At 38.5% G+C, this 144,179-nt stretch overlaps 2 protein-coding genes and 1 long non-coding RNA gene across 11 annotated transcripts; 1 reads left to right on the top strand and 2 right to left on the bottom strand.

Moving 5' to 3' along the window:
- Window positions 1-28,416: 28,416 nt before the first annotated feature.
- LOC109115827 (uncharacterized) lies at window positions 28,417-35,857 on the bottom strand. 4 transcript variants are annotated; one of them, XR_016080242.1, is made up of 5 exons: window positions 35,561-35,857; window positions 34,591-34,672; window positions 29,956-30,153; window positions 29,776-29,869; window positions 28,417-28,750 (listed from the first exon to the last, which is right to left on the bottom strand). It is a non-coding gene; the product is annotated as an uncharacterized LOC109115827 (long non-coding RNA). The 4 variants fall into 4 exon arrangements; XR_016080243.1 differs by having other exon boundaries at window positions 29,956-30,102; window positions 35,561-35,855; XR_002023497.2 differs by lacking the exon at window positions 34,591-34,672 and having other exon boundaries at window positions 35,561-35,855.
- A 520-nt stretch (window positions 35,858-36,377) lies between these two features.
- Window positions 36,378-127,202, top strand: LOC104612253 (diacylglycerol kinase 1-like). 6 transcript variants are annotated; one of them, XR_016080241.1, is made up of 14 exons: window positions 36,642-36,816; window positions 53,998-54,205; window positions 54,350-54,472; window positions 54,567-54,695; window positions 55,372-55,457; window positions 59,005-59,128; window positions 64,027-64,075; window positions 68,437-68,519; window positions 81,300-81,367; window positions 84,726-84,800; window positions 108,341-108,573; window positions 111,885-111,972; window positions 120,863-120,979; window positions 126,261-126,850. XR_016080241.1 is itself a non-coding variant. In XM_010279611.3 (13 exons), the coding sequence occupies exons 2-13, from the start codon at window positions 54,011-54,013 to the stop codon at window positions 126,582-126,584; spliced, it is 1,461 nt and encodes a 486-aa protein (XP_010277913.1). In that variant the 5' UTR covers window positions 36,378-36,603; window positions 53,998-54,010; the 3' UTR covers window positions 126,585-126,850. The 6 variants fall into 6 exon arrangements, 4 of the variants coding, with proteins under 4 accessions (XP_010277913.1, XP_088750573.1, XP_088750574.1 ...); XR_016080240.1 differs by lacking the exon at window positions 108,341-108,573 and adding an exon at window positions 126,954-127,202 and having other exon boundaries at window positions 36,672-36,816; window positions 126,261-126,644; XM_010279611.3 differs by lacking the exons at window positions 36,642-36,816; window positions 108,341-108,573 and adding an exon at window positions 36,378-36,603.
- Window positions 127,203-133,126: 5,924 nt separating this feature from the next.
- On the bottom strand, window positions 133,127-140,659 carry LOC104612254 (protein THYLAKOID FORMATION1, chloroplastic-like). The gene is made up of 5 exons (XM_010279612.3): window positions 140,143-140,659; window positions 139,216-139,483; window positions 136,460-136,676; window positions 134,566-134,681; window positions 133,127-133,470 (listed from the first exon to the last, which is right to left on the bottom strand). Exons 1-5 carry the CDS (start codon window positions 140,342-140,344, stop codon window positions 133,380-133,382), a joined length of 894 nt encoding a protein of 297 aa, XP_010277914.1. The 5' UTR covers window positions 140,345-140,659; the 3' UTR covers window positions 133,127-133,379.
- Between the last annotated feature and the right edge of the window lie 3,520 nt (window positions 140,660-144,179).

Here is a 144,179-nt window from a genome sequence, read left to right as displayed (position 1 = left end):
ACCTTACGATTTGTTTGGTTTGTGCGATTAGGATGGGAAAATAGGAATATTCTTCAAATATTTCTATTTTCTCATGTTTGTTTTGGGTGAAATGGTGAGATGTGATGAAAACTGTGTTATCAATTTTTGAGATGTGGGGTCTCACTAAATAGGTGCAACCCCACTGAGAAAGGAAACAATTGAGAAAGTTTTATCAAAGGATGCAAGTTGAGCGTCATCTTATTCTCAGCTGCTGTATACTCACCAGTGCCATCTTAGGCGACCTTTCTCAAAGGTAAGCTCATATTTGGGTTCCTCTCATGATTTCCATTCATTTCTGTACCATTTTACCCGTTTGCATTGAATGATCTTCCCACGAAAATTTCCCAACGCCTAGAGCCACCTGTGGTCGTCTAGATTCAAAAAAAAACATCTGATCTACTATTGAAGGCGTTTATTTTGACCCCGAAGCTCCAGATCTAGCTTATGGTATCTGCCTTTTTCTAGATCTGCTTTGTGTTATATATTTGTTTCAGACTTGTCGTTAGATCTGATGATGTTGGTCTCAAATACATTTGTCTATGTTAAATTTCTTGTGTTATAGATTTGTTTTAAGTTTGTTAAAGATTTGTTGTTTTTTTTTCTTCAGTTCTAGGATTTTATTATCTCAGTAATACTCGATCTCATATCTGTATTTTATTTTTGTTTTCATTTTTTGTTGTGTTTCAGGTCATCCCAAGCAACCCACACAAGGGATTTTCATTTTTTGTAATGGAATAGTATATGTTGATTTGGGTATTGAATACTCTGTTACAAATGTTGATGCATAACAGCAAAGATCTTTGTATTATGTTTTTTTTTTTTATAATTTCCTGTCAGTTATATTTTCTATTATATTTTCAGGTCATCTCATTCCACACCAGTGGATATGCTTAAGTTAAATAATATAGTAGCTTAATATTTAGGTGATTTAGCACTACTAGTTTTTTGAATCAAGCTTTACATAGTCTGTATGCAGGAGATTATCAATATATGTGGTGTTTCTTTTCCTCTTTACATAGTATGTTATTTTTTTTTCTAGTTGATTGCCCTGCATGTAAATTTTCCATTTGATGATGACCCTTTGAAATTCAAGGGGTCATCATCATTGTCGTTCTCATCTTCATATTTCTATAATCACCCTCCACTACTATGGATCTGACTGAGATAGACTTAGTAGCCCTCAAACCAACCAAGAGAGCTCTAACTTCTGTTTTAGAAGCATCTGAGATCCCCATTGGCCCATTGAAAGGCCATAACAGATCTGCAGTTACAAATAAATGTGAAATACATCCCCCATTGTGTTTCTATCTCCCTTGGAAAGTGATAACTCTGCATTTTGATGCCTTAAGGGCATCATTTCAGGGGCATTTTCAGCCTTAAAATAGTCAAGATGTGCCTTTTTCCCAATTAAATGCAATGTTGTGGCCTCTAAAGATCTTTGTGCAAATTCTAGGGAAAACTGAGAAATTTTCATGGCTGAAATGCAGATTTTGGAAAGTTGGTGTGAAGTCCAACTAAGAGAGGGGGTGTTTTTGTGAAAAACTAAAAGCAAGAGGGCACCTCCTAGCTGCTAAACCCAGTTTGGCGCTCCTCCTACTGTATTAGCATCCTCCCCACACCTTAGCAAACCCTATGGCACCTTTTAACCCATTCTTTTCACTCTTAACAAACCTTAGCTACCCCTAACTGCTAAATCCTCACCTTCCATCCCTTCTAATATCCACCATCCATTCTAGGGCACTCTCTTTTTAGCATTCTAACCCTAAGAGCCACCTAATTTCTAATTTTCACCATTCAGCCTTTAGCCATTAAATCTCAGCCTTATATAATATTGGGTGCCTTCTCCTTTTCTTCTTAGCCTTAAGATCACTCTAGAACTATCCAAACCTTTCATTCCAAACCCTAGGGCACCCATATTTTTGCTAAAACCTATTTGCCACCCCCTCTTTCTCTCTAATTCCAGTTATATCCACCATTCTCCATAAAAAGGACCCTAGGGGCCCTGGAGAAGGGGTTGGTCAATTCACCCAATTAACAAGGCTAAGGTTTCTTGAGGAGTTCAAGGGTTGTAGAAGGGGAAGACGCCCAAATCTTGTCAATAGGGGTTCCTACAAGCTATTCAACCATTCTGCAACTACCGCCACTATATCTGATCAACCATTCTTTTCTTTTCTTCATTTTCTTTTTTGTTATTTTTATTTTTGCAATATTTTAGATTTAATTCTTGTTTGTTTCTCTATTTTGCATATCTGAATTTGTTCTGTTCAAGGCTAAGGTGTCTCGAGGGGTTCGAGGGTTATAGAAATGAGGGACGCCCGGTTCTTGTCAAGAGGGGTCTCTGCAAGCTGTCTGGCTGATCTACAAATACCGCCACCGGATTCGGAATCTGGATCATTTTTTTTATTTATTTCTTTTACTTCCTTTGTTGATTCCCATACTTTATTAAATTCTTATTTTTATTTATTGTCTTATTTAAATTCGAAACATTTAATTTCAGCAATAATAGATTTTATTTTCGTATTTTCTGCCATTCCTGATTACATTCTCTTGTCCAGATCTAAGTATATATTAATTTTTCACTTGCTTCCCTGTGAATACGACCCGTTCTCACCCATTTACTACGTTAGTAGTTGTTTGAGAAACGGTAAAAATTATAAATGTTTAAACTGGTGTTCCGAAGTGTTTAACGACGCGCTTCCGCCAACACCAAGTATTTGGCACTGTTGCCGAGGAAGCACGGAGAAAAATTTTTATTTGCTTTGTCTGGATCTGTTTCATTATTTTTTTTGTTTTCATTTTATTACTTGATCTGTTATCTTAGTTTAATTCTTGTTTCTCTTTGATTCTATATGACGGAATAGTGAAAGGTGGGTTACTAGAGCATTGCAGGACTACGGGAAAGAAGAGAAGAGAAGATTAATTGGATTGCATTTCAGGTGTAGTCGTCCCATTTTTTTTATTTTTTTTATTTTTATTTTCAAACTCTTTTTTTTTGGTAAAATAGTGATTTTTGAATTTTTAATTAATTTTTTTAGATCTGATTTATTTATCTTTTTAGTATTATTTATCTTCCGTTTTGTTTCTAGATCTATTTTTCTTTCTTTAATTAATTTCTTGTTCGAATTTCTATCTTATTAGGTTTGTGTTTTTCTTTTATTTCAGATAAAAAAATTATTTTATTTTATTTTATTTTATTTATTGTCGCATAATTTTCTTTTGTTTATTTTATATTTGGTTTAATTTTTAGAATAGCATTTTTCTTGTTAGAATTTATTTTGGTAGTTGTTAATCTTTCTAGCATAATTAATTCTTTTATTTTTTGTTTGTTATAATTATTTGTTGCCTTATTTAATTCTTTCTTTTTAGTTATTTAATTGAACAATTAATCGTTAAATAGGAAATTGTTTAAATTTTTGAATTTGAGTTTAAATTTCAAATTTCAATTTCAATTTAAAATTTAATTTGAATCTGAATCTGAATTTGAATTTGAATTTGAATTTCAAATTTCAAATTTCAAATTTCAAAATTTAAATTTACAATTTTGAATTTCAAAAAAAAAAAAAAATGTTAATATTTTAAAAGCTTTGCATTTGTATTCCAACATCTAGGAATTGATATGTTTTAGAGCATGCATCATATAGGATTATTTAATCGTTGAAATTATTTTGTTAGTTGTGAATGTGCTAGGTTTTCTTTTTATTTTAATTGCTTCTTGTGCTAAGTTTTTTTTATTCTTTTATGTTATATTGTTGAATTGCATTTTAGAAATAATTGTTCATGCATTGTAATTAGTTGCATTCGTTTTGTTTGATTGTTTTTGTTTCGTTAATCCAATTAAGGGCTTCCAACTTAAATAAGATAAGGTGGGGATTTCATCACCCTTCCTTGGCCCAAAAATCACCACACTTCACATGCGGTTTACCCTAAACCCTAATTTAAAATTTGGATAGCGAGATCCTTTAGGGAAGCCTCACATTTGGTTCAAAGGTGTGTTGAATTTTAGGAAAACTTATAATTACTTTCCATAACAGGTGGTTGGTGTCTAAGGAAAGAGGTTAAACGGCTACGCCAAAGCAGGTTTTGTGGTTACTTAATTAGGTCCTTGCGAGAGCAAGGGGAGCCTCCCACATTCCCACCTCTTACCTGGCTAACCAAAGGAAGTGGTGTAATTCCAAGTGAACATAAGAGGATTCACATTGGTTGAACCACTAGTTTAGGAAACCCTAGGTTAGCCCCTAGGTTGTGTGGTTGATTTGCTTACATTCTTTTTTTTAAATTTAAAAATTCAAATTTGAATTTGAATTTCAAAATCTGAATTTGAATTTAAAGTTCAAAAATTTAAATTTCAAATTTCAAAAAAAAATAATAAAATTTTAAAAATTCAAATTTGAATTTATATTTCAAAATCTAAATATGAATTTAAATTTCAAAAATTTAAAATTCGAATTTAATAAAAAAAGCAAAAAACAAAAAATCAAAAATCAAAAATCAAATTTGAATTTAAATTTCAAAATCTAAATTTGAATTTAAATTTCAAACTTTAAATAAAAAATTAAAAAAATTAAAAATTCAAATTTGAGTTTAAATTGCAGAATTTAAATTTGAAAGTAAAATTCAAAATTTAAATTTCAAATTTCAAAAAAAAGGGGGGTTAAAACAAAATGAATTCAATGGTTGGAGTTTATGGAATGAGAAACTACTTCCAACTTGAGCCACAAATAGATTGGAACCATGTGTCTCGACATCTGGATAAGATTAATGGGATGGCCCACAAAATTGACCAAGTCCTTGCATATCGCCAACAAAGCGGCCCATACCCAACTTTGTCAACCTATCCATCATGTTCCATCTATGCAAGCCCAGTCCATCATGTTAGCCAGTGCCCTACAGTAGGCCCATGTCAACTAGTCAGTCCAAACCAAGCACATGCGGCCAACAGATTTTTCCAACCCAATGCTAACCCACTCTTTAGTCCATATAACCCTGGGTGGGAAAATCAGCCCAACTTCACTTATAGGGCCCAAGCCCAAGAAACCCCCTACCAAATGTGCACTCTCAAAGGTTTGAAGGCCAGACCCACTGGGAGTACAATGATTACCCTAGGATTCAACCAGCTCAACCATGTCAAACCTACACATAGTCCTACTAGTACCATTCATCTAACTCCGTGGCCCAACAGTTTCAAAGGCCACAAAGGTAGACCCAATTCCAATAGATGTATCCTAGGAACCAACCGAGCCAACTGTATCAGGCTTACCCTCAACCTCCTCAGACCCGTACAGTAGATGACCAATTCATGCAGCTTTAGCAATAGTCCATCGATAGATTAGAAAGCCAAATAGGACGGCTAACCGAAGCCAAGGCGAGGAGAGAAGTAGGGCAAATACTGAGTCAACCAATTGCGACTCCTAGAAATCATCCACCAGGTTTTCCTCCACAACAAATTCAACCACCTCCTAAGAACCCATAGCCTGAAAATGCCAAAGTTGTTACAACCTTAAGGAGTGGGAGGATGTTAAAGGACCCGTGTGAGAAAAAGAGAGTTAATAAAGAAGAAAATGAGCAGGAAGACCCTAAGTTGGGGGGAGAAGAAGAAGGAAAGGAAACTTCAGAAGAAGAACCTTTAGTGAACCAACTCGTAGTTCCCTTTCCAACTACACTCACAGTCGGGCCAATGTGAAAGAAGAAAGATACTCGCAACAAGGAGAGTAGGAAAGTCCATAATAACTTCCCTCTCCTCGACGTGATCCAACATATCCCGGCCTTTGCCAAGTTTTTAAAAGATCTGTGTACTCAAATTATGGAACCACGATCAGCCCCACAAAGAATAATGCTCTCGACAGATGTTAGTGCAACTCTCCTAAACCACTTTCCCTAGAAAATGAAAGACCTTAGTGCTCCTCTCATAAGTTGTGTCATCTTTGGAATCACCTTCGATTGGGCTTTATTGGATCTAGGGGTTAGTATAAATATGCTTTCATCCATTCATGACAAGTTCAAGATCGATGAGTTAGAACCTACCCTGGTAATTCTACAACTCGCTGATTGGTCAGTCAAGACTCCTCAAAGTGTTATTGAGAACATCATTGTCAAGGTAGAGAGTTGTCACTTCCCAATGGATTTTATCGTCCCAGACATGACCCCAACTGAGGAATTGAACCACAATCCGATAATCTTAAGATGTCTATTTCTAACAACGGCCAATGCAAACACTAGTTGTAAATCAGGAGAAATGGACATTTCATTTGGGGAGCAGAAAGTCTGGTTAAACATTTTTAGTGCCTCTAAATATCGAAACCTAGGGAAAGATGAGTGCAAGGTGGATATAGTGAATAATCTTTTAGATGCCCTGCCTACCCCTTGGTTAGCCCAATCGGAAGATGAAAGTGAGTCAGAGAGTTTAGATGAAGAAAGTGCGTGAATGTGTCTGGCTAAAGACGTTAAACTTAGCACTGTTTGGGAGGCAACCCAACGTAATTTTCAATTACTTTTAAGATTAGAGATTCTCTTTTCTTGATACGAGACCAGGTGGTAGACCTTGAACCCCTCAGGAAAACCCTATTCATTGTTCCCTTTGGCCCAAATCCTTTTTGCATCATTCTAGTCATGCCATTAGGGACAATGGCATTTAAATTGGGGGTGAGGAATGAGAGAAAAAGATTGAAAAAAAAATGAGAAGCTAAACATTTAAATATGTAGAATTAAAATTTCACTAAAAATTTTAAATTTTTTTTCCATTAAAAGAAATTTCCAAACAGAAAAAGTTGAGGAAACTGATAAAAGAATATTGAATTTTGTAGAAATTGGTAGCAACTGATAGGTGTCAAAATTGGTCTTATTTGAATATCGTCAAAACCATTTAGAAATTAAGAAATACTCCCAAGTTTGCCCTTGCCAAAATAGGAAGAGAAAGATAGAGAAATTAAACAAAAATTTTTCAAATTGTTAGAAACAATGGACTACCCTGAACACAGTATTGCAAAAAAATAAAATAAATAAAAGAGAATAAAAGAATGGACACCCTAGACTTAGTAACCGAGTCTCTTCACCTAAGTCAAGTGCCGAGATTCGCGTCAAACGGAAAAGGGAATGCCAAAGACAATCACCTAACACTTAGTAACCAGGTCTCTTCACCTAAGGAAAGTGTCGAGATTTGCATCAAATGGTGGAAGGTAACAATAAAAATATGTGTGCATATCAAGTTTAGGGGTAGAAATCCACTGTAAAAAATGATAAGAATAATACCTGTTTGATTTTAAAATCAATCTTAGATTATCAAGACAATCTGCAATTGGAAGGGTATATAAGATTTTTAAGCTAAGTTTCTGTAATATTCAAAACAAGACGGTTTACCCCTAAAGCCCAATACCGATCTATACAAAGTTTGAGAAATCTGGAATCAGGATACTTGACTAATTCTGTCAGGGATAATCTTAAGATGGGATGGATCCCTATGCTCAGTGTAATTTTAAGGCTACATTGCTAAGGGACTAGCAATGGTTAAGTTGGGGGTGTGATAACTCTGCATTTTGATGCCTTAAGGGCATCATTTCAGGGGTATTTTCGGCCTTAGAATAGTTAAGATGTGTCATTTTCCCAGTTAAATGCAATGTTGTGGCCTCTAAGGGTCTTTGTGAAAATTCTAGGGAAAATAGGGAAGTTTCCATGGCTGAAATGCAGATTTTGGGAAGCTGGTGTGAAGTCCAATTAATAGAGGGGGTGTTTTTGTGAAAAACTGAATTTGGCGCCCCTCCTACTGTATTTGCATGCTCCACACGCCTTAGCAAACCCTAGGGTGCCTTTTAACCCATTCTTTTCACTCTTAACAAACCCTCGCCGCCCTAATTGCTAAATCCTCACATTCCATCCCTTCTAATCTCCACCATCCATTCTAAGGCACTCTCTTTTTAGCATTCTAACCCTAAGAGCCACCTAACTTCTAATCTTCACCATTTAGCCTTTAGCCATTAAATCTCAGCCTTACATAATATTGGGTGCCTTCTCAATTTCTTCTCAACCTTAGGATCACCCTAGAACCATCCTAACCCTTCTTTCTAAACCCTAGGGCACCCATATTTTTGCTAAAACCCAACAGCCGCCCCCTCTTTCTCTCTAATTCCAATTATATCCACCCTTGTCTATAAAAATGACCACAGGGGACCTGGAGAAAGGGTTGGTCAATTCACCCAGTTAACAAGGCTAAGATTTCTTGAGGAGTTCAAGGGTTGTAGAAGGGGTGGACGCCCAGATCTTGTCAGGAGGAGTTCCTGCAAGCTATTCAACCATTCTGCAACTACCGCCACTGGATCTGATCAACCATTCTTTTATTTTATTTATTTTATTTTCTGTTATTTTTATTTCTGCAATCTTTTAGATTTAATTCTTGTTCATTTCTCTGTTTTGCATATCTGAATTCGTTCGGTTCAAGGCTAAGGTGTCTCAAGGGGTTCGAGGGTTGTAGAAAGGATGGACGCCCGGTTATTGTCAAGAGGGGTTTCTGCAAGTTGTCTGGCAGATCTTCAACTACCGCCACCGGATCCAGATTCTAGATCAATTTTTTTATTTATTTCTTTTACTTCATTTGTTGATTCCCATACTTTATTAAATTTTGATTTTTATTTATTGTCTTCTTTAAATTCGAAACATTTAATTTCAGCAATAATAGATTTTATTTTCGTATTTTCTACTATCCCCGATTGCATTCTCTTGTCCGGATCTAAGTATATGTTAATTTTTCACTTGCTTTCCTATGGATACGACCTGTTCTCACCCATTTACTACGTTAGTAGTTGTTTGAGAAATGGTAAAAACTATAAATATTTAAACTAGTGTTCCAGAGTGTTTAACGACGCACTTCTGCCAACACCAGAAAGCCAATCCACCATTAACTTTTGTCTCCATTAACCTTCCTCTCGTTTCAGTTCCAACTCCAATTGTTGTTTAAGGTTTGTTTCTTCTTTTGGATTGCTGGAAATGATACAATCCAACGGGTTTCTCTTTCCCGCTTCAACTCTATCTTGGATTAAACCACAACTGACTTTGTTCCATTTCTTTAAGGCCTCAGTACACTTCTTCAATGTTCTTATTGATTTGGTCCATTGGTGGCCTTCCCGTGATGCCATTAACTGTCCAGTTTTCATACACCACCCCTTTACATTGTATGTGAGAGACACATTGGCTGAAATCTGAATGGGTCATCCTTTCCAATGTTTGGGTTTACAATCAATCAAAAGGCAATGATCAGATCCCACAAATGACTCATGAGGAGAGGCCCCAATCTGAAATAGATCTGATGTAAAATAGGTTGTGTTTAAAGCTGTAGAGAGTAGACAAAAGGTATCCCTACTTTCTAAGGAGACAGAAATTGGATCGCTACTTGCTTATACTATGGAGAATTGGATATGTGACCTTCTCTGACTAACTTCCTTTCAGAAGTACACTATATATTTACTACGTAGGAATTTTTAATTGTGCTGATTGCATAGTAAAATATGTTGTGTTTAAAGTTGTAGAGAGTAGACAAAAGGTATCCCTACTTTCTAAGGAGACAAAAATTGGATCGTTGCTTGCTTATACTATGGAGAATTGGATATGTGACCTTCTCTGACTAACTTCCTTCCAGAAGTACACTATATATTTACTATGTAGGAATTTATAATTGTGCCATGTCAACATCACATGTTTCGTTGTTCAAATAATATTGTACCATGTTGTCCCCAAAACAAGTCTTGTGATGTGGAATTGAAGAATGCATGGATTTGTCAAATTGGGATGGATCAAACAATCCTGTAAAATTTTCTCAGCAATCAAACATTGGAAAACAGATTTGGTAAGATAACTGGTTTTAGCAACCAAACACAGGTGACAGGATTGTGAAAAAAAATTTCCCTTCTCATCACATCCTTTCTCATCCTAGCCCATCCCATCTCATCCTTTCTCGTTAACCAAACAAACCATTAGGGTGCCTAGCTAATTGTCATGTCTCCTACGTTGGACAAACTTGGAGTATCCTAATGAACTGAACATAGGTCGTTGATTATTTAGGTCATGCCAAATCAATGTTTTTAAAATTGGACTAGACCGGTCAGTCGGACTGGAAAAACCAGGAACCAGTCACCTAATTGGTTCCATTTCACCCCCAAAATTGTTTTTTGGCCTTGATTTGGTCAATGAATGTTGACTTGAGTGGTCGATCCATTGATCCAGACAATGGTTTTTGTCTGTTTTTTTTTTTATTATTTTTTGTTAGAACAAGCATCCATTCGGATCGGATGATCAGACTGTTCAACCCAGGAACCGGTCCTCAAAACAATTCCCTATGGCTATGTTTGGTTTGAAGGAAAAGGTAGGGAAAGGAAGGTTGTAAAGGTTTCCTTACCTTTCCCTTCCTTTCCCAAACCAAACATAGCTTATACGGTCCAATTTTAAAAACCTTATGCCAAATGTTATTTGTTTTCACTATTTATATAATATGAATGAATTAAATTTTCAAGGGCTAAATTTTCTCATCAACATATATACAGTACCAATAGGCAGAACGTTCGCAATATAGGACATGAATTAATTGAATTTTGATTGCTAAAATTGATTGATTTATAGGCTTCATTTGGGAAGTGAAAATACAAATATGCACGGTTTGTAATAAATGACAACATTTGTAATTTGCACTCTTCCCAGTAAAGCAAGTATTCCACTTTGAACATAGAACCCACACGAGGTTTATTCCCCAAATTCACTTATACTTGTTCACAAGGTTATATTATGATACTTATAATATATATTATAATAATAAATTTTAATGCATATGTTATAATGATAAATAATACATACTTAAATTTAATGCATAGAAGTTATAGGCTTGGTTTGGGGCAATAGCCCTTATCACGTGTTAGGCCCAATTCGGCCTGGCACATGATCACCACTATTATAAACAAAGGAAAAGACATTATTCTATCTATATCTATACTATTATAAAAAATACAAATGAGGGTGTGAAATTTTTTTTGACTAAAATGTACACGTTTTTTATTTTGTCCATCTCTAATTATAAAGGTTGAAAATGTAATTTCAACTAATGTTATTCACCTCATTTAACCCCTTCTCATTAATTCTTGTATTTAAGGTATTAACTCCCATTCTCTCTTATTAAATCATATATTTAAGTTAATTTTTCACTAATAAGTGCTACTAATTAGATCTATGTTCAATACTTTTAACAATATAAACCCATATATTTTAAAACTTACTCTAAAGAAATCATTCTTTATCCAAGTGATGGCTAAGCAATTCAACTATCCACATCAAATTGGCCAACCCATGAAGTCAAAATTAGATAATAAATTTTTTAAATATAAATAAATATAGAAAATTACAAAAATGTAGAAAAAATAGACATATTTATGATATTTTTTATTAATTAAATTAAAAAAACAAGTGTAATAAACAAGAATTATTTTTATTGATGACGAAAATGAAATAAATAATCTAAAACTAACTAAAAATGAAATTATTTTCCTATTTAGCAAAGACCAATAGTTCAACTTTTGGGTCAAATCTGTCAACCTTTAATGTCATAATTAAATATTAAAAATTTATAAATATAAGAAATACATAAATTTTATAAAAAAAAAATATTTAGACACATGTATAATATCATATATTTAACATATTAACCAAAAAAGTGAAAATAACAATATTATTTTTACACACATAGAAATAAAAAAAATTATAGAAAAATTGAACACATCTATAACTCCATATTTACACTACTATTAAAAATATGAATAAAATTGTAGAACTTTCTTTTGACTAAAATATCTATTTTTTTTAATTTAATACCTATTTAATTGAGAGGTTTAAAATGTAATTTGGACTACAATTTTCACCTCATTCAATTACCTCTCTTTAAATCTTACATTTTTTTGATAAATAAACAGAAAAGTATACACTAAGAAGATAAAACATTATAAAAAGAAAGAGTTCTGCCAAATAGGCAGGCCTATCAATGATACCCAAAACTTTGTAGCCAATATGTAATCAGATTCTAATTTTGAAATCTACATCCAATTAATAGTGAAAAACAAAAATATATAAAAAAATACATGAATTTTATAAAAAATTTTGGATACATCATTCCTATCATTATTATCATCTAGAATTTCCTCGTGCAAAACATGTGCACACTTATTAGTACTATATATACAAGTGTGAGTATATTGTGAAACTTTTTTGGACTAAAATCACCCTCTATTTTTGTTAGAGAAAGGGTATAAAAGTCATTTTATTATAGTTTTAATGTCTACTATAATGACCATATTTGTGTATTTAATCTATCTCTATTTGTACGGGTTGAAAATGTAACTCCAATTATTACTTTTCACCTTATTTAATACCCTCTCATTAAGTCTTATACTTAAAGGTATTAAATCTCATTTTCTCTTATTAAATCCTATATTTAAGTTATTTTTCACCAATAAATGGTAGTAATTGGATCTATTTGAATAATTTTAACAATACAAACTCATATATATTAAATTTGGCTAAAAAAACAAAAAACATTCTTTATCCAAGTGAAGGCTAAGCAATTCAACCATTCAAATCAAAATGATAAACCTATGAAGTCATAGTTAGGTAAGAAAATTTCTAAAATAGAAATAAATATAGAAAATTACAAAAATATAGAAAAAATTATACACATTTATGATACTTTTATTAATCAAATTAAAAAATAAGTGTAACAAATGAATTATTTTTATTGATAATGAAAATGAAATACGTACTTTAAAACTAACAAAAAATGAAATTATTTTACTATCTAAAAAAGATCAATAGTTCAACCTTTGGGTCAAATGTATTAACATTTAATGTTGCAAATAAATAATAAAAATACAAAAATGAAAAAAATACATAAATGTTGCAAAAAACATTCAAGCACATGTATAATATTAATTAATTATCATATTAAACAAAAAGCAAGTGTGATATATCAGAATTATTTTTACATTGAAATATAAAATAAATATAGGAAAAATTGAACACATCTATAATTTTATATTTACACTACTATTAAAAATATAAATAATATTGTGGAACTTTCTTTTGACTAAAATTAATGTTTTAAAAACTGACCTAGAAATGGAATCGCTTTGGCTTCCAATTTTTGAGTCAGTGATTCAACCATCGCTACAACATCGCTTGCCCTCTTCTTACATCTCTCTCATATCTCTAAATTTCTCTTGAATAACAAATCATTTGATTCATTGGTGTATCTCAGATTTTAATATAAGATCAATGTTTGATCTCTCATTTCTTGCATCAATTTTTCAATTTCTTCATTGGAGTTGCAATGTTTTTGTTACTACAACTTAAAAAGAATTACAGAAATGATAAAACTTAAAAATCAAAATAGAATAACTAAAAACCCTAACTAATTTTAGCCATTGTGAATAATCAAACAATATTTTGAGATACAGAAGTTTCTTTTATCATTTTTTTATTTTCTAATTTCTATTTTTAAAATAAATAAAAAATTTGGAATTAGTTTGAAAGCAACCTAAGAATCGTTAACCGAATCAAACATTTTAACGATTAAACTGTTCGGATCAACAATTCTCTAACCATTTCAATGTTTTTTTTCCTTTTTTTTTTGTAAAATAGCAGTTCAAAGCCAAAACAGAACTAGTGACTTGACCAGTTCCCGGGCCAAAACGATTTGGCTGCCTGGTTTGGTCTGATTTTTAAAACATTGACTAAAATATTTATTTTTTAATTTAGCCCCTATTTGATTGTAAGGTCTAATTGTAAATTGAACTAATACTTTTCACCCCATTCAATTCCCTCTATTTAAATCTTACATTTTTCTAATAAATGAACAAAAGAAAATCTATACTATATATAAAAGTGCGGATGTAGAGTGGAAGTTTCTTTTTGGACTAAAGTTACCCTCTATTTCTTTGTTTGGTTAAAGGGTATGAAAGTCATTTTATTACATCTTTAATGCCAACTTTTGATGGCTACTAAAATGCCCATATTTGTTTATTTATTACATTTCTAATGGTAAAAGTTGAAAATGTAACTTTAGTTATTACTTTCCACCTCATTTAATCCCCTTTCATTAAGCCTTATACTTAAAGGTATTAAGTATATTAATCCTATGGGCTGGGCTCAGGTTGGGCCCAAACCAACCTTATTTCTATCCGTTAAAATCTTGTAGAACTTCTTAATATAAGATCTTAACTCAACTTTCACTACATATATTAATCCTATGTTTTATTAGTATTTGTTTGTTGATAATTTTATTGGTTCTCTAAGTACAAAATTCAGGAAAAAAAAGTGTTTGAAATGACTATAGTTTATTATGAGTTATGGCTTATAATATATCTTTTAAAGTCTGCAAGCTATGGGTGGCAAGCAACTGAGAGGAAATAAAGAATAAAATATTCAAAAAACATAAAATATGTTATTAAGGCTTTAGTATTTCCAATTAGGATTAAGTGAAGTGATTTTCTTGAAAGAAATGAACGATAGTATGTGCTGGGGGCTATACAACTATCATGCATATAAACAAATAAATGTATGATATTATATATATATATATATGTACTATAGAGTCGAGTTCAGGTTGGGTCGGGTTGCTCGAGGGGTCAACCCTAACCCGAGCATCAACCCAACCCGACTTTTTCGGATTGGGTTCGGGCCAACCCGGCTCAAGTTACAACCTTAGGACAGAGTAATAAGACATATTGAATTGGATCAATATACTTAATGGTCCAAATTATTTATTGGATTGGATTAGACCTGATCCATCTGTAATGAATTTATATTGGATTAGATCAGATTGAACTAATATAGAAGTCAATTGATAGAAGATAAGAATACATGTGCCAAAGGACTAGGTTTAGGGTCAAACATTGAATTGGATTGGTCCAAAATGGTCCAAAATATTCATTGGATTGGATTGAACCTGGTCCATCTATAATGGACAATATTGGACTGGATCAGATTGGACCAAATCTGACCCAATTGACACCCCTATTTGGATCCAATCAACCTCCAACCCACTATACTACAAAAAAAAAAAAAAAAAAGAAAACATAAAACACAAAACACAAAACACAAAACAAAACAAAACTATTATTGGCCTAGACAATGACCATCAACCTAGATGAAAAAATGGTTCAACCTTTGGGCCATTTTTAAAACATTGATTTAAGGCTCGTGGGACTCATCTAGGGGTGTTTGCTATCATGGTGTTGTTGAGGTATGGCGTGCTTGAATCTTTAAGGCCCCATTAGGAATGGCAACGGGGAGTCTATTCCCCGTCCCTGACCCCGATCCCCATGCATCGGGCATAAAAGTTATCTTCCATCTCTGATTTGGGAGGCCAGGTATCTAATGAAGATGAGGAAAATTTCCATCCCTAAACCCACTGTGTTGTTTTATACTTTATAAGGTGTTTTGTAATGGTGTATGGTTGTGTTGTTGTTAAACTTTTAAAGAGCATACTTTAATTATTTATTATATGATAATAATCATTTAATTTATTGTAGCATAGGCAGAAAAATGACAGTGCTAAATTACAAGTCGTTGAAGATGTAAGAATTCAACCAATGTTGAAGAATAGACCCAATGGTAATTCTATCAAAAATAGTTAAGATGAGCAAACCCATGAGCCACAATACTCCCTGAATGAGTAAAAGACACCACGGGAGAGACATCCTTTGAGACGACCCTTGCAAGACACGAGAATATCTCATACTAGCCAAGGTGAATCAGCATCCAGCCGTCGACCAATAGGAAATGAGTAATAGTCTCAGAATTACTTTATACATGATGTGGGATAATTGGCCATGTCAGCATGTGAAGACATGTGGCACTACCCAAGGACAATCTCGTCACCTCGACCTCAGTTAGGGGCATTTGGATAACTTCCCTATGCCATTACTATGGGAGCATTTATTAAGTGTGTAACAATCTTGGCTGAGCTCTCACCCTGCATATTAATGAAGGGATAACGCTCGGTTGATGAGGTCCCGCCCTTGTAATGGCCACAATCATGACCTTAATCCTCGAGATTGTTACTCTTCACCCACTACTAGGCTCTTAGGCAACTCCAACTATAAAACGGCCCCAAAGCCTAAGGTATGAACTTAACACATATTTGAGTTTTCTCTTTGTTCTCTTGTTGTGACCTCAGCATTCCATTAGTCTTTGGCTAACTTCACTATCGGAGTAGGCCTCTAATGTCTTGTCTAGGTGGGACCTTCACATCTTGGAAAATAAACTTATTTGGGCAAGTGTTTCCTAGGAAATACTTGCCTGGATAAATATACTTATTAGTGTTCTTTTATTTCCAGGTAAAGTTTTGTAATGACCATTTTATCCATAAAACTGTCATTATTGAAGGGACAATGTATTGTCCCATCATGCATTAGCAGGTTTCCACACACAGGTTTCTTTCATTTCTGGGAACTCACCAACTTACCCACCCCATTTACCAGAAAATGAATGCCCCTAAAAAGGAACTATGGTGGTATTGGTGTGCCTTCACCAAGATGAAATGACCATCCTCATCTTTGATATCAATTCCTAAACCTGCCTTGGTAGAAGAAACTAATGCATCAACATTGATTTTTACACAACCCACAATAGGTTTAGACCATGTTGCTAGAGATAAATCCAATCTGTCCATGGCATCAATTGGATAACAGTAATAAATAGTTATCTATGGACTTATCAACCCCAGATAACCATTACCTTGTTATCAACCTCAGATAATCATTATCCTGTTGTACTTATCAAGTCATTTGTACATTTGATTTTTGAAATTTTAAATTTTGTATATCTGTCTATATAAACCTCTATAATCTCAAAAAATTATACAATGAGAATTTGCTTCTTCAATTGATTCTCACATGGTATCAGAGCCCTAGAAGACTAACGTCATGTCTACTCAAAGCTCTTCGATCAACTCTCAAGGTGAGTCCTCTTCCAGAGGTAATGGATTGGTTACTCTGTCCAATTTCATGAATGTTATCATAGTTCGCCTAGATAGATACAACTATCTCTTTTGGTCCATGCAAATTCTTCCTGCACTCAATGGGTATCGGACTCATTGGATATGTTGATGGATCATTGCCATGTCCATCAAAATTTCTTCCTGGCACTAATGATCAACAGGTCAATCCCGAATTCATCTCCTGGTATGAACAGGATCAGCTCATATTGAGCAGGCTTCTTTCTTCTCTCACAAATCATGTTCTTGCTCAAGTCGTAGGCTGCAAAACTTCTAAGGAAGTATGGGACTGGCTCAGCTGCTTATTTTCCTCCACTAACAAATCCAAAATCCATGATTTGAAGCTGGAGCTAGCACATACTAAAAAAGGTGACTTGTCAGTTGCAGACCACATTTAGAAAATTAAAGGAATTTCTTATGCACTTGCTGCTTCTAATTATTTTATATCAAATTCAGATCTTATTCAATATCTTCTCAGTGGTTTGCCACCAGAATATGATACTTTTGTTATCACAATTACTGCTTGTTTGGATGATTTGACCATGCTAGATGTGCAAAGTTTGCTTCTTACCTTTGAGAAGCGCTTAGCTTGACATGCTATTTCTATTGATTCTATCTCTACTAATGTTGCAAGAAAAAAATGGGGGAATACTACTAGACACTCACAGAAGTATTACTCAAATAAGCCCTGATAGTCTTCTTCTTCGGACAACAAGAAACATCCTAACACTGGTTCTAAATGACCCAATGGTAAGGATACTTCTGTTATTTGTCAAATTTGTGGATATGTTGGACACACTACTGCCACTTGTAGGAAATATCTAGAGATTCTAGGTGTCAAGTGTTAGGCAGCTTTGTATGCCCTTAGCTTCAATCCGATTTAATGTACTTTTGATATTTAGTGTAAATAAATAAAGTGCATGTTTGATTCAAATTGTTTGGTATAATTCTATGTAAGACCCTAAAACTGGACACTTATTGAGACTCGTGTTAGTTTTAAATGTTCACAGCCATTGGATAAGTCTGGGGAGATTTATCCTACCAAGACTGATACTGGTGTGCCACCAAGTGTTGGGATGGCCTGTCTCGGCCACCAAGGTAAGACCTAAGGCACATGTAGTATGGGATTACTCGAATCCTTGAACCAGACTAGATTTCTAGTATTGCCCTGGACCTTGGAGACAGATGGGCAAAACTGGAAAGTTACACCTGACCCCTAGACTCGATTACGATACTTCACTAGGTGTCGGATCAGACTGTCTTTGATATGCCAATCTGTGAAATCCTTAGCAGGGATCAAAACCTGGGTATGTTGGGACAGTCTGAGAATTCATCTGAGTGGGTGATCATAGTGATAGGATCAGCCCCATTGTCAAACAAAGGTAATGATCGGGAATGCACTCTCTCTGATGGAAACCAAACTGCCAGCAGTTGATTTCAATCGTTGGAATTCTGTTTTGCAAAATTAATATATATATATATATATATATGTACGGTTTCAAAATGTTTGCAAATGGTTTTAATTCCTGGGATCCATGTGAGTAGAGAGTGCGGCACTGTTCCTTGCAGTTGAGAGAGAGGTCCTCTCTTGTCGGGTAGTGCTTGATCATTAAGGGCTGAGTGGTTAAGTGTAATACCATTTAGGATAGTACTTGATGGGCTAATCTTGCACCTGCCCGCAGTCCCTGGGTTTTTATAAGATGGCTTGGCTCAGGGACCATTTAATGTAAGTGTTGGGCCCATAGGGTCCATGTGATGGGCTTAGGGGTTCACTAAGCTTTTCAGTGAATTCGGTTGGGCCTTGTAATAAAGGCTGAGCCGAACCCATGTGGCTGGTGTGTAGATCAATGCTTGGGTCCCACGCCATACAAAGAAGCCCGACTAGGCAGCAGATTGAAAACTACATAAGCACTGAACACTTAATGGGCCAAAAGCCCATTTCGAGCTGGGCTGATATGATCACCCATCTATGGGGCGGATCTGGGATTAAAGTTAGCAAAAGGATTGAGCCTTTAACCTTATCCACTATGGGAGACCAAATTCAAATCAGATTTGAATCTGGTAACCTTCTGATAAGATCAGGAGTAAGCTAGCTTAATCTGCAGATAGGATTAAGATCATCCCCTATCCAAATACTGATTTGGATTGGGATAACTCCTAATTAGGAGGTTTCTTAATCAAGAAGAAAAGAGGAGAAACTCTAATAGATGATAATCAGATTTCGAACCAAGGGTTTGTGCAAGAAAACATCATGCGAATTGAGATTGGATCTCATACTCACTCCAAAAGAAGATAAGCGATTTTAGCTATCTTCACTTCAGGAGTTCTCCTCCATCCGCCGCCATTCTTTCTTACAAGATTTGATCTTTGAAGAAGAAAGAAATCAAGAAACTGGTTCTTGACATAAGTTTTGCAGAAAAGACTGAAAAGATTTGGTGCTTAAAGTTTCTAGTGGATCCTTGCGAAGGATTCAGTGTGTAGATTGCACTCTGCTGGTTCCGTTCCACATACAGTTGTGTCATCTTCAACAGGAGCGGATCTTGGTGTTCTGTTTGGGCGTGAACACCAACTTTGGGAGATATTGCTTCTCTGGATCAGGTATAATTGCACCCTTCCCTTTTGGTTTAGATCTGGTTCGATTATGGTACAAGTAGGATCCTTGAATATTGTATTCTAAATTTAGGGAATACGATTCCCAGTTGGAAGAAGGTAGGAAAATTTTGAAATTCCCCCACCCATTCTGCAATCTTTATGGCGTCCATTAGATGGATCCTACCATTCTTTCATCAAGAAGTTCTCCAACGTAAATGCCAATGTAGCCTCTCACACTACATCATCTATAGGTTATTCTCGTGACTCAGTCTGGTATCCGGATTCTGACACCACAAATCATCTTACTACAGATCTCAATAACTTGTCCTTACATAATCCATACAATGGTTCTGAAGAAATCACTATTGGTAATGGTATGTGTTTACCTATCTCTTATATTGGTTCTTCCACTATTCACACCTCCTCTAGATCCTTTGATTTATATAACATCTTACATGTGCCTCGGATCACAAAAAATCTTTTGTCAATAAGCTAATTCTGCAAGGATAATAGATGCAGTGTTTATATTTGATGCCTCTGGTTTTCTTGTAAAGGATCGGATGACGGGGAAGACTCTCTTCAAAGGACCAATTAAAGATGACTTATACAAGGTGCAATCCATTTCTTCTAGTAGTCCTGCAGCTTTGATTGGAGAATGCACCTCCAAGGATGTTTGGCATTTGCGTTTGGGACATTCCAGTCATAGGATTATTTCTCATATTATTTCCAAATATGATTTACCTGTTTCCAATAAATCCTTTTCCTTCTGTACGGCCTGCCCTAGAGGGAAAGCTCATTCTCTTCCTTTTTCTTCTAGTAGTTCAGTTGTTACAAAGCCCACTAGAAATAATTTTTTCTGATGTTTGGGGTCCTGCACCCACCACTTCGGTTGAAGGATTTAAATATTATTTATCTTTTGTTGATGCTTTTAGTTAATTTATTTGGATATTTCCTATGACTGCTATATCTCAGGCGCCATCCTTATTTTTATCATTCAAAAATCATGTTGAAAATTTATTGGATTATAAAATCAAAGTTGTTCAGACCGATGAAGGAATAGAATATAAGCCTCTTACTGATGCTTTCTATTCTATGGGGATCTTCCATCAATGTTCTTGTCCTCATACGCACCAACAAAATGGTGTTGTGGAATGTCGACATCGCATCATTGTGGAGACAGGTTTAACTCTCATGACTATGACATCTACTCCTCAAAACAGGTGGTATGATGCATTTGAGGTTGTCGTTTTTCTCATAATCAGATTGCCTACTCCAACTTTTTCCATGGCTCCTCCAAGGTTAAAATTATTTGAAACTGCTCCTAATTACGCATTACTCAGTGTTTTTAGTTGTTCATGTTTATCAGCATTCTAAACTAGAATATCGTTTTGATGAATGTGTCTTTATGGGTTATAGTCTTCATCATAAAGGCTATAAGTGCCTTCACTTACTGACTGGCGTTTGTATATCTCTCATAATGTTATCTTCAATGAAGGGCACTTTCCGTTTGCCACTGCCCCTATAGACGGATCTGCATCTCCTCTCACTACGCCACCAATTCTTGGTCCTCCACCACTTCGGCAAGTTTCTCGCAACACTCCTTTAATGACGGGCACAGCTCCACCCTCCTCTAAAATTGCACATCTCACTGAACCGCCTGATCCTTCCACAACTTCTACTCCCTCTCTTGAGAATGCACTTCCTGCTATCTCCACTCATCCTATGGAGACTTGATCCAAGCGTGGATTTTTCAAGCCTAATCCTCGCTATGCATTACAGACTAGCACACTCTCTAAGATTGAGCCAAGCTACTATTCTCAGGCTCAAAAAGACCCTCAGTGGGTTCTAGCCATGGCATACGAGTATAAAGCCTTATTATCCAACAACACTTGGTCATTGGTTCCTCCTCCTCCCAACAAAAACAGCATTGGCAATCGTTGGGTATATAAAATCAAGCAACACTCAAATGGTACTATTGAGCGTTTCAAAGCTTGTCTCGTTGCTAAGGGATACACTCAAGAGGCTGGTATCGACTATGATGAAACTTTCAGTCCTGTTGTTAAGCCTATCACAATTCGCACTATGTTTTCTCTTGCTCTCTCCTACAACTGGGGTGTTCATCAACTGCATGTAAGTAATGCTTTTTTACATGGTATCTTGATTGATGAAGTGTATGTGAAGCAGCTTGTTGGGTTCTTTGATCCCTGGTATCCTTTCTTTGTTTGCTGGCTTAATCGCAGTTTGTATGGATTTAAACAAGCCCTGCGGGCTTGGTTCACTAAACTTCAAGATTACCTTCTCACCTTGGGATTCATTGAATCACGGGTTGATTCCTCTCTTTTTCTTCGACATACTAAAGGGGAAACCCTTATGCTTCTAGTTTATGTCAATGACATTCTAGTTATAGGCTCTAGTTCTACTTCTGTTTCCTCTCTCATCGCTAACTTAGCATCTCAATTCACCTTGAGGGATCTTGGGCCAGCACATTATTTCTTGGGAGTTGAATTTACTCACTCACTCTCTAGTCTTCATTTGTCACAACACAAGTATATATCAGATATGTTGATTCATGCTTAGATGCATGAAGACAAACCGGATCCTACCCTGATGTCCGCTAAAACTAGGCTTCACTTCTCACAGGGTGAACCTCTCTCTAATCCATCATTTTACAGGAGCATTGTTGGTGCGCTCCAATATGTGACATTAACTTGCCCAAACATTTGCTTTTCTGTAAACAAAGACTGCTAGTTCCTTAAAGCTCCCACCACTGTTCACTGGGCAACTGTCAAGCGAATCCTTCGCTAACTGAAAGGCACTATTACACATGGACTATCTCTTCATCCCTCCAAATCTCTCAATCTCACCGCCTTTGCTGATGCTGATTGGGTGAGCTGCCTCATTGATAGATGTTCTCAAAGTGGCTATTCCGTATTTCTGGGTCCCAACCTTGTGTGTTGGAGCTCGAAGAAGCAGTCTATTGTCTCTTGGTCCAGTATAGAAGTAGAGTATCGGTGCGTTTCCTCAACAGCTACCGAACTCTCCTGGCTAACCATGTTACTCTCTAAACTTGGAGTAAAGCTCTCTCCCACCATTGTTTGGTGCGATAACATGAGTGCCAAATACTTAGCCTACAATTCCATCCATCATGGTCTCACAAAACACATCGAACTTGATGTTCATTTTATCATAGATATGGTTGCAAAAAAACTACTCTCCATACACTATGTTCCCAGCAGTGATCATCTCGCTAGCTTGCTCACTAAACCGCTTCCCTCTACACGGTTTCTTCATCTCAAGGACAAGTTGACCATTGGTCCACCCTTGTCCAGCTTGAGGGGGGATGCTAGAGATAAATCCAATCTGTCCATGTCATCAGCTGGATAACAATAATAAATAGTTATCTGTGGACTTATCAACCCTAGATAACCATTATCTTGTTATCAACCTCAAATAACCATTATCCTGTTGTACTTATCAAGTCATCTGTACGTTTGATTTTTTGAATTTTTAAATTTTGTATCTCTGTCTATATAAACCTCTGTAATCTCAGAAAATTATACAATGAGAATTTGCCTCTTCAATGATTCTCACACATGCATCTGATTAAACTGATAACAAACCATTGCGTAAGAATATGCTTTCTAAGAAGTGTTGGTTTGATTCGAGAGAGGAAGCATGGGCTTGAGCAGATAAAATAACAGTTGAAAGAGGGAAAGACTAAACTTTCTGAGGGAAAGATTAAACTTTCTCAAAAAATAAAGGGAGAATGACAGTTCATCCCAGGTCAGAATTTTTAGGCCCAAGGTACAATTGGGATAAGTGGTAACTCGGAATTGATGCCAATTCATGGATAGACATTGGTATATAGAATATAATTTTTGACATTTTGAATATTTATAGATCTGCAGTGAAATTCAGAAATCTGCATTGGGCATATCTGTACTTTTCCGAAAAATAAATTTAATTATATGCTTCCAATTGTGCCAGAAGATAATGGTACATTTGTAAAAGATAAATTATTCATGCTCACTTTCCTCACCGTTAAACTGCCACCGCTCAGCCAATATTCAAAACTCCAAGAATCATTAGCACACCTAAAACCCAGGTCTACACTGGACCAGATAGACTTAATACTAAAGCACGAGAAAAAGACACCCTCTTAGCCTTTAATCTAGACTCCCTACATGTATGTCGTTGTTGGGTTATGTGCAAATGAACACTTTTCCCAACGTTCGCCTTTCTTTCATAACCTTTGATAATTATTAATAATACCTTTTAGTGAAGAGAAAAATATAAAAACCTCCCTTAAGGTTTTTGACAATCATCAAAACATCCCTAAAGTTTCGTCTTCACAAAAACCTCCCTTATAATATTTTAAGCTTTGGGGCTTATACTTTACATTTTTGAGTCATTACGCCTTTAAACTTTTAAAAACCTTGGATGTTTAGGTTAAGTCTTCTCACTCATGTTTCGTGCCTTTTTGTTTTTGTTTTGGTGTTTATATTAAAAATGGATACCACCTCAATTTTACACCTAAAATAAAACTAACTATAAAGAAGGATTTTTTTTTTGGATTTTGCTTATTTTAATATGAATATTAGTTATATTGTCATTTATTTCACTTCTCATTTTCTTAAAATTATTTAAATACTAAAACAACTATTAAATGGTATTTATATTTCCTAATTTTTTCTTAAATTTTTTCATAGTCTTTAAATACCTTTTTTATTAATTGGTATGCACATAATATCTTTTCCTAGAGTTTCTTACCAACTTTCTATTCAATCTCATTCATTGCATGAATTCACTAGTAGTGAAATATTTACCGAAGTAAAAAAAAAAAGGGAAACTTTAGCATCTGTAAGACAATACATATTTTCTTCCTTAAAAACAAATTTCATTGATGATATGGATTTTTTGGTAGTAGCATAGTTTTCCTCCAAGGAAAGGTTGGTGTAGGAAGAACCATGTGGGTCTTGTTTGTGCATTACATATTCTTGTGAGTTTGATTAGATGTGTACTTCGTTTATCAGTCTAATATGTTTGTTTGTTTGTTTTCATTTGCACAAGTGCACAAGTGCAAAAGGGCAAAGAGGTTAATTAATTATTTGTTTCAAGCCTTTCAGACTACTCTCCTTTGTTTATCGCCATTTGCATTTATCTCTAGCTAATGTGATAATATTGTTGTATCATTTGCTTCTATATGTTGTTGCCATTGCAAGAAAAAAGGGGAAGGGGAGGTTTACTTATTGCTGGTGGTTTTGTTATCACTTGTGTTATGTTTTAGAAACTGACTCAAAATCTAAATCGCTTTGACTACTGGTTTTTAGTCAGCAGTTCAATCGTCCAATTCAAATAGATTGTTTGTTGCAAATTAAAAAATAAAAAGGCAAAAAATTATTGTCTTGGCCAAATAGGTTGATGATTTTTCGCCTAGGTCAGTGGGTTATTGACCAAACCAACAGTTTTTGGCAAAAGAAAACAGTTCATGGGTGAAAAGGAATTAATTTCTTGAACAATTTACAGGTCAAACAGTCCGACCATCCAGGTTATAAAGAGAGGAAAGGCAGGGAGGCAGGGAAAAGAGGAATAGAGCTTGAGAGGGTTTGAGTGAGGGAGAAAAAAGGAGAAGTCTTTTTTTGGGGAAGAGTGCAAATACAAATATGTTTTCATTGCTTCCAAAATTTAAACCGCTGTTGATCCGGATGGTCGGACTGTTCGGCCTGGGAACCGTCCAAGCAATCGGTTTTGTTTTACACCAAACCCAGTCCCTTGGCAAAAACTGTTGAAAAAGTCAACGACCCATTGACTCAGGCGGTCGAACTGTTGACCCGTTGACTCGTTCAATGGTTTTTGGATGTTTTTTTATTTTTAAATTTTTCATCAAAACAGGTCGTCCATTCGAACCGGACGGTTGGACCATCGACTTGGAAACTAGTGGCTGTAATGGTTCCGTTTACGGGTTGTTTTTTAAAACCATGTCCAAAATAGAGCCTAGATGTGGGTTCGAGTCCCGATGGGTATGTGTCCTTTTTGCAAGGTGTCTACTAGCTGGTTGGTAAGGTCTCCAAGTCGTAGCGAAGACTTGAGATCAAATCCCGCCTACACCTGGGTTGGGGGATGGGCTACCCCCATTGTATAGCCCTTCAAGAGATATCAGAAAAAAGAAAAAGAAATAGAGCCTAAGGTGGTGTTTGGTTGCACTTCAGATGTTACTTTTCAAATGCTACCTTTGTTTGGTGTTGCATCTAAAATACGATTTGAAAAGTTTTTTCAGATCTAAAATTTAAGACTCAGACCTGTCACTCAACACGCTCAAACGTGTTTCAGACGTAGCCTAAAGTCAAAAAATACCCCTCCCCATTCTCTCTCTCTCTCGTCTTCATACAACTCTCTCTCCGCCCTGTCTTCCCGCCATCGCTACTGCAAGTTGCAATGGCGGTTCTCTCTCTCTTTCGGCTAATGGGTCAAGCGCCATTAGTGTTAATGAATTTTGAATGCACCGATGTGGGCATTTCTATTTGGCAGGTTCGCGCTTCCCATGAACCCAGAGGTTCATAGGATGTGAATTCCCAAGAGGGGGATGGGCTGTGGGGCACCTTTGGGGCGTGCTCCGTAGGGAGCCCATCTGATCTTGACTTGATAAATGTAGAATTATTATTAGTTAAAGGTCCCCAACATGGTCATCAAGTGCAGTTGTTTTATTTTTTATTTTTTGATAAAAAGAATAAAATATTCAAACAAAATAGAGGAAGATCACACAAGTGATTTGAGTCAACCACTTTGAGGTTTATGTGAGTCTTGATCCACAAGTGATTGGAGCCAGGGAGGACTCCTCTCCAAAAAACCAGACACTATTAGACCTCTTTTAGCTAGACTATGAACGGCTTGTGGAAATCCTCATCTTCTCCTTCCACATTTTGTTTAAAGAAATCAGAGTAGAGCTAGGATCAATATTAGAGTTCTCAAAAAACTTTTTGATTTTTAATTTTCAATATAATCCATAGAATATGGAGAGATAACACAATCATAAAATCTTTTTTGTCCTTCTCTATTACATCTATCCAGCCAAGCAGCTACCGTTCATCAAAAGAATTTGGATTAGCTGAGCGCTTTAGTTGTGTAGCAGGGTGTGAAACAAAATGATAATGCTCCATGCCAATGATAAAATACATGGGAGCCATAATGAGAGATTGAATGGTTTGCGGGGGTCTATATATTTTATGACTAGTGTAGAGTGTTATCATTGGTTCCATAGCCTGCTAATAGAACTGCTAAACCAAATTGCTTTAGCAAAGCCACAAAAAAGAAGGTGGTGCACGCAATGTTTTTAAAAACCAACCTAGAAGCTGAACCGTTTTTGCCTCCAGGTCGCGAGTCACTAATTCGACCAGTCGGGTTAAACAGTTCAGACTGTGCCACGTGTGTGTGTATGTACATATATATATATATTTATTGCTAAAATATATATTTATACATATATATATATATATATTTTAGCAATAAATAATGTATAAATATGTTATATGTATTATTTTATATTTAATTTATGTTTTTTAGTTCAGTTTTTAATTTTTGTATTTATAAAAAATATTAAAAATTGCAACTTGAGGCCAAAAACAGGGTTTTTTTTTCATAAAAATAGCAGGATGGCGCCTTGGGACGCATAGATCTCGAAAGGTTACAAAAAATAAAAAAAAATCACCCCAATTGGATACCGAATTGCAAAGTTATGGCCTCCCAAAATTTTGCATGCATTGAGTGTGCAACCCACGACCCGGTGACTAGGTCGAATAGGTCAATGGTCAAACCGGCCAAGTCAAACTATTCTTATTCAAGTCAACGGTTTTTGACCGTCTGATGGGCCTTGATTGAACTGGACTCAGAATCCTACCCGGGTGATGGTTCGAACTGTTCGTCTAACCGGGTCAACAGCGGGATTGAAAACATTGGGTGCATGGCTGATTCTAGATATCTGGCACAAATCATCATTAGCTATGTTCCTTTTAAATAGGTTTTCTTTACATCAACTACATTTCCAAACAAATGATTTTATTTTGGGATCAATTTTTGCTTTCCAAATATTGTTTAAATCGTTTTTAGGATTGACGTTTTCGAATTGATGCGAGTGTTCTATCTAAAGATTTTTTGCCACAAAATAAGCTGACCTGACCAAGAAACACCCATTAGCTGTTAGGGTCCATTTGATTTTTATCCTCCCGCAGGCCTTCAACCAAATTAATACTTAGGATGCTTTTTGTTGTACCTTCATCAAAGTTTTCTCTTATGAGCCTTTTATTCCATTTCCTTTCTCCCTGAATCAAGAGATCCTTAACCCAAGCCAAATTAGGAGTATTTGGTCTTGGCCCCATTATCTTGAAACCCAACAGCTTCTCGATCCATGGGTCCTTCCAAACTTTAACCTTTGTTCCAAAGTTTTTTGGGAAGGTTTGGACAGAAAACTTTTCCCTGCTAATAGCATTTGTGAGGGAGTCCATGTTCTGTGCACCCGTGGACCAATCACATTCGACCACATCAAATGAGCACGTTCTGTGTAACGGTAACGTTGTGCTTGGCCGTCAACCGACTCCATCCGGTTCAACCGGACACAAAAAGACAATTTTTCATTTTGCCTTTCACGCGAGTTCAAACTCCCCCTCCCTATACTCATTTCATTTTGAACCCTAGTGCCTCCAACCGTCGCAGGGTTGGGTTGAATTGAACCAATATCTGATGATTTTGATCCATTGATAGAAGATCAGAACACATGTGTCAATGGACTAGGGTTGGGTTGGAACCAATCTATATTAAAATACATAGCGAAGTAGCGAACAAAGTAAAAATGCCCTCTTCGGAAAAGTTACAAAAACACCTATTTTTGCATTGTTGATGAAACTCCAATTACACAGAAACAAGATACAACTATAAAAATTCAAGTTACATTTCATAAACAGATATCGATGCAAAATGAGTGCACTTGCCAGAATCTTAGTCTGAATCGGAGGATACTTCAGGAGGATCCAATGCCAAAACATCCTAGACAATTCCTCACCCATGTCCACCGAAAGATGAGAGAACATTGGCCTCATCAATGCATTTTCATAAGAAGCAAAAGACTGAATCCTGCAACATCAAAATGGAATGCATTGTCTCTTCTCATTTAGACAACATTATTTCCAATTGGAACGGGAAAAAGGATTAGGATTATCATTAGGATAGGTCTACTGTTAGCAGGATTTAACAGCGTTCACAATCAGACCAATGCCTAGATTCTATTAACCCATGTACCTGGTACATTAGGCCTGTACTGAATAGCAAACACAAGTCATATTGGACCGAACTCAAATCTGGTCCATGCTTGGTTTTAAACATTTACTGAGTTTAAGTGCTCAAAGATTTATCACCAAGGTTAATGTGAGCTTAAGCTAGCCTTAATTGACCAAGGCCCAGCCCTACCATAGCCCTTAGAGAGCCAAAAAGAAATCAATTCTATGCATAGCAAGAAGGAAATTAAATTTAGAAGGGCATGCACCACTACCAGATTAATTTCTGCCTTTAATTTACAAGGGCATGCAGCACTACCAAAACCCTTGACACAAAAAGCTCACATATCTTCTACTTACTGAGCTTTTTCTACGAATACTGATCTTGCCATTGTTCATATTTTCTAAGTTTGATCAAATTACAGGTAAAGCTTAATCTTAATCTAAACAGGATCCTGCCATTGTTCATATTTTCTCAAAATGTCCTTTTCCAGTTACATACATCCCAATTTAGTTATAGGAAGCAGTAACTAGGCTAAGATTCATCCAAGCGGCACAAAAACCAGTCATATAGAGACATAAGCAATATCCTGCTCATACACCATGTGAAGCAAAATAATTCCATTATAATTTCATATAGCATTTTTAACTAGCACTTCTCTTGTATGAAATGAGTTCACTATTACGATAAATGAAATGATTCACTTATGCTTACTGAAAAATGTAAGTGAGTTCGACCCATATATGGCATTTAACAGAATAGAATGGCAAAACAGATTCATGCAGCCAACCCATATACTTAGGTTAAGGCTTGGGTTAAACAATTTGTTTAAAAATCTACAAAAAAATGAATCAAGTAACAATTTGTTTAAAAAGTGCACTCACTAATATGGTCTTATTGCCTATCCTGAGATGATGGTTGGTATCCTCCATCCAAATTTGTGCCAAAACACCAGTTTTGTGAATCTATAACATTTCCCTACAACAAATAAGACAATGTTGAATAATTTAAAAAATAAAATTCCTTTTATTTTCACAACTTGGTATATTCAACTCCATACATACCTTGGCTTGTGTGCCTGAAACTATTGAAGCTTGTAGCAAGTCTATCATGCTGATGGGGTTTTGAGTTGCAAATTGAGTAAAACCTAGGGTATTTGCCAATTCAATGGTGTCCATATTCATTGCATATGGTTGACATGTGGTATCTAACTGATTAAGATCAAGAATATTTGTCATGCTTGGACCAACACCATATGATTCCTATCACACAAGAAATGACATAGACACAAACAAATGACTCTATAACTAAAAAATATATTAGTAAAAGTAGCTAGATAATGCATATTTGAGTTGAGATAATATTGTAACAAGATGTGCTGATGGTTGAGTTTCAACTATTAAAGTAGCTGGATTTTTTGGCTAGAGTTGGGGATTTTTGTTTTACTCTTTTTTTTTTCAAATGGTTGCTTTATTTTGCCACCACCACAATTAGTCTTGCCACTCTTGGGCTTCTTTACAAATCCCGGCACCTTGTATGTGAGGTCATGAGATGGTACTACATTATGGATTCCATCTGCATCCCCTTTCTTTTGTAAATTATTAGAATCACCTAGCTGACAAGATCCTAATTGACTTCCATAGTCCAAATCATCTTCGATATTAAGAGAATGAGTGGTTTGTGCATCAATTGAAACATCCCCTTTTATTATTTTCTCAACTCCAATACAAATCTTTTGGAACCCATTCAATGCAAATTAGTAAGCTTGTTCATTTTCTACAACCCGATTAGATATGTCTCATGAAACCCTCACCCGTTCAGTCACACTCATAGTATATCCATAGTTAGGATCAAGATTAATTGCACAACCATGATAGTCTATTGCAGTCCCATCTTTTGCATCTCTTGTTGGTCATTTTAAAATGTATCGGGATGGAAGATGCATTACCTTATTTTCATAAAGCACCTTCAATGCATGACCACAAAGCAGCTCCATGAACTCAAAATTTCTACAACTACATGAAACTGACGGATCTAATGGTGAAATAATACAACCTGCACCTTGTTTTTTTCATACATGCTTATAGTGGTCTTGACCCCTTCAACCTCAGTTTTGTTGTCTATGAAGCAAACCATAGAGTTGTGGTATTTCTTTTCAAATTCTCTAAAAATCGTTCAAGTATAAATCATTACAGTTTGTTCAAGAATTGGTAATTGTATGCTCAAATGGGGTTTGTTATGAATCATCTTGAAATTCATCTGTAATTCCTTTTGGCGTCTATCTCTCACAACCCTTTCAAAATGTTCCAAGAATCGAGATATACTTAGTGATGATTTCAAGTAACCCCTTAGCAAGCTTTTCATGCTTTCACTCTTCTGAGTGCTTTTCATGTTACTGGAAAAGTGGTTTCTCTCATAAACCAATGCCCACTTCTCTTACATTTTAAATAACCCTTTTAATCATGTATTTTCTTTTAAACAATACTGACAAAGCATTTCTTCTCACGCCTAGAGAAATTCATCCTCATCTTCATAGTCATATATCAATTTGTTGAAATCGTTCTAAAATGTCTTGGAAACACAAAATAGATGGGACAAGTGTTTAATCCCATTATAATAAATTTTCCAAATACAAAGGCTGAAAGGATAGTAGGATCCATCTAATGGACGCCAAAAGGATTGCAGAATGGGTGGGCGAATTTCAAAAATTTTTCTACTTTCTCTCAACTGGGAATCGTATTCCCTAAATTTAGAATACAATATTCAAGGATCCTACTTGAACCATATCTGAACCAAAAGGAAAAAGGGAGGATTATACCTGATTCGGAGAAACAATATCTCCCAAAGTTGGTGTTCACGCCCAAAGAGGACACCAAGATCCGCTCCTGCTGAAGATGACACAGCAGTAGGTGGAACGGAACCAGCAGAGTGCGTCCTACACACTAGATCCTTCTCAAGAACCCTCTGGAAACTCTGAGCACCAAATCTTTTATAGTCTTTTCTGCAAGACTGATGTCAAGAATTGATTTTGTTGATTTCTTTCTTCGGCAAAGATCAAATCTTGCAAGAAAGAATGGCGGCGGCTGGAGGAGAACTCCTGAAGTAAAGATGGCTGAAATTGCTTCTCTTCTTTCTAGAGTGAGTATGAGATCCAATCTCAATTCGCAGGATGTTTTCTTGCACAAACCCTAGGTTCGAAATCTGATTATCATCTATTAAAGCTTCTCCTTTTTCTTCTTGATTAAGAAACCTCCTAATTAGGAGTTATCCCAATCCAAATCAGTATTTGGATAGGGGATGATCTTAATCATATCTGCAGATTAAGTTAGCTTACTCTTAATCTTATAAGGAGTTTACCAGATTCAAATCTGATTTGAATTTGGTCTCCCGGAGTGGATAAGGTTAAAGGCCCAATCCTTTTGTTAACATTAATCTCAGATCCGCCCCATAGATGGGTGATCATATCAACCCAACTCAAAATGGGCTTTTGGCCCATTAAATATTCAGTGCTTAATTAGTTTCCAATCTGCTACCCAATTGGGCTTCTTTGTATGGCGTGGGACCCAAGCATTAATCTACACACTAGCCACATGGGTTCGGCCCAACCTTTATTACAAGGCCCAGCCGAATTCACTGAAAAAGCTCAATGAACCCCTAAGCCCATCACATGGACCCTATGGGGCCAACACTTACATTAAGTGATCCCTGGGCCAACCCATCTTATAAAAACCCAGGGACCGTGGGCAGGTGCAAGATTAGCCCATCGGGTACTATCCTAAATGGTCTTACACTTAACCTCTCAGCCCTTAATGATCAAGCACTGCCCGACAAGAGAGGATCTCTCCCTTGGCTACAAGGAATAGTGCCGCACTCTCTACTCACATGGATCCCGTGAATTAAAACAATTTGCAAACACTTTTGAAACCGCACAAATAAATATATGTATATATTAATTTTGCAAAACAAAATTCCAACGATTGAAATCAACTGCCGGCAGTTTGGTTTCCATCAGAGAGAGTGCATTCCCGATCATTACCTTTGTCCAACAAAGATGCTGATCCTGTCACTATGATCACCCACTCAGATGAATTCTCAGACTGCCCCAACATACCTAGGTTTGGACCCCCGCTAAGGATCTCACTGATTGGCATATCAAAGACAGCCTGATCCAACACGTAATGAAGTATCATAATCGAGTTTAGGGGTTAGGTGTAACTTTCCAGTTTTGCCCATCTGTCTCCAAGGTCTAGGGCAATACTGGAAATCTAGTTCGGTTCAAGGATTCGAGTAATCCCATACTGCATGTGCCTTGGGTCTTACCCTGGTGGCCGAGACATGCCATCCCAATACTTGGTGGCACACCAATATTAGCCTTAGTAGGATAAATCTCCCTAGACTTATCCAACGGCTGTGAACATTTAAAACTAACACGAGTCTCTATAAGTGTCCAGTTTTAGAGTCTTACATAGAATTATACCAAACAACATGAATCAAACATGCACTTTATTTATTTACACTAAATATCAAAGTACATCAAATCGGATTGAAGCTAAGGGCATACAAAACTGTCTAACAGGCGATGATTAACCTCTAGGAAAACATATTGAATGGCCTTTGCCATTGTTGCACATTGATTCATTAAAATTGTTATTGGTTTTTCCCATCCATTGCATTCAAAAATGCTTCAAAAACCAACTTAAATGATTCAATAGTCTCACCGTATATTAATGTATCTCCAAATATTATTGTTTGCCTATGGTTATTAATACCAACAAATGGTGCAATTGGACGACAATCCCGATTAATTTTGAAGGTGGTATCAAAGTAGATTATATCACCAAAAAATGATAATTAGATACTATTCTTACATCAGCCCAAAAGATATTTGTAATATGATTTTCAGAACCAAGTTGTATGGAGTGGAATGATGAGGAGTTTTCCATATGCAATTTTTCAAAAAATTTTAAAATGGCTCCTGCACCTCCCATTTCCATATATTTTTTGTCTTTTTGTCTGTAGATAATTGCAATAATCAAAATGAGTGAACCCCATATTCTCAACATCTCCAACTTGATTGGCCATACTCCATGGTGGCTTTTGGTGTTATCCCTGACTTGTCTGCAAGATCAATCTGAGAAGTTTGGGCTACCGTCATTCTCCTATGTGACCTTAACATGTATGACTTGCTTGGAATTACAACCTCATGGTTGTGTTGCTTTTCAAAACGAATAATGCTATATTGACCACTTTTTTTCAACCAACAAACATGTGTGCCTGGCATCCAATTATTGTATTGTCATGATAGTACCACTTTTTTACAACCTCATGGTTTAGGATTGCTAAAACCCTAGGCATAACAACAAAATGTCTTATCTTTTATTACCCCACTTTTTGTTTTATGTTCATTGCCCTTCCGAGTGCTAAACCCCCCTCTTCTAGCATATTCATTGTAAAAAAAAAAAATAGGGAGAATGACGGTTCATCCCAAGGTTAGAATTTTTAGGTCCAAAGTACAGTTGGGATAGGTGCCAGCTCGGAATTGATGCTAATTCATGGGTGGGCATTAGTGCATAGAATGAGGGTATTTGACATTTTAAATGTTTATAGGTATGCTATGGGATTCAGAAATCTGCAATGAACCTGTTCGTAATTCTCCGAAAAAATATGCATCATCCAAATTTTCAAACATCATTCCCAACCTTGGTTTTCCTATTTTATTCTCTGTCTCCTCATCATTCACATCATCAAACACCAACTTACGTGCAGCATGGCAATTGATATCTGCAAGAATTTCATCTTCATAAGATGACAGTAGTAATCAGGTATACCTCAACAATATTATTAAATAGTAGTGCAACTCATGAAAACTTTGCCGTACATACATGGTGGGACATACAAAAAAGCACACTTATTCTGAGAGGGTCAGATTCTCTACAAATCCCTAGATTTGAGAGGGTGCTTCTATAAACTCTTCATCAAACATGCTTGCGTTTTAGCATCCAGGTTAAACATTTTCAGTCCAATATATGCCAAACCAAATTGCTTTGCCAATTCTCTTTGAAATGTTCCATTATAAGAATACTTTTGGTAATAAACATAGCAGATCCTAATTTTGTTTTACTTCAGATTAGAGCTTAGACCATGATCCATTTTCCACAAAGATGTTCCCATACTCCTAGAATTCTAACACCTAACACATGTTGAAGCATGGGACTTTTTTTGTCAGAAACAATAATCAAAGAATTATTTTAAATGGATATTTATAAAACCTAAAGTTCTCAGGAAACAAGGGTAATATTAACAACTCCTTGTTCTTAGCTGGGATTAGTTTGGGGCCTTTACATTGTTCTTATTCAGATTATACAACAAACCAATTCAAAACATAAACGATTAAGAGAAAAGTTATCATAAACCATAAAATGAAATACAAATTCAAAACAAAACATCACACCATCTAGAGAAAAATTAAAATACAAATTCAAAACAAAACATCACATTCTTATTTCAAATTCAAAACACCATCTAGGTTTTGGTCCCCTTTATAAAAATTTCCTGGCTCCGCCCTTGACCTTAACATCATTTTCATTTTGCAATTGCCCCAAACCGCCAACCTAGAGAAAAGGGCAATATTAGAATGGCAGAAACTCCATTGAGGTTTCCGGGAGTTACCTTCGTTTAGGTGAATGTTGACTGCCATTGTGATCTGCTTCGACCTATTGAAAATGGAAAGGAAAAAAAAAAGACATAGAAGAAGAAGAAGTACGGACTGTTTAGCCGGACGATTTGTCTCTCGACACCGGTGGCTTTGTCATTCACGGGGGCGCTGATGTGGAGTGAAGGCGCCGGTGATCGAGCTACGATGGTTGGAGGCACTAGGGTTCGAAATGAAATGAGTATAAGGAGGGGGAGTTCGAACTCGTGTGAAAAATTTTGTCTTTCTGACTTTTTGTATCTGGTTGAATCGGATGGAGTCGATTGACGGTCAAACACTAGATTGGATTTGGTCCAATGTCTAGACCATCCAATCTGGATTTGGATGGCCAAACAATTCAATAAGTGTTTTGGATCAATTTGGACCGGTCCAATTCAATGTCTGGACCATCCAATCTGTTTAAATTCATTTTGATTTAGATTGGTTTCAACCCAAACCCGGTTCATTGATATATATATTCTTATCTTATATCAATGGACCAAATATTAGCTTAATCCAATCCAATCCAATTCAATATAAATTTGTTACGGGCGGACCAGGTCCAATTCAATCTAATAAATATTTTGAATCGGATTGGTCCAATCCAATATATCTTGTTTGTCCATTCAATCCGTCCAAATTCATTTTGGACTGAACGGGGTCCAATCCAAAACCGGTCCATTGACACCCTTCCAAACACAACGTTACCGTTACACAGAACGCGCTCGTTCGCACCCACGGGTGACGCGGACTCCTTGTGGGGATATCGGATTTGCTTCTGACCAAATTGGAGTGGGGCATTATTATTGGTTAAAGGTCCCCAACACAGTCATCAACTCTTGATCCAGATTCCGTCTTTTATGTTTATTCTCTTATAGTGTCTTTCATGTTTCGTATGGAATATTGGAAGCAGAAGGTTCTTCAACCTTTTGTTTATGTTCCCTGATAGAATCAGAATTGCTTCTAACTGAAAAAAACTATCAAAGTTCTCTTCAGATCTCTCAGTTGATTTCTTCTCCGGGTAAAGCATCTTTTCATTTCTCCTTTGCTCGAATACCTCCCACTAAATTGGAATTCCTCATAGTTTCTCGGTTTCCTTCTTCCTTTCTTGTCTGTGAATCGCCTTTCTGGAATTCATGTCGAGATTCCTGGTTATTCGACGTAATCTTAGAGTTGTTGTTGCTAATACGCTTCTAAACGGGTGGAGTTCTGCAAGCTATTATGCCCAGAAAGTGTATCTTTTCTCTTATTGTTCAGCACGCGTCAATATGTCTTTTTTACTTTATCGTTGAAAATTTTACATTATATTGCTCAAGAAGATTGTTCATTCTTATTGATAATGATTAAGGTCATTATTTTGTTTTTCTATTGTATCGCTTAATGGTTAGCTATCATCTGATTCTTAATTCTTGTTATGCTTTATTAAGCTCTTACAGACTTGATGAATCTAAGGTGCTGACTAAGGTTCTATTAGAACATGTATGTTGTTCTGGGGAACAGAAAACAACAGAAAAACATAATTTTTTGGTTCCCCTGAACAGTGGTAAATGCTACCTAAGTTACTGCTTTCAATTAATTTGTGTTCTATAAAGCGGGATTCTTTACATGTTTATTCAGGGACGCTCTGTCGTTTGATGTATGTTCTTTTAGAGTATTGTTTTTCACTCAAAATCAACCCCTAAAGGAAAAAATACCCGTTTAATTGGGAATCTGTTTGTCATAATTTTGCATTTTCTGTTGATCTCTCATGGAAATGTGGTGAATTTTAGTTTCTTTCTGAGTAGGTTTTCTGTTGCATCCATGGTTTGGGTTGTTCTAGAAAGAGAATTCTCTTTACATCTATAGCAAAGTGATTTTTGACACCAAAGATTTTAGTTCTGATTTAAATGAGAAATGACATGGGATGTTTTGAATTGGTTTACATGTTACTGGAGTGTTAGAATATCCTTTATATTTCTGCTCTAGTATTGTTATTTACTAAACCATATCATAGTTTATGATATGGTTTTCTTCTTTGTATATTGTATATACATGCATTGTCTAACATGCCACTTTTTTTTTTCTCCCTTTGTACAAATTGCAAAGTATAATGTCACTGGTGCCTATTGCATTCATAATTGTTTAACTTTGCTGGCAAAAAATTGTCTAAATATGTAAATTTTATATTAATCATTGATTAAGAACTTGAATAGATGGTCTTCTTTTGGTGGAACTTGCATAGATAACTTGTTGGAGATTTTTACAGATTGAAAATCATATTAGTGGGTTGGTAATTCATGTAGATTGACAACCTCAGGGGTTTTGAAGTCAGGAATGACAATATGGTTATACCACATTTACTGTTTTCTGATGATACAATCATCTTCTTCCAGCATCATGTAAATGGGTGGGGATGTCTGACCTGTCCTATACCTAAGCCTCCATTCTCTTTCCTGCATTTGGAATCTGTAATATCTGTCCTTTCTGCATTCTCTCTTTCCTTATGATTTGATGTGATTTCCAGGGGAGTAAGGTTGTGTGAAGACTTGTGGTGTACAGATTTCCATAGTGTGGCAAACTCTGTAAACTTTCCTCATCTCTCAATTTATTGATATCCCCATCTAAACCCTGTTGTTTCTTGAGCTTCTTCTGGCATTTGGCTTTCCATATTAGGCTTGAGGGACCATGGAAGTCATGATTCTACCACTCTCATTTAACTCCTTAAAACATGTATTTGTAATCCTGATGGTATTGATTCTTGGGTATGGGCACTCAATTTGAACAAACACTTCTTTTTCTTTTCTGTTTTTAAGGTTGTTAAAGCAGGTGCTTCTAATTTCACGGTGTTTTCTGCAAAAGGTTGTGGTTAGGCCTGGTCCCTTAAAACCTAAGAGCTTTTTTGTTGGGAAGTGGTGCATGTAATAGTCAGAAAATAGTGGAAGACTTGGTATTGTACTAACATGTGTATCATCTATTAATCTGCAAAATAAGTAAGTAGTTAATGATCTATTCGTTCATGAACATCCTAATGGCAACCTCTTAATGATATCCTAGAATTTGTTTGATACTAGTTGGTAATTTATAAATTAGAGGTGCAAAGAAAGTGCAAGGGCCTTCTACCACTTGAGATGCAAGGTGAGGCATGCATCTTGACAATACAAGGCACAAATTTTTGAAAAAGGTTAAAAAAATAAGTACATAAAAATATGGAAACCTGAATTTTAAAAGAAATTACATGTTTTAAAAAGCTTATTATCTCAAATCAAAACACATGTATAAAAATAAATTCAAAGTGGAAGTGAAAATAAACAGATATGAATTGTACCAAAGTGTTTTAAGCACTCGACAATTCAAGCATGTGAAACTCAACATGTATGTCTATGTCCTAGACTCCTAGTTGCATTACCTTAAGTAGCTAGATGTTAGACTTCTAGCATTTGTAATCCTAGGACATTGGGGTCTTTATGGAGGCAAAGGGCCAATAGAACTGTAGCTAGAGAAAAGGCTCATTGAGGGAAAGCCCAAATAAGCCCATATGAAGGCTGGATTTGGGGGCAGTTTCCCTGACCCAAAATTTTGGCCTGTATATAAGCGGGTTGGTTTTGTGCTTTTGGTGGTAGTTCATTTTGTTTTAGGATTAAGGGCCAAATATCTGTTGTATTCTTGTTGCTTCATTAGTAGAAATTTTTCTATCTAAGATCTTACTCCCAACAGCTAGGGCTTCAAGTATTCAAAAGTTTTTTTTTTTTTTTTTTTGATTTTGTTTTTGTTTCTTTTAAATGTAAATCACTCTGTTCTGCGATTTCAACAAGAGAAATCTTCTTAGAACTCTCTTGGAAGGCATCTGCTTGAAGTGAAACTTCATTGGCTATGTTGCCCATACCAGTTTCACCTACTCAGAAAATTTCTTTGAGATTGGACAAGTTTTGGAGGAGTGCTAATCTCCTCTCCAGTGCGGCAGCAGGTTTCTTCTTCCTTTCTTAAACTGGTTCATTCCCAAGTGTTCTTGCAAGCTTTGAACACTTCGGCCCCATTTGGCATCAATTCGAATATTTCTCATTCTCAAAACCCATCCAGAATTCTTGATTTTCTTGATACTAAGAATACATGTGTGAGTGTTTTGGAACACCTTTTTCTCTGAATCAAAAGTAAGTCTGGGAACACATAGTTGAGAAGGGAACTCTTGATTTGAAGAACTTCAGGAGAAGGGAATGAGCATAAGAATGTGATTGTATTCACCGTTGGATTCATCCAACGCCTGATCCTTGACCCAAAGAATTGCATCCATGATGTCTTCATAGGCTGTAGGGAGACGGTGTTTTGAAGCAAGACAATAGATGACTTAAATGATCACCGCCGGGAATTCACTCGCCATGTGAGCACATGACTTGTGGAATGGTTGAGTTGTAGAGGATGAAACCTCTGCCGTGGAAGAAAATTAGGAGAGGGAGCTTGGAATTGGGAGTGGCTTCACGAGGACAAAAGATGCGAACCCAGGTCTTGTTGGTGGGGTTGATAGTAACGTCTTTAGTGAGGATGGGTTGGAGTGAGTCAGGAACATCACCAAATGTTGGAACGTTGGAGCTCGGATGCTGTTGGGTGAGAGAGTCGTCTAGGTTAGGAATGATCTTGAGGTAGTTGTAGGAATTGATGGAGCTTGTAGTTGGGGAGGGATCTGTCGTGATATCTGGAACTTTTGACTGGAGTGTCGTGCCGATTGATCTTCTACGTCGGAACTCGAAACTCCGAATGACCAAGCCTCAACTACTAATAATCAAAGGAAGGGGAAGAAGAAATACAAGGAAGAAAATGAAAGAAAGAACCGAGATTTTACCTGAGATTTTGACCGGTGTCAGAAGACCGTTACAGAGCCGTTGAGGTTGGAATAATCGATGAAAGGGAAGAAGAAAGAAGGGAATGGGGTAGGGTTTCGAGTGAGTGTTTTAAGAATAATGGGAATTACTAAAGTGCCCTCAATTTCACGTGTGACATAGTCACGCGTGTTCGTTAATTTGAATTAACGTGATGAGAATTGGGTCAAGCAAGAATTGTGTTTTTGAGAAGTGAACTTTTTTCACTCCGCAGAATCTTGTTTTTGGAGGGATTTTTTCATCCCGTTTCTAATGGGAACCGCTCTCCTGGTTATACCAAACGTGATTCTCATTCTAAGAATCACCAGAATCGGTAGAATCACTCCCGGGGAGTGATGCCAAATGAGGCCTTCATTGCTAGATGCTATTGTTTCAAACCGAGGAGTTTCACTAGACATACAACACTCATCTTTAATTCCTTCATTTGAAATCACTGGAAGGCTGATTTGAACTGCATAGAATAGTTTCTTCTCTGTAAAACTTTGCACATCAGGTTGGTGAATCCCTTTTTTTTCTCAATCAGCTATTTTATTATCCTTGGGACCCTAGATTTGGTGCCGCCCTAGGATATTCTTACTTCTCAGTTGCTTGGTAGAAGTTCATAATCAGTTCTGGAGGGTACTTAATCTTCTCCTCAGTTCAACAGTCTTGGAACACTCTAGTTTGGGCTGTCAATACTGTGTACTACCTGGTTGGATTTATTTTGGGTAATTTCTTGGAGGATTTCGATTCCTTTATAGGGTGGCTCATTTTTGTTACTTGTCCAACTGAAGTTGTTTGATTATACATATCTTCTGGACTTGGTTTCTCTACTGTTTCTACATTGCTTACTTTGGCCTTGCTGTCAAGCGTTCTTCTTTTGAGAAAGTCCCTTGTTTGATTGCTGTGATATTAATTTCAGCCTTGAAAATTAAATACTAGTACCGCTATTTTACTCTCTGGACTGTTTTTTTTTTCTTATTTGATTGAAAAGATGGATATTGTTCCGGTAAAGTTTGATGGAACCAACTACAGAATGTGGAAGTTCCATTTTGATTTCTTTGTTGAAGGAAAGGGACTTGAAGGCTATTTAAATGGGACAGTTTGTAAACATGACAAAACAAACACTAAGGCTTTTACACAATAGAAGACTATTAACAATTTGTCACAACTTATGAGATGTATTCCTATTTGAAGAAGGTTTATCATCAGTCTAACTTGTCAAGACAATATCAGATTGAGTCTGAAATTTTTGCCTACTGCTAGGGGGATGAAAGATACAGGAATACCATGCAGGCTTTCTTGATTTATGGGTAGAGTATGAATTGGTTCATATTGATCCATCTGATTCCTTAGAGTGAACCAATTCCTTATGAGATTGAGACCTAAATATGAAATAATCAGGTCTAATGAGTAAAGGCACCCCCTTTCGGATTTAGACTTTGTGATGGGAGAGTTGCTGAGAAGCGACTAGGCTCATGACTGCTGCAAACATAGAGGGGAAGCAACTTGATTTAGGGGATGATATAGTTTTCATTGCACAAGGGAGTAAGAATTCTAGTGGAAAGGATCTTTCTAAAGTCCAATGTTATGAATGTAAAGGGTTTAGACATATAGCTTCACACTACAAAAAGAAGAATGCTTGCACTTATTGTAAACATGGTAATATCATTCCGGACTTCTTAGTTCATCCCTCCAAGGGTACTGTGAAGAAGAATCAACCATGAGCTTATCAGGTGTCTGAGGGATAGATGACTGATGCCCCTGTTGCCAAAGGTGAATCTTTTGCTCCCATGGATGTAGAAAAGATATGACAACTAGTATCCTTTGCTATCTCATTTGCCTTTTGTGCTATTACTTTATTTGGTGAGTTCTCTGGTTACTGCACTTCTTCCTCTCATGTTTGGATAATTGCTTCTGGGGCTACTACTCATAGGATTGGAGCCTACCTTGAACCTTCAAGTAAATTTTCCGAGACTCACCATAAACATATTGTTACTGCCAATGGTGAGAAACTAAATATCATTGGAAGTAATGATTTGTGTCTCAAATTCTCACCTTCAAATTCCTTTTCCCTTACCAAGACCTTCTTTGTTCCCAAACTTACTACTAACCTTGTTTCAGTTGGTCAACTAGTTAATGAAGGTCACATTCTAACTTTTTGCTTTGATGGTTGTGTGATTCAAGATTGATGCACCGGGAAGGTGAAAGGGAAGGGGCATAAGCAGGGCTGCTTGTTTGCATTGAGTTTGAGAAATCTCAATCAGAACCATCATCTACTTATTTTATCTCTTCTTTATTGAGTCTTGTTTTGGGTCAAAGAAATAACATTTAGGATTTATGGCATAAACGTTTGGGCCATCCAAACTCTGAAAAACTTAAACTTTTGTTTGAGTCTGGTTTCATTTGAACTAAAATTCCCTCTATGCAAAATTTTTATACATATTGTGTTACTTGTTGTTTGAGTAAGAGTCATACTTTGCCATTTACTCATCTGTTGTTTTACGATTGAGATATAAATATTTTGTATTGTTCATTGATGATTGTACTAGGTATACTTGGATATACTTTCTTAGTCACAAGTCAAAAGTCTTTCCAACCTTTTGGTCATTTTATGCTATTATCTAAGTTTGGTTTCAATCAAGTGTACATATCTTATGCTTAAACTCAGGAAGAGAATACAATGATGGAGAATTTTTGGCTTATTTGAAACATCATGGCATACAAGTTCAACGGAGCTGTCTAGACACTCCATAGAAAAATGGTGTGGCAGAATGGAAGAATGACCACATTCTCAATGTTGTGAGGACTCTTTTACAAGAGTCACATGTGCCTCCATTTTGGGAGGTAGTTAGTACGACTGTGCATCTAATTAATTATATTCCTTCATTAGTTCTTGATAAATGTCTCCTCATTAGAAATTGTTTGGTTGCCCTCCAAATCTTTCCCATCTTCGTGTTTTTGGATGTCTATGTTTTGTACATCTTCCCGCTCATGAACGTTCTAAACTTTTAGCTCAATCCGTTATGTGTGCCTTTGTGGGATACCGTCCTAACTACAAAGGATTTCTTTGTTATGATCCTTTTACGGTATTTGTATTTCTCGGAATGTGATTTTTCTTGAGCATACCTCTTTCTTATTGAGAGTAGCCAAGTCATCTGCATGTTCTATTTCTGTTTTGTATGACTTTGATTCATGTGATGCTCCATCAACAATTGCTGTGAAGGATCTTCTTGTCTTCTCTTGCAAGCGAGTTCATGGTGTCTGTGCCTACGACTCCCTTCCTCCCAGTCTCGATCCTTAGTACGTCTCAAATAACCCTGTAAGTGATACTCTTGTTTCAGATCCCCCTGTTGTTCCTTCTAATCCTTTGCGTCGTTCTACCCGTGTTTCTAGACCACCTAATCACTATGGTTTTCCTTTAGATCATAGGTCCTTTTTTGCCATTATGTCTTCCACAGATATTCCCTGCTCTTACCAGCAGGCCATTAGTAGTCCTTAGTGGGGAGACACCATGGATGCACAGGTTGAAGCTTTACACGAGGACACTTGGGACCTCAACCCAACTCCTTTAGATGGCTCTATTATTTGGAGCAAGTGGGTTTACTCCATCAAGTTGAAATCTAATGGCTCTCTAGATCAATACAAAGTTCAACTTGTGGCTCAGGGTTATACATAGGAGTATGGTATTGATTATGAGGAGACATCTGCTCTAGTGGCCAAGATCACTATAGTTCATGTTTTTTAGCCCTCTCTGTAGCATACTCTTGGACTATTTCTCAATTGGATGTGAAAAATGCCTTTCTACATGGACATTTAAAGGAGACAATATATATGAAACCCCTTTTAGGGTACTGTAGTGATCCTTGCCTTGTTTGCAGGTTGAAGAAATCTCTCTATGGGCTGAAGTAAGCTCTTCGGGCGTGGTTTGAAAAATTTTGAGATGTCGTGAATGCTGGGTATAGCCAAAGTGCTTCTGATCACTCCCTTTGTTCGGAAAAGGTCTTAGGGTATCACAGTTCTCCTCTTATATGTGGATTGACATGTTGACTGGAGATGATATAGAGGGAATTCAAGACCTTAAGTCTCTTCTTCATAGTTCCTTTCACATGAATTTGGGTTATCTTACCTATTTCTTAAGACTTGAAGTCCAAAGGTGTAATTGGGGATATTTCATTTGCCAAGACAAATTTACCTTTGATCTTGTCAATTTGGCTGACCCTACTAATGATAAGCAGGTTGATACTTCCTTGGGGCTGAATGTTAAATTGTCCAAGTCAGAAGGTTCTTTACTCATTGATGCCTCCCTTATTGACGACTTGTGGGGTCTCTTATCTTACTATGACTTGTCCTGACATCTCTCATGTGGTTTAGGTTGTAGGTCAGTTTCTCTGCTCCTTGTTAACCCCATTTGACTTTTGTACATCGGGTTATTCGTTATGTTCGTGGCACCTTATTACATGGACTATTCTTCTCTTGATCCTCTCCTATCCAATTGAGGGCCTATGCTGATGCAGATTGGGTAGGCTGTCCCAACACCCGTCATTCCACTACTGGGTGGTGTGTCTTAGTTGTCGAGTAGGACTGCAATCAGTCCTAGATATAATGCACAAAAACAAGAAAGAGATCTGAGAATTAGAGAGGAAGAAGGAGAGAAGAAGAGAAGGAGAAAATGAAGAGGAGAAGTCAGAATTGTGGGTCATTAGTTTGATTGTCGCCCCACAGATATTTATTTTAACAATTAAAAGATAGGGGAAAAACCAGAATTACCTCTACTATTTACATAAAAAAAGAAGAAATAGATATTTATCAATAGAAAATAATTGTTGGCTGAAACTAAACAAAACTAAACATAAATAAACAAATAGAAACAGGTGGGGACGACACTAATGATATCTACACTCCCCCTCAAGTTGGGAATAGATGTTTGTTATTCCCAACTTGCATAAGTCTGCCTTGAGCTTTGTCTTTGGAATTGCCTTAGTGAAGAGATCTGCAAGTTGCATGCCGGAAGCGATATATGGAAGGCACACTTCTTGTGAAGCAACTCTCTCTCTGATAAAGTGTCGGTCCACTTCAATGTGTTTAGTTCTGTCATGCTATACTGGATTATGGGCTATGTTAATAGCAGCCTGATTATCATAGTACAACATTAGGGACTTTTCATAAGTGATACCCAACTCCTCAAATAGGGATTTCAGCCATAATACTTCAGCCACACCATTTGCCATTGACCTATATTCAGCTTCAGCGCTGGAGCGAACAACAACATTTTGTTTCTTACTCCTCCAAGAAACAAGATTACTCGCTACAAAGGTACAATACCCAGAGGTAGACCTCCTATCATAAACACATCTAGCCCAATCAGCAACTGTGTAAACTTCTATTTTCATGTAACCATTATCTTTGAATAGTATACCTCTGCCTGGACATCTCTTCAAATATGCCAATATTCTCTCAACTGCAAGTAGGTGAGTAGTTCTAGGAGAATGCATATATTGGCTAACAACACTAACTGCATAACTGATGTTTGGTCGTGTGAGACAAAGATAGAGAAGTTTTCCAACTAACCGTTGGAACATAACTTTATCCTTAAGGGGCTCTCCACCTTCTGCACTGATCTTGGGATTTTGTTTAATAGGTGTTTCAGCAGGTTTAACACCTAATTTCCTTGTTTCTTCCAACAAATCAAGAACATACTTCATTTGGAAAACAAAAATCCCATGCTTAGACCATGCTACCTCAATACCCAAGAAATACCATATCTCTCCTAGGTCTTTAACCTCAAATTCTTGGTGAAGGAGTTGCTTAAGAAAGTCAATCTCATGGGTATCACTCATTGTCACCACAATATCATCCACATGTACAGCTAGCAGTGTTAAGGAGGTATCCACTTTCTTAATAAAGAGAGTACGATCTTGTACATAGCCAAAATTTTCAAGAGCTTGTTCGAATATATTAAACCAGGTTCTAGGAGACTGTTTCAGTCCATATAAAGCCTTATTTAGTCGACAAACCTTCTTTCCTGTGTCTGTATTATAAAATCCAGGAGGCAACTATATGTACACTTCCTCTTGTAAGTTACCATTAAGGAAGAAATTTTTAACATCCATCTGAAACAAGGGCCATGAGTAATTAGCTGTAAGAGATAATAAAACCCTGATAGTGTTCATCTTGGCTACTGGTGCAAAAGTCTCCAAGTAGTCTATGCCATATGTCTGAGTAAATCCCTTTGCAACCAATCTGGCTTTATACCTTTCAATGGAACAATCAGCATTATGCTTCACTATAAACACCCATTTGCACCCCACTAGTTTCTTCCCTTTGGATTGATCAACTAGCTTCCATGTCTTGTTCTTTAGAAGGGCATCCATTTCTACTTTCATTGCACCTTTCCACTCAAGAACTGACATGGCTTCCTGCACTGTTCTGGGAATGGGAATAGCAGCAATGGATGCCAAAAAGGACATGTAAGATGGAGACAAGTTATCATAAGACAAGAACTAGGAAATACAATGAGTTGTAGATGAAGTACAACGGTGTTTCACCTTATGGACTGCAATAGGAAGGTCAAGGTCATCCAATGGAGGTGAAGGCTCAACAATGGAAGGTATCTCATCTGTAATGGAAGATGAAGGAATTGTGGTACCTGGATTTGGATCCGTAGAAGGAACTAGGACTAGCCTAGACTGTTGATGACCGAAATCAACCTACTCCACCGTCTGTGGTAAACTCTCAAATCTCGACACCTCTAACAACCCTCCTCACTACACTCCCCTTCAGTGATAGGGACAGGCAATGGAATTTCTAGTAAATGAATTCCCACCTCACTACTCTCCCCCTGAAAAGAAACTTAGGATAATATGGTACATCCTCAAAGAAAGTGACATCTATAGAGACAAATCTCCTCGCAGAAGTAGGTTCATAGTAGCAATATCCCTTTTGAGTTTGTGCATAACCGAGGAAAATGCATTTTGAGGCTTTAGGATCAAATTTGGAACGATGAGGTCCAAGGGTCCGAACAAAGCAAGTACATCCAAAGGTCTTAAGAGGAATAGTGAACAACTCTTTATCAGGATATAAGAGGGTGAATGGAATTTTCATGTTGAGAACCCGTGAAGGAACTCGGTTGATGAGGTATTCAACTGTATGAATGGGATCTCCCCAGAATCGTATAGGCACATTGGAGCTGAACATAATGCTTTTAGCTACCTCTAGTATATGTTTGTTCTTCCTCTCAGCAACCCCATTTTGCTGAGGAGTATGAGGATAGGTACTCTGATGGATAATCCCATGGTCAAGGAAATATGAGGTTAAGGGTTTTGCAAAATACTCTTTTGCATTATCGGATTTGAAAATTTTGATTTTGACCCCAAACTGAGTTAAAATCATTTGATGAAAGGTCTAGGTTAAGGCAGAAACCTCATCTCGGGAACGCATAAGGTAAACCCATGAAAAACGAGTATAGTCATCAACAAAAAACAAATATCTGTACCCCCCATAGCAGTGATATGATAAGATCCCCAAACATCAGTATGTATAATTTCAAAAGGAATACTACTTCTTTTATTACTCAAGGAATAGGTTGTTCTATAATACTTTGCAAGCTCACAACTTTCACACTTCAAATTAAACATCTAGGCTGACTCAAACAAACTAAGAAACAAACTTTTCAAAGACCTAAAAGATAAATGACCTAACTAGTTATGCCAAAGCATAACCTGACCCATAGGTTGAGAAACAAATGATCTCCCAACTTCACTGTCTTCCTCATGTGAGTTCCCTCCAAGCAGGTAGATTCCATTCGTCTAATGGCCAATCCTAATCACCTTCTTTGTCTCCAATTTCTGTAAAACACATCGATCAGGAAAAAAAGTCACTAAACAAATTAGGGTTTTAGTAATGCTACTGATAGAAAGCAAGTTAGTACTAAGTTTAGGAACATGTAAAACTGAAGACAAAGAAATGGCATTAGACAATTTGGTGTCTCCCTTGCCAGAAATGGGAACAAGAGAGCCATAAGCAATAGTCACTTTGTCTCTGCCAGAGGTTAAGTGATAGGTAGTAAACAGTGAAGATAAGTCAGTCATGTGATCAGATGCACCTGAGTCTAATATCCAACAAGGTTCAGTGTTACCTGGGGCTGAGGCATGATAAGCTGAGGCCCGTGTACCTGAATGAGCAAATGCTGAAGTGGGAGTAGCAGATGTTGTAACTGATGGCTGAGATAATGATGCTGAATTGCCAACTTCACTCTCCAATTGAGTCAGAGTAGCCCGAACAACAGCTATGGTGTCTAGGATGTAGCTCTTGTGCTCGATGAGGGTGCTCCATTTGTAGTAACAACCACATTAGCATTTCCCCTTTTGTTTTTGAGCTTTGATGGAACTAGATGTGGATGTAACTTCCAACATGTGTCTTTAGTATTGGTTTCTTGCAATGTTCACATACTAGCTCCCTCTTATCTTCATTCTTTATATCCTCTTCTTATCACCCCCAAACTTTGGTTTGACTGTTGCCAAGGCTGATTCAAAAGGTTGATGCTGCAGCATAACTTTTCTCCTACTTTCTTCACTATGCACTAAGGAATAGGCTTGTGATAAGGTCACACTTTCTCTCATGAGAAGTTGTTGTCTCACAATATAATATTCAGAATTCAAACCAGCTAAGAATTCAAACACCCTATTAGTTTCAACCTGCTTCCTATAAGTTTGTGCATCATTTTGACTTTCCCATTTAATTGTCTCTAGGTGATCAATTTCATGCCATAGGGATTTCAAGGTTGAGAAGTAAACTAAGACTAGTTTCTCTCCTTGCTTAAAGTTGTTTACTTCACGTTTTATCTCATAGGCCCTAGCAACATTAAGAGGTTAGGAATAGGTTTCTTTCATGATGTCCCAAATTTCCTTAGCTGTTTTTGCCCACAAGTAATTTCGACTGATGTGGGGCTGTATGGAGTTGCACAGCCATGTCATAACCAAATAGTTCTCCTGAACCCATTTGGCATAGGTTGGGTCCTCCTTAGTTGGTTCCTTCACATCCCCCAACAAATAGTTCAGTTTTCCTCTACCCCCAATGGCCATCATGGCTGATTGAGCCCATTCCAAGTAATTTGATCTGTCAAACTTGACAGTTGTAACCTTAAATGTATTCTCAGACATGTTACCAGAACCACCAGTCCTCAAAGCACCTTCCCCTTGATTCTTAAACTCCATTCTTGTCGAGATATTGGTAAAAAAAATACTCCTTTTAGCACTGAGACAAGGTAATTACACCCAGAATTTGTTAACAGCCGACCTAAAAGGGTGAAATAGGTTCGGCACCTACCCAAAAATATTAGGACAGCTCTGCTGTTTTCCAAAAGACCAGCTCTGCTGGTCTGGAATGCTGTAACTGGTTCAACTGCTGCCCTAGAATTGGCGACAGTGAAAAACTTTAGGAGAAAAAGATCTTCTAGCTGCACCTCTCAGATTAACCAAAAAAGTTTATTTTTTTCTTTTTTTTTTTTAAATTGATCTCAAAAAAGAATCAACTTCAGAAAATTCTGGCCGCCACCTTCAAAACCAAGTCTGAACCCTAATCTTGAAGATTTTTCCCTTCTTCTGATTCTTCCTAATTGTTGGACACTCTCCAAGGCTCTATGGTCCCTTGAGTAGCAGCCGCACACTGCCAGAACCTCCAAGAATCAGCCGATGGTCTTGTTTTGCTGAAACTTCCAACCCTAGGAAAGTTCTTCTTTTCTTTCCAGAAGAGAGAGGAGAGAGAGGAGAGAAGAGAGAAGAGAGTTATGAAGAGAAGAGAAGAAAAAAGTGTTTGAGAGTCAAAAACTGAAGCTGGTGGCTCCCAGCTTCCTATTTGTATTAACATGATGTAAAATAAAAGAAACTGAAATTACAAGCATGCCCCTAGTGGCCCACCCTAATAATTAGAACTTAAACAAAGAAAAGAACATACCGACAGCATCCTAGATTGACAACACCCTAACAACAGAAATAAAAAAACTAATTCTAACAACACTCTCCCTCAAGTTGGGCTGAATATATGTATCATGCCCAACTTGTCACACAACTCATTATGCCGCAAGTATGGAAGCCCTTTTGTGAGAATATCAGCCAGTTGCTCCTTAGAGTTGACATAAGGAGTACAAATTTCTCCCTTCTCCAATTTTTCTCTTATGAAGTGCTTGTCCACTTCAATATGCTTGGTCCTATCGTGTAGGACAGGATTGCTAGCAATATTTATAGATGCCTTGTTGTCACAGTAAAGAGACATAGGATTGTGAATAGTTATCCCAAGTTCCCCTAGAAGATTCTTTAGCCAAAGTACTTCAACAACCCCATGTGCCATAGCCCTATACTCCGCTTCAGCACTTGACCTTGCAACAACACTTTGTTTTTTGCTTCTCCATGTCACTAGATTTCCTCCCACAAATGTGCAGTATCAACTTGTGGACTTTCTATCATCCACAACACCTGCCCAATTAGCATCTATATAGACTTCCACCTTCAGATGATTATGTTTACTGAATAGCAACCCTGTTCTTGGGTACTTCTTCAAATACCTAAGAATCCTCTCTGCTGCCTCCATGTGTGGTCTCTTAGGGGAATGCATGAACCATCTTAGGACCCCAATTAAATAAGCAATGTCTGGATGTGTCATGGACAAATAGAGCAACCTTCCCACTAACCTTTGAAACTATTTCACATATTTCAGAGGTTCACCATCACAATCACCTAGTTTATGATCTACATCCATAGGAGTATTTGCTAGCTTTGCTCCTAACTTGCCTATGTCTTGTAACAGATCAAGGACATACTTCCTTTGAGAAATAAAGATGCCCCTTTTTGAGCGGGCAACTTCAATTCCAAGAAAGTACTTTAGTGGACCCAGATCTTTCACTTCCAATTTGGAGGATAGGAATGTCTTCAGCCTTTGTATTTCTGAGCTCCAGTTTCCTATAATGATGATATCATCCACATACACTATTAGTACAACAACCTGTTCCTGACATCTCTTCATAAAGAGAGTGTGATTAGACTAACATTGTTTGAATCCTACTTGCTGGACCACCATATGAAATTTACTGAACCACGCCATGGGAGATTGTTTTAGACCATAGAGAGACTTTCTTAGCTTGCACACCTTATATTCACTCCCTTTGGCACAGAACCCTAGGGGTTGAACCATGTACACCTCCTCCTCCAGGTCACCATTTAAGAAGGCATTCTTTATATCCAACCAATGTAATTCCCAATCAAGGTTTGCAGCCAATGATAGAAGAACCCGAATTGAGTTCATCTTAGCTACTGGAGCAAATGTCTCATCATAGTCAACACCATAGACTTAATTGTACCCTTTTGCTACCAACCTTGCTTTGTACCTTTCAATTGTCCCGTCCGCCTTGTGTTTTACTATAAATACCCACTTGCACCCTACTAGGTCCTTCCCCCTTGGAAGATCCACCAACTCTCAAGTCTGATTCTTATGGAGCGCATTAATCTTCTCCTTCATAGCATCTGTCCATGTAGGGTATTTTAAAACCTCTGCAACATTTCTGGGTATAGGTATGTTATCAACTGCAGATAGGAAAACACGATAAGAGGGGGAAATGTGGTCATAGGAGACATACTGGGTAATGAGGTGTTTGGTAGTGCATGACCTGACTCCCTTTCTTTGAGCAATAGGAATGTCAAGGTCATCCACAACTGAAGAGGGAGCTGGGGTATCAACAGGTGGGATAGTACCTAGTTCATTTGGACTTTCCTCCTGGGAGTCTGAAGGTGTTGGTTGCTCAATGTTTGGTGGCTCCACATCTTTGTCACATTGCTGATCTCTACGGTGTGTACGTTGGAAGACACAAAAAGGAGTAGGATCCGGAATAGAAGGAAGAACCATTCAACCTAAAAGCTTAAGCTGTTAGGTGAGGTCCTTGAATTGGTTGATATTCTCTAACACGCCCCCTCACACGAAAGCCCATTGGGCTTGAAGCGTGAACAAGCACACCCATACCTTGTGCTGAAACTTATTTAATTATAATGGGGGTAACGAGGATTGAACACTAGACCACTTGGTAAAAGTGGCTCTGATACCATCTTTTCTTTCTAGAAGAGAGAGAGGAGAGAAGAGAGTTATGAAGAGAAAAGAAAAAAAAGTGTTTGAGAGTCAAAAACTGAAGCTGGCGGCTCCCAGCTTCCTTTTTGTATTAACATGATGTAAAATAAAAGAAACAGAAATATAAATATAAGTAGAGGGGCAGCAATTGCTAGCTTTCAAACTTTCTTTTTTGAACCCAATCTTCGAGTTCTTCTTCTCCTCTCCTTCTCTTCTCTTTTATCTTTGTTTGTCTTTTCTCATCAATATTTAAAACAGATTGTAGTCTTGTTCGACTACTTTCTTCAACTTGTAGACCCCCCCTTCTTCAGGATTCTGTCCGCTCAAATTTGATGGGTAGTTTATGGGTAAGTGTGGTCCTTTAGGTGTTGGAGGCCTGTCTATTTTGATTTGGTTGGAGTTTCTGTTGGAGCTATCCTGATGGCATATAGTGGTTTAAGTTAAAGGCCTTAGAGAAAGTTTTGATATGGCAAGATTGGTACTTAGAAATTTGGCTGAATTTGACACTATATTTATTTATTTTAAATTTTAAATCTTTCTATAGAGGTTGACCATAGGGTCTGATGACTCTAGTTATAGTTGGTTTATGTTTAAAATTTCAGTAATTGTGTGGTAGTTTAAGAGTTGCTGAATTTTATTTGAATTAGTGTTGGATGCAAAAACTTTATAATTTTCGGTTTCTTGCTTATCAAAAAGAAATCTGTTTCTTAAATTTATTAGGTTTTTCATTAGTCTACAATCTAAAAATACTACGGAGCTTTTTAGACAATATGAATTGAGTTTCTTTGAGTTCTTATGACTTACACTAAGGGTGATGAGTGATTAGCACACCCTAGAGTGATTTCAGGCCCACATTAAGTGATTCCTGCTTTTTCTCTCTTATTTCTCTATCTTTTCCCTAATTCTGCAAGAACCAATTACAATTACAATCATCAACAACTGAGAAATTCTTAATCAAAGAAATTCATTAACATCCTTAAAGGAATAAAACTAGTCTAGTTGTGTTTTTTAGTTTACATTAAAATTTGAAACCTACCCAGATTAGTTTCAAGCTATATTTTTTGATGATATATTTTTTATGTTATTTAAACAACGTGTAAATGTTGAAAAAATAATGTATCAATGCAAACAACCCAAACCAAACGTATCAAGTATTATAAATTTATCATTTATCCACATTTTCCCATAGGGATTGAGGTTCTTTAATCACATATTATATGTGACAGAGATGAGTCCTCTCAAGTGTGGTGTCAGTATCTATGTCCATACATGTCTCACATGCTTATGGGTCTGTTTTGAAGTGTCAATTTAACATAGATTGTGGTTAATTCACTGTATTCTCTTATGTCGTTGGATGTGAGTGCTTGTATTTTCCTTATCATTGTGTCAAATAAATTATTTGTTATTGATGGAAGAAGTTGTATTGATTTTCCACTTCTCCAAGTTTGATGGTCTTCTGTAATGTGACATTGCAGTTGGGAAATAGCTATGGGTGATTGCAAAACCAACCACTTCTTGAAGGACTTCTATATCCCCAATTACATTCTTGGACCCGATTTAGAGGTTGAGAATGTCTCATACACCCCTGCCTGTCCGGTCTTGGTATTCATAAACTCCAAAAGTGGTGGTCAGCTGGGTGGGGCTCTGCTTGAATCTTATCGTAGCCTTCTCAACAGAAATCAGGTATTGTTTGTCATTCTACTGTAGGTTTTTACCAACAAGGCAGCTAACTCTTTAGGCTGTAAGAAAAACTTAAGAACTAAGAGGTGGATAAAACTGTAAGAGTACTCCAGTGGAGCTTACTTTAGGGGTAATTCTAATGTTCAGGTTTTCGATTTGAGCGAAGAAGCTCCTGACAAGGTTCTGAACAAAATATATATCACATTAGAAAGACTAAAGCTCAGTGGATATGGTTTTGCTTCTGAAATTCAGAAAAGGTTGAGACTAATAGTAAGTTCGGTCTGAAGTGGTGTTGCCATGCTTTATGATGCTTGATATCTATTTTTTTCCCATTTTTCTTTTTCACTTTTCTGTAGCTGATTAGGTTGCAGGTGGAGATGGTACAGCTAGTTGGTTGCTTGGAGTAGTTTGCGATCTCAAACTATCTCAGCCACCTCCAATTGCTACTGTGCCACTGGGAACTGGAAACAACCTCCCATTTTCATTTGGCTGGGTAAGATTTTGTCTGCTACAATGTTAGCTTTAAGAATGGTCTTACAGAGAGTTTTCAAAGTACAAAGGACACTAATACAATGATGTGTTAATTCTATTGAGTTGCATTTTGATTCTTCAGTCTCAATATGCCAACCAGGAAGCTGGAAACTTAGGCTGCATTCCCTCTTAAAATGTTTTCTTTTTCCTTGTTCTGTTTTTACCTTTTGTAATTAGAAATATATAATCCATATGCTACCTTTCATTTGCAGTGATAGATAGATAGATAGATAGATAGATAGATAGATAGATAGCATATGGCTTACATGCTATCTATAACATAAGCATATTATTCTCAACTTTCATATTTATTATTTTTGTATACATACATTCCATATTTCATGAATTTAGGTTGATAAGGTTGAGACCAGTGCTTAGGTGAGATTTGTCCAAGGTAACCTCATTTTCTTCACCATTCATGTTGGTATGTTCATGCATTATTGCTAACCAACCATGGTGTTTCTCTCATCTTTATCATCAGATCCACAATATCCATTTGCACCCATAATATTTTGGAGTGTTCTGAACAACCATATTGTAATGTATTATTTGTTTTTCATAATTAATAAAATTGGAAGTTACCAGTTACAAGAAAAAAAAATCAATTTGTGGTCATACAATGATTTGCTAAATTGCAGGGAAAAAGGAACCCTGGCACAGATGAGGAGTCTGTGAAATTGTTTTTGAAACAAGTAATGGAAGCAAAAGAAATGAAAATAGATAGGTACCACATTCCAGTCTCCTTATTTGAGTTTCTAACATATATTCACGTGCTTAGTCAACTTCATTTACAATTTATTTTGTTCATCCCACTTTTGATATATGTTATTGTATTAAGCAAGTGCATCAAAGAATTTGAGTGGATTCTGAAATGAAAAAATTCTGGTTATTTGTTATAATGGCATGAATTTGTTAGATTGTGCATACTTTCAAATACCACAGAGGTTGGTTTGCATATTTCAGCAAGTTGATTTCATTAGCTTGGGATTAAATTCTTAGGATGATATATCCTGTGGGACTTTTGGCACAGAAGAGAGTGGAATGGTGGAGCTGGATTCATGTAGCTGACCACATATAATTTGAAAGCCTGTGGGACTTCTACATGGTGGTCAATTTGCCTGACTTGAAGGACAAAACTGCATAGTTGGATTACAACAATTTCTGAAACTTATATTAAATTACTTACAAGTTGGATTTCCATCCTAGCTGTGGTGATTTGGTGTTTTTGGAAACAGAAGAGTTCTTGAGAGAAAAAGTTATATGGAAGAGAAGATTATTATTTTTTTTTTGAAGAACAATAAGGAAATTTCATTAAACAATAAAAGCAAAGAGAAGCTCTAATCTAGAATACATTATCTGAACCAGAAACTGACAACTGATTACACTTGATGAATCTCCAATACACTCCAAAAGTTCTCCCCCAAATCTGATCTACTGACTTGATCAAAATCTGGGAGCACCCAGACCCAATCTACTACTAACTTTCCCACCATAGCTGCCAGAGTTTCAGGAATTTTAGCTTTTTCTTCGAAAATCCTTCTATTTCTTTCTTTTGATAGGAGCCAACAAACACCAAAAGTAATACCACTCCAAACAATCCTTGTTCTCCTGCTGCCTTCAAAACGTGGCCAGGAAGAAAATATTTCTGCTGTAGACTTTGGCTGAAACACTCTCTACCCAAAAAGAGAGGAATGGAAATTCCAGATGGTTTGTGCAATCTTACAAGAAAAGAAAAGATGAAAAACAGTCTCTTCATTCGAGTAGCACAAAACACAAACACTTGCTAAGGAGAAACCCCTACTTTTTAGGTGGTCAACTGTTAGACCACTGTCCAAGGTCACCAACCAAGCAAAAGCTTCCACTCTAGGTGGAACAGGGTTCCCCCAAACTCCTACTTGATCTGAAACCAGTTGATTCTCCACCATTGCCAAGTAGAATGATTTCACAGTGAAAACCCCATTCCTGCACTCTTTCCACCACATACCATCTCTCGAGGAGGGTGATACCTCAACCTCTTGTAGTTTTCCTAGTAGTTGAATGCATTCCTCCAATTCCTGATCCAGCAAAGGTCTTATGAATTTGGGGCACCAAACAATCTGATCTCCCTTCGTTTTGAAGCACCCATCAACTCTTATGTGATGCTCTGTCAACCTGTACAGCTTTGGGAAAACCTCACATTAGCTTACCCACATCACACCACTCATCCTCCCAAAATCTTACCCTTGACCCATCCCCCACTTTGAATCTGACTGCAGCTATGAATTCTTGATTGAAATGCATAATCTCTTTCCAAACACTCACCCTGTAAGTGCCGGAAACCTCCCTTGACTCTCACCCAAATCTCACCATCCCATATTTTCCAACTACAACCCTCCTCCATAAGGATTCCCTCTCCCTCAACCACTTATCCAATAGGGCCTTGTTGAATATTTTGACCTCCTAATACCCAAACCACCTCTTCTTTTTGGCCTAAACACCTTGTCCCACCTCACCAGATGAAACTTCTTCTCACCCCAGGCCCTTCCCACAAAATATCCCTCTGAAGTTTCTTGATTCTTTTCGCAATCTTTCCTGTAATCTCCAGAAAAGATAGATAATAAGTCAGTAAACTAGTTAGCACACTTCTAACTAGTGTAATTCTGCCACCCAGAGAGAGATATGTTGCTTTCCAACCCTCCAATCTCTTCTCCACCCTCAATTATTGATCTCCAGGCCTCTGTTGCGGAGACTTTTGGCCCTACTGGAAAACCCAAGTAAAGGAAAGGCAACTCCCCGACTTGGCATCCCTAGACTGTAGCAAACTGATCCATCTCCTCCCTCTTTATTTCCCCCACCCCAATCAGCAAACTCTTGGCCAGATTTACCTTCAAACCTGTGAGCATCTCAAAATTTGCCAAAATGACTCTAAGATTCAGCACCTGATCCACTGAAGCATCCAAGAAAAATAGTGTGTCATCCGCATACTGGAGGTGTGAAATGTTAGGACCCTCCACCCCCACTTTGAAACCTTCAATCTGGCCCTGCTGTGAGACCTTAACCATGAGCAAGTTTGGCACTTCCATTACTAGTACAAACAGAAATGGTGATATTGGGTCCCCTTGTCAGAGACCCCTAGGGGCATGGAAGAATTCAGAAGAAACTCGATTAATAAGTAAGGAGAAGGAGACATGAAACACATGCAAACATCCAACTTCTCCACTTCTCCCCAGACCCCATTAATCTTTACATTTCTTCCAAGAGAACCCCACTCCACATGATCGTACGCTTTCTCGATGTCAATTTTGCAAACCAGCCTCGGTCAATTGCTTCTTAACCTGGAATCAATACATTCACTAGCCACCAAGATCCCATCCAAAATTTGCCTGCCTTCCATGAAGGCCATTTGGGTTTCTCCTACTACCCCATGATTTATTCCCTTTAACCTCCTAGACAACACCTTGGACAACAGTTTGTAAGGAATGCTATTTATCAAGAACAGTTCGATAGGATTGTGTCTTTGGTCTCAGTGCAGAGAGCTTTCCAAGATATCCTGATAATTTCAATCCTTTCAGGACACAACTTGTTTGGAGTGCAAGATGATTGTTTTTCTGTTCTTTGTCTGTTTTTTGGATTTAGGGTTCTAGTTGTACAGTTTTTACTATATAGAGCTGGTTGTGCCCTTCTTGGAGGTTAATTTGTATACTATCTTCAGGGTTGCTATTAACATGGATTTGTGAAGATTAGAAAGGCTAGACTGCAATGTTTTGACTTTTAGGAAATGGTACCAAGTATTGTTATTCTGATAGGTGAGATCATGCCTTTGCAGTGTAGTGGATAAATATGCTGATTTTAGTTACAGTTTTGCTCGATTTCATTGTGAATTATTCTTTCGTGCTTGTGAGCACAATATATCTTTTAGTTTCTCTGGGAAATTCAATTATTTCCTACTTTCTTTCTGTTTATATGACTTTTTATTACATTAATGGATGTAAAAAATAATTTATCCAAACTGTTACAGCTTTATTTTATCTCTCAATACTGAAAGTTTTCCTATAGAATACATGTAATTGCATGGACTATGATTCTGTATACATGTTTCTTTCATTTCCAGATATTTCCCAGTACTATTGTTTCTCTTTTTTCTTCTTATTGGAGCTTCATATCCTGAATCTGATCCATTTAAAACTTTGTATCACATGAAAATATTCTTGAACCATTCTACGACTATACTCTTGTACCATTTTTCTATATTCTTAGTAATTCAATTTACTAACATTACTAAAGTATTCCAGCTGGCATATTATCATGAGGATGAGAGCCCCTAAAGAAGGTGCCTGTGATCCCATTCCACCTTTGGAATTACCACATTCATTGCATGCATTTCATCGTGTCTCTCAAACAGACTCGCTGAACATGGTAAGCAGCCCTCCATTGTATTATGTAACTTGCTAAAGAATATACCTTTTGCCACTAAATGAGGAGAGATATTCTATGACTGCAACACTTCTTAGAGCAATACTAATTCTTTATTCTTTTTATTTCTCAATGTTATTTGTTTCCAAATGCCTATTTAATTCTTTTCATCTGAGTTTTGATTTTGTACTATTGATTACACCAGTTCTGAGTTTTTCTATCTATTGGTACATATATTTGGTATTATGTTTGTGCAAAATGCATCTATCAAAAAAAAGTTTGTACAAAATGCCTTGTGCACTTTTAAGAACCATATAAAGTGCCTAAATCCATTATGTTTTCCTTTTCATTAAAAGTGACACCAACTGAGTCACCATTTCTATTATTTTTAACATAAAATAGACACTCAGCCGGGTTCTCCTAGAAAATGATACTTGGGACTTGGTTCTTGCTCCTCTTGATGCTTTTATCATTGGCAGTCGATGGCATAGTTGTCAAGGCACCCTTTGAGGCTCGCCTCACCTAATCGCCAAGCAGTTTCTTACTTCCTACTATAAAATACTTTTTTGTTCATTCTTTGTTTTGATATTATAATTATAAAATAGACATTATTAAACTAAAATAATCATTTTGTGTGTTTATATACTAATTTCTTTTTCTTATATTCTTATTTATTAGGGTTTAATCAACACAAACATTGCTACATCCTGTATTGAACCCTCAAAGACTTCGAAACCTGAACCAATAAGGAAGAACTTAAAATTTTATCTAATCAACACATTTTCTTCTTCCATATATTCTTCTTCTTATTCTCCTTCTACTACTACTACTACTACTACTAAGGGTTCATCCCCTATATTTTTTGAATTTTATTTTCCTTCTTTTTCTTCTCATAAATATGTTGATTTTCTATACAAAAATAAGGGTTCAGCCCCTATATGAACTTATACTTTTCTTATGAAAATTATGACTAATATTAAGGAAATATGGTTATGGTACCTAGGGAACTACCCTAGGATCTATGTTTTTAACATAAAAAATCCATTGCCTAGGTGATGCCTAGGTGACTAGGCGCCCCCTGTCACCTAGCCTCACCTTGGTGCCGTGGAAACTATGGTCAATGGGTCTACTCTATAAAAGTGAATTTTGAGGGCAGCTTTGATAGGTACAAGGCTTGTTTGGTGGTACAAGGTTATATTGCCAGCCTTGATAAGTACAAGACTTGTATGGCATTGATTTTGTGCTTTCCATCTCTGCTGTCAAACAATGGGTTATCCATCAGATAGATGTCAAGAATGCTTTTCTAAATGGACATTTGAAGGAGATAGTGTTTATAAAACACCCTCTAGGATATTGTGATGATCCTTCCATGGTTTGTCATCTGAATAGGTCTCTCTGTCGAATCAAACAAGCTCCTAGAGCTTGGTTTGAGAGATTTCGTTTTGTTATTATAGATGTCGGCTTTATTTGGAGTCCTTAAGATTATTTACTCTTTATCCTCACTTGGCCACAAGGTATTACTTTTTTACTTTTATATGTGGATGACATCCTTATTACTGGAGATGATCTTGAGGGTATTACACATGTGAAGGGTCTTCTTAGTAAGACCTTTAAGATGAAGGATCTTGGTCTTCTCAACTAGCAGAAGTATGCTATGGATTTGGTCACATTGGCTCATCTTACAGATGATAAGCAGGTTGACACATCTCTTGAGATCAATTTGAAGCTTTCTAAAGATGATGATGAACCTCTTACTAATGCTACATTATATCGACAACTTGTAGGTAGCCTCATCTATCTCACCATGACTCGTCTTGATATCTCCTATGCTGTCCAAGTGGTTAGCCATTTTGTCTCAATTCCTCAACAACCACATATGTCTTTTGTCATTTGGATTATTAGATACCTTCGTGGTACATTGTCTCATGGCTTGTTTTTCTCATCATCATCTTCTTTGGATTTGTTTGCTTATGCTAATGTTGATTGGGCAAGGTGCCCAAACACCTGAAGGTCTACAATAGGATGATGTGTTTTCTTGGGTGATTCTTTTATTTCCTGTAAGTGCAAGAAGCAACCAGCAGTATCTAAATCCTTCATTGAAGTTGAATATCGTGCTATGTCATCTGTTTGTAGTGAGATTGTATGGTTGAAAGCTCTTCTTCAGGACCTACATATTCCAGCCTCTCATCCAGTTCTATCCATGTTGGTAATGCCAGTGCAATCAAGGTTGCCTCAAACCTTGTGTTCCATGAATGTACAAAGCACATTGAGGTCGATTGCCATTTTATTCGAGATCAGTTTCTTGCTAGCCACATTTCCCTTCCTCATATCTCTTTTGGACTTCAACTTGCAGACTTCTTCACCAAAGCTATGACTTGTCCTCGACACAAATTTCTGGCTGACAAACTGATGCTTCTTTCTTGGCATCAGTTTGAAGGGGGTGTTGTGAGAAGGGCTGATCTCTTGATTCTCATGTTTGGGAGTATCTTTTTATTGTGTATCATATGTACCATATCACTTTATATTTCTTTATTCTTTCTTGAACTAGAGAAGGGCACGATGGTCCTTTCTCACCTATTGTATTTCATTAGTTTATAACATAACTTGTTTGGGTGTGTGGGACATTAGGCATACCCCACAAGCCGTTTCTCTTCACCTGTATGAACCCTAGTTGTCAGTCAAGATTATGTTATGCATGCATATGCATATATATGAAATATACATAACTGCACTATATAATGACATTAGATGAAGCCCACTTGGACACATTGTGTATGTTATATGTGTATCTGTATGCATAAGATGTCATTTTATAGTTTATTTTAGTTTTATTTCCTAAGTTGTATAATCTAAGCATAATATAATTAACAAAACATGGGAAGTAAATCCTCAAACTTGACCATTCCACACAGCCAACCCAATAGTGTCAAAAACAGGAATATTTCTTTTTCTTTTTCTTTTTTCTTTTTTCTTTTATTTTATTTATTTATTTTTTTTTTTGGGGGGGAGGGGGACGTCTGTAGATGTATTGAGCAAAAACGTTACAAAATGTAGGGAAGAAATCGATTGAATTTTTTGTGACATGTCTATGGGGCACTTTTGTCTTTTGATCTGTTATTATTGCCACAAATATGTCATCCTAATATAAATAAAGAGGTTGGTGCTTCCAGCCTCACAACTTTTTTTCTCCAAATTCTTCTTAAATCTGTACAGGATTATAGAATCTATGTTGGACATTCTTCTCAGTTGGGAAGAATGCCGGTGTTGCAATCTTGTTACTTTTTGTAAGGGTAAATGGTGCTGTGTTGTAATCATTCGTGAAGCTCATACTTTTCTTGCTATTATCTTTTTGGCATTTTCACCATTCTTTTGCTAGAATAGATACTTGATCATTTTAGTAGTGACATGAGAACATATTTGTACTATTAAGTGGTGTAGACAGCTAGCTTTGGCAAAAGCTTTCCCATCTTTATTCATGGCTGTTCATAACAGAGAGGCTCTGGTCAAGGACTTCTATTTCATATCAAATGGAATTGTTACTTGGAATTCTGTTCTGAGAAGAAATTTGAATGATTGGGAGGTGGACCTAATGGTGGAGCTGCTTCAGAGGATTCAGCAGCATAGTCCTTAGGTGGGACAGTCAGATTGTAGGAGATGGATGTGGGAGGAAAGTTTTTGTTCTCTGTAAGTCTTTTACAGAATTTTAAACCATAGTCCTCTGTATGATTTCCCTGCCAGCAGAATGTGGCATTCTTCTGCTTCATCAAAAATCGAGTTCTTTGTTTGGACTGCAGCTCTGGGAAAATGCTGACCTATGACAAGTTGCTAAGGGGAAGAATGGTGTGGGGGATGCTTCCCATGGCTGTCTTATGGTGTGTTGGGGGGAGACAAATGCTCAGATATTTGATAATATCTGCCGTAGTGATCAAGATATGATGGGTAAAATCAAAGGAAATTTCTGCTTTTGGTTATCAGTTCACAAGGAATTCAAGGGCATAGAGGTTTATACATATTTTGATGGGGGCATTGTATTTTCTTGTTAACTTCTGGCGAACAGAAATTCTGTATAGCACTATCAGGGATGGACTCTTAAGATAGTACACGACTTAGTTTTGTGATTCTGGTTGCAATTCATTACTTTTTAGCATTAGGGATTAGAGATCAATTATATTTCCTTGTTTCACTGGAGACTTTGCCGTCCAAAATCCTATTCACAATGACTAGGGCTTCAGGTATTCAAAAGGTCTTTGTTTTTAGTTAATAAACCATTACTAGTGCACACACACACACTCATCCCAATAAAAGGTAATTTAGAAATTAATAGACCATTAAAAGGTGTAAAGAAAAACACATAAGAATGTATAAAGAATTAACCAGAAAATTTAAGTCATAAGTGGTGTATGCTTGGGCCAAGATTCAAGGCACTCCAGGCATGTACCTTTTAAAAGGGGTATTGTTAGCATTCAAGTGAGGCACCCACCTTCAAATATGCCTTGTCTGTGAGCCTAGGTATGCCTCTTAAATGTTCATGCAAAATTTACAAAACTCTCAAAGTTTTATTGATTAATTCATTTTTTTTTTTTTATAATCAAGAGTGAATGTTCAAATCATGACTTATACGCTTTGCTGATGTGTTCTAATTCAACATGTAGTAGTCTTTTCTCCAAAAATGGCATAGAAAATAACCTGATGTTCTAATTAACCACTGGGTCTGGACTCTGGAGTCAAAAAGGTTGGGAAAAATTGATAAAAAAAAGTTGAGAAAAAACTTTCCTGAGCTCACTGACTACTTGTATCAATTTCTTTATCTTGCTTGACTTAGCTTCAGTAAAAATCCTGTCACAAGTGAACTGTGAACATTACTTGCTTACAAACAGTGTTTGTTGTTGACTGCTCCTCAGGAAGGCTACCACACATTTCGTGGAGGATTTTGGAACTACTTTAGCATGGGTATGATTTGCATAAAAATTCATGTTGAAGTTATACTGTTTTGATTAAGGAATGTTTCTTTTCTCTCGGGAAATAATTGGAAATTCACAATCAGCAAGTTCCATTTATTTTTCTATTGTTGTTAATTTGTGTTAAGAAAAATAAGAACTGGTGAGTAAACATGAAATCTATGTTTAACTTGTTAGAGTGCTCAAATCATAATAGAAACTAGGTATGAATCTCAACTTTTAACTAGGATATGATGAAATTAGGACTATTTGGTTGTTCAGAATTTGCGTATGGGATCATAGTAATGTAATATACAGGTCTTGCTAATAAAATATAATGTTTTATTAATGACTTGCTGCATGGAAGGAGGTCAGACAAGTTACAAACAGTTGGTTGAATGTAATCATTCACAGGAAGTTTGAGCTACATGTCTTGGTTGTCAATTTGTTATACTGTAGGTGGTGCGATAGACAGTAATTACAATGTCAGGGAAGCATTATGATGGCCTTGTGCTTTCCAATTGTTGATCCAACTTCACCGTTGCTAAGATCAATCAAAGTATATTGGATTAATTCATCTTCCAAGAAAATTAACTGGTGGAGAATATTTACTGAAAAGGATTGGCAAAATAGGATTCATGTAGCCGATCCTATATAGTGGTTGCAGAAAAAAAAATCAGGAAAAGTAATGTGGTGCTTAAGGTGCATTATAAATCAGAAGAGTTTTTGTCAAATCTAAGCATATATTTTGTAAATCAAATATGGTTTGGTCCTTCAAAGGGGTCTCAGAGGGGATAGTGTAAATGAGGTTTCATAGCATCTCTTGCAATGGTTTAAATCATCATTTATTTATAATGAAGGGTTTGCTTTTTGGGGTTGTCTGGTACTTTTCTTTTCTTTCACTTTGTGACAACTTCCTCTATTTCAGCATTTGGGGATCCAATGGCCATGCGATATTCATGGATTTTGGCTGATAGGTTGCATGCAAGATTTGGGCTGGGGTGTTATGTTTTATCCATCTATGATTTAAGTCCTCTGTGGTGCTTACTGCTGTGATGTTAGATCTGCTCCTATACATATTCGTGTATTTATAGATTACATATTACATGTATATTACTATATAAGTGTATTTCCTGATTGGGTTAATCCAGAAAGCTTAACAGACAATCCAACCTATTTCTGCATATTGGAGGATGATTTATCCAAATCATCCATTGGATAGGCCAATAGGAAGCTCCTTGGAGTCCTCATCAACACTATATGTCACCTTGTTTGGGGCTTCCTCATAGTTATATGTGCCATCCTAGGTTTCGATATTTTACTTTGAAAATGCTTCCCTAAGGGCTTATTTTAGTCATGTTGCAAGATGTTTTAAGCTGGAATGGCAGAGGAAAATGTGTTGCCCCAATCAAATTGCCACATTGCAAACTATTCCACCAAATGACCTGACTAGTAGTACCTATACATATACAATATGTTATGTATATGTATGGCATTACTATGCTGCCTATACCATATGGATCCTTTTGCAGCTTCTTGGAGTAGCATTTTTTTCCACCACAGAGACTTGCAACTTGCAAGACATGAGTTCATGGCAGGTTACACGTTACACCCTTTTGGTAGGAAGGGGAAGATGATGTGGAAATGCTTAGACAAACTCCACCTTATCCAATACACCTTTTGCCTAAAAAAATTTAGAGTAGCAGATTGGGTGTCTGTAACCTAACTCTTTGGGGGGATGTTTAGATTGACCCATGGTTCAAAGTACCAATACGATACGCCCCGTATTGGGCGTATCGTATCTTTGGAAAATGATATGGTCCGAAATGCCTGTTTCCAGGTGTTTCGGACCCCCAATTTTTTTAATAATAAAAAGCATGCTAAAAGCTTTCCAAGAAACCAAAATTTGAAAAAAAAACTAAAAAAAAATAGAGTTTCGGTCGTTTCTAAGTGCCGATATGATACGGCTGAAACTCGTATTGTATCGATACTTTGAACCTTGGATTGACCCATATTAAGGACTGATATGGTGGAAACCCCACAATTCATTTTGGAGGTGGCAAGCAATTGGAAATCATCACATGTGAACATTATTAAAGAAGGTTTTGGCAAATGCTCACTTGTAATCGATGCCATGGTTCAAAGTATCGATACGATACGCCTTGTATCGGGCGTATCGTATCGTATCTTTTGAAAACAATACGGTATGAAACACCTGTTTCCAGGTGTTTCAGACCCCCAATTTTTTTAATAATAAAAAGCATGCTAAAAGCTTTTCAAAAAACCAAAATTTGAAAAAAAAAACTAAAAAAAAATAGAGTTTCGGCCGTTTCTAAGTGCCGATATGATACGGTTGAAACTCGTATCGTATCGATACTTTGAACCTTGGATTGACCCATATTAAGGACTGATATGGTGGAAACCCCACAATTCATTTTGGAGGTGGCAAGCAATTGGAAATCATCGCATGTGAACATCATTAAAGAAGGTCTTGGCAAATGCTCACTTGTAATCCATGCCATGGTTCAAAGTATCGATACGATACACCCTGTATCGGGTGTATCGTATTGTATCTTTTGAAAACAATACGGTCTGAAACACCTGTTCCCCAATTTTTTTAATAATAAAAGCATGCTAAAAGCTTTTCAAAAAACCAAAATTTGAAAAAAAAAACTAAAAAAAAATAGAGTTTTGGCCGTTTCTAAGTGCCGATATGATACAGCCGAAACTTGTATCATATCGATACTTTGAACCTTGGATTGACCCATATTAAGGACTGATATGGTGGAAACCCCACAATTCATTTTGGAGGTGGCAAGCAATTGGAAATCATCACATGTGAACATTATTAAAGAAGGTTTTGGCAAGTGCTCACTTGTAATCCATGCCATGGTTCAAAGTATCGATACGATACACCCTGTATTGGGCGTATCGTATCGTATCTTTTGAAAACAATACGGTCTGAAACGCCTGTTTCCAGGGTTTCAGACCCCCAATTTTTTTAATAATAAAAAGCATGCTAAAAGCTTTCCAAAAAACCAAAATTTGAAAAAAAAAACTAAAAAGAAAATAGAGTTTCGGCCGTTTCTAAGTGCCGATACGATACGGCCGAAACTCGTATTGTATCAATACTTTGAACCTTGATCCATGGTTAATCCTGTATTGGGGTTGCTTTTGAGATAGTGAAGGAAATTCCTGAATTTTGGGTAAAGAGATCGATGGCAGGTCATGCCTCAACATTTGGGCTAAATATCTCCCCTTGTGGATCCAATATTGATTAACCGTCTAAATGTACTCATTGATTAGGAGAGGTGAATAGGATTCATAACTCCTCTTGTGGATCCAATATTGATTAACTGTGTTAAGTCACTCATTGGTTAGGAGGGGTGAATAGGATTCATAACTCAGTAAGGATTATGATATCTTGTGAAAAGGTGTTATGATGTTAGATAGGTCATACTCCAATACACCAACAATGAAAATCTCACATTTTCTAGAGAGAACATGAGATGAGAACAGGAAAAGGAATTATGTGATACACTTTTGGGGCTTTCTCCAAGAAATGGGGTATATCTTTAAGCACTATCTTTTCCTCTTGAAGTGTTCCACTTCTATGTGCTCATTCCTGCAGTAAAGGTTAGAGCTATTTTTGCAGATAAATTTGTCTAATATTTATCAATGGGAATCTGGTGGGTAAAAGAAGCAATACCCTGTTTGGGTGAGATCAGTCATTCTTTCAGATTCCTTGAGATACAGAGAAGCTGGTTCAAATTTTCTTTCTAATAAGTTTTCAAGTTTGTTTTTAGTGTCTATCCTCTGGTTGTCAGTTTGTACAGACTCTTTTCTTAGGAAACGATCAAGTTATGGGGTGATCTACTTGTTTCAAAATTGACATTGTGTTACTCTCCCCATTGCAAATTTATCCCAATCAATAAAAAAATGCATAATATCCAAATATGCTTACCTAAATTATAACAGGGGAATTCAGATATATAGATAAGATCTATGCTAATTATATAAAATGAATTTATGAATCTGGGATCATGTTTGCAGACATGGTTGTTCCTTAACTATAAAGTATCCAAACTATATGGGATCGGCTACATGAATCCTGTTCTGTCATTCCATTCTGTTTAATGCCTTTTCCATTCTTAAATTATGAGCTCATTTTGTATAGCATGAGAGGGTGGGGGAGGGGGGGGGGCAAATAGTCCCTCCCATTCGTTTAGCCTTCTGATTTTGCATGCTTGATTTTTATTTATCAAACAATCATGAGTATATGGTAGACTTCTGTTATGGAGTTGTAACTCAATTTGATTAGTAACTGTCTTAGGTAGCTTATGAGATAAGAAAGTTTCTGTTACTCTTTCACAGGAATGGATGCCCAAGTATCGTATGCATTTCATTCTGAGCGGAAGTTGCATCCAGAAAAATTTAAAAATCAGCTAGTTAATCAGGTAAAACTTAGTTTTATATTCAATTCAGAATGTTTGATCAACATTTACCATGATTTTAGTAATATTTCTACATAGTAAATAGGGCAATATGCTGTTTTATTTAGATTTGCAAGTCCAGAAATATTAGTGATTTAATTTATGCAAATGATTGTTGAACTATAGTCTGGAATTTTGTTTTAGGTTAGCATGAGCTGGCCTCATGTTTCATGGATTATGCTTCATGCATCTAAAAGTTCTTTGCACCTTGCTTCACTCCTACATGAGTGAAGAGTGTATGAGGAACATGTATAGGTGGTGATGAAAACTGGTGCAAAATGTTTAAAGTAGAGAACATTTTATGCTTTGTTGTGTTACAGTCCCCCTAGTGGGTCTCCTTCATTTCTTATCAGGAAGGAGCTTCTTATGCATCTGTCTTAAATTGTGGGTATTTGGTGCTTTTTGTTGCAATCATTGCTCTACCTTATTACATGTCCAAAATTCCAAATATGGTAATTCATTTTGCTGATCTGGGAAAAATTCTTCCTCTTTTCAACATTTATTACTTAAATTGTTTATGTCAAATTAAATAAAGGAATAGAAGGCTTGAAGTCTGCCCATCCTGGAACTAAGAAGAAAAACAATCCAAAAGAATGAGAGGACTGATTTAAAAAGTGTGAAAAAAGGTAGATATCAGAAGCAAAGAGAGAAGAAGAAGAAGAAGTCGGCTGTGATAGGGTTTTGGGAGATGAGTTGTTCAAACTTGTCTCCCTTCCCTAATATTTTCATTAAAAATTTACAAATTTTCTGTATTTACAAGGAGGCCCTTAATTAGGCGATTAACTTAATTAAACAAAAAACATAAAGAAACATAAAGGCCCATTAACAAAAAAAGGAATAGAAACATAAAGAAATAAGAGCATCCTAATGGGCATTCGGCCCATTCTCTCTACACTCCCCCTCAAGTTGAACATAGATGTCAATCATGCTCAGCTTGCCAGTGTCATGTTGTAGTTTGGCCTTGGAGATTCCCTTGGTAAGAATGTCAGCTAACTCTTCTTCAGATGTAATGAATGGTAGACAAACTTCTTCAAAAGTCACTCTTTCTCTGATAAAATGCTTGTCAACTTCAATATGTTTAGTCCTATCATGTTGCACCGGATTGTGGGCAATGTTGATGGCGGCCTGATTATCACAATATAGCATCAATGGCTTATCATACTCAACACCTAGTTCCTTCATCAGGGATCGAAGCCAAAGTAACTCAGAAACTTCATAAGCCATAGCCTTGTACTCGGCCTCAGTTGAAGATCTAGCAACAACAGATTGCTTCTTACTTCTCCAAGAAACAATATTACCTACCACCATGCTAAAGTATCACGAAATTGACCTCCTATCATCAATGTTTCCTGCCCAGTCAACATCTGTGTAAGCCTCCACTTTCATGTGACCATGCTTACCAAAAAGAATGCCCTTCCCAGGAGTACTCTTCAAATAACATAAAATTCGTTCTACTGCTACCATATGAGTGTCTCTGGGAGCATGCATGAACTGGCTAATGCACCTAACAACATATGCAATGTCAAGCCGAGTCATACAAAGATATAGCAGTTTCCCTAGTAACATTTGAAACACTCCCTTATCCTTCAACAATTCTCCATTAGAGGTAGAAAGTTTGTGACTCATATCAATAGGAGTAGTCACTGGTCTTGCACCCATTTTGTTTGTTTCAATGAACAAGTCTAGCACATACTTACGCTGAGAGATAAAGATTCCATACTTCGTCCGAACCACTTCAATTCCAAGGAAATACCTCAACTCCCCCAGATCTTTGATCTCAAACTCTGGATGAAGGAAAGATTTAAGATCATCAATTCCTATCACATTAGTGCTAGTCACTACAATATCATCAACATAGACTATGAGATATACCACCAATGAACCTCTCCTCTTCACAAAGAGAGTATGATTAGACTGAGTCTGTACGTAACCAAAGTTACCAAGTGCAGCCTTAAACCTTTCAAACCACGCCCAGTGCGACTGTTTGAGTCCATAGAGAGACTTCTTCAACTTGCACACTTTTCCCTCCATGTCTGTGCCATACATCCCTGGTGGGAGAGACATATAAACTTCCTCATGTAATTCTCCATTCAAGAATGCATTTTTCACATCTAGCTGATAAAGAGCCCAGTTTGAATGAGCTGCCAAAGATGGCAAAACCCACACAAATGTCATCTTTGCAACAGGAGCAAAAGTCTCCAGATAGTCAATCCCATAATTTTGTGTGTAGCCTTTTGCAACCAACCAAGCTTTGCACCTCTCAATAGAGCCATCAACATGATATTTAATGGTATACACCCACTTACAACCAACTGGCTCCTTCCCTTCAGGCAAATCAACCACTTCCCATGTGCCATTCTTGTGCGGAGCATCTATTTCAGTTCTCATAGCATCCCTCCATTCTGGAATAGTAAGAGCTTCTGATACAGACCTAGGTATAGGGTTAGAAGCAACAGAAGAAAGAAAGGCATAATATGAGGGAGAAAGAAGGCCATAGGAAAGATGTTTGGAAATGCAATCTGCAGTACACTTCCGTTTACCTTTCCTAATAGAAATAGGGACATCAAGATCTGGGAAAGGAGGCTGCAAAGGGACGGTATCAGTACCTATTGTCTCTTTAGTACCTGAAGTGCATGAGGCTCATGTTATGTAGAGGAAACAATCTGCTCACTCCTGGTACCACCTAGGATTAAAAAGAGGATGAGGAGGAAATGGAGCATGAGATGATTGTTCCCTAGGGGTGGCAATGAGCTGAGCTTTTCACGAGCTACTCGAGCTCGGCTCGTGAGGCTTGCAAGCCGGCTCGAATATATATATATATAATAAAAATATTATAATTATTAATTATTATAATTCTTAATTTTTTAAATATCAAATAAAAAATATTTTTATAAAATATTTTTTCTCAAAATTGAGCTCGAGCTTATGAATTTTTTACTCGAGCCAACCTTGAGCTCAAGGTTTTGGCTCGAACCGAGCTCGAGCCTTATAGAATAGTCTCGAGCCGAGCTCGAGCCTCGTACTATTCGGCTCGGTTTGGCTCGAATCCACCCCTATTGTTCCCCCCTTGACTCATCAAAGAATAGAAGGAGACTCAACAGGGACAAGAAGGGGGAGTGCAAATAACTGTGACAAATGCTCCCCCTATGAACAATGCTCCCCCCAAGATGATTCATAGAAAGGAGTGGACTCATCAAAGGTAACATCCATTGAAACATAACGAATCCTAGTGCTAGGATCAATGCAGCAATAACCCTTCTGTTTGAAGGCATAGCATAACCCCTTTGGTTCAAATTTATCTCTGGGTACTAGAAATGTTTACATAACAAGTGCAGCCAAAGACACGAAGGGGAATAGAAAAAAGGTCCTTATCTGGATAAAGGAGGTTAAAAGGGGACTTAAAGCCCAACACTCTGGATGGTATTCAGTTGATTAGGTAGGTTGCAGTGAAAATAATATTCCTCCAAAACCTTGTAAGGACATGTGACGCAAACAAAATGCTTCTTGCAACTTCAACTATGTGGCGGTTCTTCCTCTCAGCTACTCCATTTTATTCCGGAGTACAAACACAAGAACTCGTGAATGACCCCAAAATCAATGAGATAAGAGGTTAGGTTTTTTTCAAAGTATTCTTTTGTATTATCGGATCTAAATATTTTGATTCTTGTATCAAACTGGGTAAGAACAAATTTGTGAAACTGCTTCACAAGTTTGGGAACTTCATCTCGAGATCTCATAAAAAATAACCAAGTATATCTAGAGAAATCGTCATTGAACAAGATAAAGTATCTATAACCTCCCATAGAGGGTAAGTGGTATGGCCCTCATACATCAGAGTGCACAATATGAAAAGGAAAGGAGGATCTTTTATTACTCAAAGGATAACTGTTTCTATAATGCTTTGATAACTCACAGGACTCACAGTGAAGGCTAGACAAGTTAATTCTCTTAATCAATTTTGGGAATAAATGACTCAAAGTAGGAAAAGATAAATGAGCCAAACGAAAATGACATAACATGACACGACTAAAAGACTCGGAAGGAATACATCCAAAAGCAGCTCTTCCAGGTTATCCTTGGCTTTGTCCAGGAGTATCCAACATATATATTCCATTCGCTTCATAGCCACTCCCAATCACTTTGAGACTTCAGATCTTGTAAAACACAATAAGAAGGGAAGAAGGTTACACTACAGTTTAAGGATTTAGTTAGGCTACTCACAGACAATAAATTAACATTCAGTCTAGGGACATGAAGGACAGAAGAAAGAGAAAGTGAGTCTGTAGCCTTGATGACTCCCTTGCCAAAGATAGGAGCAAGTTAGCCATCAGCTAGGGTAATGTTATCATAGCTAGAAAGCAAATCATAAGAGATAAACAAAGTGGAAAGGCTGGTCATATGATCAGAAGCACTAGAATCAATAATCCAAGGGATCCTACGATTACCTAAGATAGTTGCATAATTGGCGGTAGCACGTATACCTAAATGTGCAAATGCAGAAGTAGTTGGATTGCCCAGAGAATTGGAGGAGGCTACACTCTCAAGGTGACAAATCATCCTCCCAGACTTCTCTCATACTCTGCCTTCATAACTGCTAGCTGCTCACTAGCAGTCCTCTCATCTGTGAAACACCTGTCATTATCTAAGACTAGCTATGTTGGCACTTCTTGACTTTCCATTATCACCCTTCTTTTGAAAACAAGGTGGAAGGAGTTCTGGAAGCAGTTTCCAATATTTATCTTTTGTATGTTTGGGTTTCTTGCAGTACTCACATATAACCTCCTTCTTCCCTGAACCACCTGAACTACCTATAGTCACCTTAGGTTTTAGCCTCATATTAGCAAAATGGTCACTTGAGATAGTCCCTTGTGTAAACTAAGAAGCTGAACTCGTAGTAAAGAAGAGGATGAACTTCTTAGATGCGGAGAATGTCGAACTGTGTTAGTAGTCGACCAGGCCTTTATTTAAATATAAGTGAAGTACAAAGTACAATAAAATTACTGGTATACCCCTGATTAGTAATGGGACAACCAGAATACTTAAAACATAAACAGGATTAGGCCCATTAGCAAAGGCCCAGTTACAAGATAAAATTAACATAAGAATGGGCTAATAGGAGACCCTATAAGCCGAACACACTCTAGCATTCTAACACTCCCCCTCAAGCTAAACATGGATATCAATCATGTTCAGCTTGCCAAGTATGTCCTTGAACTTTGTAGTTGCCAGCCCTTTTGTTAATACATCTGCAATCTGCATTTCTGATGGAGTATAAGGCACACAGAGTTCCCCTGAAACAATTCTCTCTCTGACAAAGTGTCGATCAATTTCAATATGTTTTGTCCTGTCATGTTGCACGGGATTGTTGGCAATGTTGATAGCTGCTTTATTATCACAATACAACTTGAGAGGACCTTCAGTCTTGATACCAAGCTCATTAAGGAGAGTTCTGAGCCATAAGAGTTCAGCAACCCCATGTGCCATAGCTCGGTATTCTGCTTCTGCACTTGATCTAGCCACAACATTCTACTTCTTACTGCGCCATGTAACTAGGTTTCCTCCCAAGAATGTACAGTAACCTGAGGTTGATTTTCTATCTCCAACAGACCCAGCCCAATCAGCATCAGTGTAGGCTTCAATTTCAAGTCTACTGTTCTTCTTGAATAGAATTCCTTTCCTTGGGCATGTTTTCAAGTATCTGAGAATTCTTTCCACTGCTCTCATATGAGGAGTCTTTGGTGGTGAGTGCATGAATTGACTGACAACATGCACTGCATAGGCAATGTCTGGCCTAGTGAGGGATAAGTATATCAGTTTTCCTACCAATTTTTGGTACCTTTCCTTATCACAGTATTCCTCACCCATTAATTCCTGTAATCCATGGTTCGGTTCTATTGGTGTGTCTGCTGGCCTGCACCCCACCATGCATGTTTCTTCTAGGAGATCTAACACATATTTTCGTTGACATATGTAGATTCCTTCTCTTGATCTAGCAACTTCAATCCCGAGAAAATATCTCAGATTTCCCAGGTCCTTGATCTCAAATTCTGAAGCTAAGAACTCCTTCAGCCTCTTCATCTCTTTCACATCATTTCCAGTAATCACCATATCATCCACATAATGAGAGCTGTAAGTTTTCCATCCTGCCTCCTTGTAAACAATGTATGATCCGCACTGCTCTGAGTGTCCCCACTTTTTCCATGGCCGTACAGAGTCTCTCAAACCATGCCCGGGGAGATTGCTTCAAGCCATACAAAGCTTTCCTTAATTTACACACCTTCTTTCCAACATTATATCCAGGTGGGGGTTCCATGAATACCTCTTCATGTAGATCACCATTTAGGAAAGCATTCTTCACATCCAGCTGATGGAGTTCCCAAGAGAATTTTGCAGCTAATGACAGTAGAACCCTGATTGTGTTGAGTTTTGCTACCGGGGCAAAGGTTTCCTTGTAGTCAATTCCTTCCTTTTGTGTAAATCCCTTTGCCACAAGTCTGGCCTTGTATCTTTCAATTGACCCGTCTTCCCTGTGCTTTACTGTGAATACCCACTTGCACCCAACAGTGCCTTTCCCTTCTGGCAGGTCCACCAATTCCCACGTTCTTGCTTTCATTAGGGCTTTCATTTCTTCATTCATGGCTTCTTTCCATCTTGGATCAGATACCGCCTCTGAATATCTGGAAGGGACACATACAGAGGAAAGAGCAGACAAAAAGGAATGATAGGCAGGTGATAAATGTGAGTAAGAGACATAATCAGCTATGGAATGTCGAGTGGTACAAGAACGAACAGGCTTACGGAGAGCAATAGGGAGATCCAAATCTGAATTGAGAGAGTCAGAAATACCTTGGATTGCCGAGACAGATTGATCTGAGTTCAACTGGTTGCAATCATGAGGCTGAGGGCCCTTTTTCCTTCTACTGTATGTGAGTATCTCTTTCTCTTGTCTGCTGGAGTCATCAGAAGCATCAACTGAAGCTGGAGTCTCACTAGGTTGACCCGGAATGTTACAGCTAGGAGTAGTGGAAGGTGATGAAAGGGGAACAAAAAAGAAGGGAGACTGAGAATCCTCTTCCATTCAACTAGTCTCCCCCTGAAGAGGATTCTGGGAAGACTGGAAATAGGGTTGAAACTCAAAAAAGACTACATCTCTGGTGACATTTTTTCTTGGAGACAGGATCATAACACTTATACCCCTTTTGTGTAGGAGAGTACCCCAAAAATATTCCCTTTGTAGCCTTAGGATCCAGCTTGGTTTTCTTTGGATCCTTCACATGTATGAAGCATGTACATCCAAAAACCCGTGGGGGAAGAGGAAATTCTGGAAGAGTGGGACACAACACAGAGAAGGGGGTCTTCATACCCAGTACCTTAGATGGCATCCGATTTATCAGGTATGATGCAGTGAGGACAGCTTGAGACCAATATTGCTTGGGCACATTGTGCTGGAAAAGTAAAGCTCGAGCTGTCTCCATTAGGTGCCTGTTCTTGCGCTCAGCAACTCCATTTTGCTGAGGGGTGTAAGCACATGATGACTGATGTAACATGCCTTCGTCTTCCATGAATGAGTTCAGGGATCTTTCAAAGTATTCAACTGCATTGTCTGAACGGAATTGTTTAATCTTCTTCCCAAATTGTGTTTCAATCATCTTGTAAAACATCATAGTTATCCGTGGAACTTCTTCACGTCCTTTTAACAGATAAATCCAAGTGCACCGAGAATAATGGTCAATAAAACTGATAAAATAACGGAAGCCATCAATGGAAACAATGGGTGAAGGACCCCAAACATCAGAATGGACCAAATCAAAAGAGGCTTGTATTTCATTACTAGAAATTGGATACATTGATCTGCATTGTTTTGACATTTGACACACATCACAAACTAAACTTTGACTCGAAATTCCCTTACATAAATCGGGAAACAACATAGCTAAAGAAGAAAAGGACAAGTGACCTAGCCTAGCATGCCACAAGTGCAGCCTAGCTCTTGACTCCACACTTTCTGGACTAGTAGTAGTAGAAGCTTGCAGTGCTGAGCTGACATCCGCATCAAAATAGTAGAGGCCCTCATACTCACGACCACTCCCAATCGTTCTCCTCGTCAATCTGTCCTAGAAGACACAATGAGAGGGAAAAAAAGTTATACTGCAGTTCAAATTTCTTGTAAGCTTTGAAACAGACAATAGATTTGATGTAAGACTAGGAACATGTAAGACTGATTTAAGAGAGAGATCCTTGCTTAGGTCAACCACTCCCTTTCCCGAGATGGTGGAGAGTGACCCATCAGCTACTCTCATCTTATCCTGGCCCGACAACAAATGATACGAGGAGAATAATGAGGACATGTGTGTCATATGGTCAGTGGCCCCTGAGTCAATCACCCAAGAGCTAGAATTAATGGAACTAGTTGCACTAAATGCAGAGGCTATACCTGATTTGACAAGAGAGGTGGAAGCTAAAGGATTGTTCTTCAGACGGGCTAATGCCCGGCTGAGAACCTCTACCTCACTAGCTGTAAATCCCGAGGTACTTGGTCCAGTAGAATCAGCAACCTGCTTTGTGGTGGAGGAAGACACTGGCTGAGTACTTTGTGAGATGTCACTACTGCTGTTGGTGGCAAGATTCCCACTTGCCGTATGGCCCTTATGTTGCCTTTTGTCCTTTCTCAGAGCAGCTGGCTTTAGATGAGGGTACAATACCCAACATTTCTCCTTTGTGTGTTTTTCACCACTACAATGGGTACACTTGAGGGTCTTCTTGTCTGAAAATCTGTTTCCCTTAGTGGAGACTAAGGCTGAATGTTCACCAGATAGTTTTGTTGCTTGTGTCTGGGAATCAAGTTGCATCTCCTTTTCTCCTTACCTCTTCATTCCTCACCATGTAGTAAACATGATGAATTTCAGGTAATTCGTCTCTCCCTAGAATCTGTGACCTTACACCTTCATATATAGGGTCTAAGCCTGCCAGGAACTTGAAGGCTCTGCCCTCCTCAATCTGCTTGTCATGCCTCTCCTTATCCCTTGCATTTTCCCAATCCAAAATCAAGTGATGGTCAAGCTCTTCCCAGAGGCCTTCTAGTGTTGCAAAGTATGTTGCCACAAACATGTCTCCTTGCCTTAGGGCTGCAATGTCTTGGTTCAGCCTGTAGATTCTGGCATTGTTCTTCTTTTGGCCATATGTCTTAGATACTTTCTCCCAGATTTTTGCGGCTGTAGGGAAGCGATGAACAGTTTTGGCCACCCGAGGAGTCATGGAGGCCAGCAACCAAGACATGACTGTGGCATTTTCCTTGCGCCACACAGTGTATTCAGGGCTGCTGATTTCTGGTTCCTTTTTGTCTCCATCTAAATAGCCTGTGAGGTCACAAGAGGTAATGAACAGTCTTGCTGAGACTGACCACTCTCTAAAGTTATACTCATCCAATAGCACACTTGTAATCTGCAAGCTATGCAGATTAGGGTTCTCCAGGTTTGAGGACCTTGTAACAGATCTGTTATCTCTAGAAGAAACTTCACCAGATAGTGATGACATCCTAACTTCGGTCAAAGAGTTTGTTCACAGTGTGGTAGGTGGTTCTGGTTAGGGCTGGCCGAAGTGGTCACAGAGTTCACAGTGCTGGTAGCACACCGGATAGGTTTCACTTCAAAGTTCACAGTGCTAATGACACACTGGATAGGCTTCACTTAGACTAAACCAGTTCGGGTACAGTAGCAAATGAAGGTCTGTAACTGAACCAGTTCACAGAGCTGAAGTAGTGCTGATACCAGAAGAAGGGCTGATAACCGACCTGGAAATGATCTGTAACTGAAGTCGCCACAGTTCTGTAAAGGTCTTGCTGATGCACCAAAGCTGCAACTGTAGAGGAGGCTATGCCTTTACCACTGTTCTGCACAAATCTGGCTGGAGCACCAAAGCTGCAACTGTAGAGGAAGCCCTCCCCCTTTCGGCTAGTGCTACGACTGCTGGAATCAGTCCTCAACTAGGTCTGTCTTGTACAGACCTCTCTTAGTAGCCAAATAGCTACTACTTGCTAAAAAAACTAGTAGGACATCTACTTCTGGGTCTTACTTCCCTTGAGTCCTACAACCAAGAGAAACCCTAGGTTCGAACTTGCTGAGTTCCCTTACACTCCTAGGTCTTCACTGCAGCAACCCAGAAAGAAAGGAGAAGATAAAAGAAGGCAGCAAGAGAAGATAGTGCACCGGTTGAAACCAGGAAGGAGCTAATGCTCTGATACCATGTAAACTAAGAAGCTGAACTCGAAGTAGTAAAGAAGAGGATGAACTTCTTAGATGCGGAGAATGTCGAACTGTGTTAGCAGTCGACCAGGCCTTTATTTAAATATAAGTGAAGTACAAAGTACAATAAAATTACTGGTATACCCCTGATTAGTAATGGGACAACCAGAATACTTAAAACATAAACAGGATTAGGCCCATTAGCAAAGGCCCAGTTACAAGATAAAATTAACATAAGAATGAGCTAATAGGAGACCCTATAAGCCGAACACACTCTAGCATTCTAACACCTTGAACCTGGACCAGCCTCCTGCTCTCTTCACTACTTGCCATGGCATAGGCTTGAGACAAAGATACATTATCCTTAGCTAGGATATTCTGTCTGGTAATGTCAAACTCTGGATTCAGCCCTGTCAAGAGTTCAAAGACCCTATTCCTCTCAACTAATTTCCTGTATGTCTCAGTATCATTCGTGCTTTCCCAAACAATAGTTTCCATTAGATCTATCTCTTGCCACAAGGATTTCAGCATTGAGAAGTATACTGCTCTCTCTCCCTGCCTTAGATTATTCACATCACTCCTTAAATTATACGCCCTGGCCACATTTAGTTTTTTGAATAAGTTTCAGCAACGCTATCCCATATTTCCTTGGCTGAATTCATCCATAAATAATGTTGGCTAATCTGTAGTTGCATCGAATTTACTAACCACCCAATAACAGTATAATTCTCTTGCAACCATTTCTCATAAGATGGGTCATCTTCCAGTGGTGCTTTCTTTCTCCCAGAGATATACCCCCACTTGCCTCTACTACAAACATGTATATTTACTGATTGTGACCATGCTAGATAGTTAGTTCCATCGAGCTTGACTGTGGTCACAACCAATAAAGAGTCTATGGGTGCTCTTGGAACCTGTTTGGACTCAGCGGCAAACTTATTTTCAACTCCAGAGACATCCATCTTCCTCAAACAACTCCAAAAGAACTTCAAACAACTTCAAGTGATAAACAAGGAAGATAGGAAAAAGTAGACATCAAGTACCAACCTCTATGAAGTCTTATTTGACAGTTGCATTTCACCTGGAACCTGGGAGCAATAGGAAAACAGAAGCTGCTCCCTGTAGGCTTCACAGAACTGCACAAGACTTGGATCGGTCTTCAAGATAAAGAAAAAGAACCCCGTCAGTCACCGAGTGCCAAGGTGAAGCTCCCTGTAGGGTCCGCAATTAGAATTCTCCAGTTTATTAGGGTTTTGGGCAAAAAACTCCAAGGACTGTCAAAATAATGACCAAGACAGCATCCTTTTCTCCACAAAACCACTGACAACCGTGCTGAATACTTTCTTCAACCACTCATTCGATTCAGCTCTCCATACACATAGTGTATGGGAAAAAAGAAGAAAAAAGGAGCCCGCTCTGATACCAAGAAGAAAAACAGTCCAAAAGAATGGGAGGACTGATTTAAAAGGTGTGAAAATAGGTAGATATCAGCAGCAAAGAGAGAAGAAGAAGAAGAAGAAAAGTCAGCTGTAATAGGGTTTTGGGAGATGAGTTGTTCAAACTTCTCTCCCTTCCCTAATCTTTGCATTAAAAATTACAAATTTTCTATATTCACAAGGAGGCCCTTAATTGGGCAATTAACTTGATTAAACAAAAAGCATAAAGAAACATAAAGGCCCATTAACAAAAAAGGAATAGAAACATAAAGAAATAAGAGCATCCTATGGGCCATTCGGCCCATTCTCTCTACAAACTACATTTGAAGTCTGCCCGATCGTACTTGAGGTCAAAGCCTGAGTTTGGCAACCCAATCCTAACCTGAGATAAACCCATCACAACTCCGACTAGCCGACTAAGCTTGGGTGCGCTTGGTTGGGCTTGGCTGGGTTGGTCGGGTTCAGAAGTCTTTTTTCTCATGCTTTATGCTTCTAACTTTCAAAGGAGCCTTATAGTCCAATTTAGAAATGGTCAAACAAAATAAAAGAAAATTATATACAAATGTCATTATATAATACATAATTATATATGCGTAGTTGGTACATGTATATACATAGTATGCATAATATGTGTACTTCTACATGTTTGTGCATGATCATGGACTGTTAATAATGTACTTATTGTAAATATACTCTGGACGATACATGGTTTTCTATTGAAGTGCATCATAAGATTTTGGCAACATGTCTATTGAAGTGCATGATGCCATTTCTGTTATCAGCTGAGTATCTCTTGCTAGTATCCACCATCACTATCCTTACCAAAAAAGGTGCTACTTTTTATTCATAATTTGATCAGTATCTGAAGCATGGATCCATACAAAATTGTTTTCTTCTTCACTGTTTTTCATTGTTCTTCATGGAGATATGCATTATCTTTTCTTTTTGTGGTTCTTGCCAACAAAATTTTGGTCTATATGAATGGATTCATTTTATCATTTTGCATCAGTGTTACATTGAAATATTTATAGGAGAAAGATGTTATTTATGATTTTCATTTTGATCAGAGCACTTATGCAAAGCTTGGATGCACACAAGGATGGTTTTGTGCTTCCCTTTTTCATCCTTCTTCACGGTAGGTACTTTAGTTGTAGCTGACATAATTGTTGGTGTTTTAGGGACACATCATCACTCTTACTTTTTCTTGCCATTAATTTTCACACTTTATCTATTCACCTAAATGTAGATTTTATATTCTGAGGGGTTTTGGTAATTAGTTATAAAATTTTAGTTGCCTAGCTTGTTACTGGTTAACTTTGTTCAAAAGAATCGGTAAAAAGCATCAGATTTTTTAATGGGATAATCTTGCCTCACAAGAGGATCTTAGGAATCATTTTGGAGGGAAAAAGTATGGATCTTTTAAGGGGATGAGAAAATCCTTAGTCAAAGAAAACAATATATGGATATATACAAGTTAAGGGTTGCTTCATAAGGAAGAAACTCTTCTTTATTTAGCGAAAAAGAAAATCTTTTCTTTGTGAGGAAGTAACCTTGTCACCTACCAGTCACCTCCTTAGAAATGATTTCATGAACACTTTCTTGTCAGCTTGGTAACAAACAAATAAATGATGGTATAAATGACTAGGCTTAAACATGACTAGGACTGAGATATTCTTATACCCAAACTGGCTTTGACAAAAAAGCTATTTCTTAGTTCAGTATTCTTTCAACTGGAATCAAAGAATCAGTAAATCTGCTATCCCAAAGATTATAAACATGTAATCAGATAATCTAATTGATTTTTTTTGATAAATTGAAGTGTTAATATTATATTACTATAAGGGAGGAGAAGATCCTTTGCAAATTAGTGTAAAAGTAGTCGAGTGCTCCTAAAAGATCATATACAATATAGACAAAAAGCTCAATCCTGCCTAGTCATATTTAGTAATCATCAAAGATGGTGTTGGACCAATTGGCCCTAAGCCTATCAATCGGTATCTCAGTAAACACTTAGATATGCCTGCCACCTCACTAAAGTCCATTAAGCTCTCGTAACAATGTCATTAAGTTGTGAGGCCCCATTGTCAAACACCTGACTATTTCTTTCTCTCCATCAACACCCAATAGACCACACAAGGCACTGCTTCCCGAAAGATTTTCCCTTTCATGGAGAAACCCTCGGTTCTCCAAGACCACAAGATTACTTCTAGTATGAGAAAGTTTAATCTCTCTGTGGAAACCTTTGAGTTGCGGAACCTATCTCTTCTACAAGAAAATTTTACTTGGTCAAATTTTCAAGAGGTCCCCCATTTGCTGTATACTAGACAGATTCCTTTTTACTACTGGTTAGGAAATGGAATGGAGGGGTTAGCAGTCATAGCCTTATCGAGACTTGTTTCAGGCCACTACCCAATTAGCTTGTCCCAAGAAGGGGAAGGTGACTTTTGTAGATGCAGAGGCTATGCTGAAGGATAAGGTGGGGGAGGTGGTCCACAGGGAGGTCTGTGAATTACTTGAATGGAGAATGATGAGTCATGGTTTGGTAGTTTAGAGGTCAAAGGATGAACAAGAAAAATTCTTCAAGCAGCAGTAAGGTGGACTGGTGGAGGTAGAGGTAAAGGTGGTGGTAGGGGAAAAAATTGAGCTGAATTTTAGGGATTGAATAGGTCTCCAGCAGGATGAGTTTGAGGTTGGGTTAGGAATCATTTTTTCTATTGGTTCCTTTTGGGGATTTATGGTTTTGGTTGCTGTTCTCCTTGTTTTAGGGACTTTTTATCTCCCTGTTGGTGGGCTTTTGGTAAGGTGTTAAGTCTCTTGGGAGTTCTCTTCTTGTATAGCCAACTTTCGTAAAGGGAGTTAATATGCAGGTTAGTCCTTTTAGTTTGTCACTCCCTGCTTGGCTTCTCCTTTTTATCTTTCTTTTGCTTGGGCTCTTTGCTCGTATACTACTTATGTCTTTCTTCTTTTAATATGTTTTATTATCTACTATAAAAATGTTGTCATAAGCATTTCAAAATTATCTAGAAGTTTTGCTACAACAATTTTTAGATACTTCTCTGTATAATCCTGATATATTTTCTTCCCTATAGTGAAATATCCATCAAAATTGGAAAACAATGTTCATTACTCAAGTATTGTCTTCTTGTTGACCAAAGCAATCATCACCATCCTTCCACCACACTATAGCTTCACTGTTGAAACCAGTGTTATGCCCATGACTTCTTCCAATGCACTTTTATCACCTTTACCAAATGTATTCAATTTCCTTAGACATTCCAAACAAAACAGAAAATGGAGGGATGCAAAAAGTGATATAAAATTCTAGGAAAGAAAGTTTCTATATGTAAATAACAGTGCTGGCCAGAAGTTCAAAAGAATTTCCATCAGTTTTGTGTTTGAAATCTTTCACCAATATCATCATCCAAGCCTTATTACAACTATATGTTGGCTGCGTGAATCCTGTTTTGCCATTTCACTCTGTTTAATGCCATATCCACTTTTAAATTGTAAGCGTTTAAATCATTTCTCAAGTCATGGATACTGAATTGTCAGTTAGGAAATCTATCATTTGAATATTTAATTTTTTTCAAACTTTCACAACCTAATGTGCCTTTCATATGCAATAGACTATACTAGCACAAGGAGCATTTTCTTTACATAAGCTGAAATATTTACAGTTTACACAGTTATTAGTGCACAACAAATAATTATTAGACTATCACATGGTAACTAAATTTGTAATACTTAAATTTGTTTCCAATTTTTAACAGAATATATGACTTTATATCAGAATGGGAGAATAGGCATTATGCTGCTAAATGGAAAGACTTTGGCTGTTGGGAGCCAACAGTCTATGCTGTAGAGAACATTCTTGGGAATGCCACGTTACCATGAGAGCGGGGTATAATAGTAATTGCCCCCTATTTCTTTTGACCAAAACGATAGACATGGGCATGAATGGGTTAACGTGTCCAGCACAAAAACGCTCTCAACAGCATAGGCTGTTGGCCCCCAACAGCCAAAGTTATCCCCTGCTAAACTACGTAACTTGGAAAAGGCATGGTGGTGATAGTTAATCTATCACAAGTATTTACATTTATATTGATTATTGTAACTAATATATGCATGCAAGGAAAAATAGACCTTGAAAAATATTTAATTATTTATTGATTCAGGATAATATATCTGCAATGCAAACTACTTAATCTTCAGTCATGGGCAACCATTAAGAGACAGCAGCTTTTCTTTCTTTCTCTTTTTCTGTATAAAACTGAATAGAATTGGATCCAGTGCTCCTTTTTTCTTCAACTCTTCCCTTTTACCTTCAATTTGAAATTGTTAGTAATGAGAATAATTACTTGGATATGTCTGAAATGGGTTATTTTCCTTAAGCAATCTATGAAATTGTCATGAAATTTCTTTCTCTTTATCTTCAAAAAAAATCTATGAAATTGTGATGGAGTCATGAATTGGGAACTGTTGTGTCAACACAGGAACATAGCACAGCTTGCAAAGGTTAAGATCATGAAGAAACATGGTCACTGGCAAGATCTTAATATACCTCGCAGGTGAAATTAATAGATTTAATAACATTCTATTTGTTAAGCTTTTTAGAATTTCAGCTTCCATGCGGTCATTAGGCATAACTTATAGACTTGCCATTCTGGTTTGTGGAAAAAATTAAAATGCATTCTAGCTTTGGATTTGTCTACAAGTGGTTTTCATAAGGTTTAAAGCAATGTTACTTCTGAAATATGTATTGTTGTAATCTGTTTTATTATAAAAAATGTGATGGCATGCCTGTGGTTAATAGATCAAGAAAACACAAAGATATATTGAATGATTTTACAGTATCACTTCTGATTTCTGATTTCATCTCTTCTTAGACAATTTCTTTTTTTTCATGTATCTTCTCTATGAAATGAATTAGGAAACTTGGAAGGAGTTCTTACAGTCAATCTATCTGTCATTGTTGTGGCATGCTCTATTTATTTATTTATTTATGGCTAAGCCCCTGCTTGTGGTTAACTATAGGTCCAATCCAACCCACATAAGTTTCACCCTTAATCTAATATCTAGATGCCTCTACATGCCTGGCATACTTGTGTCGAAGACATACTGGATACTGTGTGGACACTTCTAGATGCACTCTAAAGCATTAACAATTTTAAAATATGTAAAGAGGAATGCTTTAACAAATTATACTATAAAAGATCTGTAATGTTTTAAAATTAACTAAGTTTCACCCTTAATCTAATATCTAGATGCCTCTGCATGCCTGGCATACTTGTGTCGAAGACATACTGGATACTGTGTGGACACTTCTAGATGCACTCTAAAGCATTAACAATTTTAAAATATGTAAAGAGGAATGCTTTAACAAATTATACTATAAAAGATCTGTAATGTTTTAAAATTAACTAAATTTGGCAATATGACATTTAGTTTCAAAAACTAGATATCGAAAAGAATGATATAAGCATATTACATGAGATACACATACCTGTATCCATGTCTTAAGATTTTAGGAAATTGAGAGTCATATCCCTGCTTCCCATATTCATGTCCATGCTTGTATTCATAATCTCAAATCATGATTTACATAGTTGTCAAGGTGTATTAATGAGGCTAGGCAACAAGGGAGAATCTAGTTGCCCAGGCACCTAGGAGATTGATTTTGACAGAAAAATCTGCAATATATTTGTTACTTATCTATTTTAGTAAGGCAACCGGCAGGCATCTCAACTGAAAAGTAGAAGTGCTTACAATGAATTTCAGATGAAAGACAAGTAAATTGTCATAATATATACAAAATTGCCAGTTATTCGGCAAGTACAAACAAGAAATATAGAAGAAATAATCAACAAATGGTGTTTGACTAAGCCTAAATATGCAACATGTAGCTAGTTTGAATCCTAGACGCTGACATTTTGTTGTGAAAGGAAATGTTCTAACACCTCAATGGGTAAAACCTTCTTCTGAGATGGTTGGTTACAGTCTAATAGCCCCTTCCTACATAGCAATAAGAAAAACAAGGAACTTATTACTTGTGCACAATTGCACGTAGAAGAAAATTATGGTGATAAAATTAGGAAAATTGAGTGAAAAGGGCAAAAGAATGAAAGGTATTACAAGAGTGAGAGCAATATAGAAGACAAAACACAGGACTTGAGCCCTTGTTGCTTTGTAGAGACACACATATGCATCATACACAGGGGCGGAGCTATGTTTATTTGAGTGGTTACCCCACTAATGTTAAAAAAAAATCATGGATTTCATGTATTATTTGAGGCTTTTCCCACCTTCCCATATTGACCCTGTCAAATTAAATGAAAATATTAGAGTGTGGGGTCAATTGAGGCATTTTATTTGGACTTTAAACTAATTGACCTTTAGATTACATATATAAAAACCCATTTGAGAGGATTTCTGCAGTGACTGAGCTGCGTTGATAGAGCCACTTCCGAGAAGCTACCTATGATAGGTCATAGGTTCAACAAAAAGTCGATTTTTAGGCCTGATTAGGGTTTCATGACTTTCTGGGTTTCTTGACTCATACAATGCTAGAAGTCGCCCCAAATGGGCACAAAGGCTTATGTGAGCTGCAACTTGGGTGGTTGAAAATGTAAAAAAAAATATTTTTTGACATTTATGAAGCTTTTAGTTATTGTTTGAATCCACTAGAAAAAATTCCTGGCTATGCTACTGATCATACATGCAGAGATGGATGGATGGGTAGATGGAATGAGAGGTCACAATAGGGCTGTCAATGGATTGGGTCTACCCAATGACCTGAACCGACTGATCCGATTATAACGGTTCCGGTTCAACTAATAATTGGGTCCGACCTGGAACTGATTATTTTATGAAATATATATAATATTTTCTTAATTTTCCTATAATTTTATCATATTTTATGTTTTAAATGGTAAATTTGATAGATAATAAATAAGACAATATTAGTTAAAAATTTTTAATTTATTAACATATAAATAATTTATTATTTTTCTATCATTTTTATTAGTGAAACTTATAGTCTACCCCACCTCACAATTATTTATTCATTTATTTTACAAAACCCCCCACTTATCACCCACCTACCCCCTTGAATTGTGTTTGGGAGGTGGGGGAATAAAAAATTTGCCCTTTTTATTAAGGTTATATTATCAAAATTTAAATTTTAAGAGAGTATTTAAATAAAGAAATATAGTTTTCATTATAATTGGGCTCGACTATTAACTGGGATGGTTCCGGGTCTGTGATTTTGTCCCAAGTAATAATCGGTTCAAGACTGGTTCTACCTAGACCCGACCCATTGACAGCCCTAGATCCCAAGAAGGATACCATTATATTATTTTAAGAAATACAAAAAACTATACCTGGATTGAACAAATGTATTTGACCAAGACTAGTTGCAACTTACACTGTATATGGTAATCTATTACTAAAGTCTCTCTTCTCGTGTGTCAAGACCCTCAGCTAAAACCTCTCTTTCTTCTCCTTGTATATGGTAATCTATTACTAAAGCATGCAGTTCTTTACTAGCTGAGCCAGCTGGAACCTTCTTTCCCACACCATCATCATCATCTAAGCCTTGTCCCAACTCCCAACTATATGGGGTTGGATTAAAGCAGGATCCATGACCATGAGAGTTTAGCAAAAGTTTTAGTGTCGGCTGACGCTACCCTCCTTCCAGGCTTGGCACTAGTAGAGTTAACCATTTCTCTTGTATGTGATTTTTTCTTTTTGTAGAGAAGATGGGCCGAATGGCCCATAGCCCACAGTTGTGCTTTTATTTTTTTGTTTGTGTTCTGTTTTGTTAATGGGCCTGTTAGCATTAGCATCTTATGTTTTAATTAGCTAGCTGCCCCACTAAGGGCTTACTTGTAATTTCTGATTATTAGTGATTAATCTTTTAATGAAAAAGATTAGGGAAAGGAAAGGAGAGAGAGTACGAACAACTCATCTCTTTCACCCCCTTCTCCTCAATCATTCTCTTCCTCTCCTCTTCTTGTTGTCTTCTTTTTGTTTCTTCACCTTTTTAATCAAACTTCTTATTACTTTATTGGGGACTGTTTTTCTTTTTGGTATTAGAGCAAGCCCCTTTTCCTTTTTTTTCTCTTTCTTTTAATCCCATAAACAATGCGAATGGAGAACTGAATCAATGATTGATTGAAGAAGATATTCAGTGGAGTTGGTAGTGGTTGCTTGGAGAAGCCCCTTCTCTCTTTCTCTGTTCACCTTTCAAACAGTTTTTTGGAATTTTGCCCCAAAACCCTAATCAACTGGAGATTTCTAATTGTGGGTCCTACAGAAGGCTTCACCTTGGCGCTCAGTGGTTGAAGGGGTCCTTTTTGGTTCTCTTGAAGATTGATCCAAGCAGAGTTCAATTATGTGAAGCCTACAAGGAGCAGCTGCTACTCTGTTTCTCCTAGGTACCAGGTAAGGCACAGCTGTACTATTGGGGATTTGTGAAGGTTGGTACTTGGTGTTTTTCCTTTTTGTCTTCTGATGGAGGATGATTTGACCCGACCTGCTGAGATGATGACACGTGGACTTGACTTAGCACGAGCAACAGCTCAGCAGCATGGCTTGATCGCGACCAAGTAATGAGTCTGTAGAACAGCTCGCGACGTCATAGTTCTCTATAGGGGGAGCTCGCTACAACGTGAGCTCCAGGTCCCCCGAGCTGCTGAGAAGGGAATACTCCAAGACTATTTCAGCTCGCGAGCTACGGAAACCAGCTCGTTCCAGCACCTGGGTAGAAGAACTGCCCCAAAGACCAACCTTGATAAGGGTCACCCCGAAGCACTTCTGAGAGCTTGCTACAAAGTAGCTCGCTGAGCAACAGGGTAGCTCGCTACAAAGTAGTTCGCGGCTAAGCAATGCTACGTCCTCAGGAAGCTTCTATCTGACAGGACTGTACTCGTCAGACTGCACCACATCTCTCGACTGATGGCACAGTCCCTGCCCGTTTCACAGTCTACCCCACGTTTCTCGATAGATGGTGGCATGCCTGTCCCTTCAAAGACGTGTCACTCAGCCAAGCGGGTAGTACATTGTGACGATCACCTGCGCAGACCTGGTATGTAACGGCTGCAACAAGAGCCCAGTGGCGGTTACGCCTGATTTGATAAGAACACCCCTATAAAAGCCTTTTAGGTGAAGGGGAGAGACACATTCACTCATTCTGAACTTGGATTATCTTACTTATGAGTTAACCTTACGAGCATAGTGATCTAGCGCGACCTACACTCTTAGCTTTTTATTCTCTTTCCTTCCTCCCCAGCGTTCTAACTTAAGCTTCGGAGTATTCCCGCCGGGCAAATCCCTGGGAATCCTTCATCTTCATCTTCTCAGGCGCCGTCTGTTGCCAACAAGGAGCCAGTCAGCAGTCAACTAGGAGTGCCCAGATCGTGCCGCATCATTTGGCGTTGTCTGTGGGAAGACGCTTCTAAAAGCCTTCCTCTAAGCTTTAACAGTTTCTCTTCCAAAGAACTCAGCATTCATGGCTTCTTCCAGCAATACCAGATGTGGCAACAGCCAGAATGCTTCTGGGCAGCAACCCCAGTTGCCTACTGTCTGCATTGGACAGTTTACCATCCCCCTCTCCGTGGATGGAGTCCCTAGTTTGAATGTGCCTCTTACAGTGGCACCCGCCGTTGTTTCGCTCCCTTCTACAGTAGTTGCAACCTTTGTTGAACCCTCGGTTGTGCCCCCAACGACAAACCCAAAACAACTGGAGGATTTGGTGCAATGCATGCGGGCCATGCAGGGTCAAATGCAACAGTTTCAACAATTCCAACTCTACCAATAAGTGTTGCACCAGGTTTCCCAGTACCAGTACCAGCAGCAGTTTCCCTCTCTACCTCAGGCCCAGCTGTCGCTTCCCCCTCGGCACCCGGCCACGAAGCTGACCAAGCCCTCCCATCGGAGTGAGCGGCCTCGTCGGGGAGAAGTCTCCCAGGTCCAAGATCCAGCCAAGAGACAAGCCTCTCCCCGTAGCAAGAAGGAGAGGCCGGCTACCCCCGCCTCGCAGCCTGTGGGCGGGTCAAGGGCCTCTCAGCCAACAAAGCCTGTGTCACCACAGCCTTCCCAGTTCGAGCTCCCGCTCGCGGACAATCCGTTCGAGGTCCTGGTAGCGGACTACAGACAGGGCCCTTCAGTCCAGAGTCGTCACCAGCGGTTCGAGCCTATCGAGCTCGACGACACCGAAGCGTCAAGCACCAATGCTGAGCCAGCAAAGCATCAGCGAAGACGTCGGCGAGCTCGCCAAACTACTTCCAGAGCCTCTCCCGAGCTCAAAGGAAAAGAGGAGGTATGCTCAGGTGAAGTGAAAACTACCCCCCTCCTCTCAGTTTCTTCCCCGCTATCTCCAGAACTCCTTGCTGTCCCCATGCCAAGGGATTTCAAGCTCCCTCCTCTGGACAAGTATGATGGGTCTTTTGATCCAAACGACCATGTAGACGCTTTCCAGTCCCAGATGCACTTAGCATGAGCCAACAAATCCTGCATGTGCGTGGCCTTCTCCACTACCTTCAAAGGAGTGGCCTGCACCTGGTACTGAAACCTCGCGCCCGGGTCGATAAGAAGTAGGGCATAGTTCATGCAGGTTTTCACCTCCCACTTCGTCACTAGCAAGAGGTGCCTGCGGACTCAGGAAAGCCTCCTCGGCATAGTGCAAAAGGGGAGTCCATCTGGAGCTACATCAAGCGGTTCAATGACGCTTGTTTGCAGATACCCGACCTGGATCCCGCAGTTCGCCTAACAGCAGCCAAGCGAGGTATCATCCATAAGGAGTTCAAGTGGCACATAGTTGTCAACCAACCCAAAACCGTAACCGAGTTCCTTAAGCTCGCGGGTCGGTTTATTGGGACTGAGGAGATCAACCAGAAGGGCGAGCAGGCCCTAGAAAAAAGAAAGAGGGAGCAAGAGTCCCTGTCTCAAGGCGACGACAGGAAGAAGAAGGACATAGCTCGGGGGGCGAGGCCAGTCCAGCCCTCCCGAGCTCCAGTAGCAAAAATGGACTACATGCCCCTCAACACAAAACGGGCTGAGATCCTCATGGCGATCAAGGATGCTCAATACGTGAAGTGGCCACCTCGGCTGAAGGCCGACCCTAGCACCCGAAATAAAAATTTGTATTGTAGTTTTCATATCACGGTCATAGTACCGAAAGATGTAAAAACCTCCGCGATGAGATAGAAGAACTCATCCGTCGCGGATATTTACGAAATTTTGTACAAAGTAATAGTAATAATAATAAAGCAGGTCGACAAGGGGAGCAAGGTAGAGACGCCCCCAAGTCCAGCAGGCAAGCAGAGCAACCGCAGAAGCACCCCCCCGAGGAGAGACCAGTTCAGGGGATCATCCATGTTATAGTCGGAGGCTCGATCATGGCGGGCTGCACCTCAGCAACAGCTCACGCGTCAGCTCGTGAGACCGGCAGGGAAGGGCAGAACCCTCCGAAACGGCCAAGGACAGAAGACCCCATCTTCTTCATAGAGGACGATGCACGCGGGGTCCACTACCCCCATGACGACGCGCTCGTCATAAAGGTGAACAATGACTTCGAAGTCAAGCGAGTCCTCGTCGATTCAGGCAGCTCGGCAGACATCCTCTTCAAAGCGGCCTTCGACAAACTCCTGCTTCGGGAGAGCGACCTAAAGCCTGCGAACACTCCCCTGGTGGGCTTCAGCGGAGAGGAAGTTCGTCCCCTAGGAAGGGTGATAGTACCTGTGAAAGTCGGCACCTGGCCTAGCATTGTGAGGCTCAACCACGACTTCTTGGTGGTCGCAACCCCTCCCCGTACAACGCCATAGTGGGTCGGCTGATCACCCATGCTTTACGGGCTGTGGTATCCATCTACTACTTGGCCATGAAGTTCCCCACGAACTTCGGCATCGGGGTAGCGCGAGGTGACCAGCTTGAGTCTCGCAAATGCTATGTTGTCGCCCATAAGGGAAAAGCCAAGGTGGCTGACGACCTCGAGCTGGAGCGACCTACGGAGCAGAGCGAGGAGCGAGCTGCGCCTACGGAGGAGATTGTCTCTATCCCAGCCACCTTGGCTTTTCCCTTAAGGGCGACAACATAGCACTATCCCAGCCTCGGCAGAGGACCCTGCCCGAATGCTTCAAATCGGTGCTTCCATCGAGGGCCCCCTGCAATCCGAACTGGTACGCTTTCTACTTAAGAATTTAGATGTTTTTGCTGGGTCCGCAGCAGAAATGCCCAGCATATACCCCAGCGTCATAACTCATAAGCTTAATACTGATTCTGTAGTTAGGCCCGCTAGATAGAAGAAACGCAACCTAGCCCCAGAGCGATGGAGGGCAGTCGACGAGGAGGTCGGGAAGCTCCTTACAGCCGATTTTATCAAGGAAGTCCATTACTCGAGCTGGGTGGCCAACCCCGTTCTGGTGAAAAAGGCTAACGGAAAATGGCACATGTGCGTTGACTACACCGACCTGAACCGAGCTTGCCCAAAGGACTGCTTCCCACTCCCTAGGATTAACCGCCTAGTGGACGCGACCTCGAGGCATGAGTTGCTGAGCTTTATAGACGCCTACTCGGGCTACAATCAGATTAGGATGGACCTAGCCGATGAAGAAAAAACTGCCTTCATAACCAAGCTCGGCCTGTACTGTTACAAGGTCATGCCCTTCGGATTAAAAAATGTCGGGGCAACCTTCCAAAGACTTGTAAATAAACTGTTTGAACTTAGTTTTTCAAATTCTGCGTAAATTCAATATGAAGTTGAACCCGAATAAGTGTGTCTTTTGGGGTCACCTCGGGTAAATTCCTGGGGTACATTGTGAACTAGCGTGGCATTGAGGCCAACCCGGACAAAGTAAAGGCCATCTTAGACATGCAACCACCCTGGAAAATGAAGGAGGTTCAGAGGCTGAATGGCCGAATAGCCGCCCTGAGCCGCTTCATGTCCAAGTTGGCAGATCGCTGCCTACCTTTCTTTAAAGCAATTAAAAGCAAAGGGTTCGATTGGACACAAGACTGTCAGCTCGCGTTTGATAATCTCAAAAAGTACCTCGCTAGTATACCGGTCTTAACCCGGCCCGAGGAGGGCGATGTTTTATAGCTGTACCTCTTGGCAAGTGACGAAGTGGTCAGCTCGGTACTAATAAAAGAAGTAGATTGGGTCCAGCGACCTATCTACTATATTAGTAAAGTGCTGCAGGGAGCAGAGACAAGATACCCGGAGATAGAAAAACTGGCCTATGCACTGGTTATCGCAGCCCGAAAGCTCTGCTCGTACTTCCAAGCTCACACTATTATCATCCTCACCAACAAACTTCTGAGGCAAGTCTTACTCAAGCCCGAAGTCTCCGGACGACTGACGAACTGGTCCGTTGAGCTCAGCGAGTACGATCTTCAATATAAGCCGCAGACTGCTATTAAAGCCCAAGCCTTAGCAGATTTCGTTGCAGAATGCACTTTTAGCTACGAAGTCCCCAGGCCGGTTGAGCACGAGGCCCCCAGTTCGAGCGAGCCCGGAGCTCCCAGGCCGGTTGAGTCCGAGCACCGTGAGGTTGCAACCAGTGCGACATCTCTCCTAGTTAGGCCAAGCGCGAACTGGGATGAGGAGCCCTGGATCCTTCACGTAGATGGCTCCTCGAACAAGTAGGGCAGCGGAGCTGGGATAGTCCTGCACGGCCCAAGTGGCACAAAGTTGGAGTACGCACTGCGCTTCGAGTTCGCGACATCTAACAATGAAGCAGAGTACGAAGCGTTGATAGCCGGGCTAGCTCTAACCAAAGAAATGAAGGCCAAGCACATTATCATCTGTAGTGATTCCCAGCTCGTAGTCAATCAGGTAACAGGAGAATACGAAGCTCACGAATCGACTATGATTGCCTACCTGGCCAAAGTGAGAGAGGCTCTACCCAACTTCTAGTCACATTTCATTAGGCAAGTCCTGAGGTCCGAGAACGCTGAGGCCGACGCCCTGTTCCGATAAGCCAGCACTAGTAATAACACCATGAGAACCATGTACATAGAGAACTTGCCTCGGCCTAGCATTCTCGGGGGGCAGAGGAGGTCGCTCTTGTCGTTCAAGCAGAGATGAGTTGGACTGACCCGCTCGCGAGTTTCCTGCTACATGGGGCCCTCCCTATAGACCGCAACGCTGCTAGAATGGTAGAGCGTCAGGCGGCCAAATATGTCATGATAGACAAACGGCTGTACCGAAGATCCTACACGCTCCCCTACCTGCGCTGCTTGCGACCCTCCGAAGCCGAGCTCGTACTCCACGACACTCATGAGGGCCTGTGCGGCGGACACTTGGGGGGCAGGGCCCTCGCCCAAAAAGTACTACGGCAAGGATACTACTAGCCAACAATGAAAGCAGACGCTATTGAGTTCGTCAGAAAGTGTGACAAGTGCCAGAGACATGCCAACATCCACCATCAGCCCGCTGCCGATCTAAAGTATCTCACTAGCCCGTTCCTTTCGCACAATGGGGCATCGATGTACTTGGACCGTTTCCACCAGCAACCGGCCAGAGGAAGTTTCTAGTAGTCGCAGTGGATTATTTCACCAAGTGAGTAGAAGTCGAACCTCTTGTAACGATCACAGCCCGTAACGTCCAGAACTTCTTTTGGAAGAACATAGTATGCCGCTTCGGGTTACCTTGGGTGTTAATTTCTGACAATGGTATGCAATTCGAGGACATCAAATTTCAGAACCGGTGCCAAGACATGGGGATCCGACAGAACTTCACTTCGGTCGCACATCCTCAAGCAAACGGTCAAGCAGAGGTTACGAATAGGGCTATTCTTCGCGAACTCAAAGCGCGCTTAGACCGAGCCAAAGGATTGTGGGCAAACGAGCTACCCAGCGTCTTATGGGCTTATCGAACCACAGAGAAGACCGCCATAGCAGAAACTCCCTTCAACCTCACCTACGGCACCGAAGCAGTCATTCCAGCTGAGATTGAGGTTCCCTCGCTACGACTGGAAGCATACGACGACAAGGCGAATGAAGACGAGCTACGTACCAACCTCGACCTACTCGACGAAGTAAGGGACCTTGCATATATCAGGACCGCAGCTTATCAACAAAGAGTAGCTCGGTACTATAACGCCAGGGTCAAGAAGCAGAATTGGGAAGGACCTTACCGAGTGAAACGAGTTCTCGGGGAAGGAACATACGAGCTCAAAACCCTTGAAGGGAAACAAGTACCTCGGGCATGGAATATTGTCAACTTAAGGCAATATTACCCGTAGCTACTGAGTAGACCACAAGTCACTCCTAGAGCCTAAGGGTCAGAATGCGGAGCTAACACCACCTCGGCGCAATAAGACCTAGTCGCCTCCATGGCACGGGCAAACTTCAAGGGCAGACTATAAGTCACTCCCTCAGCCTAAGGGCTAAAAAACTGAGCTAACTAAGGTCTCAGGATCAAGAAAGACTTAGCCAATTCAGTGGTGAAGGCCAAGTATGAAATATCAGAGGCGTAAGCAACTCGGGTTTAAACCCCACGAAGCATAGCTTGTCTTAGTACGTTGGTTAGATGAAGGAATCACCAACAAGCATAGCTTGTCACCCCACAAAGCATAGTTCGGGTTTACACGGTAATCGCTTCACAGTATACCATAGAGGTGCCTTAAATGGTAAGGGACAGCTCGGGATAACGACTACCGAAAAGTCCTACTTCGAGTAGGCAGTGCTAATAGCTTGTGTGATGAGGTCGCTTTGGCAAAAAATAAAGGGAGCACGCCATACTTTGAACAAAGAAGAAATTTCATTACCATTCCAAAAAAAAAAAAAAATACATGAACACCGATCTAAACTACTCGAGAAAGTTTGACAGAAGGGCACAACCGACCAACAAGATCTTTTCAAGACCGGGTTTATGGCACCCGGGAGCCACCAGAAATCAGAGCAGAAAACCAATGCCGCCAGCCTTAGGGGTCCACCTTGTCCTCGTCCTCCGGGGAGTCAGGCTCTTCCTCCTCCGCTTGGTTCATCGTCTCGGGAGATAGGCCCTTTATGGTGATGCCGTCAAGGTTGAGCCCGAAAAATTTCTTTCAGACCAACCAGCGGTAGAGCTTGAATCCGGAGCGGTACGAGTTCGAGCCATACTCCACCTGGAGGTCGTGATACTCCTGTGAGTCCTTGAAGTCCTAGACCGCTCTCTCCCGCTCAGCCTCCACCATGTTGTCGAAGTTCTGAGTTCGGTCCAGAAGAGTGGACTCCAAGTCCCGAACCTGTTGGCGAAGGAGCTCCCTCTCCACTGCCACCCTCGATTACTCCTCCCTGTAGCGCACGCTCTCTTCAGAAAGCCTAGCGATCTGTGCCTCCTAGTCTCGGACGAGCAGCTCCTGGGACTCGCTCCCCTTGCGAGTGTGAAGGAGCTCGCCCCGAGTCCGGTCGAGCTCGCCCTAGAGCTTCTGAATGATGACCTTCTGGTTGTGAGCATCGCCGGAGTGGATGGCGGTGTTCTCCTGCCAACAAGAGACTGGAGTCAGAAGATAGTAAAAGGAAGCGAAAGACGAGAAGAAGAGAATGACCACTTACCACCATACAGTGAGAGGCAGCAAGCGTGGCAAGATCCCCAGGCTCCATCTCCCCCCACTTAGGTTCGGTCAAGTAGTCCGAACAGAGGAAGCCTACCGATGCCCAGGACAGCATCGTTTTCCGAGTTTCGGGGTCCAGCTCGGCCCCGGGGTCCAGCTCGGCCCCGGGGTCCTGGATGGCACCCCTCCAAAAAGTTGGGAAGGGCCACCCCTTGGGGTTACGGACCACAAAATAATACCGCTTCCAGGCGGGAATCTTATTGGGTAGTTCGTACAAGAGCTTATAGTCGCAGCGGGGAAAGAGGTAGTAAAAATGCCTCTCCGTCGGAACCCCGGGAGTGGCATTTTTTATACAAAGAATAGAGGCAAAAATATCAAGGTTCAAGGGAAGACAATACTCATAACACAAAAATATAGTCCCAACCATGTTCTGAATAGCGTTGGGATGAAGTTGATCGATGGTGACATTAAAATGGTTTAGCACCTCCACTATTAATGGTTGCAGAGGGAGACACAGGCCAGCCTCGAGCTGTTCCTGGAAGATAACTATATCGTTGGGACCATGCTCCCAAGGGAAGTTGCCAGTGGGGAGGCTGTAGACAAGGTACCCAGGAAGGTGAAAATAGCGGATTAGAGACCTGAGTCTCTCCACCGTCATGGAGGAAGGGTCGAAAGTGTCGGGCTCCCTTCCCCGGGAAGTAGATGCCACATCACCGGAGGTCTCCCGAGCCTCCGGGACCTACTCCCAAGCTCCCCCTGAGCTCGAGGGAGAATCGTCATCTTGGTTACCGCCCTGGTAGTAGGTATGGTATGGGTACCCAGACATTATCGATAGTGATTCGGACTCACCGGAAAAGACAAAACAAAGTAAACTGAGGAACTCGGGTAAACTAGATGGATGCGCGACCTCAGAATCCGAAGGCAACTAGATGGCATGAAAGGAAATGAGGCCCAAGGGGTCCTCCTATTTATAGTCATTGTGCCCCTGAATCAACGGCCCAGATCGAGGCCGATCTGATGGTTCACACTCAAGCTAACCGCACACGCCTTCCGAAACCGAAATGTGACTGGTTGCATGTATCCCATGCACGCATTTAATATGAGCAGTCAATCAAGTTTGAATTTCAGTCAAATCAATCTGTCACACTTCATGAACTCCTCACGCTAAGGCAACACTCTTAGCTCGAGGGGTGGGGGGCAATTGATGGAGGATGATTTGACCCAACCTGTTGAGATGATGACATGTGGACCTGATTCAGCATGAGCAACTGCTCAGCAGCATGGCTTGACTGCGACCAAGTAATGAGTCTGTAGAACAGCTCGCTACGTCATAGTTCTCTATAGGGGGAGCTCGCTACAACGCGAGCTCCAGGTCCCCCGAGCTGCTGAGAAGGGAATACTCCAAGACTATTTCAGCTCGTGAGCTAAGGAAACCAGCTCGCTCCAGCACCTGGGCAGAAGAACTGCCCCAAAGACCAACCTTGATAAGGGTCACCCCGAAGTACTTCTGAGAGCTTGCTACAAAGTAGCTCGCTGAGCAATATGGTAGCTCGCGGCTAAGAAATGCTACGTCCTCAGGAAGCTTCTATCTGACAGGACCGTACTCGTCAAACTGCGCCACGTCTCTTGACTGACGGTGGCGTGATTGTTCCTTCGAAGACGTCACTCAGCCAAGTGGGTAGTACATTGTGACGATCACTTGCGCAGACCTGCAGGTAACGGTTGCGACAGGAGCCCAGTGGCAGTTACGCCTGATTTGACAAGAACGCCCCTATAAAAGCCTTTTAGGCGAAGGGGAGAGACACATTCACTCATTCTGAACTTGGATTATCTTACTTACTCACGAGTTAACCTCGCGAGCATAGTGATCTAGCATGACCTACACTCTTAGCTTTTTATTCTCTTTCCTTCCTCCCCAGCATTCTAACTTAAGCTTCGGAGTATTCCCGTCGGGCAAATCCTCGGGAATCCTTCATCTTCATCTTCTCAGGTGCCGTTTGTTGCCAACAAGGAGCCACTCAACAGCCAGGTAGTGTCCAAATCGTGCCGCATCATCTTCATTATTTGTCATTTGAAAATTGTTTTGGGATTTTTTGAGGAAGATGAATGGTTATGGAGTTGAAAATAAGTTGGGCTCAGAGTCCGAACAGGTTCCGGGAGCACTTGTAGACTCTTTATTGGTTGTGGCCATAGTCAAGCTTGATGGGACTAACTATCTAGCATGGTCACAATTAGTAAAGATACATGTTTATAGTAGAGTCAAGTGGGGATATATTTCTGGTAGCAAGAAAGCACCAAAGGAAGATGACCCGTCTCATGAAAAATGGTTGCAAGAGAATTCCACTATTATTGATGAAGGGATGAGAGATCCATCATATGGATGGCCGAACCTTGCAGAAAGGTTGGGCGAAATTTCAAAAATTTCTCTCCCATTTAAGAATCGCATTCCCTATTTTAGAAAACTGCATTTTCAATGATCAATCTTGAATCCAAAACCATACCAGATCTGAAACCAATAGGAAGTGAGGGATATACCTGATACGAAGTAGCAGTAATTCCCAATGAAGGTGTTCTCGCCCAAGGAGAAGACCAAAACCCGCTTTCACTGAAGATGACAGTGTGTGGTGAAGCAGAATCAACATGATGACTCTTCAGCAAGAATCGAACAAGGGCTGGTGAGCACGACTTTGAAGGGATGAGAGATCCATCCTATGGACGCCCAAAGATTGCGGAATAAGGGGCGAATTTCAAAAATTTTATCTCTCCCTTCAACTGGGAATCGTATTCCCTATTTAGAAAATCATATTTTCAAGGATCAATCTTGAACCATAAACTAAACCAGATCTGAACCAAAAGGAGTGGGAGAGGATTATACCTGATACGGAGAAATACTATCTCCCAATGGAGGTGTTCACGCCCAAGGAAGGATCCAAAATCTGCTCCCACTGAAGATGGCGCAGTGAAGGATGGAGCAGAATCAGCAATGTTCTTCAAAAGAATTTGACCCTTCGCAAGAATCAACTGGACGGCTTGTGAGTACAGCTCCAACCAATCTTTTCCCAAAAGATTGAGATCAAGATCAAATCTTGATTGCTCCCAAGAACTGGAGATCGAACTGAAGGAATGGCAATGGCAGGAAGGTGGCGGCAGGAGAGAATTCACAGTATGCAGGAAATCTCTCAATCTCTCTTTTTCAAAGAGAAGAATGCTATTGATGTTGTTGTTCTTCAAGGCTGCCGCCCCCTTCCCCTTTTATAATCTTAAAGGGTTCAGCTCCTAATCAGATTAGGAGTTGCTAATCCAAATCATATTTGGGTTAGAAGTCCCTTAGTGATAAGGGATAATCCTTATCTTATCTGCAGATCAGATCAGCTGTCTCCTAATCTAATTAGGAGGTTTCCAGATCTAAATCTTATTTAGATCTTGGACTCTCTGAGTGGATAGGGTCTAAGCCCAATCCTTTTAGCTGACCCACTTCAGAATTCGCCCCCTTTAAATGACTGATCAAATCAGCCCAGTTCGAAATGGGCTTAAGGCCCATTTAAGGTTATGTACTCAAAAAGCCTTCCAAACTACTGCCCAGTTGGGCTTCCTTGTATGGCGTGGGACCCAAGCATTGATCTACACATCAGCCACATGGGTTCAGCCCAGCCTTTGTTACAAGGCCTGGCCGAATGCACTGCTGAAGACAGTGTACCCCCTGAAACCCATCAAATGGGCTCTATGGGCCCAACACTTACACTAAGTGGTCCCTGGGCCAAGCCACCTTGTAACACCCAGGGACTGTGGGCAGATGCAAGATTAGCCCATCAGGTGTTATCCTCAATGGTCTTACACTTAACCTCTCAGCCCATAATGATCATACACTGCCCGACAAGAGAGGACTTCTCCCTCGGCTGCAAGGAACGGTGTTGCACTCTCCACTCATATGGATCCCGGGAATTAAAAACTTCTTGCAAACATTTTAGAAACCATATATACTTTTATATCTTATATAAAATATATTTTGCAAAACAAATCTCAACGGTTGAAATCGGCTGCCGGCAGTCTTGGTTTCCATCAGTGAGAGTGCATCCCCGATCATTACCTTTGTCCAACAAAGGGGCTGATCCTGTCACTATGATCACCCACTCAGATGAATTCTCGGACTGTCCCAACATACCCAGGTTTTGACCCCCGCTAAGGATCTCACTGATTGGTACATCAAAGATAGCCCAATCCAACACCTAGTGCAGTATCATAATCGAGTCTAGGGGTCGGGTGTAACTTTCCAGTTTTGCCCATCAATCTCCAAGGTCCAGGGCAATACTGGAAATCTGGTCCAGTTCAAAGATTCAATTAATCCTACACTGTATGTGTCTAGGGTCTCACCCTGGCAGCTGAGACAGGCCACCCCAACCGACTTGGTGGCACCACAGTGTCAGCCTTGTCAGGATAGGTCTCCCCAGACCGACCCACTGGCTGTGAACATTCTAAACTAACACGAGTCTCATTAAGTGTCCAGTTTAAGGGTATTACACAGAAACATACCAAGGGAACATGAATCAAATATGTATCTTTATTCATTTACAATAAACTCATAAAGTACATCATTCTGATTGAAGCTAAGGGCATACAAAACTGTCTAACAGAATTCAGATTGCTTCTTCTACCAAGGAGCAATATAAAGAATACTTCTTGATCAATTCCACAAGTGGAGATCGAACTAGGTAGGGGCGGCAAAACCAGGAGAGAACTTTGCAAATTGTTGCATATTAAAACTGAGGAATTCACCCCCTATTTATAGTCTTCTTTGGATCAGCCTCCTAATCTAATTAGGAGAGAGTTCCTTGATACAAATATGATATTTGGATCTGGACTCTTAAATGGATAAGACTTATCTTATACTTTCAGTTAATCCTAATCAGATTATAAATCAGATCTTGCCTCCTTTTAATTAACTAACTTAAGCTCAGTTTGAATTGGGCCTTAGGCCCATTAAGCTTATGTGCTCACTTACTCCTTGACCTGCTGCCCAGTTGGCTCTCTTTGTATGTCGTGGGACCCTAACATTGATCTATACATCAGTCACATGGGTTCAGCCCAACCTCTATTATAAGGCTTGGCCGAATTCAATGTAAGAGACAGTGAACCCTTGAGTCCATCACCATGGGCTCTTAATGGGCCCAACATTTACACTAAATGGTACTTGGATCCAACCACCTTATGAAAACCCAAGCACTCTCTACTCACTTGGATCCCAAGAAATTAAACATTTTGCAAACATTTTTGAAACCATAATATATATGTATATCTCTATATAAATATACTTTGCAAAAATAAATCCCAACGTTTGAAATCAACTACCAACAGTTTAGGTTTCCCTCAGAGAGAGTGCATTCCCCGATCATTCACTTTGTCCGACAAAGGAGATGATCTTGTTACTATGATCACCCACTCAGATGAATTCTGGGATTGTCCCAACATACCCAGGTTTTGACCCCCTCTAAGGATCTCACTGATTGGCATGTCAAAGACAGCCAATTTGACACCTAGTGCAGTACTATAATCGAGTCTAGGGGTCAGGTGTAACATTCCAATTTTGCCCATCTATCTCCAAGGTCCAAGGCAATACTAGAATTTGGTCTGGTTCATGGTTTCAAGAAAACCCACACTGCATGTACCTCAGGTCTCATCCTAATAGCTGAGACAAGCCACCCCAACCAACTTGGCGGCACATTATGTCAGCCTAGGCAGGATATATCTCTCCAGATCTATCCAACGACTGTGAAGATACTAAACTAACACGAGTCTCATAAGTGTCCAATTTAAGGGTATTGCATAGAAACACACCAAATCACATGAATCAATTATGTACTTTATTCATTTACAATAAATGACATAATGTACATCAATCTGATTGGAACTAAGGGCATACACTGTCCAACAGCTCCCACTTGCACTTAGGTCCAATTGGGTACAAGCCGAAGTCCCATACTTTCCACGTATTTCTCAAACACTTTATGTGTCAGTGGCTTAGTCAATGGGTTTTCTACATTTTCCGCTGTTGCTACCTTTTGAATCAGGACGTCCCCTCTTCCAATTATCTCCCGCAGTACATGGTACTTCCTCTCGATGTGGTTCGACTTCGAGTGTGCTCGTGGCTCCTTAGCCTGAGCAATGGCTCTAGTGTTGTCATACAACAGTGGAATGGGTGATGTGTTGGATGGAAATACTCCTAATTCCTGAATGAACATCTTCATCCAAATAGCTTCCTTGGCAGTTTCACTTACGGCAATGTATTCGGCCTCGGTTGTGGAATCTGCTGTGGACCCTTGTTTACTGCTTTTCTAGTTAACAGCACACGATCCTACCGTGAAGATATAACCAGATGTAGACTTTCTATCATCTGGGTCTAATTGGAAATCGGTATCAGCATACCCCTGGATCTATAGTGAATTACCATCGAATACCAGACAAAACTCTTTTGTCCTTCAAATGTATTTTAGTATGTTTTTCACAGTGGTCTAATGTTCCTGCCTTGGGTTAGATTGGTATCTGCTTACCGCACTCACTGCTTGAGCAATGTCAGGACGAGTGCACAACATTGCATACATGATGCTCCTTACGGCTGAGGCATAGGGAATCTCTTTCATGCCCTCAATCTCTTCGGGAGTCTTGGGAAACATACCCTTGGAGAGAGTGACTACGTGTCTGAAATGAACATTTCCTTTCTTGGAGTTCTCCATGTTGTATCTTTTGACAATTTTGTCAATGTAAGCAGATTGGGATAATTCTATTATCCTCTTCAATCTATTTCTATAGAGTTGAAGACCCAATATGTAGGAAGCTTCTCCAAGATCTTTCATGGAGAATTGTTGTGAAAGCCATACTTTCATCGTAGTTAACATTCCTACATCATTCCCAATGAGTAGAATGTCATTTACATATAGAACCAAGAATGTAACATTATCTCCCATTGTCTTTTTGTAAACACTGGGCTCATTTGGATTTTTCTTAAAGTCAAACCGGATGTTCCAACTCCTAGAAACTTGCTTAAGTTCATATATGGATCGGTTGAGTTTACATACCATGTGTTCCTGACTAATAGGTATGAAACCTTGCGATTGCTGCATATAGATATCTTTAGTAAGATTTTAATTCAAGAACGCGGTTTTGACATCCATTTGCCAAATTTCGTAGTCATGGTATGTTGCTACAGTTAGTAGGATCCTAATGAATTTAAGCATGGTCACGAACGAAAAGGTTTCTCATAATCGATTCCCTCTTTCTGAGTGTATCATTTCGCCACAAGACGAGCCTTGTAGGTCTTAACCTTACCATCAGAGCCCTTCTTCCTCTTATAGATCCATTTGCAACCAATTGCTTTTACCCCAGGGGGCGGATCTATTAGAGTTCAGACTCCATTGGTCTCCATTGAGTCCATCTCAACTCTCATTGCATTTACCCACTTCAAGGAATCTATGTCCAATATAGCTTCTGCATAAGTCACGGGATCCTCCTCACTAGTCGTGGCTTCCACCAAGTAACTTTATTGGTCATAGCCGTAACGAACTGGAGGTCTGGAAACTCAGATAGATCTTCTAGGTTGGTTATTTTCTGGAGCATGTGGGACATCTCCTACTACCCATGGGTTCTCCTCATCAAGAACAACTTCCTGATGAAGATTATCCAGGATGTAATCTTCCTCTAGGAAGTGGCATTTCAACTGCAAAACACTTTTTTCTCTTTTGGATCATAGAACAAGTAACCTACAGAGCCTTTGGGGTAACCTACAAATAGACAACGACTGGTCTTGGATTCCAATTTGTCTGCACTAGTTCTTTTAACATGTACTAGACAATCCCAAATCTTCAAGTGTCTTACACTTGGTTTCTACCGGTCCATAGCTCATATGGAGTCTTAGGAACGGATTTGGTTGGAACCCAGTTCAACACGTAAATCGCAGCCTCTAATGCGAAACCTTAAAAGGATGTGGGTAATTCTGAGTAGACGAGAAGTGAACGGACCATATCTAATAGAGTCCGATTTCTCCTCTCTGATACACCGTTTAATTGTAATGTAGCAGGAGGAGCCAGTTGTGATACAATCTCATTTTCCTTTAAGTAGTCCCTGAATTCGTTAAAGAGATACTCGCCGCCTCGATATGATCGAAGGATCTTAATTTATCTTCCTAACTGTTTCTCGTCTTCTTGTCTGAACTCTTTGAACTTTTCAAATGATTCAAACTTATGTCTCATTAGATACACGTAACCATACCGTGAAAAATCATCGGTAAATGTTATAAAATAAACGTGTTGGTTACGTGTCCTAATATTTATGGGACCACATACATCAGTATGTATAAGGTCAAGTGTGTCTGTAGATCTTTCAGACTTTCTTGTAAATGGCCACTTCGTCATCTTACCCTGAAGGCAAAGTTCACAAATGGAAAGATCTTCTATAGTTAGAAAATCCAAATAACCATCATTTACCAACCTTGTGATACAATCTATATTAATGTGGCCAAGTCGGTAATGCCATAGACACGTGGGATTAACTGTATCGCGAGTCCTCTTCTTGGGGATTATTTCTGATGTAGTTTCGGTAATGTTTGTTTTCAGAAATGGATGGAGAACATAGAGATCGTTCTCAAGTTCTTCATATGCGAGGAATTTGTTATTTCGTTTAATAGTAATTACATTACTAAATAAGATAGAATAACCATCCAAACACAATTTTGAGACAAAAATCAAATTTCTTCTTAAATTAGGTATAAAAAGGCAATCTTTAAGTATGGGCTCAAACAATCATGGTTTGAGAGGTTTAGGGCTACTCTTGTTACCTTCGGTTACACATAGACTCAATTTGATCATACCCTCTTTGTGAAAAAGAGATGTTCATTAGTGGTATATCTTATAGCCTATGTGGATGACTTTGTATTGATTGGCATTGATGTGATAGGGACTAATAATCTTAAAGCCTTCCTCAATGCAGAGTTTGAGTTGTATGGTATTCAAGGCTTATGGGATGGAAGGAAATGTGGGAGGATTGTATGGTATTCAAGGCTTATGGGATGGCCCATGGTGTTTGGGGGGGGGGGGGGGGGATTTCAATGTAATCATGTTTTATAATGAATCAAATAACCCCCAAAGATCGGTTACTACAAGTATGAGAAATTTCAATGAATTAATTAACACCTGTGGACTAAAGGAATTACCCTTTCTACAAGCTAACTTTACTTGGTCAAATTTCCAAGAAAACCTCCTTTGTTCCAAACTTGATAGATTCCTTCTTAATGTAGAGCGGGAGGATCATTGGAGGAATTTGGTGGCTAAAACCCTTCCTAGAGTTACATCTGATCATTGCCCTATACTATTAGGTCAAGATGTTCTAGGTTTTGGCCCTCGACCTTTTAGGTTTGAGAACATGTGGCTAGCCCATCTGGATTTTGAACGAAAGGTTGGGGAGTGGTGGAATGAAGATTTGAGAGGGGTTAAGTGGAAAGGTGTAAGGTTCCACAAAAAGTTAAAGAGACTAAGAGCAAGGATTAAAGAGTGGAATCGAGAGCATTTTGGAAGGGTAGAAGATCAAAAGAATTCTTTGATGTCTAGGATTGATGAACTAGACTCCAAAGAATCGCAGGGAGGTATAAATGAGCAAGAAAGGTTGTTGAGAAGCAGGTTAAAAAAGGAATTGGAAGATGTTCTCCTTAGAGAAGAGATCTCATGGAGGCAAAAGTCATGATACAAATGGATCAAAGAAGGGGACGGTAATACAAAATTTTTCCATGCGTTGGCTAATGGGAGGAGAAGAAGAAATTATGTGGCCAAATTAGAAGTGGATGGGGAAGAAGTCATAAATCAAGATGAGATAGCAAAAGTGCTGGTGGATCATTTTAAATCAATTGCAGGGAAGCCTCTGAATAATAGACTAAGGTTGGAAGGTCTAGATTGGCCCATGTTGTCTGAAGAGCAAGCAAGATGGTTAGAGAGGAGTTTTGAAGAAGAGGAAATTAGGCATGCAGTGTTTTCAATGGATAGATCCAAAGCCCCTGGACCAGATGGCTTCACCATGACTTTCTATCAAGATTGTTGGAATGTGGTAAGAGAAGACCTTTGTGCTGTGTTTAAGGAATTTGAAGTTAATAGCAAAGTACGCCCTGGAGTTAATGCCACTTTCACAGATCTAATCCCTAAGAAAAAAGAAGCAAAAAACCCTAAAGATTTTAGGCCGATTAGTTTGGCGACTAGCATTTACAAAATCCTGGCTAAAGTGTTATCCTTGAGGATTAAAGTAGTGCTACCCTCCATCACTAGTCAAGCATAGGGAGCTTTCGTGCAAGGGAGACAAATAACAAATTAGATTCTAATAGTGAATGGATGTGTGGAGGATATGAGAAAGTCCGGAAAGCAAGGGTTTGTTTGTAAGTTGGATTTAGAAAAGGCCTATGATCTGATGGATTGGAGCTTCTTACTAGAAATCCTAGGGTGTTGTGGGTTTGGAGTTAGATGGTGTAATTGGATAAAGGGTTGCATAAGTTCTTGCCATTTTTCGGTTTTGGTTAATGGGGTAGTCAAGGATTTTTTCCCAGCTCTTAGAGGTTTAAGGCAAGGTAACCCCCTTTCCCCTTTCCTTTTTACCCTAATTGCAAATGTTTTTAGTAGCTTGATCTCTAAGGCAGATAGGGAAGGTGTAGTGAGAGGATGGAGGATAGGAAGGAATGGTATTAGGATGACCCACTTACAGTTTTCCGATGACCTAATAATCTTTTGTGAAAGGGGTGATAGGAGAACAACAAGTAATCTCAAGTCTTTGATAGAGTGCTTTGAGAGAGTATTAAATCTGAAAATAAATTTTGAAAAGAGTTGTGTGGTGGGAGTGAATCTGGATGAGAGGACCCTTAAGTTGGTGGCTGAGTCTTTAGGTTGTCCTATTTCTTATTGGTCTTTACAGTACTTAGGTCTTCCTCTTGGAGCCAACTCTAAGGAGAGCACTTTTTGGGCCTCGGTTTTAGAGAAGTTTGAGAAAAGGTTGGCCTCATGGAAAAGGAACTATATTTCTTCTAGGGGTAGAGTTACCTTACTGAGAGTTTCCTTAGCAAATCTGTCGATCTATTATTTCTTTGTGTTTAAGATTCTGGTCAAGAAAGCCAAGAAACTAGAGAAATTAATGAGAAATTTTCTTTGGGAGCCAGGGGAGGAAAAAAAGGATCACTTAATAAATTGGGGATTAGTGTGTAGTGTAAAGAGATTGGGCTGAATGGGTCCTAGTATCATCTCTTGTAATATCTTTTCTTTTATTGTTGGCTAATGGGCCTCTCTTAATGGGCCTGTTATTTCTTTTTGTTTAATCTCTTTATGTTACTGTCTAGCTGGCCGCCCACTTAAGGGCATACTTGTCATTACTCTAACTTTAATTCTTAATAAAAAAATGATTAGAGGAGAAAGGGAAGATAATTAGATTCTTCTTCTTCTTCCTTCTCTTTTCGCCATCTTCTTCTCTTGTGTTGCTGCTCTTACTTCTCTTCTTCCTTTTTCTTCTAATCTTCAAATTTACACCTAAATATTTGAGGACTGATTTACATCTTGTAGGAGGAAAGAGGAAGGTGGATTGGGACTGGGGAATTTAGTTTTGAAGAATAAAGCACTCCTAGGAAAATGGTTGTGGAGATGGCCCCTAGAACAGGAGAGACTTTGGCATGAGGTGATAGCATACATGGCAGTTTGGGCAATGGATGGGATGCTGGTGTATCGCGTTGAGCCACTCTGGCAACTCCTTGGAAAGCAATTCAGAATATCCTTCCTCTTTTCCTCAACTGTATCAGGTATGATGTCAATTTTGGTACTTCTATTTTGTTCTGGGAAGACATTTGGGTGGGCAATTCTGCCCTTAAGGAAAGTTTCCCTTCTCTCTATTCCATTTCTTGATACAAGGGTAAAACAATTTCTCATTTTCTTCCAACATCTAATTCTCCATCTTCCTTGAGTTGGGACTTTGGATTTCATAGGGGTTTGAGGGATCATGAACTCTCTCATGTTTTAGACCTGTTGTCACTGCTTGAAAGTGTTTTTCTGGACCTTTCCGGTTCTGATGTGAGACTTTGGTCTCCAAACCCAAAAGGTTACTTCACATGTGCTTTCTTTTTTAAGTCCTTTTGCTCTCCCTTGAGACAAGTGGGCTTCCCAGTTAAGGAGATTTGGTCTAAACATGTACCTCCTAAAATTATTATTTTCTGCTGAGAGGTTTTCTATAGGAAAATCAACACTTCAGATTTACTGCAGAAGAGAAGGCCTTCTATGTTTTGTCTCCTAATTGGTGTGTATTTTGTAGGGCTAATGGTGAGGATTGCTCTCACTTACTTTTAACCTGTCCTTTTTATGCTGCTATTTGGGGTTGGATCTTTGCTTTGTTTGGTTGCAGATGGAATGACCACATCCATAGATCAGATCTTTGATTCTTCCTTCTTTGCGTGGCCCACAAAAACTGGTAGAACAATGTGGAGGAGCATTACAGGGTACCAGCTGTATGGGTACCCCTCAGAAGACTGGACAAAGCTGAATTTTGATGATAGCAGTCAAGGAAATTTGGGGCATTCAAGGATTGGTGGGGTGCTGAGAGACAAAGATAGTAATATATTAGCTTTGTTCTCAGACTCTGTGGGTATAGGAGACTCTATCATAGTTGAGCTCCTAGCGGCAGTACAAGGCATTCGGGTTGCAAATCAATTAGGAGTTCAAAATTTGATTATTGAAGGAGACTCCAAAGTTGTTGTGGGTTGGCTAAAAAATCTAGATTCAGTGATCTGGTGCTACAGGGGTATTATGAGGAAAGCTAAATGGTTCTTAAGGAACATGAATGTTATTTTTCAGTGGGTGGGTAGGACAGCTAACACCATAGCGAATGGGTTAGCTAAACAAGAGGTATCAAGGGAATAGTTTTTCTGGGCAGCTTTGTAAACTTTTTGTTACTAGTCTGAGGTAGTACATTGTTGCTATTGTGGAGAGGTACTAGCTCGTGCCCCTCCTTTGGGAAGGCTGTATTGTAATATCTTATTGATTTTATTGAATAAAATTCAATCATTTATCAAAAAAAAATGGGAGTAAGAGCGGTGGCTACCCCTATTGATACGAGTCACAAGCTTTCTGCTTCTAATGGAGAACTGTTGAAGGATAGGGGAGTGTTTCAAAGGTTGTTAAGGAAACTGCTATTATCTATGTACGACTCGCCCTGACATTGCATATGTTGTTAGTTGCATTATCCAATTCATACATGCACCCAGAGATATACATATGGTAGCAGCAAAGAGGATTTTATGTTACTTGAAGAGTACTCTGAGGAAAGGTATTATTTTTGCTAAGCATGGCCACATGAAACTAGAAACCTATATAGATGCTAATTGGGCAGGTAACATTGATGGTAGGAGGTCAACTTCGGGATAATATAGTATGGTTTCCGGTAATATTGTTTCTTGGAGGAGCAAGAAACAATCAATAGTTGTTAGATCTTCAGCTGAGGCAAAGTACAAAGCTATGGCTCATGGAGTTTCTGAGTTGCTTTGGCTTCGGTCCCTGGTGGAGGAATTGAGTGTTGAGTATGATAGACCACTAATGTTGTATTGTGACAATTAGGCCGCCATTAACATTGCCCACAATCCTATACAACATGATAGAACAAAGCACATTGAAGTTGACAGGCATTTCATCAGAAAAAGAGTGGCTTTTGGAGAAATTTGTCTACCTTTCATTGCATCTGAAGAACAGTTAATTGATATTCTTACCAAAGGAGTCTCCAAGGTGAAACTACAGCATGATACAAGCAAGGTGGGCATGATTGACATCTATGCTCAACATGAGGGGTAGTGTAGAGAAAATGGGCTGAATGGCCCATAGCCCATAGTTGTGTTTTTATTTTTTTATGTTCTGTTTTGTTAATAGGTCTTTTCTTATGGACCTGTTAGCATTAGCATCTTATGTTTTAATTAGCTAGCTGCCCCACTAAATGCTTACTTGTAATTTCTAATTATTAGTGATTAATCTTTTAATGAAAAGGATTAGGGAAAAGAGAGAGAGAGTACGAACAACTCATTTCTTTCACCCCTTTCTCCTCAATCGTTCTTTTCCTCTTCTTCTCTTCTGATTGTCTTCTTTTTGTTTCTTCACCTTTTTAATCAGACTTCTTATTCCTTTATTGGGGATTATTTTTCTTCTCTTTTCTTTTCTCTTTTTTTTTATTTTGAGAAAGGTAAAGTAATTTTATTCAAAGATCAAATAGAAAATAGAACAACAGACTTTTAGGGGGTAACCCCACAATCTGGACTTACACCCCTGAAGTACATATACAACCAAAGGTTCAACAAATCAACAGATCAAAGGAGCTGCACTGTGGACTCATGGGAAAACTCCTTTCCCCTATGTAATTTAGGAAGAGGTTCTTTTTTTTATGTAGAATGACAAAATGGGGCATTGGATTGAGCTGGGTACCTTCATTTGAGCATATTAATTTTATATCTTTTAGCACCATTTCTTGAGTCTTGACATAGTAGCTTTTACATACTGTTCAGTATTGTGCATTTCTGTCTAATAATAGTCCTGATCTTCTGTAAACGTGTAAACATGATTTTTTTTACTATTAACTTTTAAACCTATCTCTTTCTCCCTATATACATTATGTTCAAATGCTTAAAGAATGAATTTACAAATTTATGCATATTTATCTAGATTTGACTTTGGATTTAAATACAAAATTATGTACTTCCCTTTTTTGGCAATCTTACTTGTGTGGTGCCATTGTTGTCAGTGGAATCCCAAATGGTTGATTAAGGCTTAATCAGTTAGGTTGAGCTGAGTATTATGTCAGTGAAGAGAGAGGTTAAAGTGTTTCTTTAATCTTGGGAAACAAATTGTGTTCTTTGTGCACCCATTGTGAAGCATATTGTCCACAATCATTAAAACTGAAAAAGGAGATGGTGTCTATTTTTTCCATTCTACTAATGTACAACAGTGCTTTACTGGGTGTTCCTTGTGCACCTATTATTCACCACATTTTGCAGAATGGGGATGTTGAAAATTACTTCTCTTTTGCCATATAAACCTTTCTTTATGGTTAGCCTAATAATTTGCTTGTCTTTATGTACAGCATCAGGTCAATTGTTTGTCTAAACTTGCCTAGCTTTTCTGGTGGACTAAATCCATGGGGAACACCAAATATGAAGAAAGTGTGGGATGTGAGTTCTACTTTCCCTTTTAATATTTGTTTTGGGAGATAGATAATTTTTATTTTTTATTTTTGATGAATAATGAGTGAATTTATTTATAGATTAAAAGCATAAAAGATGCACAGAGAAAATTCCCAAGATGAGGCACAAGATGCAGCTTTAGATTAAAGCAAAAATTACAGTTTAGCCCAAAACATCTGATTCCTATGCACCCCTTGTTTCTCTAATGAATCTGCTAACCCATTTGCTGATCTTCTTTCCCATTGGAACTGGACTGACACATTTGTAGTTAGCCATTTGAATCTTTGTAAAGCTTCTTTATAGGACCATCTGGTTCTTTTAACCATTGGATCACCAGCTCGGAATCACCTTCAATTAACAACTGTTAACAGTTCAGTTCCTTGGCAAATTCAGCTCCTTGTAACACTACTTGAATTTCTTCATTGACTGAGTCCCCTACTCCTGCCCTTCGGTATTTCTAAACACTCCCCCAACACCCGAAGGACCCGGATTGCCTAAACTGCTGCCATCAAAGTTGAGCTTAATGATACCCTCTTAAGGAGGTTTCCATTCTGCTAATGGTTTAGGTCTTGTACTAGAGCTCTTGGCAACTGCTTCCCAGTTTCTCCATAAATCATCAAAGGAGAACGGGGAAAACAGTTCCAGGGTCTTTACCCAATTAATGGCTCTATTAATTAAGCAATCCTATACAATGATCTCGTTCCTCTCCTTCACATCAAAGATCCTGGCATTTCTTTCTTCCCAAACAGTCCAAACCAGTGCAGCCCTAGCACACCTCCACAAGACTTTACCTCTTTTCTTAGGCCACCTGAAGGTTGTAAGCTCGAATAGTTTGCTAATCTGCGTTGGCATTGTCCACCTGCATCCAAAGAGATTTAGAAGCTTTTCCAGAGACATACAACAAAGGGGCAAGGTATTAGTAAATGGTAACAACTTTCTCCACTTGCTTTGCAGAGGACACACCAGTTGGGGGAAATACTCAGACAAGTTCTTCTTCTTTGTAGGTTGTCCAATGTGTTTAGCTTTTCAAGATAGGCCTCCCAACAAAGGGCTCCCACTTTAAGGGGAATAGGTTTAGACCAGACCTATTTACAAGGGAAAGGCTAAGAGCTAGGGACAAAGCATAAGGAAGAGAAAAAGGAGACGTAAGAGAAAGAGCCCGAAGGGTTAGGGGAACAAATATGAGCATTGGGTTTAGAAGGATCTAGACAAATAGAATCAAGGAAGCAAAGTAACTATGTTGTCTGGTCAAGCTCAGAGTCTCTTAAATATCTCCTGAAACCCAAATCCCAACTAAAACCAAAAGAAGATGAAAATGAGACAAATCTTTGAATAGGTTCATTTTTAAAGCAAGAGAGGGAATACAAAGGCAAAAAAAGATCCTTGAGGGTTGAGTTTCCAATCCATAAGTCCTCCCAAAAAAGAACCCTATCCCCAGTACATACATCATACCTGAATAAGTTTAAGAATTGTGGAAGAACGCCATGGATTGCCTTCCAAGGAGAGTTCAACGTGGCCCTCTGAGAAATGCCAGCATCCCAAGCATTGCCTTCTGCTCCATGAATACTCTCTACAATTTTGTGCCAAAGTCTTTCCTCCTCCAAAGCCACTTACCCAAAAGGGCTGAGTTTTTCTTACCTAGGTTACCCAATCCCAGATCCCCCATCCTCCCTTTTCTTGCATATTAATTCCCATCTTACCATATGATCCTTCCTTTCCTCTCCTGGCTCCCACAAAAAGTTCCTCATCAATTTCTCTACTTTCATTACCTCCCTTTGCGGCATCCTAAATACTAAAAGAAAGTAAATTGGGAGATTTGCTAAGGTGGATTGAATTAAAGTAATTCAACCCCTAGGGTCACATAATTTCTTTTCCAAGCTGCCAGTTTCTTAGCACATCTTTCCACCACGGGATTCCATCCCTCCCTAGGATTGGCTCCTAATGGTAACGCCAAGTATCTCAAAGGTCAACTAGATGTCAGACAACCTAATTCCTCAGCTACCCCACCTAATTCCTCCTCCTTTAAATTCATCCCCACTACACAACTCTTTTGGAAGTTGATCTTTTAGTTTTTGACACAACCTCAAACAACTTTATCACCCCTTTCAAGTTCCTTGCTATCTGAGGGTCCCCTGTCTTACATAAAAGGATAGTGTCGTCTGCAAACTCTAGGTGTGTAACAATAACACCTTCTCTTCCAACCCTCCATCCTCTAATCAGATTCAACCTGTCCGCTCTCAAAATAAGTCTACTAAAAACATCTGCTAACAAGGTATAGAGGAAGGGAGAGAGGGGAACCCCTTGTTTCAGCCCTTTAGTAGCTGGAAAGAAATCTCTAACCATTGCATTAACCAACAAAATAATAAGCAATAGTGAAACAACATTCAATCCAACCACACCACCTATCTCCAAACCCAAAATTCCTCAAAACTTCCATAAAAAATGACCAATCTACTAGATCGTACGCTTTCTCCAGATCCAATTTACAAACAAATCCCTTGTTCCCCCTTATCTTAAAGTCTTCCACACATTCATTATCTATCAGGACTTGACCAGTGATTTGTCTGCCTTGAATGAAAGCCCCTTGTAGTTGACTTATTAAGGAGGGCTAAACTATTTTTAACCTCAAGGAGATTACTTTAGCCACTATCTTGTAGATACTAATCACCAAACTGATGGGTCTGAAATATCTTGGCTGAATTGCATCTCCCTTTTTAGGTATCAAGGCTAAGGTGGAGTTGATCCCTGAGCTAATAGAATGCTCCTCAGCAAACTCCTCAAAGACTGCCCATAAATCTGACTTGATGATATCCCAACAGTCTTGATAAAAAGCCATAGTGAAACCGTCTAGCCCTAGAGCTTTAAATCGATTCATTGAGAACAGTGCTCCCCCTTATTTCTTTCAACTCAAACTCCCTTTCCAACCAATATGCCATTTCAAGGTTCAAGCTTGGCCAATCTAATCCTACCAGACTAAAACTAGTGCCCTCCTGTCTCTTATATACCTCTTAAAGTGATTTACGGAGCAAGTGGCAATCTCCTCCTGGTCAGACACCAGCACTCCACTGACTTCCAGTTTCTCCACAAAGTTCTTTTGCCTTCTACCATGTTTTTTTTTTGATGAGTAAAGAGATAAGATTCATTAATAGAGAATTAAAGCAATTACAAGCTTCCCATGGAGAGGCACGAGCTGCGTCCTCTCCAAATAGCAGGAAGAAAGACAAAGGGAGACAGATAACAGAAAACAAAAACAAAAAAACTGAAAACGGGAAACAGATTCAATCTACAATTGAGCCCAATATAAGCTTTCCTTGTTTACCCCTTGCTTTGCAAGGCCATCAGCCATAGAGTTAGCAGATCTCCCCATCAGCCATAGTTTACCCCTTGCTTTGCAAGGCCATCAGCCATACAGTATTCTCACTGTCAAACTTCTTGTCAGGCAGTTGAATTTTTTAATTTCATTCTTAAAGCACCACACTATAGAGTTCGGGTTTTGTAGCCATTCCACTACCACCTTGGAGTCCCCTTCTATTATCAGATGTTCCACACCTATCTGCACAGCTAGTTGTACTCCTTGGATAGCAGCTGCGAGTTCCGCCCTAACAGAGTTTCCAGCTCCTATGGGCCCCGAATAGATAAGAACCACATTCCCAGCCTCATTCCTCAATACCCCTCCCACCCTTGACGGACCTGGGTTACCAAGACTACTTCCATCGAAATTCAGCTTCAAAAAGTTCTCAGGAGGGGGTTCCCAAGTCAGACTCACTTTAGTCTTTCTAGATGAACAATTATCCACTGCTAACCAATTCCTCTAAATATCACTAAATGATAAATGATGAAATAAGTCCAGTAGTTTTAGCCATAAGATCACCCTATTTAGAATGCATTCCTTCATCTCTTCTAAGTTTCTCTTCTTCTCTTGGAAAGTTCTGGTATTCCTTTCTTCCCACACGGACCAGAGTAGCGCTGCTCTTGCACACCTCCACATAATTCTTCCTCTTCTGTGTTGCCAAGGAAGGAAAGCCGGATCAAAAATCAAGCTTGCATCCGCTGGCCTGACCAACCTGCTCTTCCGCCTTCTACCATTGGTTAGTGCATGAAAAAACTTAGTATTTCCATCCCCTTCTTTGATCCACTAATGTCTTGATTTTTACCTCCAGCAAGTTTCTTATCTAAATAGAATTTCTTCCAACTCCTTCAGTGACCATCTTAGACTCCTATCTTCCACTGATAATACACCCAAACTTTCCTTGTCATCAAAAATCTCAATTTGGGATATCACATTTAATTTCCTATCCTCTGTTCTCCCAAAATGCTCTCTATTCCACTCCTTGATTTTGATTTTTAAACTTTTTAATTTCCTGTTGAAAGTTGCTTTCTCCCTTGGACTCCTTCCATCTCTTCATTCCACCACTCTTTCACCTTAATAGCAAAGTCCAAGTGAATTAGCCACATTTTCAAATTTGAAAGGTCTAGGGCCACTTAGAAAGTCTTTAGTCCTAATGCTGATTGGCCAGTGATCCGAGGTGACTCTTGGTAAAGCTCTAGCTGGCAATCCTATCCAATGCACTTCCCATTCTGAGTTAAAAATAAATCTATCCAGTTTGGAACAACTTGGGGGGTTTTGTAGGTTAGACTAAGTGAAAATGGTATGTTGAAGAGGAAGTTCTATCAATTCACAAACATCAATAAAATCATTGAATTTCCTCATGCTTGTCGTGACCAATTGGTTGGGGTTATTTGTCTTGTTTGTGAATTGAACCACATTAAAGTCACCACCTAAACACCATGGTCCATTCCACAACCCTCTAATGTCATAAAACTCTTCCCACATTAAACCTCTATCTCTATCTGTAGGGACCATAGACATTCAATAGAACCCAAGTAAACCCATCTTCCACACCTTTGAACTTCAAAGAGACTGATAATCAACCTATTAACTCCTCCATCGGTTCCACCACCTCCTTCCTCCACATTATCACAATCCCCCCAGAGGCCCCCCACTAGGGCACAAATGACCAACCTATCCCTCTAGAGCTCCACACACTTCTCGCCCATCTTGTTTTCAGGGTTTTCAATTTTGTTTCTTGTAGCATTACTATATCTGGACATTCTTTTTCTAAGAAGATCCTTTATTACCCTTCTTTTCCTAGCACTGCCTAAGCCTCTGATATTCCAGCTCAATATCTTCATATCAAAATTCAACTTAATCCCCACTCAAATAATCCCTTACTTTGGACTCTTCCATCCCTGCCCCCTTGCACTAAATTCAAGTTCAGCCGCAACATCAGATTTTAGTTTCTCTACCTCTGTCATTTTCTCTTCCTTTGCTCAGTTGTCTCTTTTTTCCCTTTCTTTTTTGCATAGGTTTTAATGTTTTCTACCTCTCTCAACTCTAACCCCATCGCTTGTACAAGATCTGCCGCCGCTTCCTTTTCCTTTTTATTTGTCCCTTCATCTACCCTCCCTTCCTTCTATGAGACATCCTGTATACCCAACTCCCCTGCATTATCTTCAGTTACAACCTCCTTCCTTTGCAGATCCTCAAAATATTCACACACCGGCCCCCAGATTTTTTCACCAAGTTACTTCCACTCATTCTCCTCCCTCCTACCTCCTACTTCACCCCTCAAATCCTGCTCACCTTGCACGCTATCCTTTTTCGGCCTCATAGGCAATGGATGGGGCCGAACAAATTCTGTTACATAGTAGACTCGTTAGTGTTCTTAAACTTAAAATAGACGTACCTTCCGAGGGGAGCTCTGTAGGAGGATCACGATTTCTTGGATTAGAATTCAATCCACATAGGTCTGTTTCGACTCCTGTAACAAGAGGTCTGGTACTGATCTGGACAACGGAACTTGGTGGCTGAACTTGGTTTTCACTCAAAATCCCCGGCGATGTGCCTCCACTTTGCAGAGAAGGTAAGTTATTAGCCATTAACAAAACATCTTGCACCTGCACAGTCTCCAGGATCACTTCGAAGTCTGCTGGATGGTCTTCAATACCTTTTCCGATAGCGATTTCTTCTCCCCTACCTCCTTCTGTCGAAGCCTCATAAAAAATAGGTACCATCGAGCTCGTTAGGTTCTTTGAACAATCTTTCTTCTCCATTAGACTCCCGAAACAGTAGTTCTGTGTCAAAGCTTTAATCTTCGTGGAACCCACCATTTCTTACCAGGCAAACGCTTCCAATGCTTGAGGTCTCTGCATCTTCAGGGTCTGAATCTTCATCGCCTGATGAAAAAATGTCTTCTTGCTCAATAGATTTATCGGAAGAGCATTTTCTACTCCTTGGATTACGGCATTCTGGAGATTGTACCAAGTTCACTGTAACCGGTCTCCAGCTTAAGCTCGTTTGCCGCTGCAAGACATTCGGCTGTGCTCCATGTCGTGGGGAAGACGATAATGGACCATAGTTAGTGTCCATCGTCGGTCTTACTAAAGCCCCCACGTGAGTGACGTGACTACTTAAAAGGTCACCTGACACCTGACCCTGCTCCATTAAGTTTTGGTCCATTTGGCCCACAATGATCATTTACATTAAACCCCTGGCCCGGCCCCTTTTCTAGCCTCTGGGCTTCAACCTCTTCAATTCTTCTGGGCTCACTCGAGCTCCCTGACATTTGACAGTCATTGGCCCATGCGGTTTCTTTATAAGGCCCAACAATTCCCCTTCTTTACTCGTTCCCACATGGCCCTCTCCACTCGCACCCACCTGGTCAAATTGCTTCGGTTCTTTTTGCTAAGGTCTTGAGCCACGCCAGGCTCTTTCTTTTGGCAATTCAGGTTCTTTATTAGTGAAACCTGTAGCCAAATGGTCAAACTACTTGTCAGTCCTTAGCATAAGATTTAGACCCCATCTCCCCAATCTTCCCTCCTATTTGTTCCCCTGTTTTATCCTCTGACACCTTTCCAACTTCATTCCCTAAACTTTCCTTATTAGAGTAAGTTGCGGCCAAATTTGAATTCACCAATCCTGCTTGTCCGCGTAGCCAATCTTCTTCAACCTGTTCATCTGCCTCCCTTCTTCCTTCTCTCCACAGAGAAGCTTCAATGGCTGTTACTAGCCATACAGAATAAGAAACACCGTCAACCATCACCTTAATCATACGAGGAATATCTTCAGGGAAAACATTACTCAGAGAGACAGCTGCTGACTGGAGGTCTCTGCGGAATATACCATACAACCGAGCTTTGCACAGAGCAGCTATGGATTCAAACACCTCATTTGTCCAGAGATGAAACGGAAGTCCCACAATCCGAACTATTACCTTGTCTTGGACATTCAAGTCTTTGGAATTGGATAGAGGGGTCCACTTAGATATAGTCACAGTTCCTGCTTCCAGATGTAGCTCAGAGGATGTAGTTCCTCCCCTTCTAGCTCTAGCAGTGCTTTGCTTTCCTCAAAGGGAGTTACAATAATAGTGCACTTTAAGTTTAATTTCTTCAGTAACTCATAACCAACCTTCTTCCAATCAGTCAATGGAGCTGTAGAAGATACTTTGAATTTTTTCTCCCAATCTGACTTGGTAGTCCTGAGGATTAACCTACAATCCTTATTAGCTTGTCCCACAGCAATCAACCCTTCTGTCTCTTTGAAAGTCACCTTCTCCCTCCTTGCAGAGACTATGCTGGGATCATGTTTCTCCTTTGGTGTCTCTAATAGATTGCCGATTCTCTCCCCTGATAGAGAAAGTCTTCAAAACCTCTGAGACCTCTTTCCAACCAGTCGTTTGTTTTCCTTCTGGGAAGCATACCATTTGCCTGCCTGTGTTCCCAAAAAACTCCACTAGCACCACAAATCTTCCTTTAGCATTCTTCTTCCTTTCTGCTACATATCTCCTACCACGACCTTCTATTGATCCTTTACATTCCAGCTTCGAGCTTAGCTTAGTGGCTTCTTTCAAGAATGTCCTGAACCACACTATCACTTCCTCTCCTACCAGGAATACCATAGCCATTTTCATTTCTCTGATTTTAATGGCCACTTCCCCCCACTCTGAAACTTACCAAGAGGAATTGTTTTGCTTCAACCTTCAGAACCCTTCTCCATGGTTCTGCCTGTACGAACTTACCTTCAGAACCCTTCTCCATGCCACTATCTTCCTCTCTGGTCTTTCCTTCTCTAGATCACTCCTGTGGCAAGATGGTGCAATAACATCAACTAATTCATTTGCTGGTAGGCAAAAATAAGGGACCTCTTCAATATGGCAATCCAAATGCTTCAAATGAACCTAATTTGGATGAGATTCTTTTCCTTGATACTGAGTTGGACAATCATCAAACCTTCGAGCATCCCTCCTACTATTTTGACCCGGTTCTCTAATACTAATACCTTGACGGGTGGGGGTAAAGACTATGCTTTTATCAAACACCTCTACATTCTCCACAGGGGACTTCCCTCGGTTCTCAAAACAAGCACTCCCTGAGGACTGTTGTGTAAAGCCGCCACACACCTCTAATTTCATCCGTTAGCTCATCTCTAAAATCGAACAAATCTACTACTTGGTCATTGTTATCATTCAACATCATGCCATATTCATGCTCCAAGTCATCGACATCCATGCAATCCCCAGAACGAAGACTACCTAACTGGACAGAAACCACTACTAGCTGAAGAGGATAGCACACCAGATGGAACAGAACCAGGAAAGTTACAGAAGGGAGACTGACGAAGGAAACTTCCTAAAGAACCAGTAGATTTCTACTCTAAAATTTTCAGTTTACACATGCCACTGAGACCAAGATAGACAGTTTTAATGCCACTTCAGAAAACTGTACTTTTTTTGAGTCACTTCAGAGAAGTCTAATTAATTTTCCCTTTAGATGTTTCTGCTATAGATATTTGAAAAGAATTTCATGGATTATTCTACAGAGAGACCTGACACCACCATATGTAGATGATGGCCTTCTTGAGGTTGTTGGTTTTAGAGATGCTTGGCATGGGCTTGTTTTACTTCATCCAAAAGGACACGGCACTCGTCTTGCCCAGGTTAGAATAAAAGATGTTCATCATATGATAACTTCCACTTGGTTTTGTTGGTTAGGGAATCATTTTATAATAAGCATGTAAGGTATATCATGAATGAGAAGTGGCAAAGATTTTAAAGCTGAAATTCTAGTAACATGATTTTGCTGTTATATGATAGTATTTCCACATAATCATTAAGATTTAAGAGTTAGATGTTTCTCTGCATGAAGTCAGAATATTTGATTGATATGCTTTTTCCGTTAATCTCCATCCAGCAATTACCTTACCAATTTAATATCCAGATCAGTTCATATGTTAGTCCTATATTCTCTGCCATTACGAGATTTGTGTTCATGGGACACACAAAATACATTACTGGATAAAACCAAGGATTGAAGTATTGGTATTAGTATCGTATCAAATAACTTGGATACAGATATGGATACGGATAACGCTTTGAAAATGCATGGATACGGATGAAAAATATGGAAATACTTGGATACACTAGGGAAACACATACAAATTTCATGAATACATTACTAACACTAAATTTAAGGTCAAATAGCCATAAATAATGTATAAATATATAAGTATATATATTAATGGTATACAGGAAAAAATATATTACAATTAATATAGTGGGGTGCATAGATATCATACAATGCATTAAATGAGAGTCCAAGACACAAAACATATGGACCTATTATATTTACCTTAATTATTATATCAATTGTTTTCTATTTTATAATTTTTGCTTTTTAACATTGACAAAAAAAGTTAACCGAATATTAAATTCTCAAATATAAATTAAATTACAATTAATAATTTATAAAAATATATAATTTTAACTTAAAATATATCAAATCTGTTAAAATTTCTAAGACATATATCATATGCAAATTCATAATTTTTAATTACTAAAATAATTTTTTTATTATTAAAATTTTTATTTGTATAATATTTTTGAAATTAAAAATCATTTTTCATATAAATGTAAATTAGTGGATTTTATAGATTCAATTTAATATTATATTCTTGAATATTTTGTAAACAATTTTTTTGTAAATAATAAATATAATGTTATTTAATGTAAATTGAAATATTAATTAATAATTATAAAAATATATAAAATTGTAAGATATACATCATGTGAAAATTTATAAATTTTAAGTACTGAAATAATTATTCTATTATTAATATTTTATTTGTATAAATGTCTTGAGATTAAAATCATCTTTTCATGTAAATGTGGATTTGAGAGATTATTTATTCCATTTGTTTATAAAGTACTAATTTTGAATATTATATCTTTTAATTTTTAGTTGAAGTTGTTAAACATAAATATGTATTATTTGTTTGGATTTCATATGGACACAAAAGTTTATAAAAATTATTTTATTTCATTAAATGTCACAAGTCACAAGATGGCTTAGTGGTTTGAAGTTGTGTTGAGAGTTTTGGCCTTAGGTGCTAGGCAACCTAGGTTCAAATCATCCTATAAGCATCAATACCAAATTTTTAATAGAAAGGCATTGTGTATCAGTTGATACAATGCGATACAGGCTGATACACACGTATCGGTCAGATACGTGCGATTTATAGTATATGTTTCTATTCATAGCATATCTTGTATTGCCTTGTACCGATACTAATACGATATGCCCCATATTGGACGTATCTTGTCGATATTTAAAACCTTGAAGAAAACTCAACATAACTAAGCCTTGCCCAACTATATGGAGTTGGCTACATGAATATTCTTTTGCCATTCCACTCTCTTCTATGCCATGTCATAAGGGTGCAATTGAGCCGAGCTGAGCTGAAATTCTGTATGTCTTGGCTTGGTTTGACTAAAATATTGTTAAGCTCAAGTTTGAGTTCGAGTTCACGAATTCTATTTCCTAATTCAAGCTCGGTTCGATTAAAGATCAGATGAACTCGAGTTCAACTTGAAAGATCAAAAACGAATATATTTTTTATATTCTGTAAATATAATTATATATATATATGTATATATTATAATATACAGTATATTCTTATATTATATAGAGTATAAAAATATATTTTACGTAAAAATATTTTTTCATAATATATTATAAAATACATTTTTATATTCTATAATATGTATGTATGTAAGTATGTGTTAATTGAGCCATGCTCGCAAGTTTTCAAGCCGAACTTTTTATTAGTCTAGCTTCAGTTCAAATAACTAATCGAGCTTTCCTTGAGATTTGAACTCAATTAAAATCCAAATCGAACCAAGCCTAATCAAACTCAAGCCCGATTTATTCAATTAGAGCTCAATTCCATTGCAGCCCTAGCATGTTGGTTGTTAAATTATGAGCCCGTAAACATTTCTCACTACTTCAACTCTTGTCCTTTATGGTCTACCCTTAGCTCTTCTAGACTCTTCAACTTGTAACCAGTGTTGCATGGACAGACATGAGAATCGAAATATGATGCATGTCTAGGAGTCTGACTTGGCAAGACAAAAAAGAAACAAGGACTCGTAGGAGACATTTATAAACAAGTATAAACTATTAAAATACTCCATATTTTATTGAATTTTAACATTATAAACCTGTAGAGAAAGTTGTTAAAAGATTGTCTTGATTACATTTTGTAGGAAAAAATGGCATTTAATCTGTACATTAACTATTCATTTATGTCAAATAAGCAATAGGAGAAAAAAAATGTAACTTAGAACTGTCCCTCAAGAATCTATGTTTTGTAGGAGTCCAATGTGTGTCTGGCAGAAATATTTCCTTTATTTAAGATAGTACATGCAACACTACTGTAACAGATCACTTCTCATTGGAGTTGTAAGTGACAAATCCATTTCATCACCAATGTGTGTCTTTTCTTGTACATGAAAAAACCATCTTAGTCTACTTTCCTTCATTTCATCACCAATTGGTGCTACTCCTAGGTTGCTTGGAACAAGTACATATTTGATCCTATCCTTTCTAGTTTTCTCACTCATCCATCTCAGCATTTGCATTTCTACTATGCTCATTTTTTGGACATTTTGTTTCTTGGCTGCTCAATACTCGGGGATATTTTGCTGATTTTTTCTAAGATATTTGGAAAATCTAAAGAAGTTAAGGAAATTAATAGAACTTGGAATTTGTTAATGAAACTTCATTGATTCTTAGAAGTATAATTGCACATTTAGAACAAAAAAAACAACAATGAAAAATAATTATGTATATTAAATAAGAGAATATTGAGTGATTTTAATCTGTGTGTGTGTATGTGTGTGTGTGTCTTCCTTTTAGGTATGGTTGGTTCCATTGTTTTGGTTGGACTGAAAATCTTCTCTTCCAGTTGTGTGTGTCGTGCTCTTTTTCATATTATAGTGACTTAGAAAGTAAATCACATATTCACATTAACAATGGTATACCAGCTAGTGAATCACAGGATCCATATTTGTTCTTTTAGGAAAATATTTCAATTTTTTCAACAATTTTAATGAAATATCTATAAATAAAAACCACCTAAGAGAGTTTCCTAAAGTTGGATTTCGATAGATGTAGTTTGGGCAATCCTAGCCTTTCAGGCATTGGGGGTGTCTTTAGGGATTATAGAGGGTTAGTTATAGCCCTTTATTCAAGTCCTATTACCGCTGGGAACATCAGTGCAGAAAAGTTAATGACACTACTTCAAGGGATGAAACTAGCAAAGAATCTTGGATTCAACAATCTGATTGTGGAGGGAGATTCCAAAGTTGTTGTTAGGCTGGTTGAGAAATGACAGCTTGATTCCTTGGAAACTCCTAATCTATATGAGTGTGATCAATCAGCTGGGACTTGGCATGGATTTTCCCCATTCTTTAGGCAAAGAACACACACATTTGGAGAAATTGACCAGTTTCTCCACTTTCTTTGGAGTCTCTCACAAATGTTTGTGATTTACTCTGCCTCCCAACAAAAGATCTTCACTTTAGGGAGGATCGTGCTTGACCACAATTTCAAATGTTTATGATTTGCTTGGATGCCTCCTAACAAAAGATCTTCACTTTAGGGAGGATTGCGCTTGACCACAATTCTTTAGCTGGAAAGATTGGGTTATCAAATGAATGAGTTAGGCAGTTGAAGGAAGAGCAGGTAAATATGTCATTTGCATTTGGGATCCACACTTTCTCATCCAACCCAGGAGGAGCCAAGATCACATCTTGAAGAGAGTTGAGGGAATTAGCTCAGTAGTTTCATTACCTCTCAAAGGCCTCAAACGTAAATCCCAAACCAGCCCCGTCTCATCAAAGGAGATCAGATCAGCTATGGGTTTGTTTTTAGCCAAGGATAAATTGAAGATTCTTGGATAAGAGAGGCAAAGAGGAGGCCATCTCCACCAAGTATCCTCCCTTCCCCTCTTCCTTACTGAATACCTCATTCTCTTCCTAAGTTCCTAATGGATAAATGAAGGAAAAAAATCGAGAAAAAAGGGAAAGGGAGAAAAACAGAAAGAGAAAAAAAAAAAAAAGAACCCTGCTTTTCTCCCTTTCCCTTTTTTCTCGATTTTTTTCCTTCATTTATCCATTAGGAACTTAGGAAGAGAATGAGGTATTCAGTAAGGAAGAGGGGAAGGGAGGATACTTGGTGGAGATGGGAAAAAAAAAAAAAAGAACCCTGCTTTTCTCCCTTTGCCCAAGGAGAGGATTCCACTGCCAAAAGAGGCGGAATTTCTGCTTAACAGATCAACATACAAACTAGGCAATACTCACCTACCTCATTTTTTAGTTGCATGGTTTCTGTTTATTTCTTTTAATAGTTTAATCCTATTGCAGAAAGTTGTTATTTTTTCTGTTTAGTTTGTCATGTTATACTTTTGACCTGTGGAATAATTTTCTTTATGTTTCCTCTCATTAGAGTATTTCTTCTTTCTGCATTTAATGAATATTACTCTTTTCAAGGAGGTTATTATTGTTAGGGTGATCATAAACTCGTAATGAGAGAAAGGGTGAACCAGTCTGACTAGGTGGATAAGGTGCCTAACACCCTTGAATCCCTACAAAGCAATTCCCATTCGCTTTAAACATCTCCCGTTGTTTTTAAGTTCAATGTAGTCACTGTTTTGAAAAAGGAGTTATGACATCTTTATGCTTTTGGTTTTCCAAATTGCCGTTTTCAAGTTGGGTATCCATTTTATTCTAACTGAAATGGAAGTTGACTCCCAAAGCCCTGTAAAGGGGACAGTAACTTGCAGCGAAGTTGCTATACTGTAGCAGCTAGGAGTTGAGTATCAGGCTTGACTGTCTGAGAATGTTTTTTTTTTTTTTTAAGTTCTTTTCTTTATCATATAGGCACATCGAATCCGTTTCGAATTTCACAGGGGTGCTGCTGAGTGTACATATATGAGGATTGATGGGGAACCATGGAAACAACCCCTCCCTGTTGATGATGACACTGTTGTAGTTGAAATCTCCCACCTCGGTCAAGTAAACATGCTTGCCACTCTAGGCTGCAGATCCAAAAGTGTCCACGACCCACTGGTACCTAGCAGCCCTCATGGTGAAGAGGAGGATAGTGAAGAAGAGTCTGATGAAGACTGGGAAGAGCGTAGGAAGTTTGGAGCAGCAGATACATTCAAAATTCCTGATGGGATTGACATTACTCATCTCAGTTAAGCTTGACAAAATATTCATCATTCTCTCTCAAGTAACTGTCATTGTTTCCTAGCAATTGAGGTAAAGTGCCCTCTTCTATTTGTTAATGAATCTAATTTGCCAGTAATAAATTATCATCATCTTTAGGCAGTAAATTGTTCAAATTCTTTTTTTTTTTTTTGTCTAATTGGCATTTTACCTTGTGTCCATTACGACAGAGATCTACATTCTAACTGTTTTCTTAACTTAAAAAGTCCAGACTTAATATATTGTCCGTGTCTAACGTCTATATATATTCTGACAGAAAAAGGCATTAAAATAATCAACGAATCTCCCAACTTTAAGCCAACATGTTAACAACCATCATCTATATACTTGGTTTTGGTGCAGGTTAAATTTACAGTGGGTATATAACGTCAATTTATATTTTCACTCTTGCACATATGCATAACATATTGCCCGTGTTTAAAGTCTGAATGTATTACCATCATCTATAGTTAGATACTTGCCTTGATTTTGGTGCAGATTAAATTTAGATTGAGTATATAACATCTACTTATATTTTCACTCTTTATTTGCACATATTTATAACATATGCCCTTACACTAATAATTATTAAGCCATTATTGTGTTTCCAAACTCCAATTCCAGGTGGCTCTCCGTTTTTGAACATTTACTGCATTTTTGGATTTCATGGGTTGTTTTGATAGATCATAGGTGAGTGGCGTTTCTGATCGAATTCTATAAGGTAAAAGCCCACCCCCATATTAAATTTTGCCTCTGTCTAAGCAGATAAGCGGGCCCTGATTCAAACTTCAAAGTCAAACCCGCCGAGCACAGGCTCTCCCCACGTTGAGTGCAATTGGACGCTGCGTGCGTCCTTGATACTGGGAAAACTTTGGCTGTTTGGAAAAACAATCTGGGCTGTTTTGGAGCTTCTTTTCCATGGCAATACTATGGGTATGGGGCGCGAAAGAGTATTTGCAATCAGTGTTGTACTTGTCAAGAACTTGAATGAGGCAACGTGTCATATACAGCAAGCTCCCAAACAGCCCAAGCTGTTTTTCCCAGACAGCCAAATTTGTTCCCTTATCTGCACGGTGCATACCAGGGCTGTAATCGAGTTGAATTCGGTTCGATTTGGTTACATTCAAATCCAATCCGGTTATTTAATGTTATTCTAACCGGATTGGATTTGGATGTAACCAAATCGCTCCAAATTCAACTCAATATTGTGGCCCTGGTATGCATTATTGATAAGGAAAAATGTATTTATTAGGGATGGTAATTTTTCCTGTAAAATTGGGGCCCCGCCCTGCTCCGAATTGGGTGGGTTTTCCTTGAATTTAAACGAGGATGGGGACATTGTTTTGAATTGGGGACTAATTTTGTATATAAGTCCTCAAATCCGGTGATAAATTATTAAAATATATATAGATTTAATATTAATTTCTAAAATATTTTTAAATTTTCCCTAAATCCCTAAAACCCTTAGCATCCAATAATTTAATGTTTAAAATATTCCTAAATTCCTGTAATATAATTTCCAAAATGTCTGAAATATGATGTATTTTTTAGATGTTGGCTTGGGGCGGGGAAAATTCAGGAATTCCCCATCTCCTATAAGGAAGTGTCCCACTTCGCCACCAGGGATGGGACAAGGGATTTTGGCTTCGGGCAAGGACAGGGAAAGGGTGCTCTACCCCAAATCTGTTCAGTTGCCATTTTTACTATTTATGATAAAAAGACATGATATCAAAAGAGTTTTGACCAATCAACCCTTCCCTGTGAATTTTGATAAATACAACCTGATTATTTATCACTTACGGGTTGATTGGTTACAAATTTTTCTGGTATCATGTCTTCAGTATCTAAAACTTACCATAACTTTTCAAAACCTCTAGAGAGACCCCCAGTAAATTATCTACACTTGGAAGATAAACCGTGTTATTAGATAGAAGCTCTCCAGTAAATAAAAAATTGCAACCAGGTCAGCTAACCAATTTAAGAATAGAAGGAAGTTGAGGCAATTTTATGCATTGCTCTTGAGCCAATCCACTACGACAGTTAGGATGAATGATTTCAATCCTTAAATTCAAAATGAGACCTTTTGCTGGTTTCAAACAACATACTCCTGTCCGTTGCCACTGCTTTATTGATTACAAGGTCCTAGCCTCGATGTCCTTTGTGGCATACAGCCCATGGCCTATTCTCTCTTTATCTGGGTTGCACTTATGTATTCTATTCTATCATTCTATTAGGATTTCCTGGAAACCCAGTAAGGACCCTATCCGAGAGACTGAGTCCCTTTGCTTGACTTAAACTCAATCTTCTTTCACCTATTCTTGTATCCAGGAACTATTTTATAGTTCCCACCAATCTGTAGCTCGATAGAAGCCATTCACTTGAAGCAATCTGAAGCCACCACGTCGAGTGATACCTCAGGTCTGGGGATTGTCATTCGCAATTCTTCTGGAGCCTTTTGCTTTGGACGTGCTATTAGAAGAGTTATCTTCAATTGAGACGGAAGCATTTGCTTTACTTGAGGGATTGAAATTTGTGCAGTGTTTGGAAATCGTTGACCTGGAGGTTAAAGGGGATTCTTTAGTATTGATTAAAGCTTTACTGGAGGAAATCTTTGATCCTCTGTGGCACATCATTCAACTGGTTGCCGAGTGCAGGGCTTATATGAATTGGTTTCCCGGCTGCTCAATTAACTTAGGGCCCGTTTGGTTTGCAGGAATATAGGGGTTTGGAATTGAAATTGGAATGGGCTATTCTGATTTTAACTGTTTGGTTGAATGGAATCGGAATCTTATTATGAACCAAATACTATGCATATCGGAAAGACAAATTTAAGAGACATCGAAATATGTCTTGGATACGCATGAATATGGACAAAAAATTAAGATATGCATGGAAACACATGGAAATGCTATAAATACTCTAATAAATCATAAATAAACATCAATATCACTAAATATAAGACATAAATGAGCTATTTACGCATAAAAATAACACATTTACATATTATAATCAATAAACAAGAAGTTGGGAATAGAAACATACTATCTAATTATGGACATAATAGATCCAGTAATTATTTTGTATGCTTTATTCTAAAAATTAAATTTAAATTAAGAAAAGTAAATATGTAACAAAAAATTGAATGGATTTATGGACATAATAGATGAAATAATTATTTTGCATATTTTATTTTAAAAATTAAAAAAAATAAATATCAATATTTTAAAACACAAAGGCATTCCACTACTTAGAGGCATAAAGCATAGTTCAGAATACAATAGGCATGAGGAGGAAAGAGGAAGGGGGGATTTCATTTTTTTTCTTTATCTTTAATAAAAAACTTTTATATTAAGAAAAATAAAAATGCATAATAGTTGTTAAAAGAGGGTCTTGTCGAAGCGGAGGCGAGTGAGCGAAGCAAAGCAAGACCCCCCTAACTCAAAAAAATAAATTAGGGGGCAAATCACTTTCTTTCCCCATATCTTTTCTAACATTAACTGAAAATGTAAAAGAAATTTGAAAAAACGTATTTAGTTTCACTCATTTTTTCACTACCTTGAAAAACTTGTTGAATCTTGCAAATTTATAGATGTTTTGGCAAACTTTTACAATATTTGAGTCTTTAAAAAGGTTAAAAAGCTTTATGAAGGGTTTGGGAAAGAAAAAGGGCTTCTGAAATGGGTTTAGAAGCCTTCTTTCGAAGGGAGTTTTATTTGCATTTCCGCTACAGTAAAATCGTATTGTATCGGCCGATACGCTACCATATCGATATCGTATCGGCCAATACAGTGCCGAAACACACCGATACTCAACGATACATGTACTATACAACTTTAATACAATGAATAAATACGACACATTCAATTTAGTACCATGTAGCATGTCGAAAATTTGCTAGAATGATACGTGACAAAATTTTGAACCTTGAACAAACCTTAAGTGCCTAGGGAGGCGAATGGTACAGCACAAAGTTGCATGTCATGCATTATCTATCAATGTTGTATAAGTTTGGTCTAGGGTTCCTGATTTTTGCGAGATTGTATTTGTAACATCTCTCTAAGCAGTTAATAGGATTTGCTTCGTTAGGCTTCCAAAAAAAGTGACTGAATGCTTTTAAAATAATCTGTTTTGTACGATAAGTTAATAGAGAATATTTTTTGATGGAAAAACAAATTAAGCAATTAGGTGGGTTCTCTTTTCATACTTTGATTTTTTGTTTTTCTAAAGAACTTAGAGTTGATTAATAGGACATAATTTGGCCAAACCATGGGGCATGATTACAACTTTTGGTGATATATGTAATTAGAGGTGTAAATCGGGCTGTGCTGCCCGTGGCCCGGCATGATGGCATGCAGGCCATGTCAGGCTAGCATGATAGTCTGTGTCGTGTTGGGCCTAGGGTTTTAGGTCCACAGGGTGGGTCGGTACGGCACAACCAAGCGGACTGTGCCGTTTATAGCCCGCGTGCCGGCACAGCCTAGCATGACCCATATATACTATTTATGTATATTTAATATATATTTATATATAATATATTAATAAAATAAATAATTGTTTTCAATTTTATTATACTAATTTATTTAATTATTGTATATAAGCAATTTTATACATCAAAATTCATATAAAATTTAAATTTTAAGTTTTTTTTCAATTTTTTAAATAAATAAATAAAAATAACTTCGGCCTGGTCCATGGCCCGGCTTGGAGTAAGGCTTGGCCTATGGGCCAGCCCAGCCCGTGGCACCGCACGGGCCTACATGGGCTGTACCGGGCCGACCCCCAAACTATTCATTGGGGAGGGCGGCATGGCCCGCACTTTGCGTGGGCCGCCCACAGTTCGTGCCATGCTGGCCCAGCACGGCCCACTTTGTACCTATATCTAATGTGATTGTGGGATTTTTGTCATAAGCACCCATCCGTCATGAATTAGATTTTTGATAGACCAGGGGCCTCAAATGGTTGTCTTTTCATACAAATCACAACTTGGTGGTTACTTAAAATGGAGGCTTCAATTCAACCTTTGGCATAGATTAAGGGCTTCAAGTAGTCCATGCACCACCACAGACTCAGGATCCGAGGAAAGCACTTGTACATTGCAGAAATTGCCACTGCCATCCAATGTAATACACACCATTACAACTCCCGTGTATGATTGCCACAACTTAGGGAGTTGCAATCAGCAAAGAGACCATCTGTAGCCTGTAGGTCTGGATGTAGCGTGCCATTCACATAACTGAAAGATCATAGTGTTTGCATACTCAATACTTTCGAGGGCTTCGGTTACCATCCTTCACAGCTAACTCGGTTCCAAACCCTCCATACAATAATGGTTACTGCAATCTAAAAAAGTACTTGTGTCATTTGGCTTCGTTACCTCTACATGTCCTATTGATTTAACATCCATTGATCATGCATTGTCCGAAATCTATCCGCTAAGAGCCTCTCATCAGCCTACGATAATGGATTCAAACATTACAGTTACTGTAAACGAACATCGCCAAAACAGATGATCCTTTGTTTACAACCAAGGTTTTTAAAATCAAACTGGACAGGGAACCATTATGGGGACCGGTTCCCAGGTCGAATGGTCCAACTGTCCGATTCGAATAAATGATCAATTCTGACTTAAAAAATAAAAATAATAAAAAAATAAAATGGCCAAAAATCATTACTCAGGTTGACAGTTCGACCATCCAAATCAATGGATCAGTGACCAAATCAACAAATTTTGACTAAAATGCAGTTTTAGGGTGAAACGGAACAGTTACCTGACCAGGAACCCAGTCCAACCATCCAAATTACTCAGGTTTTGAAAACCATGGTTACAACTTACAACCAAAACAACAATGGTTTTTAAAAACGAACCGGTCAGGGGTCCCGTCACTGGTTCAAACGGTCCAACTGTTCGACCCGAACGGCCAGGCCGTTCTGACAAAAAAATAAAAAAATTTAAAAAATTAGAAAACAATCAAAACCATTCGAATGGTTCAAATGATTATCCAGCCGGTCAGATGACCCATTCCCAGTTTTTCCGATCCAACCGTCAGGTCTGGTCCGGTTATAAAAACAGTGAAAACAACAGAATTTATCTCCATCGGTGCTCCGTAATGCGGACTTCACTGGTAAGCCCTCCTACAACAGCCACCAAGTGATGAAAAGATAAATCCTAGGATATAAATTGCACTGCTACAACCTCTTCCAGTAGAGTTCTGGTTCATGCTTGCACCGACACATTGAGTTCTATAAACTGTCCCATTCACCTTCTTCTCCCTCTGTCATTTCATATGAAGTTCATGCCACGAACAAAACCGCCATAAATTCATTTACCATGCAAGAGTATTTCGGTCATATTAATTACTTAATTGCTTACGTGGACAATTTCTATCGATGATTATCAATGGCGATTTGATGGAAGGTGAGTTTTGAAAAATAAAAACTCTGATGAGGGGCTCCCAGGATGTTCTGAAAAGTTATGGTGAGTTTGAAAAAACACGCTAATAGTGAGTTTTAGATAAATTTGATAGACAAGATCTATATGCATGGAAGATGGTTGATCATCATAGAGATAAACATTAGAAGAATGCGTATTGATACAAAATTAGAAAGAAAAAAGGGGGATGAGCCGGTACAAAAGATGCATCTGGATCATTATACTCCAAATAATACAAGAATTACAAACTCGGATCTTGGTAGGTGGCGCCTGTAACTCAGATGCTATATGTCCTTGCCCAAAAGCCATAAAAGAAGCATGGTGTTGAAGTATCAGTGTGCTTGGCAGGAAAGGTTGAATTATTGACCTGCATATTGAAATTCTCCTATGCATTTTGTAATAGCCTCATTGGCCCTCTGGTCTGCCCTTTCTTCTCTTTTCTTCTTTTCTCTGCCATCCAAAAATATTGCAAAAAGAATAGCTGTTATCATCTGGAAACAACAGTCCTACAACATATGCACAGTAGCCAAGTATCTGGCAACTACTTTAACCTCCCCTGAACTTTAATCTCTTCAAAAACCCCCTCCATATTTTGTAATTTAGAGTATTAAATTACAAAATTACAAAGTTATTATAATAATTTAAAGTATTATAATAATAATAATAATAATAATAATAATGACAATAAAAGCACAAAAATATCAATAAAAAAACAAAAATAAGCAGAGATTTCGTGAGAGGGATGGTGAGGAGAGAAAAGGGTTTTGTTCAAAGAAATTTCCTCTAATTGTTTTCAATTTTTGTTTCATTGATATTTTTGTGCTTTTCCGGTCAAAGGATATTTCAATATTCTTATCCCTGGGCAATATAGGAATTTTATTTTGGGTAAAATTCAAAGCAACGGAAAGGGTCAGCTTGTATAAAGAAATGTGAAGGGAGGTTTTTGGAGAGGTCAAAATTCAGAGGAGATTAAAGCAGTTGTCAGAAATTATAGAGGAAGTCAAAGGCACCATTTTTTTTTCTTGAAGTGCAAAGGCAACATGTATTTCAAAAGCACAAGTCCTTACAGATATAGGACAACTAGAATACCTAAATTCTTGCCACAACACTAATGATGAATATCACAATGAAAGGGAAGTCCTTTTTTTCAGTATACAGACCATTACTCAATGTTGATCACAGTTATCCGGGATCTTGGGAAGGGTAGATTGGACGTGGACCTAACCTGTGGATTTTTTATTTTTTGCACAAAATAGCCACTCTCAGAAAATTCCCATGTATCCACATACCCGTTTAGACACGTCTACTTTTTTTTAAAAAATATCGGAACCATAACTTCAGCATTTTTAGGAGGTTAACATCAGAAGAGTTTTCCTATTTCGATTTTGTCAGTTTACATTCTACATGGTTTAGTACATCTCCCCCCCCCCCCCCCACAAGATACTCTTATCAGATTACATTTAATATGCATGAAAGGATTTGGAGCAGTAATAAGATATCATAGCAAAATAGTGTGGAAATAGTTTAGTGCTAATGTGCCCATACCTATCTACATACTCCTTTAAGAGCTCCTTAGCTTGAACCAATTTTGACAGCAGGTTGCGGTATACATCAAGGTCTCGATCTATACTTCTTTTGTTTATGTTTAAGGCTGCACAGAGCTGTTGAGCAACAACAAACATGGTGTCATTCCATATTCAGGAACCTACATACACATACATGCATGCAACATTTATGGTTCTTTCCTATACAACATATTTTATTTCTGCTGTTGGAGGGACAATATGGTAGATCCAAACCACCCACTGGATGGGGAACCCTCTATATTTGCCATGTGCCAAATCCTCCAATCTTATACCCATCTCCCATTGCTTTTTCCCTATGGATTTAAGCTCTTCAAAGTTTCACCTTTCGATTCAAAATTTACCCACAAAGGGCTTTTCTGTTAGACACCATACAAGAGTTTTAAGGATGAAGTCATGAACAGAGTGGCCACAGCAGGTATATAAAGACTCCAGATCTGCTACAAATAAAATTTGCACAACAGGCTATAAAACCCAATCAAGAGAAAAAATGTCAGTTTCTGGTACATCTGTTGACGGTATATGCATTGCTGACATATTTGCTTCTGTTCTTATTGAACTTCCTAGTCCATTGTGTAGTGTATACACCTTGTTTGTAGCACATCTAGAGTGGCATATGAGGCCCCCCTGAGCCCTCCAACTATCTTGCCATAAAAAATGCTCCTAGGCCATTTAGACTTATTCAATAAACCACATTACTATGAGGCCTGCTCCTCTTTATGTGCATGCACCCATCTGCTGTCTATGCACAAACAAGAGTCGATCAAATGCATGTTTGTTGCACCCCATGATGTGTGATACAAAGAACAAATGAAAGTCAGCAATATGACTAATACTGAAAATATTTAATATGCAGATCATGAAAGTTTAACAGTGGATATCACACTAAACAAAATGGAATTGCAAAACAGGATTCATGCAGTTGACCCCATATAGTTGGGAGTAAGGCTTAGATGATGATCATGATCATGAAACTTATATTTAGAAACATGCAGAAGAATAGATATAAATATAAAATTAAATGGGAGAAGTACTCAAGGGAGCTAATAGACTGCAGACTGTTATATGTAGGGAACTCATTCAAAGAGGATGCCCTACTATTTGATAGATATACCCAAGAGATTCTCTGGAATTAGACTTGACTGGGTGATCCTAACAATTTGACCTAATGCATTCACTAAACTAAACAAATATATGACATACAGTCAAAGAAAAAAAAATGTATCCAATAACTAGGATCATGGGCCAATTTCATTCACTGCAACAGTACAGTAGAGGCTAGGCCCTACATCCAACATGTTATTTTTAATAGAAAAGTGCTGACATTTTCCTTGTATGAGGCTAGGGTTTGTGACCACCTCCCCACCCCACCCCCCACACCCAAAAAGAAAAAGAAAAAAAAAAGCCAAAACCCTGGTTTTCCTTCATTTGCTAAAATTAGCGAAGAAAATTAGTGAAATCTGGAATAGAGTAATTCTAGTAATTTCTGACCTGGGAATTGGTGATGAAGGTTCTTGCAGAATCATCTGCATCATAACAAAAATCTGGGTCTCATACTCATCAACCAAAAAAAAGCAAGAAGAAATCTTGGTCTCAGTGGCTTCTTTTAACATCTCATTCTCATTGTAATTCTCGGAGGTATTTGTAGGGATTTCTTGTACCATAATTAAAGAAGGGGTACTAATTATACAGCATTCATTATTCTGCACATACATTTTGATATAAGCATTCTAAACAACAAAAACTTGTAAAACAAACATTGCCTAAATGCATATTTATGATTTTTTTTATAGGTGCATATTTACAATGATACTGGCAAAATTAACTCAAACATCACTGAGAATAGTTGTCTCAACCTTTTCTAAGACAGTTGGTTCTGTTGCATTAGCCAATTCCAGAAGACGAAATAGCCCTATGGCAAAGAAACGACTGTAGCTAAAACTCCCACTGTCTCCAGCTCGTTCTGAAACGTCTTTCAAAATCCCCTCAACTTCTCCTTCTCTAGATGCAAACTCAATTAGCAAACTGGCACTTTGAGTCCTGGCCCAATCTTCCAGCTTTTGTGCATCATTTCTGTATCATAAAATTAATTAATTAATTAATTAATTAAAGTTATGCAGGCTTCCCAAGGTCTCAAACAGATGCAATTTAACTTTCAAAGTATGGAGATGATCAAATCCATGATAATAATTGCAAGTGATTTAACTTTGGGTGATAATACAAGCAAGTAATTACAAGTCATTGCACCTTATTTTGAGAAAGCAAGTTTCAATTCAATACAGTATGTGCATATTTATGTGTTAATAAAGGAGAAACATGATACAAAAAGGAAGCCTTTGGAGTACCAGAATGATCAAACATCTAAGAGAATCATTATTACAAGGAAGAAACATGAAAGTGGAAGATATCCTCTAGTACAAAACAGACTAAATAACATAGGTGTTTGATTCCATTGTGTTTTTCCAAAAAACAGCATTGTGTTTTTTACAATTTTTGAGAAAGCATTTATGCATGGTGCTGTTAGGTTCTGTTACAAAACAGTGCCATGTAGGAGCCACATCAGCCACCATAACAGAAAATGCTTTGAGAAAAGAAAAAAACATCAAAAATGACATTTTCTGAGATGGGCCATTTTCTGCCATTTTTTGAGAAAACAGGTAACCAAACAGCACATACCAATGCATTTTGTTTTCATTTTCTCAAAATCTGAAGGGGCTCTGGTGCGGCACTGTTTTCTCAGAAAACAGCAATGGAACCAAATGCCACCCTAGATGTTTGGACTGTTTTTCTTTCATTTTTTTTCTATTTCCTAATTATTTTATGTTTTATGAGAAAAATTTTTATGTTACTTTTCTAGTTGCCAATTGACATAAATTAGAAAAAGAGAGCAAAGCCTATTCCATAAAGTAAGAAGCTGATCACTGTGTATGCCGATCATTCATCCTAGTGCCAAGGTCTGCGAATGAAATAGCATATCTTTCAAAAGAAATGAGTATCAAGAGTGAGCAAGTTTTGTGATATTACAGTCTTGCTATCATATTTCCATATTATTTAATTTTCAACTTTTTTCTTTTCTAGTGAATCCAGTTCACCCTTATAAAAAATATTTTCTGCAAATTATAAGAAATACATTTTTCAAACAATTTTTCCGGATGATATTATCTATTTTCTTTTAATTTTTCTTCTAACCATTCTACCTATAATGTACTTTACTCATAATTACATGTATTTTAGATTTTTATTTTCCTTCTTGTTCTTGGAAACCACATAATAGTCTAAACTTTCGAGCATTTGCAATTTATTTTCATTGTGTTGTTTCCTTTTCAATCACAATGGATTTGCAAATTTCGCAGTTTAAGACCCAAAAGATTAAACAAAACACAGATGAACGTTCATTTGTAGTTAACATAGCTGTCAAGGCGTACGCAACAAGGCGCCCTTGGAAGCTCACCTCACCTAATTGCCAAGCAGTTTTCTATAGCATGTTATAAAAAACTTTTATATTCTTAATTTTTTTCGCTTATAATTATAAAATAGATATTTTTAAACTAAAATATTCATTTTGTGTGTTTATATACTAATTTCTTTTTATTATTTTCTTATTTGTTAGGGTTGAATCAACACAAACATTGCTAAATGCTGTATTGAACCCTCAAAGACTTCAAAACCTGAACCAATAAGTAAGGAAGAACATAAAATGTTGTCCAATCAACACATTTTTTTCTTTTTCTTTACTAATTTTGTGTGTTCATATTCTAATTTCTTCTTTTTCTTCTTCCACCTTCTCTTTTCTTCTTTTCTTATAACAAAATTAGGGGTTGAGCCCCTATTTTTTTTAATTTTCTTTTCTTTCTTCTTTTTCTTCTCATGAATATGTTGGAATATGTTGATTTTCTATACTTTAACATGAAGTTTATACTTTTCTTATAAAAATTATGGATATTTATTAAGGAAATATGATTAAAAAAATCTATCGCCTAGGCGACTAGGCGACAAGGCGCCCCCCTATCACCTAACCTCGCCTTGGCGCCTTAAAAATTATGGTAGTTAAGTCACCCAGGTTTTTCTTCCAAGGTTCATGATTCACGTATTATATAATGAAGATTTACGCAAACTTTGGTGTCTAGAGGAGCTCTGTTTAATCTATTGCAGCACAAATTTTAATGATTGGTTGCACAGGATAGAAGTCATTAACAGAATCTTAAAATAGAAATTTTTCAAACCTCCATTTGCTGGAAAAATTTATATGTCGACTTTTCCCACTTAGTTTTTCTACAATGTCTTTATGCAACAGATAGGTCAAACTGTCCGCATATCCTGTAAAAGGATCTAGAAACAAAGCTATGAAGCCACCATTGTCCACACCCTAATAGCTTGGGATGGAGGTGATCAAACATGGATGTGGAATAACAAAATTCATACAATTTAAATACTCAATCCAATTGACTCACCAAAATGTTTCCTCCAAAGTTTGAGATAAAAATTCATATAATAATTATTGTTTTCCACTCCTAATAGTAACTACCTGAAGGAAGCACAGCTGCCAAAGCAATATTAGGTTTTAACAAAATCAATAAATAAACAAAAGATAAGGAAAAAATATCTGAAATACCTGTATTGTTCAGGATCCTCCTTCAATGCTTGGATATAAGCTCGGAAGATGGCTTCTCGATCTTCATCATTTGGATACCCTTCCATAAGCTTATCATACACAGTAACAAAACCAAGCGCAAAAACAGCATCATACTGGTATGTCCTCTTATATCTCATCAAATGTTGTTGGACAATCAGTTCCTGCAACACGGTGTTGTATATACTAGGGATAGGCCGCTTGTATGCCTTGAGGAAATTAGATTTTGTCTCACACACCGTGGGCACTTCTGCAACCACAGTAAGAAAATAAGTAGCTGGACACTTGAACCCCTTCCACGCACGCGCACACACACACACACAAAAGTTACAGAAGAAAGGACGTTTATCTCCATAAAGATTAATAGCATAGAGAAAAGAACAAAAAAAAATGAAATTTCAAATTCAATTATAAGTAACAGCTGTGATTCTGGTACCAGAAGCAAAATGGAATTAAAAATTGACTCCAGGAGAAATCAAACTTATAGATATCTTTCTTCCAGTACATTAATAATTACCATTCAGATGAATAAAGATAAAATCAAAGAGAAGTATAAAGATTTTTCAATATCTAATGCTCTTGCTAACTAGAAGAATTCTAAAAATCGCAATATCTAGAGGTACGAATCTTCTTGTATAGTTCTAGAAACAATTCTCCATATTTTTCCCTTTTTCTTACTATTCTTCCCTTTGAAATTTCAGAGGACTATTAGTTCTATGTTGAGCCTAGTTTCTCAAGCAAATAAATAAACGAACCGAAAAGAAAGCACTTTAGACAGGCAAAACCTGAAGAAATTCCACACCAATAAAGTCACTGTTTACATAGAAACCAAAATTCTTAATAGAGGGGGGGGAGAGAGAGAGAGAGAGAGAGAGAGCATATTCAAAAAGAAATGGAACATTAATTTACCTGTTACAGATGACATGCACTGAATAATTGCCATTCGAGAATTCAAATTCTGAGTTTTGGTACCAATTGAAACAGAAAAAATTTTCTTTCGAAAACGAAAGCCGTCAAAAGTGGAACTGAATGGTCGAGCCGAAGAAACCAAACGCTTCCTCCCTGACACTTGGCCTAATGCAGTAAATGACAAAGAAGAAATGGCCGCCATGAAACAAGATTTCTCAGCAAAGAATTTGGTAGGTAAAATTGAAACGAAGAAAATTTAGGGTTTTCAGAGGCGGGGATCCTCTGGCATCGTGAACGCTAAAATCCGCGAAAAAAATCGAATTTTGGCTTTCACTTTATTTTCGTCGTTTCTTTGTTTGAAAGTGGGACGGAGAGACTCTCTGCTCTCTAGTCTCTAACTCTCAACACAACAGTCAACACAGAGGAGGCCGGAGGCTTATCCCGTTTACGAGGTTTTGGTAATATTATCCAGAATCCAGTATAACACGTGTCACATCGTATGGAGATGACCTATCTCGTCATTTTTTTTCTTCCTCTTCCCTAATATTTGTGGTTGTTCCAACTTTTTTCTGTCTAAACTCTAAAATTTACGGGTAGTGTTGTTTGAGGATTTAAAATTTTCAAATGTACCATTTTACTACTTTAATTTAGGAAAAATTTCCGATTTTTGTCTCAAATTTTAAAATGTCGCAATTTAATGGCTAAACTTTTAAAACGTGATAATCCAATATCTACTTAGTTGTTAATCAGCCGTTGTGCCATTTAAAAAAAACACAAATGCCATTCAAGTGTTATTTAATTTTCTTTATCAATTATCTAAATGTTGACAAAAATTTAACCAGAAAAGTTGGGGTCATGTTTGAGTGGGCATTTCAGTGACTCCAATTTTCTTAAATAGAAGAGGCAAGGATCTAAAATTGTTAATTTTTTGTCAATGTTAAATGGTTGGTAAAGAAAATTAGATGACACTTGAAGGGCATTTGTGTCCTTTCAAATGCCACTTAACGGTTGGTTAATGGCTAATTAACAGTAGGTACTGGATTGTTATGTTTCGAAAGTTCGGGTACTAAATTGTCACATTTTAAAGTTTAGGGACCAAAGTAACACTAGGCCCAAAGTATAGGGTACTAATCGGGAATTTTCCCTTTAGGGGGGCGTTCTTTTTTTAGACTTTGAAAGGGGGAAAAGTTGGTCAATGGGATTTTGGTTCCCATTGACCAAGAATCCCATGTTCATTTTTCAAATTTATGTAGGTACCAAGGAATGTTTATTTTCCTGGATATCCATCTCCTAGGTGGGTAAATAACTTTTTCGCATAGGGGGATAGTTGCTAGCACTTGAATAATGCAAGAATGTCCCTTTTAATAATGAATTTTTATGGTTAAAATGGTCATTGCCTTATTTACTTGAAACAAAAGAACATGGGTAAATGCACTTACTCAAGTAAGTGTTTCCTAGGAAAAACTTACCCAGGTAAGTAACTTACCAAAAAGCGAACGAGGCCTTAAGTTAGAAGAAAGATAATAACATGGGTTTTATACATATTTTTGGAAATTAAATTAAGGCCCCTTTCACTTTTTGGTAAGTTATTTACTCCGTTACTTGGGTAAATGCAATTACCTAGGTAAGTCTTTCCTGGGAAACACTTACCCGGGTAAGTACATTTACCCATGTTCTTTTGTTTCCTAGGTAAGTAAGGCAATGACCATTTTAGCCATAAAAATCATCATTAAAATGAGCATTCTTGCCTCATTCAAGTGCTCACAACCTTCTCCCTATGTGAGGAAGTTATTTACCCACCTAGGAAATGAGTATATCACTTACTCCTAGGAAAATAAACTTTCCCTGACCCCCACATAAATCTAAAAAAAAAACATGAGATTCTTAGTCAATGGGAACTAAAATCTCATTGACCAACTTTTCCCTCTTTCAAAATCTAAAAAAAAAAGAACGCCCCCTAAGAGTTTTAGACACAAATGAGCAAGGCAAAATAAGCATCCAATAGTGAAACTATCCCCGATGAACAAATTGGGGTGAGCTTGCTTTACTGAGTTTTTGCCACCGGTTTGCACCCCAAACATAGTAGAAAATGAATACTAGAAAAAAAAATCAAAATATAGACATTTTATAATTTTATCCCTTACCATAACTTTAGTTTAAGTTGAACTTAAAGTCTAAACGTATTTTTTGAAAGTATAGGTACTAAAATGACACATTTGAAAGTTTAAACTCTAAAGTTACACCGTCGCTGAATTATAAGCTACTTATTTGAAATTTACCAAAATACAAATTCATTCAAAGGTGTTCATTGCTAATTCGGGAAGGAAAAGAAATTGTATATTTCTATTTCTTGGGAAGCATTTTATTTAGGAAAGGATTCATCTATGAACCAGAACGTGCTTGGAAATTCAAAATATACATGTCAAATGATTACACTTATACACGAAAGAAAAATGTCAAATTTGATTATTGATAAAATTGGTATTTGGAACCAATGCTCTTTCCTAAGAGGTTTTTTTTTTTTTTTCTCTTTGAGAAAACGGTATTGCATTGGCATTGTTTTCTCAAAAATATTTTTTTTTTCATTTTTTCTGTTTGGGACTGATGAGGGGTAATTTGGCACGACCTAATAAGTAAAGATCACGTGGACGCGATCTGCCCGTACAATAACAACTCAGCAAGGGGAGCCTAGTCAATAGTTTATGGAGTTTGGATCTTCTGCCTCCTTGGCATAAGGTCACCTCAGCGTTATGCCACTTCGGCGTAACACCACCTCGGCATAACGCCACTTCAACCTAAAGTCACCCCGATGCCTAATTATGTTCAGGGCCCAGGAACTGAAGTGACACGTAATCGATTCCAAAAGCTTCCTAGTAGACTCCGAACATCACGAGATCATCTCGCGTAACAGTAGGCCTTATCTTCTCCCCGCCCGGATCGGGCGGCGACGATAAACTTCATTGACTGGTACATTACTCCTCGACTAAAGCGGAAATAGATCTCATCCACTCAGGCCAAAACTCCTAGAACCGTTTCGGGAAATCCATGATAGCTCAACTATATAAAGGCATTGATCCCCCTAGGGTACAGGTATGCGCAATTATTTGCTCACTAGCACTCTAGCACTCAAGTATTCAACTCGCATCCACAATACAGTACTGACTTAGGCATCGGAGCGGCCTCGCCGGGTTAGCCACCCCGGGTTCTCTGATCCTTTATTTTGCAGCTTGGTCCCCCTTGCCACGTGACTAGGGTCCAGGTCATCTTCCAACTAGGAGTATCCAGATCACGCACGATCATTTGGCGCCGTCTGTGGGAATACGGTCGAAAAGTCATCCCAATCCTATTTACAGTACCTCAATGGCATCAAGCAACCACAACGGAAAGAATAACATGAACGTTACTAGGGGCAAGATAATCGCTCCCTAAGGATCCTCGGTGACTATCGACCAGTTCACCATTCCTCTGACCACCTCTGGGGTCCCATCATTATCTGTGCCGCACACTGCCCAACAAGTGAGTGCCCCGCTCCCCCAGGTGAACTCCATGTTCTCGAAGCCTACCGTGATTCCCCTTGGGATCAGGCACTCCTAGTTCAACGACCTCGTCCTGAGCGTTTGAACAATGTAGATCCAAATGGAGTAGATCCATCAGATCCAATAGTTTCAGCAGTATTATTTTTATCAACAATGCCAACAACAGTTCCCACCATTGCAATCAAGCCAGCCGGCAAACAATCAACACCAGGCTCACCAGAACGTTCACCAGTCTCCCCCCCACGGGGAAAAACTTCACAGGTACCGGTCCCTCCCTTGGGACGGACCCCACCGTGGGGTACAGTAGGTGACCGACATACTCCCCTAGCTTCTCGGAGAGAGAACTCAAGGGATGGGCCCGAACCTAGCTAGCCCGAGAGGCGTAGCCAGCAAATTTCTCATGAAGATTGTCAACTTGGGGCTTGAGGCACGGGCTCGAGAAGAGACCCCTTGGTTCCGTGCAGTAACTAACACCGAGCGCATGGCGAAAAGGAAGTGGTG

Source organism: Nelumbo nucifera, chromosome 1 (genome assembly GCF_055504915.1).
Source record: "Nelumbo nucifera cultivar China Antique chromosome 1, China Antique-T2T, whole genome shotgun sequence".
Lineage (NCBI taxonomy): Eukaryota > Viridiplantae > Streptophyta > Magnoliopsida > Proteales > Nelumbonaceae > Nelumbo > Nelumbo nucifera.
Note: the sequence above shows the minus strand (reverse complement) of the source record. Positions and strands in the feature narration are given on the sequence as shown.

Coding starts and splice junctions, on each gene's coding strand:
- LOC104612253 (XM_010279610.3), top strand. CDS start 36,719: ATGTCGAGATTCCTGGTTATTCGACGTAATCTTAGAGTTGTTGTTGCT. Junction 54,206..54,349: donor GCCTTCTCAACAGAAATCAG/GTATTGTTTGTC, acceptor TCTAATGTTCAG/GTTTTCGATTTGAGCGAAGA. Junction 111,973..120,862: donor ATATGAAGAAAGTGTGGGAT/GTGAGTTCTACT, acceptor ATTATTCTACAG/AGAGACCTGACACCACCATA.
- LOC104612254 (XM_010279612.3), bottom strand. CDS start 140,344: ATGGCGGCCATTTCTTCTTTGTCATTTACTGCATTAGGCCAAGTGTCA. Junction 134,682..136,459: donor AACCAACTGTCTTAGAAAAG/GTTGAGACAACT, acceptor GTTGCTCAACAG/CTCTGTGCAGCCTTAAACAT. Junction 133,471..134,565: donor TTAAAGGAGTATGTAGATAG/GTATGGGCACAT, acceptor TTTGGATGGCAG/AGAAAAGAAGAAAAGAGAAG.